This window comes from Hermetia illucens, chromosome 5, assembly GCF_905115235.1.
Source record: "Hermetia illucens chromosome 5, iHerIll2.2.curated.20191125, whole genome shotgun sequence".
NCBI lineage: Eukaryota > Metazoa > Arthropoda > Insecta > Diptera > Stratiomyidae > Hermetia > Hermetia illucens.
Window position 1 is genome coordinate 91,365,067 of NC_051853.1, and position 144,179 is coordinate 91,509,245.

Sequence of the window (144,179 nt, forward strand, 5' to 3'; positions counted from 1 at the left end):
AGGAACTGTATTGATATTGCTGCTAGTTGTTTGCATCCAAGGGAAAAAAGAACTTAAGTAAATTTATTTCTGGCTTCTACCAGTGATGGAAATTGAATCCAAGCATGATCATCGCCTGAACATCTATCAAATTTACAAAAATGAAAAACATTAACTACGGTCCTGAAACTTAGTAAAACAATTGATAAAGATAATCAGAAGATTATTAGCGATGAAACCAAGAAATGGAGAAAGATTTCATATCCCCTTTTAGATGTAACACTGTTTTTAGCCCCGCTTTCTGCGCTCTTGCTTTCGGTCATCGTGAAGATATTTCCTCGGAAAATAGAGGATTTTTTTAGAATTGATGCAACTGATATCGAAATATGATCCAGTGTTAAAAGAACATTGCTTAAAACTTGAAGAGTCCGCTGATGAGTCAAAGAGAGCATCTTCTTACTTGTTCAAAGGGCTACTTTACTCCGTGCACAAAAGCATACATATATATGTTAGGTAAGTAAATTAAAAACCGCTGGTGACACACATGTCTGTGGAGTAATTCACATTGAAATGTAAATAACTTAAAAAGTCAAAAAAAGGCAAACTAAAACGTTCCCATCGACCCCGCCGTTCCTATAAGTTCACTTTATATGGTGATGACTTCATACATATCATGGGTGGCATTAATTTGCCAGAAATGCTAAACTTTGACCTTTTATAACTTTGTTAATAATAGTCGGATTGCCTTCCACCTTTTCAGGATTATGTCCTATATTTGCGTCTATGCTGACGTCAAATTTTGTACTCCTGGGATGAACTTAACGGGGGCTTCCCAGTAAATTTCCAAAACATGGTAATATACTATTATTAACTTTATTTGTGCGGATATCGGAATGGGATGTATTTTGAGGCCTAGATTTCATATAGCTGCATCATTGTGATGTTTTCAGATTTTCGGTTGGATAGGTTCTGAAAATGAGACATGTTTCACTTTTTGGCACACACAGTTTAAGCCCTGTGTTTCACCGAATATCAAAGATCAGCTTCGAAAAGTATTAATTGAGCCCTTTCATTTGATACCTCATATGACCATGTTCTGTGAAAAGAAAATTTACACACTGCTTTTGCATGTAATCATTCAACACAAAATGGCGCCACTTGTTGCATATAAAGGGACATACAGATCACATGTTCTCACCAAATTTCGTAACAATCGGTTCAGCTGTTTCTGAGTAAATTGGGTGTGACCAACAGACAGACATACAAACAGACAGGCAGGCATTGTGACTGTTTATCTGATACTCGCTGGTACGCTCATTGCGATTCAATGAAAGCCGTGAAAGAAAACGTAGCAACAATTGTGAGTACTTTGGAAGATATGCAAGATCCATCAAAAGGAAACCTTGACACACCTTGACACGAGCTCAGCAACCTTGCTTCTGCCAGCTATGTGTGATTTTGGCTTTTTGACCGATATCATGTCTTGGCATACCATACAGTCTCCAAAAATCACTTTGGATAAAGGACTCACCAAAGTAAAAATCTTTAGTGAGTATTTAGTGACTGAGCGAAACACAGTGCTAGAAGGTCCCGATGACGCTCAAACCATTACGCTCATCATTACCCTCTGTGTCACTTATTCTACACTTCTTAACTATTTGTGTCTCAATTGCATCGTGTGACAGGAGTTTCTCCAAACTTAAACTAATAAAAAATTTTCGATCTACGATGAATCAAAAGCCACTTGTCAATTTGTCCATGCTTTCAATTGAAAGAAAAGTTTCAAAGGAAATAAATTTAGCTGGAGTTATTGAGGTGTTCATGTATAATAGCTAACGACAGGAAATAATAATTAATTTCTGTCTGACTCGTATTCTAATAGGTAGGGGAAAATATAGGTGTTTTTAAAATACAATCAGATTCAGGTTTTTATTTTTACAAATTCATCTTCTTTAACTTATGTCAATTGACATATTCCACTGTGTCATTGCCCTGCAGCGTGGAGTCAGCCAAAACAAATTTTCCGTTTGATACTGAATGATTTATTTATTATTTAAGCTGCATGTACAGCTGCGAAAAAAATAATAGCAGTCAGTATTAGTCGGCAATTCAAATGATTGTAAGTCTGACTTGACATTCAACTTTTATTTCTTTTTTATTTTCAAATAACAGAAAAACAATCCAGTAATGGTAATAAAAAAAATAAACATAATTCCTTTTTTTTGTATAAAAGAAAATCGAACAAATGGGAGTCGATTTTTTTTTAAATTATGCTTAACACTTAGTTACATGACCTTCATTTTTAATCATCATCACCATCAACGGCGCAGAAACCGGTATCCGGTCTAGGCCTGCCTTAATAAGGAACTCCAGACATCCCGGTTTTGCGCCGAGGTCCACCAATTCGATATCCCTATTTATTTTTAATAACGTCCTTATATCGATCGGTCATTGAGTTAGCAAGACGTTGACAATGATTCACGGGGATGGCGCACCACAATTCTTGTACCGCACGCCAAAACCCGTTGTTTGTCGTAGTGTTTTGCAATACTAACGGCATTATTGGCATCAGCATAAATTCCCAATAGGGTTGACGTCTGGCGATTGCGCTGGTCACTTAAACACCTCCACCCTATTGTCCTAGAATCACTTATTTGCTTTTCTGCTCGTGTGTTTCAGGTCGTTGCATTCCTCAAAGACCCATTTTATCAGCATTTTGCCAGTGGCATAAGGCAGCATGATGTTTTCCAGTATATAGGCATGAACATTTTGGTCCATCGTTGATTTTATTCAATATATTGGGCTTCCACCAAAGAATGAAAAACAAGCTCACACTAAAATGCTTGAACCGCCGTGCTTAACTGTTTTTACAGTATATTTGAAATCAAAGACGGAATGAGGTGGGCGACTAACGTAGCTATGGGAACCTTTTCCACCATACAGAATAATCTAGGACTCATCAGACTATAAAATGTTTCTCCATTTCTCGGTTTCCCAACTTAAATAGGCTTTGGCGAACTGTAAACGTGCTGTTAAATGCCTCTTACTGAGCAGAGGAACTTTTATCGGACTTCGAGCTTTCAAATTATTCTCTCTCAATCTCCGGCGAACAATTTGAACCATAGCTGTCACATCACGTTCGTCTTTTAGCTGGGCTGCCGTCATGAAAGGATTCTTTTTGCTGCAACGGATTAACCGCCTCACTAAAGGCCGAAACGCAAATCCGTTGCGTCAGGAACGCGGATAAGAAAAGCGGCGCCCGGCACGCAGCTTCAATGTACAATGAAGATTTAAGGTCGGCAAAGATCGCTCCACGTCGGCAAGGTACGGTCTGATGACAGATTACAGCCGTTTGTAGTATGGCGGCGCTTATCGATTTCGGCCGTTACATTTAAACGGGATTAATTAGCTTTAATTCGTTTAGAAAACTGTCGAAGGCACTAATTGAATGCATTCTGCATTGCGCACCGAGCTTATTGTATATTACCTCAAATAAGTCCGTGTAATGAACTTCATTTGACAGCTCTCTCACTGCGGACGCAGTCACTCCGCTGCTGTGTTTAGGCCATTAAATTCAATTTATATGAATGGAAGCGACGGGACTAATGCAAATGACAATTATTAAATTAGCACGTGCAACGCAAATAGTGCCTTCTCCAGTCCTCAAAACGAATTCATTTAAATTAATTAGAGTAACATTAAGTAGCAGCTGAAAACCAAAGGTACCGCCAAATTGCAAATGGCGCAATCTGCCATCAGAACGAACCTTGCCGACGTGGAGCGAACTTTGCCGACCTGAAATCTTCATTGTACATTGAAGCTGCGTGCAGTCCGCAACTTCTCTACTCCGCATTCTGCACGCATCAGGGTAAAACAATTTTTTTTCCAGGTAAAATAACAATTTTTATTTACAAAAAGAGCATCATAATAAACTTATAGTTAGCTTAGGGACTACCTTAACAGTTAAACTTAATCTAAACTTTTTAGAAAATTCTTCCTTGTATTTTTTTCCCCAGTATCAAAAATACCGTACAGTATGCGAAGAGGCCAGCGCCAAGTACATCCTGAAACACCATATGCAAGAACCATTTTGTCGAAAGTATCTACACCACCTTTGGAAGAATTGTAAAAGTCAATTATCTCTGGCTTCTTAGTGATCTTATTTACATCTTTCTGGCCATGCATTGTAGAGATCAAAATAACAAATTTGTTCTTCTTTGGGATGAAAGAGACAGTGGTAGTCTGTCTTCCTATCAAAAGCGAACTGAGACGACAGAACTGGTTTTTAATGTTTTGTGTAAACCTTCTGTCTGTCTGTCTGTCCGTCTGTCTGTCTGTCCGTCACACGCATTTTTCTCGGAGACGGTTATAGCGATTGACACCAAATTTGGTAGAAAGGTGGGAACTGTGAACGCTCACGCATACAGTGAATTACATCGTTTTACGTCGAATTGAAGGGGGGGGGTCCCCATACATGCAAAAGGGGGGTGTAACATTTTTTTTCATCAAATATAGTCATGTGGGGTATCAAATTAAAGGTCTCGATTAGTACTTTTCAAAGCCGATCTTAGTTTTGACATTCGTTGGAAGGGTGGGGAGCGCGGGGGGTTGAAAGTGATCACTTCTTTAAGGGGGCCATTCTCGGAAACTACCAAACCGAAAAATCTGAAAAAAATCAGGAGGCTGCCACTATATAGTGCCTGGGCTCCGAAATACCTTTCATGCCGATATCTGTTTAAATAAAGTTAATAATAGTATATTACTACAATTTTTTGTAATTGGTTAGAAACCCCCCTTAAGTTCATCCTAGTACCATGAAATTCTGCAGTGATATAGGGTATAATATAGAGCATGATCTTACCGAGTTTGGTGGAAATCGCACTATTACTAACAAAGTTATAATACCTCTAATTTGTTGCTTCTTTGAAAATTGAAGACTATGAATGTCAATATCACCCGAAAGTGGATACTCTCACATAATATATGGATATATTACGTGCTACGTACTAAGAAATACACAAAACCTTTCGTACCTGAAGCGTTTAGCTTTCGGTTTCCCGACTTGTTTTATGTTCGGAAGAAAAGAAGGTGGAATTTCTCGCTTATTTTTGCGCATATGTCCAACAAGTTTCAGACCAGCATTTATTTCTTCTGCTAAGGGAACCGAAGTGAACCAGTTGTCACAAGTTATGTTCCGGTTACTTCCACGCACAGTTTCTGCCAGAGTTTTTACATAGTATGAAGGAAGACTATCCACTGTGCTGTGATTCTCTTTACCAATGTATGGAATGACATCAATTATGTAGAATGTTCTAGCGCCGCACATTGTTGCAATTTTGAGGCAGAATTTGTCAGGTTTAGAGGCTATATACACCCTGAAAGGACATTTCCCTCGAAAATCAAGAAGTTGTTTGTCAATCGTCAAATACATGTGAGGGGTGTAGTTTTTGCGTCAGTTATCAATAGAAACAGATCACAAGGCGCAAATGGGTGCAAACTTGTCAGACCTGTCACATGTATTTCTGTTATCAAATCTCAAACAAACAACTAAAAATTTGAATCGCATTTCGCTCATATAAAGTCTATCTGGATGCTGACCACATTTTTTCAGTGCTCAGATGACCATCTTTCCTGATTCCATCATTTTCATCAACGGGGCAACAACCGGTATCCGGTCTAGGCCTGCCTTAATAAGGAACTCCAGACATCCCGGTTTTGCGCGGAGGTCCACCAATTCGATATCCCTAAAAGCTGTCTGGCGTCCTGGCCTACGCCATCGGTCCATCTTAGGCAGGGTCTGCCTCGACTTCTATTTCTAACATAGATATTGCCCTTATAGACTTTCCGAGCTGGATCATCCTCATCCATACGGATTAAGTGACCCGCCCATCGTAACCTATTCAGCCGGATTTTATCCACAACCGGTCATGTTATCGCTCATATATTTCGTCATTATGTATGCTATGGAATCGTCCATCCTCATGTAGGGGGCCAAAAATTCTTCGCAGAATTCTTCTCTCGAACGCGGGCAAAAGTTTGCAATTCTTCTTGCTAAGAACCCAAGTCTCCAAGGAATACATGAGGACTGGCAAGATCATAGTCTTGTACAGTAAGAGCTTTGATCCTATGGTGAGACGTTTCGAGCGGAACAGTTTTTGTAAGCTGAAATAGGCTCTGTTGGCTGACAACAACCGTGCGCGAATTTCATCATCGTAGCTGTTACGGGTGTGATTTTCGACCCTAGATAGGAGAAATTATCAACGGTCTCAAAGTTGTATACTCCTATTATATTTTAAGAGTGATCCTGCTGCTTTTGTCTGTCAGTCTTTTCAATTTCGTCGGGATACCGAATTCTTTCATGGCCGTGTACTGTTTTACTCTGGCTATGTTATCATAGGCGACTTTAAAATCGATGAATAGATGGTGCAACTGGTGTCCATTTTCCAACAGTTTTTGCATCGCTTGGCACAGAGAGAAAATCTGATCTGTTGCTGATTTGCCTGGTTGACTGGAGTGAAGCCTCTATAGTATGGGCCAATGATGTTCTGGGCGTATGGGGCTAGCAAAATAGCGGAGAATATCTTATAGATGTTACTCAGCAACGTGATACCTCTATAATTGCTGCACTGTGTGATATCTCCTTTTTTATGTATGAGACAGATAATGCCTCGTTGCCAATCGTCAGGCGTTGATTCGCTGTCCCATACCTTGAGCACAAGTTGATGAACCACTTGGTGTAACTGGTCGCCTCCATATTTAATCACACACCACATTACTCGCATTCTTCCGTTCCGTTGCTAGTTTACATTCATCGTCAAACCAGCCGTTCCGACTCCTTTTGCAGCTGGGGCCAAGTATGTTTGTGGCCGTATCAATAATAACGTTCTTCAGGTGGTTGCGAAGATAATTTGTTAATGCTTCATCTCCACGATCTCTGTTGCCTGCGGGTATTACGGCATCCATTTCCCTCTTATAGGTGTTGCGGAGGGCAGTGTTGTGGATGGCTTCAGTGCTAACTCTCACCTGATTGTCAGAGGGGATTTTGGGTGGTGTTGTTATTCAAGCTCGGAACACCATGCCAACGAGATAGTGATCCGAGTCTATATTGGCTTCCCTCATTCATCAAGGCTGAGAGGTGGTGGCGTTCGATCAACACGTGGTCAATTTGGTTGAAAGTGGTCCCGTCTGGGGAGGCCCACGTATGTTTGTGGACCGCTTTCCGCGCAAACCAGGTACTTCCAACAACCATTTCGTGCGACACTGCTAATTTCCCGCATTTTGGTGTAAGTTATGGGACCCAACGTATCGCCTGAATGCGGACTCCTTTCCTGCTTGACTGTTAAAATCCCCAAGTATGATTGTGATATCATATCTGGGACAGGCTTCGAGGGTTCGTTCTACTGCCACTTAGAAGGTGTCCTTTTCTGACTCTGCAGTCTCTTCTGTAGGGGCGTGAACGTTAATGAGGCTTATATTTCTAAACTTACCTCGCAAGCGAAGAGTGCATAGCCGCTTGCTTATGTGTTCAAAGCCGATAACAGCAGGTTTCATTTTTTGGCTGACTAAGAAACCTACTCCGAGCACATGGTTTACTGGATGATCGCTATAATATATGGTGTAGCGGCTCTTCTCCAGGAAACCGGTTCCGAACGCACGTTCCATGAGAAAATGTGCAAATCGTTATTCCGTTGTCGTTGCCGGGTTTGTCGTTGTGTAATCCGTCCAGTCCAAGGCTCCTGTTATGGCTTCGTAACATGTTGTTTTCCGTGTAGGGTTGTCAGCCCTACCCAACCCCCAACCTGGAGGACCAATTGGTACAATTTGTCCTGTTTTTAGGCGCGAGAGACTCGCCTTCATCTTTCTCCGTCTGTAGCTTTTCGTTAAGAAAAGACTCCCAGCGGTCATCATGTGGAGGTGGAGATAGGGTTTGGTAGTAGAGCTGTTAGTGTTGGTTCAGCAGGCGTTTCTCAGGTTTTATGCTCCATCGTCGGTACCAATCCACGTTTCGCCCTGAGACCTATACTTCTTCCCTTGGTATTTTTAAAGGTTGCGTTCTGTGTTCTGGATCGTTCAGGTGGTAATAGTGACCATTTGTGGGCACTCTTACCTTACACAATATTCGAAGCATATTCCGTTCCATCCTCATCATCAGAAGACTCCCCTTCAATTTCGTCTAAAGCTTCACTACCTGTGATCACTATATTTTCTTCATCACTTGACGAATGTTCATCAGAGGGTTCATTTTCATCATCATCAAAACAACTTCTCACATAGTCCGCGAATTGCGGGTCATCTACATTAGCAGAACAAATTGTAAACAAAAGAAATCAGACAAACGTCAATAGTAACAGGGCTGATGTGCCACCCCAGAGGGTATAATTCACAGGACTGGTAGGCCGCGCACGCAAGTCAAAGTTATAAGCAAACTATAGTGGACCAAAAAGACCTGAGAATAAGTTGCTCTCCATTTGGTCCGGTCCAACATCAAGTGGATGTGGACTTAGGATCCCTCATTTATCCTAAACAAACTAAAGCTGATCTGATAAAGTTTAGCAGTCAGGCGTACTAACACAAGGGCACACATTTTACCCGCATGGGATGGCGCATCACCCCTGTTACCACCGGAAGGTTAAAACTAACGTCAAGCCCACACTGTTACCTTTTTCCGCAACTGTACATTATCCGGACTATAGTGAGAAAATCCCAAGGTGAATAGAGGTCCCTCTATATGTATTACTAGAATTTTCAATTTTGTTGAAGCTGCTATTCTGGAACTACAAGAAAACCCTGGGTCCGGGGGAGTCATCTCTTGTCTTGCCCTCGCCCCCTTATAGAACCTGCAAGGATCTAATCAAGTGCGAGTTTTCCTTGGGTTCAAACGAACCACTTTATTATGATCAAAATAAAGGCTTCTTAACTGTAAATCAATATTATCCTTATTGCTTCGATCTTATTGTGTTAAGCCTCGTTTGACTTGATGGACAGAACTTGGTGTGATTAAGGGCCCTCCTGGGTTGAAGGATCAATGCTAACGACTGAAAAGCGTAATTGAGCCTTTTCATAAAAATATCCGATGCTAACATCATCTCCAAACAGAGCAAGGATTTCCCACCCCTGCGCGTTCTAGTCGCGAATTTTACCACAATTTTCCAAAACATCTCATGAATGACACAATGCCAAGCACTAAATCGAGGAACAACAGTAATTTTTACAATTCATTAATTCAAGCTTCCCCGCACATATGCACGCCCATCCAACCACACTCCCTGCCCAATCCAACGGCCAGAAAGAGACACCAACACCACCGGGCAGACACTGCGAGGGTCTCTCCATAAACACGCGTCGCCTAATGAACGCATTCACATTACGTGCGCGTTCCCAATCTCCCGTCCAAGTGTCAATGGACTGCTTCATTTCCGATTTGGCTGAGCCGAAACTGAGCCCGACACCGCCTCACCCCCCCGCCAGACGATGGCTTCTTTCAGCCAGAAGATGCCACCCACCGGCCGCCAGCCCACTCTCTCGCGTTCCGCCACCCCGACAAACACTTAAGGCACATTTATCCGGGAAGTGTATTTTGTAAAGATTCTCCCCGAAGCCGAGACGGGAAAATGGAAAAGAAGGAAAAACGCTCGAGCTTCCGCGCTCATTGATTCGAACAACCGAAACAAATGAAATGAACTTCACGCCAATTTTCTCCCGAAACCGTCTGCCGACGGGGCGGAGTTATTGCTCACTATCAGCCCGGCATGACTAGTAACCGGAATGCTCGGAATGCGAAACACTCTCATTTCCCCTTGAGCGTGTATATCCCATCTGCACTGCATTGCCGACTCCACGGCCGACATTGGCTCATGTGGTTGTCATCTTGCGAACGGAACGCCGTCGATTAGTTTTCGGGGAGGAGGGCGCAGCTCCATATATCACAATGCGACTGGATTCGGTTTGACGGAGCATTTGAGCGGAATTACATCGTCCCGGATTAATCGGCGATTATGAGATTAAAGCGAGGAGGCGACCCCAACCCACCATCTTGTATTTACTGTGGCCCCGCCCGCGTTGACTGCGCAAGCACTCGGCTGCTCTGTTGCGCTCTCTGTCTAGCCAAGGGCAGGCTGCGAAGACATTTTCGATTCTGATGCCGGCGTGAGGCGGGCTCGGCGCTATTGGCTGGCCGCCACTGATCCCCCACGCGCTTCCCGGCCCGAGTCAATTGGCTGAGGCCCACGACCGACTTGCAGATCTCCATTTATGCGGACGCGAAGAACAGGTTCCTCCGGCCGAGCGCCGACTTTTCACACCCTTTTCGGATAAAGGAAGCGATCAAGTAAATGTGTAAAAGGCACTCGAGCACAAAGCGAAGGCGAAGAGGCCGCGGCGCGTCCCCGCGGCGCTGGAACTGGTTTCGGCAAGCGACTTGGAAGGGGCCCAGCGGCTGCACGGAGCTGGTCCGGAGCCGGCTGAGAGTAGGACGGATGACGGCCGCGGGCCGGGCGCGCACGGGTGCGAGTGCGGTGTAAGCAGGCATCTCGGCCGCTGGCTCGACCAGTTCACCTACTGACGTAACGCATTGCAAGGCGTTTAGTGAGATGTTTAGTGTCGGTTTGACAGCGAACTAACTCGGGTGATGTAGGTTTTGTGCAGTTACTGGTACCTCCGGCTCTACCCTGTTCCGCTCTGCCTGTTCATCCGCCGATAGGGTAATCACCCTGTGTTTAGGGAAGTGCTTCTTCGACAGCTTTAGGAGCGCGAAACTTATCCAAGCAAATTGTGTCAAAATCCGTTAGTTTACTGTTGTAGCGAGTTTAGTGGATTCTGGTGGCTACGAGGAGCGCGATGGTGTCCGCGTGAATGCAACCCGGAACAATTGGAATGACCACAGGCAGTACTTTTCGTTGGTGTTTACGCTTTTGTTTTGGGGATTCACCGAGTGCGGCGTGCGCCAGAATTTCTTAAACGCATTTCCCGTGAAATATCGTTTGGAATTTTTATGATGATAATTGCGTGTGTAGTTTGCAGAAAAGTGTGAGAAAGTACAGTGAATGACAAAATTAGTGATCGATTAGCATCCGGTGGTTTTGTGTGATAGGAACTGGAACACTTGGGGCAAGTTTGATCTAGAGGGTCTGAAGACAGTTGGTTCGTGCAACAGCTGGACGACTCCCATGCGGATTTTGATTTTTAAGAACGGTTTGCCTTAAAACAGTCAAAATCGTGCTGCAGTGGCATACGCCGGGCGATAGCCCACTTCACACAACCACGACCATATCCGAGTTGACATCGGTTGTAGGTGGAAGAGGTGGCGACGACGACACCAGCGGCCTTGCAATTAGTCCGGCAGCTCGCGATCTGGGCGTAAGAGTTAGCGACGGCAGTGAAAACGACAACTCTAGGCAGGAGGGCGGCCCAATTAGCCCCATTAGGCACACCACGGCCACGCCAACGCCCGCTATGACTGTTCCCGTTCAGCGAGGATCTATGGCCGTGCTACAACCTCCCCGATCGCGATTTATGATCAACGATATCCTGGCCGGAAGTGCAGTTGCAGCGGCTGCAAACGCAGCGGCCAATGCTGCGGCCGCGGCGAATGCCGGCAACGAGAACGGGCACCACAACTTGAATCACGCCAACGCCATGCATCACTACCACCATTTGCATCACCATCACGGAATGCATCCGCATCGACACAGTGACTTGGAGGAGGAGGGCAGATCACCATCACCCCAAGGACCCAGGGATCTCTCGGTGCCTCCGGGTAATAACAGTGGCCTAGGAAGGACGAGTAGCACGCATGATGATAGCGATAGTGATTCAAGTACACAATTGGACAGTCATAGCATTTGCAGTAATGGTGAGTAGTATTGACCTTGGTAGTCTAGAATTTATAGGAAGTGGGAACAAGAAATCTGTAATTAGGAGAAAATAGGGAACGCATCCCAATTAAAAGGAAGGAATTACTACATTAAAACCTCTGTTGGTTCGCTGGTTTCAACTTATCCCAACTTCCAAAAGGATCAGGGACAATTGGACGTTGATAATTGTCAGCTATCCCAATCAGTGTAAACTAAACTTGGATCCAGCTACTCTGATCTTTGAAGATCGTTTGAATTTTATGATACCATCTGACCTGTTAAATGTGGGTGGTCGCGTCTTTTCTATTATTTGGCAATATTACGATTTCGGTGGCGCCGAGATTTGGCAATGGATTTCGGTAAAATCAGCTATTTCTTTCCTTGCTTAGTTTTCGACATATCAAAGGTCGAAAGTCCCGAATTTCGGTTTATTAGCAAAATATATTTTGTTACTCTGAACGTTTGAAAACATATTCCATGCATGCTTTATTGCAAATTTCACGTTAAATTTGTATAGGAAAGGTCTGTAGGTTGCGCTTATTTTTTATTTCCGGTTATAAAGTTCAAATCTTGGTCCTTGATAAAAAGTGCGTCCCTCTGGGTACTATAAATTCCTCCATTTTCGGGCACGTCTAATTTTCTTGCATCACTTATGAGATTCACCAAAGTTGCGTCCTTCTTGGAAACGGTATGGATCGTCGAAACGATGAGCCCCGCTACCTTCGATCTAAAGTCTGTCAATTTTTTCCGGGCAACTCTCCCTCCTTTAGGTGCTCTCTGAGTTTGGTTTCCACTTTCCTTCTTGTCTGTCCGATGTAAACTTTGTTGTAATAGGCACGGGAAATTTCGCTACTTAGCAGAAGTTTTCTCCCTCCCTTTCTGAAATAACAAAGGTAGAATTTACCTTGCAAGGTGCTACGCAGAAGACATCCAAATCTCTTCCACTAAACTATTGTTTAAACCAACGACTAAACAGAAGGCTGAATAATATGCTTTCCGTGTTTTTGCGACGTGACTTCACTTTTCGCCGAGCAATCCTATGCAAATCTCATTGCGGGCTCATTTTATTCTTGATTGTTCCGAGTATTGTTTTTGAGATGATAAATTGGTTTGACTACCAACAAAATATTTTCTATGGTCATAAAGTTAAACAGAAAGTGTTGCCTTGGTCCCTGTTAAAAGAGGGCACCTTTATGGATTCTGTAAATTTCCATTCTTCGTGGCACGTGTAATTTTCTTGTATCGCTTACTCTTATGTGTCTTACCAAACTTACGTCCTCCTTGGAAAAGTTCGTCAAAATGATTTGTCCCACCACCTTTGATCTGAAGTATGTCGATGCCTTTTTTCCGACCAATTCTACCTCCTACAGCTACTCTTCGAGACACGTTTTTACTTCCCTTCTCGTCTACCCGATGCATACTTTGTTGCAATGGGCACAGGGCATCTTGTAGATTCTAGATTTGGCCATTTGGTCGGCTGGATCCTTGGTTGATCTTTCCTGCTAACAGCATTGGAGACATTTGAGTATAATTTCATTGCTAACTATAGCAATTGTAATAGCATCTGATCTGTTGAATGAAAATCATACCTACCTACAACCTGTGGTGGTGGTGTCACTTGGTGCTATGTTCTATTATTTGGCACGATTATGATTTTAGTAGCGCCGCGATTTGACAGTGGAATTCGGTAAAATGAGGCAAAATAACGCGAAAATGCAATGTAGATTTTTTCAATATCTTGCTTAGTTTTCGAGATATCGAAAGTTGAACGTTGTTAATTTCTAAGCAAAAGGCCCATAGGTTGCGCATATTTTCTAGTTCGCGTCATACAATTTAAATAGAAGAAAATCCCTGATGAGCAGTGCATCTTTCTGGGTTTTGCGTATTTTCCGGAACGTCTATAAATCTCTTATGTGTTTCACCAATCTTGCTCCTCAGAAATGGTGTGGTTCGTCAAAGCTACGTGGACCACTACCTTCGATCTGAAATTTCTCAATTCTTTTTTCCCTCAACTCTGTCTCATTCAGTTGCCCTCTGAGGTGCTAACTTGGTTACAATGGGCGCAGGAAATTTTGTGTATTCCAGATTTGGCCATTTTGTCGATTTGGTCTTTGATTGATCCCAAAAAAAATGAGTTGGCTGTTCCGTCATGACCAAATCATGCTTCCGCAGCTTCCGCTTCAACGACAGAGAGATTTGGTTGGGTTCTGTAGCTATTCTCCCTTCGGGCTGTTAATCCGGAGTAGATTTGGTGAAGGCTTGTCGTTGAAGCGTCCTTTTTTGTTTGCTGATCATGCTGATGATGGTCTTGTGTGTTTGGCTTCTCTTTCACCGTATTTTTCCTAGGAAGAGTAGGCATATGGGGGTTTATTTATGATGATGAGCACGGTGCGAAGTGCTGGGAACAACTCACTTGGTATCGGTTAGTTTTCTATAGATCTCCAGGACTAATTTTCTGTTTCCTCCTCCATATCAGGTTCCAGCATGATACTTTTCATTCCATTTCTATTACCAGGGTGAATTCATTTGGATGTAATCTGCTGAGAGTGTTGCGCGTCATTTTGATTTCGTCCTTTCCGATGAGTGCGCAGGTACCAACTACCAATTTTTTTCATCAAATCAGGCGAAGTTAACTTCGTTTTTAGTCTGGTCATGAAAGTTTAGCTGAAGAACGGGAGGAGGGGTTTCTCATCTGGATCCCTTTAGCTTTAGCTAGCCAAAGGAAGAAGTTTTGAATTTTTATTTTAATGCTCATTGCTTTACTCAGACCCTCTATATCGATTTTCATTCAAAAAGTGCAATTCCATGAAACCATTGTAAATCGGCCCGTCACCTCTGAGAAACTTGTGAACGACCAAAGTGACCTCAGATTGGAAATGAACGTTAAAGGCTTGCAGAAAACAATTAAAACCAAAACTCAAACATTGAAAACAGTCCTGATATTCAAATGAAGTTAACATTGGTAACAAGATTGACTGGGAATAAGCAATAAAAGAATAAAAAGATGGGCATTGTCAAATGGATTAGATATTCAAGATTTCGATCAAATGTTTATTATTTATTGCGGTAACATAAAAACAAGGCATACGAAAGTAGAATATAATAAACAATTAAAATGTGTCGCTTAATAGAAATTAGTTTATGTCACAATTTTCACAACTTTGTTGCATAAGTATTAACGCATTTCAAATGTCTGTCACGTGTGTCAAAATGAATACAGTTTTCCCGAATCAATTTCCATGGTAAAACAAGCTTGCAATAATGCAAAAATCTGCATCAGATTTCGATGATAATGGAGACGGCTTCTTTGTTATTTTCTTCGGAGCTATGTTCGGTTTTGGTTATTGTTGCTTAGTCTTCTTATTTTCTTCTTTCATTGCTTTGTTTTTCATATTTAAAATCTGGTTTCGTTTTTTGTCTTTTAACAACGCCATGTTTTCCCATGAAGTCAGGACTTCGGTTTTCATTCGTTTGAAGGTACCATTGGACTTGTGCCAATATCAGTCAAAATTGATGTCAAACTCGCAGAATGATCAGAAACCTTCTATGCCCGGCGACTGATTGATTGTTTAACACTATAGGCCGCTATTCTTTTTCGCCGGTATATGTTTAGTCTATAGATGTCGAAGCATTTCCAGTACTTATTTGAGCTTTAACGACGACAGTGTCAGTAAATACGTCCGGATTGTATAGACAAACAAACTCCAGAGTTCTGCCAAATCCAATGTCAGTCCAAAAAGTCCTGAGATGTGACGTATTTGCAGAACTTTTCTAGCATTGTCCTTCATCCAGTCGTTGCATTGCGACTTGTAATATGTTTTTGTTGGCCCATATGCAGAAAAATTTATAGTCTATGTTATGGAGAAAATAAAAGCAGCGGCACGCCACGTTGTGATTCTAAATACCAGCTTCTACTGACAGATGAGAAGCATGATTATCTAAGCTCTAAAGTAGGTGATTCTGTAGACAAATTTGTGTATTTTATGAAATGGATCATGGGTTTAATAAATTCTACTTGCTACATCCAGACGGAAGAGTTAGCGTACCCAACCGAACCCACACAAGAATTTTCCATTAAAACTGCTGATATGTTTTGGCAAGGATAACCAATTTCGTCTATATTCCGTACACATAGATGTCCAAAAGGATATTTTGGGAACACTACTTTTAAGCTCTTGGAAAGGCTATTTTCCTTACCAAATGTTCCTTGTTCAGGTGTTTGAAAATAAAGTTCCTTATGACATTTCATATAGCTATAGTACCCCGATTTTCCTGCATCTTTACTGACTTTCCAACTACGTGAGTAATTGCCCTGAATTTATCTGGTATATTGAGGAACTAGGTCTGTCAACTCCGTTATGTTTTGCCTATAGTAATAATTGTAACATTAAACAGCTATTTCCCGACAATGGCCGCAACAATTGACCCTAACGGGCCTCGTCTAAATTTGGCGTCACCACGATGATCAGATGCTTCTATGCACTAGTAACTTTCATATTGATAATTACAAGAAGTTCACGTACTTCATACTCCCTGTAAGGGATGTTCCTTTTGCTGGATTAATAATTCTATTATAACATAATAAATTGGGACTCCTCTTCTTCCATCCTTTTGAAGAGCCTCTATAATTTGCTTTCCAAGGAAAATTTTCAACGTGCATCGAAAAGCGCAAATTGAAGACAGAGCAACGCAGTGTACGAACATTTTTTTAAAATTATATTTTTAAAAATTAATTTATTCATTTTGTTCATTAAATAATAATAAATTAGAATCAAATATAAAAAGTTGATATGAAAACAAGCTTAAATTGTGTTTTCAGACGTCCAAAGCAACGAAATAATTTCATGAATATGTCAAAACTCGGAAATTCCAAAATTCAATACTTCGATAACCTGACTAGATGTGTAAAGTTGTTATTTTCGTTTTATTTTGGTTTATTTTATCGAAATTCATCCTTAAATCGCGAGCAGAATTAAAAACTAACTAATGCTGAAGAGATAATAGGAGTTTATAGAATTTTTATACCGGGCCCGTGTTTTCTTTGTAAGGCTTTGCCATTATGTAATATGTATTCAGTGATTTGTGTCTATTAGTTGACAATAATTTTTAGATAGTAAACCTGGATTGGTTTTCTTTTCAAATTATTAGATACTATAAGTTTTCTTAACTGAGAAGTTTCCCTCAAAAAAGTACTGTATAACTTTTTTTTCAGAAAATAGCGCACCTGTCTCCATGGCATTTGAGTCCCTCGTAATGCACAAACATATTAATCCCATACATATCAAAGCGGAGTTTGCCATAATCACGTGAAGTATTTCGTACAATTTTTGGGGAATCCTACGAGTATGATAAATTTATTCGCTAGTTTTCAAAGTATTGAGATGGATATCGGATCGCGATCATGTTCACATAACGTAAAAATAGAGAAGAAAATGCTCAAAGCACTAACTATTGAGGAGAGGATAGCGATTGGCAAGCAAATTCTCGTTAGCATGAATCACGTGACCATATCACGCCTCGTAATTTTTCCATGATCGGTGCAACCCCATATCGATTGCGAATATCATCCTTTCAAATGTGGCGTTTACGTCTGCATTAGTGCACTGCGCCATTCATTGTCTTTTATAGTTAACCAGCATTCAGAACCATAGAAAGCGACAGGGCGAACGACACTTGGTATATTTTTAATTTGAGATGTTTATTGATACCTCGATCACGAAGAACGCCAGTTGTTGAACGCCACTCCATTCAGGTCTGACAATGTCCATAAGAAGAATAAAGAGAAGTAGTGAACGAACTCACAGAATGTGGTATCTTCGAAGCATTTCGTATTTTCAATAACTAACAGCAAGAAAAAGCTAAAAATAAAAAAAAAAGCGAGATAGTTGTCTTCTTAAGACCATTAAGAGAATATTTGGGGAATAAAGGGGAGGATCATTTTAAATTTCGCTGTATGTCTTCGTTCTATATTAGTCTTAGTTTTACCGTCTACGGTTTTGTAGCGCTTTTCATAGTTGCATTTTGGATTTAGGGAAATAAGCGCAATTTAAAGAGCGGGGCAATATCAGGACTGTGCGGTAGATGGAACAAAACTTCCCAGTCAAGCACCTTTAGGTTTTGACTCGCTACCAAAGGTATGCGTAGCTGTTTATTGTCTGGCAGGAAAATGATATTTCCATATCCTGCATTGTGAATACCTTTTTCAACTGTTTCCCTCAATCTTTGCCTGTTCTTCAATTGATTTTAGAGATTGGTAATGGTATGACCACTGATAATGGACGATTCACTTCTACCATCCTCAACAATAGTGGGTTATTTCCTTGTTCTTGGCTTTGTCTTTGTTTCTGGATGGAGCTCAAAATCGCTCTTTCCGCCATTGCTTTTGCTCGACATTATCAGAACTCCATTTTTTACCTCCGGTGACAATTCATCTGTTTGTTGTCTGTTTTTAAATGGCTCTGCTCGAATTCGGTCTGAAAAAATTTCTACTTTGATGAATCCACGTGGAAGCAAGCGCCTTAGACATTTTTTTTTGGTTATTTGCAATTCTTGCCTGATTTTCGCAAACGGTAACAGTCTATTGAAGTTGAGAGTTGCTATTTCAAGGTTAGTCAGTATTCAGTTGATGAGAGAGGTCGATGAAGCAATATGGAATGTAAAATCTACCACCAAGTGTAGAGATGACGACCAGTTTATTGTTTCAACTATCGTAAGTTTTGCACAGGTATTTCTCGAAAGAAATTCTTTCGGTGCGCGTCGTAAGAATTCAGGAAAACTACCCGCCCGGTTTACTTTAACTTTCTTCTGCATATTTATACATCATTTTTCTATACCATGAGCTTTAATTTTCTGCGAAAACAGATTTGTTTAACATTTGGGCATAGTTTTTGATGTTCAATGTTTCGTAAACTACAACCGAAACCTATATTTTTGTCTAAATTGAGATTCATGCAACTAATATAACTATTTTGGTTTAAAGCGGATATTTCTGGCTGGATTTTACGAGATTTGCAACTTGCAAAATTATTGATTTTGACTATTTTCAACTGCGTTGAGGCTGATATTCTTAAAAAATAAGTTAGTGATTCGCTACGTCATCTCTCCTCAAACATATCGAATGTGCTGATGATATCCGCTCACCGAATCAGCCGAATGAGCCTAAGTCTATCATAAACGACCTCAAGGCATTCCAAAGCAGTGATTGTTTGGCATATTAAATAAGTATCTAAAAGCCTCTAATTCTACACAGTCTAAGTTTCTGACCGAGAAAAGTGAAGAGCCCTATTTAGATGATCCAATTCAATTACTGAATGACTGAAGGTTGAAGGTTGATAATTTCTCCTATCTAGGGTCGAAAATCACAGCTGATAACAGCTACAATGATGAAATCCGCGCACGGTTGTTGGCAGCCAGCAGAGTCTATTTCAGCTTACGAAAACTGTTTCACCCGAAACGTCTCATCATGGGGTCAAAGCTCTCACTGTACAAGACTATGATCTTGCCAGTCCTCATGTATTCCTCGGAAACTTGGGTTCTTAGCAAGAAGAATTGCGAACTCTTGGCCGCGTTTGAGAGAAGAATCCTCCGAAGCATTTTTGGCCGAATCCGTAGCCTACATAACGACTATGAGCGATACCACCACCGTCTGGTTGTGGATAAAATCTGGCCCAACAGGTTGCGGTGGGCAGGTCATCTAATCCGTATGAATGGGGATGATTCAACCCGGATAGTCTATAAGGGCAATATCTATGGTAGAGAAAGAAGACGAGGGAGACCCTGCCTGAGATGGAGCGATGGCGTAGGTTAGGACGCCAGACAACTTTTAGGGATATCGAATTGGTGTACTTATGCATTCTTCCAATGAGGAAAGATACTGATCACAAAATGGTTTCCTCAACTTGTATGTATATTTGGCTATATTGCAACCATAAGACAGCGTAGACGAAGTATTTCACGTCTTAGCGTTCGAAGGAAACATATTGGCCCTAATGTCCCAAACGGTGACGCATTGATTGCTTTCCAAAATATAATCATATCAGCATATCATATTAAAATTTTATATCTAGCTATTATAAATATATATTTTGAAATTAATCAACTGCTATCTAGACTCTAGATCTGCGAACTATAGTTTCTTATAAAATTTTGACACATCTATCAGGAGTAATCAGTGTGATTTGCAAAAAAGAGCATATTTAGATGCAAATAGGTCATATAGAGTGACAGAAGGGAAAGGAACTTCGACTAGCCGAGGCTGGTAGTGCTATAATATAGCCGCAATTGTCAAGTTCTATGTCCTTCCGATGAGAAGTTTTTATTGTTTTTTCGGTTGAGTATCGACACTGTGAATACTGGATAAGTTTTATCTTCCATATTGGGCACCATTATTCAAACAATTAGTTGGTAACTTAAATGAACAGGGGGGGGGGGGGCTTTTTGTAGGATTGTGTTATGCTGGACTAGGCTGTAGTTTACTGGCTTATTATGCAACTTTACCAGAGTTTACTCATGTGAAAAGTCTTATCTTTAAGAGGTCTTTAAGAGGTCATTTATTAGGTACACCTGATCAAGCGGGAGCGCGATTCAGTTCAACAAGATACGGGTGCCGTTTCGCCTCTCGTATTATTTGCTGTGCCTAAAGCTCACCGAAGGTTTTTAATGCCACTTGACTGCCAGATAGGATATGGATTTTAGCAAGTTCGTACTTCCTCCAAAGGTGCCTGTACGCTGTAAGCTTCGCCTCTCCTTTGACTACGGGGTTCTAGGGTGGCAATAACCTCTTCAAGGTAATGGTGAGTCTTCTCTTCATGCAATCTGTAATGCAGAGGCATGCGAGTCTTTGGAGTGATGAAAATTCCTTGACAGCTTTTCTGCTTCATCTTTGACCACTATATACAATAGTATTCCTTAGGTGCGAGCTTCACCATGACGGTATATCCGGCATACCAGGAGTCTTTTGAAGTGTGCCCGCTTGCCAATGAATAACAAACCTATTGGCACTTTTTATTGCGGATCATTGGGGATGTTAACGATTCCTCCTTGAGATTGAATGGCATAGTTGACCATAATCTTCTAAAAATTTCAAGGAATTTTTATGTTAATAAAAAAATATATTTGGCGTAGAGAGTAAATTCACAGATTATAATGCAAATATTGACAACTTATATGAGCCACTTAGGATTTTAACAAAAACTGACAAAGTCCTGCCATTGTAATTTCAGTTATTTACTCAAAGGTCAATTATTCGTTTCCCATTATACATTCTATTCTTCTAAATTCATAATTTCCTCATTACCTGATTCTCAATTCATCAAATTAATAGCTAAAAGCTACCTATCACTCGTCATCCTCATCATCATCATCAGCAGCATTAGCGTCAGCATCAATTCCCATATATATGGATACGCTGGATGTGCATGTATAGAGATTGTTCAGTAGTTTAAACTTCCGGTTTTAATTCGAGAATAATTACCTGCACCGACGTAAACCGAGCATGACCATAAAGATCTGTATGCCATGTATAAAGATTAACAATTGACTTTAATAAATATTCCATTTATACTTACCAAATCTAACGATCATCAAAAATTTTCTGGTTTCCTCTGAAAATCGAGACGAGAGACGGAGATGTATCAAAATACACAAAGAAAAAACATCCCGCATGCTGGAAAACTTCTCACCTTGCCATTAGAGGTAGAAATCAAACGAAATTACCATGGCGTTTTTTGCCTACTATTATCTACACATCTTTCTCTGGCGAGGTTCTGTAGACCGCAGCCAAGTTGTCTTCCCGAGGTCCGGAGAGTACTCGCATTTGCTCAGGGTATCTCATGAATTTCTGTTTAAAGTCTTGTTGGTCTTTTGCTGGTCACTTGTTTCCCCCTCCCCTGGCGATCTTGAATGACTACAAAGGATATCGCACGGTAACGTCTGTTAATAATTTCAAATTATCCCCACAATCAACGTATCATCTGATTCACACAGCACCGAATCGTTTGCCGCCATAAAACGAAACAAATTTTACACAAAAGTAAATTATGAAGTTAGTCACGTTTAGCCAACTTACCGTCGATAATCAAATCAAAAAATCATAACCGAAAATATGCTTCCATTCTGGAATTGTATTATTCGGTGTGCGGTAGCCGAGATACTTGAATGGCTGTCGATTTGAGCGAAAATCTATGGAAAAGCCAAGGAAGGAAATGAAATGAAAAATTGGGAAAAAATTGAGTATGGCGAGAGGATGAAGAAAGGGCAAAAACAATTTTGAGAACCAACTACCGGACTGAACCGTATAATCAACCTCTTATGGCATTATGGTAAAACCGTGCATGCTCGAATCGTTAAAACGAAATTATTCCTATCAGATTTTCAGCGTTGCTACTAGATAAAGGCGGTAGCCGTGCGAGTAAAGCGAAGAACAGCAAATTAAAATCTAATAATCGAGGTTAACAGATGGAGGTAAAAGTCGGAAGATATCGACTAATTGCTGCTCACCCTTCAGCGTTATTTTGGAATTAATGCAGAACGTGGGCCACTGTATTGGATACCTATTTCAGTGCAGCCATTTTATTTTTTAAGATAGAAAAAGTAGAAAATAAGGTGGTAAAAACTCGGATGAGACTTTGACGGTGAGATTACGGACTTAGTTGAGCGCCAGCCTCACTACCCCGGGTTCGAATCCCAGTTCGTCATGGATGTTTGTGTTCGAATTTGTGCTGTCCCGCATTTGCACGGTATCAAGTGTGATGATGTCAAACTGAAACATGGTGTCGTTGAAAATCGGACTGTATATATGTCCTACACTACACAAAGGAGTGAACAGGAGACATGTAGATATGTATATGTATATGAATCCGGTCTAATGCTAAGCTGTACGAATTACTTATATTCTGGATAAGCCATAAACATTGCAATGGGCTGGACACACCGAATTGATTCAAGCTAATGTGGGCATAAGGAAAGTCGTGGGCGTGATGGGCAGTCATCAATGATAAAGTCGGCGAAATGCGGCAAAATATAAGAAACTAGAGACCGCGGTAGAAAGATGGGGATGTTGAAGGCGATGCCTCGAGGCGATAAGGTTCGAGTTGACCATTAACGCTATGGCATGATAAGAAACTCGTCTTCGTAATTGTGATTGCATAGGTAGAACTTCACCAAAATGGAAGCTGTTTCCCTAGAGCCCTAAATTTAACCTCTTCTTATTGCAAATAGTTTTATTGAATAATTTCTGGGCTAAACCTTCACGAATATTACACAAAGATGGGTTGAGTTGACAATTGTTTATACTGAAGGCACACTCTTCATGTGAATAGCGAGTCAGCCTCTAGCAGCTGCGTACTAGCTTCGACTCCTAGTTCCGCCGTTGGACTTTTATGTGGAACTTATTGTTTGCTATTCTGCTGGGTGCATATAACTTTTACAGTTTCATCATCAATGTAAGGAAATGCTCCTTTAGTTCTATTAATTATGAAATAAAAGCAAAATGGGATGCATAAATTCCTTACATCCATAGATCGAAAGTTCCGATATAACTCAAGACGCGGAAACTATATACATTTAACCACTTTCGGAACAAGTCATTTAGAAATTTTACGACTGTTCATTATAGCCAATTAAGTTGTATCTTATTTTTCCGGTGTATTACCTTCGAGCTTTAATTGAAAGAGTTCTTATTAGTTTGGCTCAATTAATTGTAATGTTGGTTAATTGTTGTATTTCATAATTTGATTCCGTGATTAATCTTTGTTCGTATTACCATATAAGACGGTAATTAGTCCCCCTTAAAAATCCATGTTAAAAACGAAGTTTGAAGGAGTTCATCTAACAATAGGCCAATTTCGCATCAGAAATGATTTGTTTGAATGTACTGCAGAAATGATTGAAATTATCATAGCCTCCATTATGCTGGTGAAAACAGCTATAAATTGAAAATGAAGAACAGTTGTTAGACCATTTCGTTTTAAGGAAATTGAAAAAACGCCGATTTACTTATGAGCAACAGTTTCTACTCCTTCTTCCTTCGAATAGATTCTCAATTAACTACCAGATATTGTATTTGTTTCGTCTAGCAAACATAACGTCACTTTCAATTAAGACTTGACAAGCTACTTTCAGTCAGAAAACACTTTTGTTCGGTGGAAGGGATGCTGCACTTAAGACACCTTCCTTTCCTGGTTTTGATATGACATCTATCTAGATGCAGCCAGTTTTCGAGATTCGGTTCAAAACTGATGTTTCCAAGGAATGAAATTAAAGAAGATCTTTCTTTTTTACTATGTCTCGAGAATCAATAGCCAAACAATGAAAAACCTTTAGTTTGGTTACTTGAAATATTAACTAACCAATAAAATTGACAATTACTGGATTTATTCTTCTTCATCAGCGCAATTTGAGTTCTATTCTTTCGAATACAAGCAGGCAGCTTCATCTTTTGACAGTGTCCTCGAGCTGGAAGCATTCAACTGTCTTATACCTGCGTCGTCCACAAATATCCCCAATTTCTAAGCGGTTTTTCTACTGCACTACCCTTTTAGGCACTTGTTCATAGTGATCCCCCGCCTGTAATTTCCGCTGAATCGCTAGATCCTCATAGAAACTGTACAACTGCTGTTGTAAAGAACTCACTGATTACTTCCCTCTTATGCCTGTCTAAAAATTTGGCTTACATTGGAAACTATCATTTCTGATGCTTGTGTCAAAGTCAATGCTTCACAACCGTATTTATGCATCTCTTCTCGTTTCGGAAACGAATTAGACGGGAACCTCTAACGAAAATCCATTATGGCATGTTATTTACATCGTTAGTGAGTCTAATAACTTTGAAGGATTTGTAAAGTAATGTCTCTCTTAAATCTAGTGATAGTTCACGGATACCATACCTGAGGACTAGATAAAAGAGCATGAGGAGAATCTATCTACTTTCTTAGTCAGCAATTTGTTTGTAGCGTGGAAAATACTGCCTCTTCTCATACATATTACTTTCAACAGTTTGCAGAAGCATTATCAGTGAAAAATTATACGTAAGTTGACATAAAAAGAGACGTCAAAAAATATAGTAAAATCATTCTGCCAGACAGACAAGAGAACGTCGACCTGATGAAAATGCCAGTTGTCAGAAAAGCTTGGAATTTCTTCTGTTTTCAATCATAACAATAGTTACGAAATATGCCAATAATCACGGAAAGAGATTGTCAACATTTTCGTTGGTTTCAGTAAGAAATTAATCAGGATTTGAACGAAATCTGGAGATTGATGATTGCAATCCTACCTCTATTCATTTTCTGGTGACTATTCTGCATTTTTTCGCAATCGTTTTCTGCGCTTGCGTCATGTTTTCAGGAAAATTGCCTTCAAATGTTTATCATCGGCCAATGCATCAAGCGTTCTGTACGTCGAAGGTATTCTATTGGGACTTCTTCTTCGATTACGTTACGAGGCAGTTTCCCTGGTTTGCTTGAGATATTGCTCCCAGTATGTTGGATCCTGTGGCCGCTTCCTCCAGTTCTTTTTATTTATTTGTTGCTGTTTACGTTAACCATGCTTTCCAATCGCGTAGGCAGCCTTCCTCGTGAATGAATACTAAACATTTGTCCTTTTGAATACTTGGTTGTTTTTTTTCTGGTTTCCAGTGTTCGTTCCATATGCCTTTTGCAATTTCTACAATAGATGGTGGTCGGTCATAAAGAAGGGATGGTAGCTTCTATCTGCTCTAGTTATCCGCCGCAAAATCTTTTTTCACTTGTAACCGTCCTTAGGAAGCTGGCTCTTTAAATACATAAAGTGGTTCCTTTGGTAAAAATACTAACATCGTTCAGATCATGCTTTGTGGTGCTACTTTTTAATGTATTTCTCAGCGTTAATACCATGAGCTTCGTATTATTTTCATCGATCCTCAAGCCGACTTTGTGTGCGATCGACATCTTCAAAATAATCAAAAAGTTATCCGGAAGTACCAGTGCGACTTCAGAAATGGACGCTTAGGTAGTTGAGAAGTGCTTGGAGTTCACAGTCAACGTTTACCAAACATTCATTGAGCATATGGCAGTGTGATTGCAACGTGGCATACGAGGTTAGCTCTTGTTTGCCATCCAAGTGAAACTAGTCCATCTCAAGCAGCCAGGATGAGCTCAACGTTGAAGGTTCGAATTCAGAACAGCTTAACTGAATAATTTTTAACACGGAACGGTTTGGTCTCCAGTAGACCATAAAGTTCTTCAGCTTGGTCTATCTTATCGAGCTCTGAGAAGGGAGAAAGAAACTTCCGGGAAGAGCCACGATGGAGTGAAGGGGGATTAGGGGTTAATGAACAAACAACCGACATCTTGATTCAAAATACAGTAAAAAGAAGAGACCAGCTGGACAGCAAATATAACTTTTTGGAAATGTTTGCGCATATTTGAATTTGAACCAGACTTGCGCTTTCTTGTGGTGCGATGATCGCCGGAAGGCGCTCGGTGCGCTGTGAGTTTACTTAACGCTATGCCAGCTCTCCGAAGCAAAAGTTATTTTTTCTTCTTCTTTTTTTTTTTCTCTCTTCGCCATACCATCAGCCTAAAGCATTTTTCCGTAGCTGTTAATTTTGTTTTAATAAACTAAGTTTTTAAGTTTATACCGGTATTTTCCTTGCCTCCAAGCCAACCTACATACATTCCACTATTCCTACCTAACAGGAAATACAAATTGGAAAACTTTGATAATTTTACAATTTTTGGTAAGTTATCGGAGGAAGCATACGAAGTACATACATAATCATAAAGTAGTATTTAGTGTTTTCTGTTCACTCCTTAGTGGAGTGTAGGGCATCCACACAATCAAACTGTGCTTCAGTTTCACTATTATCACACTTAACGCTATGCCACAGATAACGATTGGGATTGGAACCCGGAGCAACGGGCCGGAATTTGGTCAGGGGCTTAGTATAACTCCAATACAATTTTGTCAGTTTTGCAATTTCGGGATTGCAGGCATGATTTTCATCCCAAAGCTGATTTTCTTCTGGTTATGATCCTGCCCTCTTAATCCTGACTTCCCGAATTTGCTAAGTATTGACTACTTTATTGTTCATTTCTCATATCTAACCAAAAGTTAATATTGGGCGCCTTGAAGAAGCTTCCACAAACACTCCTCTTAGAGGGTGGCTTTTATGATATTTGTAGTAGTGTGAGACAGCGCGTCTCGGTATAGTCATATGGTTTAACTCTGTTACCTACCTATTTACTTCTTGCATATTGTGACTGCTGTAGAGTCATTCCTGCCTGAGGATTAAAATTTTCCTCGATGTTGGGCTTTGATATGCCTCCTATAGTCAACCAGCCTTTTCTTGTACTTCCTCTTCACATAGAGGCTTTCACTCCGTTGGCAAAAAAGTGTAGGAATCGTTGCTTGGGATCGCGAAATAGTCAATTTCTACGCACCACTACTAAGTCCTTCCGGCATCAATGGCTGTTAAGCTGTGGGAACTATGATGTGTCGTTCACAGTAAAATGATTGTTTCCGATTGGAGGACAAAGTCGAAGAGTCGAGTTACCTCGAAGAGCTTTATTTAGGCCACTGAAGGAAAAGAATGTTGGAGATTGCAATCCTACCGTTGTTCTTTTTCGCGGTTAATTTCCTGCATATTCAGCCATTGCTTTCAGGAGAAGCGGCTTTCTTTCCAGAAGATTTGTTGGTTCTCATCGGGTGTTCTGAATGTCGAATGTACCCCTTTTGGAGTTCTCCATTCACAATGACCGCACGGGCCAACTGCTCTGACTGCATTACTCCAGAATCACATGACGCAAAACAATAGAGGAGGTACGTGGACTATTCAGGTAAACCTGGAGAGTGTTAAAGCATGTTTTGTGGAAGCGATTGCGCGTAGATTGTGGACGCACTATGTTCCTCTTTGTCTATTTGATCGTATTCTCCAGTTCGTTTTAATTACCAACATTTTGCAGCTGGCGTCAATTGTACTTTCCAACGTACAGGCGGTCTTCCTAGTCGACGATTGCTGTGCGCTTGTCCTTTAGGTCAATTTGCAATTTTTGAAGTTTAATTATAATGCATGATGGCCGGCCATCAGTGCATGCTTCTACTGAAGAAAAGGATGAGGTAACTAAAGATGACTTCTACAGTCGCCTTGAAACTGTGTATGATTCCCAAATATTGTTTGGGTATTTTAACGCACAAATTGGAAATGACGACAGGAGTACAGAGCTACCACGTGGTCAATAAGGACGATGGGCAACGCCTTGCCGACTACCCTACTACCTCTAGTACATATGATAGTGAGCTTTACGTGCTTACCAGATATGCTCATACACAGAAGGGCATTCCCAGATAGCCGAACTAACAACCAGATCGACCATGTGGTTTTTCAGAGAAAATGGGTCTCTAGCATCCTCGATATTCGTACATATTGAGAAGCGAACTGCGACTCTGATCACTTTGAAGTGAGAGCGACTTATCGGTGTTGCAAACTAAATCTAAACTTTTCGAAAACAAAGTCAGCTTCAACAAGAGATTCAACATCGACAGGGACCAGAGTGGATCAATAGCGCTGCCTTATGTTTTTACTCCGGAAAGAAATTAATCAAATTAATTAAACTTGTTGATCTGAAAAATAAAACTCTAAACGACATATGGACAAGTGTGAGGGATGCTATGACGAATTTGTAGCTAAGAAAAAAAGATGAGCTTACGAAGCAGTAGAAAGGATAAAGATAGGGTAACAACCAAAAATATATATCTGCAGAGAAAAAGATGGCATGGATTATTAGGTGATCTCACAAACGGGACTGGAGTCAACCAACCGTCCCTATAGGAGATTGGTGCAGCAATAAAGGGCCAGAAAGCGAATAAAGCGTCGGGAACCGTTGATATACCCACGAAGCTATTGAAAGGAAATAATAATTTCGCGAAAAGTCATCTCTGTACTAATCCCGCAAATACAAGTATCATCTTCTGATCTACAAAGAAAACGACAAGCTAATATTCAACAGCTGTAGAGGTATCCATAGCTTTACAAAAATCCTAGAAAGTAGTTTGGGGTTCTACCAAAATAACGGCATGGGTGAGCATCAGAGTGGCTTTAGAGGTGGATATTCATTAGTAGATCTGCTCTTCCCCGTGAAACCAAGTGCTCGAGAAATGCTGTCAGTTCAATGTCGGCATCTACTAAATATTTGTCGATATCAAGCTATCAAAAGTTATGCTCCAGTTTGGCATCCCAGCAATACGTCTCATAAAAGCAACCGTGATAGGGGGCGGGCTGGTATATTTCTTAAGTTAACGCAAGTTGCGTCCTCCGTACCAAAGAAACCTTCGTACAACTCGACGATGCAGCAAAGGTCAATGAACAAAAAATCAAGATAGTGACCTAAACGCACAATTTGGAGAACGTTGATAATTGTGGATGTGTAACTCAGACATCTGAAAAATTACTAAACTTCTTTGAGACGAAAAATCTGTGGAGCAATTAGAGAAGATGATGGATGGCGAATCAAATAAAACAGGGAGCTGTGCGGTATATATGACAATCTTAAAGTGTCTAAGGTGATAAACTTGGCCAAATCTCCAATGGGTTCGTCACGCTCAACGACTTGGCGACTCGAGAGATCCACAAGGGTATTCAGGGGGAAAATCGATAGCTCCAGATCGATTTGGAAATCTAGAAAATGATATGAGGGTTCAGGCCACGCTGACTGACAGTACTACTGCATTATTAAATATATGGAATTGATGGTTGCGGTCATTAAACCAAATAGATTGGAGGCAATACATTCGGGAAGCCATGGCCCGACACGGGTTGTAGTGTGACGAAGAATAAGAGGAAAACTAATTCTGTAAGTCGCCTCCAAGTTATTGTTGTTATATCTACGTCGTAGGTATATGCTACTATCTGAGAAAATTTGACAATGGTCCTTCCATTTGGAGCTGGGTGTAATTTTGTTGACTAGGTAGCAGAGTAAAGAATGTGGGAACGAGATCGCTTTCTTGTTCCAAACTTACTTCAGAGCTGAAAGTTTCTGTAGCTTCAAATAAGATTTTAATCTGGCACCTCTACTGTCCATTGTGACGTCAACTAGCTGTACCAGCTTCGGTGGGGCTCCTAATCCTGAAAAAGTTTATGCAAGGCGTTACGATCAATACTATCATAAGCTTGAAGGTAATCAACAAACAACTGGTACACCTCATATATCATATTATATTCTGAATTCTTTGCAGTATTTGTTTGACAGAAAATATTTTTGAATTGGTATATCAATAGCTTCAATAATTTAGGGCGCCTTGTCTGAAAATTTTGTTACTTATTAAACGTTTAGATTTTCAGTTTTAAGCAGGGCCAGGATTAGGTTGTGACATGATAGGGAAACTTCGGGAATCGTGGGTGGGCTCGTCATTTTCCGAAAAAAAAAATTAAATCAAAGGAAAAATGTGAGTTTTATATCGGCGAATTTATTCAAAATTGATTATTCCTAGTTTACTTGGCACGAATACGTGTTCATTCAAGAGAAACGATTTCAAAATATTTCTCTATTGAAAATCAGTGAGGCATTTCCAGACGCCATTAATTCAGGACTTGAATTAGGTGGTATTACTTTTAGCGTCCAATCAACATCATTAATTGTTCTTTATAATCGTTACTGGTATGCACCGTCACTGCAGCTAAATGCACTACATATTTACTTACTGTTCACTCAGCTAGCGATTTTTAAGTGAGGATTGCGTAAGGAACGCGGCAGGTACATTAATTCCTCCATTTCGCAACCGACGACAAACTGAACCAATTAATTTCACTTAGTGAACATTCTACAATAACACGTATTGGATTTCATGCTAGCTGTCAATATATCCAGAGGAATTGGCACCTTCAAGTGATGCATATGAGTTAGTCATGCAATTGCTCGGTGGAGTAATGTGATAAATACGTTATATCACATCCAGTAACTTGGTAACTTGCTTGTTTACTGCTTCCTGGTTTTCTTGTCCAGTTCAAATATTTCAAATTAACACGCTGACCACATTATAATTCATTTCCTTTTACCAAATTGTGAGATTCAGATACAAAAGTAGCTCTGTTCTACCTGTCGAGGGGTTCGAATTCATCCATCGTGATAATTAGTCACCCCTCGCTTGTTGGTGGCTCTCAATGGGGTTCCGCAAGGTAGCAGATGTGCTCCCTGACCATTTTTCCTACGTGCTTGGTCGCTCGGTCGCTGCCACCAAGCTTAGTTCACTTGGGTCGGGAAAGTGTCGCATTTGTTCCATTTTGTTATGCCCTGTAAGCGTTCATGTCATTCGCAACAATAGCTTAAGGCATATTTTCCACTTGGAAGAATTTTTCTCTCATTGCACTTCAATTAAATTGTTTTATGCAGTGGCTGGGAGTAAAGAGGTATAAACGGTCTACTTGAGGTTCGGTTCGTTCTAAGTGTATCAGGCCGACTTAATAGCGGAGAGTGAAAGCAGTACATGAGTTTAGATCAGCTGCAGGGCCATAGGGAGAAAATCCGGTCCCGGTTATCATGTGGAGAACCGGGGCTACGGGAGAAAATTATTCGGGCATTATCCCTTCTTCCTTCATAAATTTCTATTCCTGGAACGGGGCATCCATCCCACGCCTTCTTCCTCGGAGCTAACTTCCAAAAGTCGTTTGATACCCGGATGAGCCTTGATTTTCTGTCTAATAAGTCAAGCAATCGCTAAAATTGGACCCTCGGATCTTTGGTTGCGAAGCCCTTCTCCAGTTTAAGTTACTTTGCCTATGTGCAAGCGCTTATTATTATGCATTTAATTGTTCGTCTAATTAAAATGCATCAAAATTCCGCTCTGCCTTCTCGTATGCACAGACAGGGGGTGAATAGAACATTAGCATTTTGCTAGCATGTATTCGCGCTAAAGGAAATCTAAATCTAAACGGAATGAATGACTATGACTGCCAGAGTCAATCTGCACATAAAACTAATTAAACTTTTAGCTAGTTACTTGAAAATCTCTGATTTTTCCGCTTCTTTCCCATCGCCATCGTCATTAAAATCATTTGCCGTTGTACAGCTGGGTGCACAGCTAACCTGGACGTTTAGAGTTTGTTAACATTGTTCCATCTCATCATAGTCTAGGCTGGGGGAGTATTTCCTATTTGTAGGTTTGTGTTGGGCCGGGATTTGAACCCCAGGCTGTGCGCACGTAAACATTAGTCCAATGATTCAATGATTGCGATGACGAAGTAGATAACGCCTTCGGAAGAAGATGATAAAAGCGATCGCTCTTTCACGGTTCGTTACGTGTTTTTTAGTAGGCGTCCACCACACATCCGAACATGCTCTTTAGAGTTTCCGTTCTGAAATGTGGTCTTGAGATTCTCCGCTGCGGTAGTTCGAGTGTTTCGCCAGGAATGCTCAGCGAACTGGCTAAGCTTGAGCTTGAATGTTCGACGGCTTAAAGATCCCATTTCATTAGAGCGCATTACGCGGGGGCCTCTTTCACTCACTAATTGAGGTGTGAGAAGTGACCGAGATCACATCAAGGAGCAGGCGGCAGGCACTGGGAGTCTTTTCAGCTAAACTTTGGGCCATTTCACATTTCCGAATTAATTAGCGTCCATTCTTCGCCGAACATTCTGAAACCTGATTCCGTAATTAGGCTGTTTAGATTGTTAGGCATTTTTGGACTGTGCGCACACTTCATCTCCATCCACTTAGTTCGCGTTTAGAGTTATTATTATTGTTGTTTTAACGAGAGATTTATTCGTTGCGGATGAGGTCATTAAAAGACGAAACCGCAAAGTTGTGTTGTGCTGAAGACCAGGTCAAGTCATTGTTTGTTGCCTGAAGATACAGTGATATAATAAGGGAACATGTTGTTTGCTAGCTACACATGGACAATCTTGGCTACTTTTATAAGGCCGTTATTTATAGTTATTAGATAGGTATCTTTGGAGTTTATACCTACTAATAATTTTTGCATGGGGTTTTTGGCTTCTCGGATTGTCGGTCTTAATTTATTACATGGTCTGTTTGGGGAACTTTTTTGTGTGGAGTTGTGGAAACACGACCATGTAATTTTTTGATTGATTGCTTCTAGAAATTCGGAAGCAGCTTGACTTTTGGTTTATTTACTCAGTTGTATGGCAGAGTTGATTCCAAAGAAATATAAATCTTTTTAATCGATCTGTTTTGGTATTAATTTGTGAACATTTTTCAGGAATTAAGGAGTTTATTTGGGCGCATGTTTAGTGGGAATGGTTAGACATTGAAAGGTTCACATTGACGAGTATTATAAGATTAATTTTGTTAATGTAGGTTTATTACTCACGAGAAAATCCTGAATGTTACAGAACCGTTTACATCGTATAGCACTTCGTGATTGTCGCTTCCACAGATTTCCACAAAAAGCATTTGTGGATTGGGTGAATGCCGGCAGACTATGAAATGTGTTCAAAATTTTGTTTTTGCTCCTACTTCGAGGTTGAAGTTCCCCTTACTTAAACTCTGAGTTAAGTAACTAAAAAATTCTAGGAACCGACTATCGTTTTCTAACCTAAAATTAACTTTTATTAAATAATCCTTGACCATATTATTTAACAAGCCAAGTAACTATGAGGCCTAACTCCTCCTTCTAATTCTCTTGCATTTATAAAAAATTCACATAAAAAGATCTGTTAACCCTTAAGTACTAATTACGAGCAATCTAACACAATAAAATGCAATTGCATACCTTTTAGATGGGTAATGAACTAATTAAGTGCACATGCAAGTGCCACGGCACAACACACTCATTGCTCAGTTTTCCGCAAAACTGAACCTGAAAGTGGCCAGGAAGCAATCGAGCCATATAGTCAACACAGTGCAGGCCATAAAAAGCATGAAAAGTAGGCAACAAATGTGTGAGCTGCGCCAAAGGCACTTTGCAACAATTTTCCGTTGCCTCCAGTGCAGCACTGAATGCAAAACATGTACCACAACTTTTGTACGTACATTTATGCAGTTTTTCTCATGCTGTCCTCAGATTCACCTGTTCTGTGTTGTTTGATGCTTATATGAACGTAAAAATGTAGATATTATGTTTGTAGATCATACGTGGGCAAGGAGACAACAACGACCGGTCTTTTTCCTCGTTTTGGTCAAATGCGACTGTTTCATAAAAAACATGCCTTTGGTTGGGGGCAATTGTATAAAAGACTTCTGCAAGCCTCATAAACGATCAAGTTGGCATTTAAAACATTTTCGTTACAATTATGTCCACAAGGTGCGTTTTGTATCATTTTTGTGATGGAGTATAAGCGGGACTGCGGCGACGGTGATGATGATGAGGACGACGATGATGACGATGGTGTATTTATGGTGGACACGCAAACCGCATTCTCTCAACTGTAACATCATGCAATCTTTACCAATTTACATCCCTAGCAAAAGATCCCTTCTGGACATAGTTTTGTATTTATATTTTTGCTGGAAGCAAATCAACATTACGGCGTGCGTGTAAACTGAAAAGGAGTGTTAAATCGGGTAATGTGCTGTTCTATTGATTTCTATAAAATCTTGTTAAAATCGATTTGCTACTGTCTGTCTGTCTACCACATGCGCTTTCTCGAAAACTACTGAACGTAATGACACCAATTTTGGCGCAGATATGGAAAGTGGTGGATCCCACGCATATAGTGACTAATATAATTTATTGTTGAGTTTAAGGGGGGACTGTAGTCTTGCAACCTCAAAGAATCGGTTTTTTGAAAATTTTTCAAATGAAATCCCAACATTTTAAAGATATTTTCCAAAATCTCCGGTTATTTGGGGTAAAACTCACTGGGACATAAGGTTGTGGAATTCCCTCTAGTGAACGGTGGAGACTATAGTTTCACATTTTAAAATCTTTTTTTCGGGAAACAAGTTTATTGAAGACGCTGGACGCGATATCTCAAAAATTTTTGTACAGATCACTTTTATATTGAACGTAATTTTAGCATGGATATTTGGCCAGGTCACAACGGTCTTCTTTTATTTTTTTCTCGCTTGGTATCGATTTCACAGCTAAAAAAAACCGGGAATTTTAGGGTAGAAATGATTGTTTTTTAATTCAACCGCTCGCCAAAAATTAAAAAAAAAACAAAAGAAGGCCGTTGTAACCTATATTTACTCCTAGAATATTTTTTTCTTTAAATATTGTAAAACTATTTCCAGAAAACTCCAATAGTTTCTAAAAAAAGTGTTTCTCTTAGACCCGCAAGACTTTAGCCCTCCTTTAAGGATTTTCCATACAAACGTAGAGAGTGTCATTTTTTCTATATTAAAATAAAAGGGTCTGGATTAGACTTCTACGAAAATGGTCGCTGAAAGGTAAAAAAAAAATCAGTTGAAAACCTCATTAAGCTCATCCTGGAAATGCACAGCTTCATATTGCCATAAATCCAGTGCAGATATTATATGTCAAATTTGGCTTTTCCGTTTGAATTCAATGCATCCTAAGACATAATACAATATCAGTATCACATAAAAATGAATAGTCTGATTAGCAAAAGTCCATTTTAATGTAGATAATGTTTAACATTCTTTTTTCAATCCGAGTTTATGGTCTGTCACACTTTTCTAAAAAACGGCCACACTTATTAAGATATAATTCGATAGACCTTTTCAAACTGCAATGGCATACAATTGAAAAGGGGCTCTTAGATTTAATATAGACTGCAAAATCCGCCTTAAATTCATCCTAAGGGTGCAAAATTATAAACCATTTAATAACGCACGATATTGGAAAGTTTTAAGGAGATGCAACTATCTGATTTTTGTTAGGGACGCCCGATTTCGTACTAATCGTACCATCCCTAGCCTTTTTCTAACCATTGGAAGACACGGAGGTATGTCATTTGTAAATATGAAGAGATATGTGCTGGAACAACGTGCAAATTTTCTATCAAAATCCGAATTCTATAATTTCAGCATTATTTGCTTTAAATCCCTACTCCCAATTAATGGTCAGCGAAACCGCTCAGATAAACAAAAATTCGAGTCGACATTTTCAGTGAGACCAAGAAATGTGCGAAGTGAAGAGAATATCTGCCTTTCGTGAGAGTGTGATACAAGATTGAAATTGGTCAATTCTACGTCGTTTTCAGAAATTAGGCATTTTCCAAAGACTTGTTGGCGCATTTTATGCAGGAATATACATTTGCGTGCCTATAAGATAGCTTTGGCACAAGAGCTTGAGCCACAAGACCATCAACAAGGTCGAAAATTCTATGATTAGCTTCTAAAGAAGGTTGGTGTTGAATGGATTCGTTAATAAACAAAATTGTCGAATCGGGTCAAGTGAACATCCTTAGGCAAGGGGTAGCTTCCTCCAAACTACAATTTTTGGTTGTAAACGTAAATATATATTTCGGGAGCGACTAGGGCGAGGGTAAGTCGCTCCCGAATTATATATTTACGTTTAAAAGCAAAAATTAAAGTTTCTTTTTTAGGGATTGGGGAGTCCTAAGTCCGCATCCACTTGATGTCGGACCGGACCAAATCTAGAGCAACTTGTTCCCACTCCTGATGGTCCACGGACTCCTCTTTTTGGGTTTAACATGCAAGTTTCCAAAATTAAAAGAGGGACGAAAACAGCTACGGGGGTAGAAGTGAGTCAACGTTTGAAGAGTTGCCTGTGCTTTGGTAAGAAACTATAGCTGTCTTCGTCCCTATTTTATTTTTTTCAAAAATTGAAGTATGGAGAAAGCTATCGCTTGTCTATTAATTTAAGGTTGGACTACAAGTAGCAGACGAAAATCTAATCCTTAAGCAACCTATGTAACGCAATTAAATCCACAGAAAATTGCAGAATTTGTACTGGTGGCGTCATTGGACCGTACTTTCGTTAACCACGTTGACCCTTAGTGGAGGTAAATGGTGAATGATATCACATGTTATCCATTTATTTCTATCGTAAATTAGAAAGGACAATTTGAAAAATATGGTGCAACATGCGATTCAGCCACTCAAACAATAAATTCTCCTGAAATGGACTTGTGTATTAGCCGCCTGGCTCTTACGTCTTTACACCTCTTGAAGTTTTTCTCTACAGACATCTCTTGAATTTTTTCTCTAAAGACACGTGGTTAATGCTAACAAGCAACAGCCTTTTGAACGTGAAACCGCCGGCCAGAACATGCCAAAAAGTTGTGCGAGATTGGGTTCAACACGTCAGCAACTGCAAACGCTTCCTATATATGATCAATGGTATTCAATGTATTTTAACCCATAATGAAAATTTTAGTAATACCTTAAAACGTGCACGTTAGGTCATCATGGGACGTTAAATTTTCTATGATCTACTATATATTTACTGTCCATTCTCTTATTGAGGGAGCAGTCATCCACACAGTCCCTTTTTCGTAGTGTTATTTATTACCTACATGATTTTCAATGAGACCATGCTTCAGTTTCATCAACACAACTCTTAATACTGAGGAAGTAATAAGGCTAGAGGAACAACACAGCACAAAGATTAACACAAACATCCATGACGAATTGGGATTCAAATCCGGTAGAATGATATGGAATGGTTGACAGTCAATCATCCAAGAATTACAAAAATATAAACACTCAATTTAAATTGAGATGGTCCGCCTAAAAATACTCACATAAGAGAACCTCGAAACATGTGATTTGCTTAGTCTTGGAATATTGCCAGTTTCTCTATTGAAGTATATTTCGTTGAGTGTCAGCCTCTCGATTTTGTTCTCCGGGTCGAGTCATAGTTGGCGTCATGGATGTTTATATTTGTTTCGCTGCTTTGGGGTTGTCGCGTTTTCGGTGCCAAGCATAATAACAATGACACTGGAGCGTAAAATGAAAGTTGGAAATCAAAGGAGGATAAGGAAAAAATAAAAATAAAGGAAATCCTGTGTGGCCTTCTACGTTCCAAAAATTAGTGAGCAGGAGACATATAACGCAAAGGGTTTCTCGTTCTTGTTTCTTCTTGGGATCTTTGGCTCTGTATTAATTACCTGGGACTAGATGAGCGAAAACCGTTTGGTAATTCAATACTTTGTGCCAGCCATATCGGCTATTGTATCATCGTGGATCCCATATTCTTCACAAAGAGTGAGCGGGATACATACGGTCAGCATGACCTTGCTTCAGTTCACCAAGTAAAATTGATTGAAACTTGGTTCAAAGAGTACATTTTGAACTGAATATAAAAACACGGTGGACAATTTTTCTACCCAGGATATACATGTTACTATCGATGAGTGGCCAGACCATTCCATAAATGGAATGGATTGTTCCACAATTTGTAGCTATCGACTAACTTAGTAAAATAAATTTTCGCTTTACGGTTAACATGTCATGGATTCCATGGTTCAGTTTCGTATTTGATGATAATCAGTTTCGTGTGAGGTTGTCAGATTAGTGAATAACCTTGGCTGAGGAGAAAGGGGTGTGAAATCGGGAGTGGGGCGAAAACAATGTGCTCCCTGCCTTAAATTTTATAATTCCCTCAATCTCTGGGTCTCAACAGCTCTTCATAGCCTATAGTACCAGAAGACTCCCCTTTTATCGCGTTCGGAACTAGCTGGTCATATTCTTTTGTTTGCGTGGTTGTCTTTTCACAAAATCTTAATCTATTAATTGAGTAGGGAAAGCATCAAAGGCTGTTGAAATAGTTGAAATGAAAAATTTAAAAACCGTTTCCTTTTGCTTTGCTAGTTTCCTCAGTGCTTGGGTTCGAAAGAAAAAAAATCAAAATTGTTTTGTTTTTTAACTTCTTGCCTTCCACTAGTTTCTCCTGATTTCTACGGGGGGGGGGGGGGAGGGGGGGGGGTTCGTGGACCGATATTATACTTATCTTTACAAGGACCAATTTAAAAGCCAAGAGTATTTGTTGCTTTGATCTCTGTTGAAAAGGGCATCTTTTGGGGTTCTGAACTTTCAGCCAGGTCCAACTTCCTTTCATTCCTTTTGTGTTTTTTTATCATGTGCTTTTGGGAATGATGTGATTATTCAAAATGGGCCCACTCTTGTCATTCCCGTTAACTGTAGATCCGTCAGGTGCTTTCTAAGTTATGATTCCACATTCCTTCTTGTCTGTCTGTATTGTCCGATGTATAGTTTTTTGCATTCTGTGCGGAAAGTTTTGTATATACAAGGTTTGACCATTTGATCGATTGGATCCTTGGTTAATTCCAGAAGAGTTGGCTGTTCTTGTCGGCGAAAACGACGTCTATCCCATTTTAAGGAAATGGAAATTTGGTTAAATTTCAATTTAATTTAAAATCCAGCACTTAAATTAAAATGCTGCTATCGCAAGTGATTTTCCTTCTTCGTCATTCTGCTGAATCTTTTCATAATTTTTTAGGCCTTATGGAAATCAAATTTTCCATTAGAATCACAGAAATTTCCTCGAAAAAATTACGGAAATCAAATTTTCCATCGAAACCATAATACTATAGTATCAGACAAGGAGTCCTTTACTCTTTGTAGCGTGTAGCCGGCCATAGACCGATCAGCTAAAATGAAGAACGATATTGCTCTTCTCGGCTGATGATCGAAAATTTCAAAAACAGCGAGTAAAAAGCAATAAACTCGTGTTGCACCATGCATTTAGCAGTTTACTCGCAGTATAAATATTTTTCCATTTCCTGTATCGATCCACTAGGCAAAATGCACTTAATTGCACGCATGGGCATGTACATACAATTATACTGCTAACTATTAAAAAAAGGGTTACCGATCGTTTATTGTTTAGAAAGTTTATAATGTTAGGATTAATAAATAGGATCTATATTTTCGGGGGATTTGAGGGTTGGTCGATTTTGGGCAGAAATTTGGAAGGAAAAGCGAAATGATCGTTTGAAATGAGTAATTACAAATAGGTTAATTTTTATTACTGTGAGGTCAGAACTGGGCTGCATAAGGGGGCAAGCGAACGGTTGAAAGGATAGAAAACAGTATGTAACAGGAAATGGAGGAATCGTCGTGTACAACCAAATGAATTTCTACGGCGGCTCGGACACAAGTAAGCTAAGAAAAAGAAAATTTGAACACCGTAAAACCGGCCATACTACAACGCCCTTTTCTCTACAAGGGAATGAGTACAGTGCCTAATGTCTTAACCTTAAGCTTATCCTGTATGCCAGTAATTATGACTATACTATATTAGGGATTTTTTTCAGGCAATCTATTAATCACGTCGTTGTATATAAATGTTATGGTTTCAAATTGCAAATTCAACGTTATTCTAACCAAAATGTTCAATTCTTAACAAAATTGTCTACTTCATGTACCTTTTCGCAAAACAGTTTGCAACAAATGGCATGAGTAAGTGAGTAATTTCAAGCTGAATTACATTAAGGATAGCTTTGTAATGCATAATATGATGTGATGTGTTTTGATGCGAAGCAATGCAATATGTGGTTCACCTGGTTATGCGGTTTACTCAGTTCTTTGTCCGGTTCAACACCATTCGAGTCCACCAACTTCCCCCAGTTTCCACTCTCTAGCATGCATCGAATGCGTACTCACTGTATAAATACAGTCGAGTGGCCACCAAAACGTTCAATTCGAAAATTATCTTTTATTCGGTCGTTTTGATCAAAAGCAGTATTGAAACTCGACAATTCAACAGCGGTTAAGGTGAATGATAATTATAATGATGATGATGACAGTTCATAACTCGGTCCGACTTATAACTGCACTCAAATTTGATTTAAAGTGAAAATTTTTTGATAGCTGGTTGCGTTCGATGAGCAAGTGGTATTGCGTCGGGGTGCGGTTATAGTTCCTTAGGAATATGAAAGTCGGACAGATGTGCTTCGGCTTTCCACAATTTTGGATGGAAAAATCATTCCCTTGATTTTGCTATAGTTATTTATGAAGCTTTAGATAATTAATTTAATTCTCATTGAACTGGCCCAGAGGCATGATAAATTTCCTTAAGCGCTTGTACGCATATCGGTTCACCCTAGCTCAGAGTCTATTTATGTGTTATATCGCTAGACACAGCAGCACTTGAGCGAACAATAGACATTTCACTGATTTCCCCTGTGACAGAAATTAATGTCGCTCAAGCGTTTCTTAAACGTTCTCAAAATAACCGAACACCTAAAACTTTACTCACCTGCACGACAAATTGACAAAAAAGAACCACTTATCTGCCCAACGAAATCACCTCTTTATTACTTGGGACACGAAATGGACAAATGAAATGCACAACAAGGATAACAGCAAATAGGTGTTCGACCAAACCGACTTAAAACCACCTCTGAGCCGACCATGTGAAGTATAAAGAGATGCTATCTGTAAATAGTAACAATTTCGATGGTAATTTTCACTTCACCCACACGTTAATATCTTTTTACAGCTGAACCTTTTAAGAGTGATATTACTTTTATATGTAGATAACTGTGAGTTTGGGGAATACATCCCAGCAAACACTTTGACCGTCCTTTCGGCTGTACCCACTACAATATGCATGTTTAGGAGAAGGGAAAGGTAAATTTGAGCCAACTTATAAGTTGGCACAGACAATTAGTGGAATGATTGGGCCTGACTGTCGGAAGGAGTATAGGGAACAAAAACGGGGTCCGTTCCACCTGAGAGAGTAGTAAATTGAACTTTTTCCTAAACTGGCAGGAATTAACGACAAGAACGAAACAGGACTGAGCCAAATTGAAATTGTGAAAGTCTAGAATTAGATCATGTTCTCAGATCGTACACATGTGATATGTGGACCTTGTCATATTCTCATCCCGAAATGCTTAATGCGAATATAATTGTTAGTTTCCCATTCTAAGGATATCAGTACGAATATATTTGTGCTTCTAAGAGGGTTGGAAAAAATGCGATTAGTATTTTTTAGAGACAGTCACGGTTGATGATTTTCAACTCATGGGGAAAATTGCAGGTTTTATAGATGTCATCAAAGTGGTTTTGTTCTGAACAAGTAAATTAGCTACATATGGGCTGAAATTCATGAGCAAAAGAAAAATAATTCTTGAAAGCAACTCAAACTAACCAGAAATTGTTTGCACAAATGTCTTAGTTTTGAGTTCGTTGTTGGTAGAAGATATACACGGACCTACCTCAATATCTTTAGTAGTCAATTAACATTTCAGAATCTTCTTCTTTTTCTTCAGCCTTTGTCCCGTTCACACGCGGGGTCGGCTCGTCGTGATCGGTTTCGTCATTTGGCCCTATCGAATGCCTGATCTGGGTCCAATCTCGAGGCTTTTAAATCCCCATTCAGCGTATCAAGCCACCGTGGTTTAGGCCTGCCTTTTGGTCGTTTACCATCGACTTCGATGTTCAGACCAATCTTGGCAAGCGCATTCTCGTTAGCACGAATTGCGTGACCATACCATCGAAGACGCCTCCCTCGCAACTTTTCCACGATTGGTGCAACCCCATAACGATCGCGGATATCCTAATTTCGGATGTGATCAAAACGGGTCACGCCACAAGTCCAACGTAACATCTTCGTTCGCATTACCGCAGGACGCCGTTCATTGTCTTTTATAGTCGGCCAACACTCAGAACCATAGAGAGCGACAGGACGGACAACATTGCGGCAAATTTTCTATTTGAGACGTTCGTTGATACTTCGATCACAAAGAGCACCAGTTGTGGAACGCCATTTCATCCAGGTTGCGTTAATGCGTGAAGCAATTTCATAACGCAGTTCTCCATTGGTTGATAGCGTTGACCCGAGGTATTTAAATCGCTCAGTTCTGGGCAGATTACTGCCGCTGACAGTGATTGTGCCTGTTTCATGGGGATCGGTTGTCAAAAATTCAGTTTTGTTTAGATTCAATCTGAGACCGTGTTGCATGAGACGATCATTCCATTTTTGAACAAGTTGCTCGAGATCATTTTTGCTATCAGATGCTAGGAAAACATCATCTGCATAAAGCAGTGTGTAGGGCGCTGGACATTGGATATCCCGTGTGACGGTGTCCATAACAAGAACAAAGAGGAGTGGTGAGAGGGCGCTTCCTTGATGGGCAGCAACAGAGACGCGAAGCGGTTTTGATACACCCGCCATACTTCGAACTTTACTTTTCGGATCGAGGTAGAGCAATTGAACCCAGCGCACGAGTTCTTCTGGCACGAAGTGTTGTCGTAAAGCATACCAGATGAGTTCGTGTGGTACACGGTCAAACGCTTTCTCTAGATCCAGAAAGGCAATGTAAAGAGGGCGATGCTTCTCACGGTGTTTCTCCATGAGTAACCGCGCAGCGTGTATTGCGTCAGTAGTTCCGCAGTTCTTGACAAATCCGGCTTGATTCACGATTATTTCAACGATTTCGCGAATACGGTTGTCAAGAATGCGTTCAAAAATCTTCATGGTATGGGAAAGTAACCGGATCGGACGGTAATTTGAACATTCTGCTAGACTACATTTCCTTTTTCCTGAATAACCCGATTAAAGAATTCACTTAGCCACAATGTTGGGTCCCAGTTCTTCGCTTTCCAGAGCTCAGATGCGATGTCATCAGGTCCTGTGGCTTTTCCCAATTTCATTCGTTTTATTGCCTCCTCGACTTCAGTTGCGCTGAGTTAAGTCCTTGAGGGTTTTACGTGAGCACCTGCCTTGCGACTTAATACCACGGTCTTCTTAAGACACGGATTGATTTTGTGACCACAATCAGAGCTCCGCCGAGACAAGCAACAACGGTACCAGTCTATATCAAGTGCATAGCTTAGCATTCATACTGGTGGATGCAAGACATAACTAAATCTCTACCGAACTAAGGAGTACGGCACCCGTGTTAAAACGCAACACCACGCCGAGGCCCGAAGGTCTCTTATCACTTGAGCATAACCACAGCCTCCATGAAATTCCCACTAGGGGGCCTACCGCAAATAACCGAGCTGTACTCACATACAATGGGACTTCACCCGAAGTATGAGAGTCCAGGGACTATCCCGGTTCCCATTGTACCAATATACTCCTGGTAAAGTTTCGTGATCAATTTGTCACTTCAGATGAGTCCCCGCGCAAACTCGGGTCTGATCACCCTGATTAGGCCTTTGAAGCATTCGCCTACTGCATCACGGCCGGCAAACCAAAGTGAGTACAGCGTCTCCCGGTGCCACCACTATGGAGGTTCTCCTCGGCCACTTGGTTTTGGTTCAGCCGACAGAGTTGCCGCCCTGTCTTCCTCACCGCCACCTCTGAGCACCAGGTGGAACTGGTCCAAATGTCGGCAATGATTGTGGAAGTGGAGGATGAGCAAATTCTTTAGTTGAAATCTGCTCGAAGTATCCTCGCCACCTATCCGTTGCGGCTCGACGGTTGGTAAGTAAAGTACCGTTCTTGTCATCAACGCAACAGAAGTGTTCGGTATTCTGCGTACATTCGTTACGGCTTATAGCAAGTCGATACAGATCTCTCTCGCCATCCTGAGTGTCCAGTTTATCGTAAAGATTTTTGTAATGGTTCGCTCGGGTGACAGCGATTGCTTTCTTTGCTTCTCGGTTGGCATTCTTATAAATTTGGCAATTAGCCTCGAGAAATTTGTGGCAGAGGCGTTTCTTTTCACGGACCCTCATTTCAACATCATCATTCCAAAGTCAAGTATCTTGGTTGAAGTACCGCTTACCCGCCTTGGTGACCCCGGGGGTTGCAGAGGCTGCTTTGTGGATCGTGTCTTTCATTTGGTTCCACGATTCTTCCACATTCGTAATGGTCGGCAATCGTATGAGTGAGATCATTTCTTCTTTCTTCTCACCAAATCGCCACCATTGGATACGCCGCGAGCCAGTGCGTTCCTCACGCTGTTTTATCGGTGGCTTAATTCGCAGGACGGCAATCAACGGCCGATGCTGAGGTGCGATGGTCTTATGAGAATCTAATCGATTTGCGTTTTACTGTTCCTACTATAAAATGTAGGAAGATGAGACAATCGTTTGATGAACCATGTATTCACAAGTACAACGTCATGGGTGCCCGCAAAATCGATTATACGCTCGCCACCCTCAATGCGCGCTCCGAATCCCTTTCGTCAGCAGGCACGTGATAAGTCTCTTTATCGAGAAGTTGCCAGAGGGCGTCTTTCTCGTCATCAGGTCGACCTGTCTGTGGTGCGTACGCGATGAAGAAGTGAATAGTGCGATCAGTTGATATAATGGTGAGCTTCATCCGCCGATCATCAAATCGTTCGACTTGTTTAATAATAATAATAATAATCGTTGGCGCAACAATCCATATTGGATCAAGGCCTTGAAGTGTGTTAGAGCACTTCATTCAAGACCGTAACGGTACACCACAGTACACTGTGGGAGGCAATGTGGTCAGCATTGCGCTCGCCCGAGATTATTACCCTGATTTGACTCAGGTACTCATTCACAGCTGACTCGACTGGTGTCCGACATCCAATCACGATAACAAATTCCTCTGCCCCCAGCGAGATTTGAACCGCGACCTTCCGCTACGGCAGCCCAGCGCTCTAACCACTTGAGCCATCCGGACACACTTGTTTAATGGCATCACGAAAACCCTCTGAGATGGCAATGCCAACACCATATTGAGTGTGTGGATTACCAAAATAGAGAAGTTTATAGCCATTTTTACCGCGTCCGCGTCCAATGTCACAGCTTTTGGCACCAGACCATCGGGTTTCTTGCAGAGCGCAGATATCAATGTGCCTTTTCCAAAGGGCTTTTGGGAGTTCCTCCGTCTTTCCAGTTAGAGTATCAATATTTAGCGTGCAGACACGTATTTGTTTTGTTCAGACAAACTTGCTTACGTCGTGACACCGTCCATGCGTCAAGAACCCTTGCCCACTTCTCGACAGAACGGGGCCCGTCCTGCCGCGTCGACTGAGGTGGACGCCCTAGCATCTCTCCGAGGCTTGTGACTCAATCCGATCATCATGTTTGTAACGACATTGTATGCATATTCTTGGTCGGCCTGTCGCGGGACCTGTCACCAAGAGAGATCAGGTAGGATTTAGCATAGTGGAATGCCTCCAACTATACTCTATTTATCTCTTTTCCTGATCTTAGCATTATATTTTGCTGAGGATAGTACAGAGTACGTTGCCTCAAACCCTCCTCCTTTACCTGGGCTTGGGACCAGCATACTATTATATGTTAATAGCATGGCGGAGTTAGTCAATTAACATTTCAGAATCATAAACTATAAACGAATTCCTGGTGGTGTTCATTATTAGAAATTTGTATTCTTTCGGAAATCTTCCCCTGCCTTTCATGCATCAAAAAACATAGACATACGCTTATCTAAATCGCCAGCGCTCATATAAGATTTATCCTCAAAATCTTGAACCAAATCAAATGTAAGTTGATCACTTTAGTTAAAAATCAAAAGAGAACAACAACAAATCGTAAAACTCAAATGACATGATCCCAGGCACACCGGATCGCTAAGGAAGAGAGTAAAAATTTGTCACAGGCGAGGATTATTTCATTTCTTCTGTCCGCTTTGTATGAGTATCTTGTATCTGATTCCCTGCTCTTACTTTGTTGAAGCCATGTACGGAAACTGACTTAATCTTGTTCTCGCTTTTTCATATTAGCTAAATTTTTGCAATCAAAATACATGACGCCCGGATCAAGCTGAATTGTAATAAGCTTGTGTGGAACTAGTTTTTGAAATGTGTAGAGCTCACATCGATAATATATTGAGAGGAATGCACAAGGAGCGGCTTGGGTACAGTATGTGGAACAAATCGGAAGTAACCCCTCGAGAATTGCAGTTTTAAGTTACAAATTGCTCTTAACCCATCCCAATGGAAGTCTTACAATAAATGGATGATAGATCTTGTCATTGGAATAGGAGGAAGTAGATGCTTAGATTCAAACTAACCTAATAATGTCGAATCGCAGTATGCAGTATACATCCGTACATATGTCGCTCTATTGTATCTGAGAAGACGAAATTGGTTTTCATCTAAATTATTGCAACTTGACTGCTAACTACAATATTTTGATACCTCCATTCAAGAATCGAACTTTTTTCACGACGTGTACTTTGGCTACCCAAAACCTCATATCACGAATATAAATTCGCTTCCCGAACAGGCAAGTCAAGATGGAGTGAAAACACTTCAACTCGCCACAATAAATCCCAAATATAACATTAGGAGATTGTTTACAGTGTTACCGATACTGACATGGGTCACACACATTCGCCTAAGATGCGTGAAATAAATTCAAAAGTTTAGTCATCTCCGCTCAAATTGAATTTCCTGTGTTGTCCCGCGTCTTCGAATTTTCTCAATGGAAGAATGAACCGACGAACGAAAGAAATGATCGCTGCCCTCTTAGGATTTTGATAAGTCAAAGACACTAATCCGGTCAGTAATCAGATTAAGATTCAATGTGAAAAATACGAAAATTAAAATTGTAGAGAAGCAACAAAAAGAATTGTATCTGGAACACAAGGTAAGTATCTGCTGCGGAATTGGGAAGGAAAAACCATCTATACCCAGAGCCATAAGTTATAGTTGATTCCTATGGAATAAATAACGTCGAAATTCATTGAGTGGCGAGTCCGAGGGTCTTTAATAAGTTTGTTGCTTTTTCATGACGTAAGATTTGATCGTGTCGTTGATCGCTCCAAAAAAATATCATTCAGCCAACAAGAGACCCAGCGAGAGTAAAAAAACACAACCTGCAAGTACTTAAGTTGGAACGTACATTCTTAAATAATTTATAAATGTTGACGCATTTTATTACACTTTTCCCTTTTGGTTTCATTTTGTTTCTGCTCGCCACGGGCAGGTGCGTGTTGAATGCCTCGTACGAAAGTGGAGGAGAGAAATATACCTCGCTGGGGATAATAAATTTAATTAAGTATTTGAGGATCAGTCATGCTTAATGGAAATTGCATTTTCAAGCTTGAAAATGTAACAAGTTCCAAGTGGTATTAATGCGACTAGTTATTCGCTGCTCCCTTAAATATTCATTGGGTTTGAGGAATTACTTGCGGTGATGTTTAAATGTTTTAGTGACTCACTTAGTAAGTGTTAAGTTTTGTGGCAGACGTGTAGCTGCAGTCTTGTGAAAAGATCACCTCTGAATAGCTCCAATTACCTATGACTGGCGATGTGTAAATTATCTTAGAACAACTTATGAAACCAAGGCGAAAATCAAAGTGTGGGCACAGTTCCATAGTACAACGGCAGATATTGCTTTGACTCACAAATGAAACAAAGTTTGAAACAATAAAAGTATCGTAGCAACCACAGAACGTACATTCCTGATGGTCTACATTTATTCAGATAGTAGGTAGCTATCAGTGGCAACTCTGAGGGGTTTTTGTGTGCCGTTTTTATGCCAAGAACGTGACTGGGGAAAGGGAGTAGAGTCCAACCAGTTTAGTCTTCAAAGCCAGTATATAGCGATTAGGCAGGATAGTAACTCCTCCATCCTTCGGTTAGAAATCTCTTTGAGACCTCCAAAGGATTGTTTACCTAGTGTTCGCAATTTCGCAAAGGAAGTGCCCAAAACTTTCTCCCTCGTCTTCACAATTTCGGCAACGCGAATTTTAGGCTATGCCGAGCCTGAAGATATGGTCCTCTACAGGCCAGTGCTGTGGGCCGCCTTAATTCGATACTCGGTTTGCGTTTGGCGTAATCCGTTGTGCATGATCAGTGTTCACGGGGTAATTCGTCTGGAATTTTATAGTACATACTGTGGCCGTAGGGCTGTACGGACTCACGTAGTCTGATACTATTCCACACTATAGCGTATTTAAAAGGCTGGTCCAAGGGTAGGAGCAGGAACACATTTTGGGTGTGGACATCTAAAGAACCACCCTTGTAGGGAAATGGAGACTTAATTATCAGTTCTGGGTTTAGCCTCTAATTTAACTTAGGATCCAAAATCACATTCGGATACTTTACGTTGAAGAAAACTACCGATCTTTGTTCACTTTGCCGTGGGAGGTGGGTTTTGTTTAGCCTGGTCTTGGTGGTAAATACCATTTGCTGCGTTTTTGTTAAATTTGGTATACCTTTTCAAAACCGCTTTATTTTTTTATTTGTGCACTCATAACGCAAGGAAACATCCATGGCACCAACACCTTCAAGTCGTCATGTAACGACTTTTTCTTGCTCCTGTCCAATATTCCTAGAATTTCAGCACCGGAGAGGGCCCTCCCAAATAAGATTGGATTCTTCTGGTTCTTAGCATGGATACTAACCAATGTCTAAGATATGACTCTAATCCTAATGATGCTAACGTTATTGAGTGATAAATATATATCGAGGAAGACGGCTGTCGCGATCGTACAATCGAGTTAATTACTTTGTGAAGAAAACGATTTCTTCGGCTCTAAAGTCTTCAACACAAAAGAGGTGGGGCTGATTGACCGAAAGTCTTTCGTTAACTCATGATCGCGCCAGCTTGTTTTCAGTATGAGGTACATATCCAAACGAAAGACTGTGCTGGTAAATCTCTAAAAGCCATAGCACAATTCTTTCTTGTTGTTTCTGGAGCATCACTGACAATATGCCATCAGGGTCCCGTGATTAATTGTACAGGCGCGGAAGCTTGTCAATTACCGATTTGATAAATGATAATATCATACCACAGGATCTCCATAGTTGCCAAGCGGAGGTCTGACTCACAGTGTTCCTCTCTGCCCGAGAAGTGTGCATAAAATAGCACCTCAAGGATCTCACTTCGTCTGGAAACCTTTCGACTTCTTAAGAAAGGATAGGCACATTGGAATGAGATAGATCAAATTTCAAGGCATATTTGAAAAATTATTAGTGAATTCCAACTGGCCATCATCATAGTCGACCAAATTTGCCTAGTAGAGGAAGTGTTACAAATTCAAAATCGATGATTCTGCTCTAAAGTCTCACCGCGTGGACTCCTTTCAAAAAATGTAAAAAAATATCTCAACTACCCGCGAATGACGCAATCGTAGCCAATTGTAATGAATTAAGGGGGGTACTCACATCCAAGTTGACTATCACCAACCACCAGAGCGGGACTATTCAATGAAATCAACAAAATAGAACGGACCTTGGACCATCCAGGTTAGCCAGCACCTAAGTGCAGCTCCAACAAAGCTTGCTTGTTAGTTACATTCGGATGGCATGTCATACCCTTGACACTTGTTAGTACTGATGAAGAGAACAAGTTGCGCCCGAAATATCGGTATTTGCAAGCTGTCAGTAGTGAATCTATCAGTAGCGAATAGAAAAAGCAAGTCTTAGTCATTTTCAAAATTTATTTGTTTGCGCTTACCGCATTTGAGACCACCGGAATGGATTTTAAAATCTAAATATCCATCGACCTCACGATATAATGATTTTGAAGCTTAGATGCCATATAGAGGCCCTACCGACTTTTTTCCAATTTTCTTAGTTGGGTACTTTCTGAGATTGGGCTCTTGATTTAGGTAAGCGTTTTTAAGTTCTCTCCTCTGCAGTGAAGCGACAGAGAACCTCAAAATGGAGAAAAAAGTAACGAATAATTCGTTAATCTAACGTTGCCAGAGAGAGAAAATCCATGTAGGATTTCCTTCTCATCAGACATCCTCATTCTACCTCGAGTGTTACTCAAACACAGATTACGTCTCCAAATTTGGCATCGTATGGCCTAAAAATTGAGATGCTCTCCGGTGCAACTATGTGAGTGCAAGAAGATTATACACAAGGCGGATTTGTATGGACGAGAAACAGTGCTGAGCGAAGGGCGAAGCTGATTTACTTTGGATGCGTAAATGCGCGCCTTTCCGCAGAAGTATTGGATTTCATTTGTATGATGGCTTAATGCTGTGAGTTGATAATAGTATGTATCGAGTATGAAATATTAGAATGCCGAACTCTCTAGCTTGTCACATGTATGGACACTCATAAGAGGAGTGTAGACTGTTGCAAACACACGAACCACCTTACATATAAGGGATACGCAGAATGCATCTTATCACTTGATTGCATCACAAGCATGGGTTTCTAGATTTCAAGTTCTTTTTAACTTTGCATCACTTCTTATGTGTGGTTTTCTTGCTTCAGTCATACTAGGAGTCAGGAGAACAAAAAGATTTTCTACTCCAGAACTAGTTTCCCCCCTCCTTCTGGATGGCTCCATTTTTTTAGGACTACCGTGTCATGCCTTCTAACCTAATTCATGTCTAGGCTTACGCTCACCATCCAGGCTTAAAAGTTGAAGTTTTTGATTCAATGTTTCCCCCGAAGTTCTGGTTTGCTGACCTGAATTGCTTGAATTCCTGCTTTTGTGGGTCTTCAAATCTTTTCACCAGCAGTTCAATAAAAGACGCCGCTAATAACCAGAATTGCCACTTCAGATACTATGCGATGCTGAATTCTCGATCAACTTTGCGTCTGAAGTGAATCATTCCACATTCCGCTGCCCTAGAACAGTACCGAGTTTGTATTGTCCATTAGAACTTTCCGCTTACTCTGCGTACGAGATCAACCTCCGTCATCAGTTTGGTTAGCTAGAATCAGCCATTATGTCCAAAAATTTAAGCTACCTCTTTGCTACCAATATGTTGTCCATTACTTCCATTTCAGCTTCTAAGCGAATGCAATGTTACGTTAAAAGTATAAGTTAGTTTTTTTCTGCGACAAGGTTTCAACCATGGGCCTCCAGCAATGATCGGAGTCCTTAGAATTGCCTAGTTCAGCATCAGTAGACAATATTACACCAGATACTAATAATAATAAAAACTTTGTTGGGTTCAGTACTGGGGTCGATTCGTCTTGATCAAATACATCATTTTTCTTGGTTTTAGGCTTGGTCAGTGTTGAGTTGACGGGCTGTCGCGTCATCATCCACTGCATCAAGCCATTGTTGCTTCGGTCGTTGTTGTTTCTTACCGTGACTTCCCGTCAGCGCAAATTGGAAGACTATACCATCGAAGATGCCTTTCATCATTTGGATGGAGAGCGATATTCACTTAATATTTGTTGCTCTGCTTTTCTGCAAATGGCGTAAACTTAGTGTTTGTCGGGCATTTAAACTGCTTGAACTTGTGTTCATGCTGCACATCCTGCTGACCACAGTGAGAACAACACGACAGTAATGTTAGACGATAAAAAATCATTTTTTTCTTATCAACAACTGGGCAACCAAGGAGTTTTAAGGCGATAATATACGAGACGATTTTCTTAACAAAGAATTCATGAAGAAAATGTAGTTAATGTAAATTTAACCAAATGAGGATGAGGAATGAGATTCAAAATTTCGGAGAAAGAAATTTTCCTTCGAAAATAAAAAGGCAAATTTAGAATCGCTTCTTTTCCCCACGGATCAATTTGGAATTTCTTGTAAGCTGGCTAGAAATGGGCTGAGAAGGAAAACTCTGTTACCCATAAAATCATTCCCCGAAATCTTGAACGGTTTCACACTAAAATATGTTCTTTACATGCTTTACTACTTTCAATGAAATTAGTATAAACTACTCTTCCCCGACCAAACAGCTACACTTCCTTTCACTGAATTGTAATCGTTTTGTTTTCATTTTGTGTAGGTTGTTCATGAGGAGAGCAGGAATCTTCTTTTACAAAGATATCTTTCTTATACATGCCTAGTTGGTTTTGTTAGTAAGGATTCCGCATTGATTTGCTTGATTCTACGTACACTTCTATCGTTTAAGGTTACTTCAAGTAGCTGACATACGACTAGATAGATAGATAAGTTGATTGAAATTCTCTTTAACTCATTTTTTCAATTTTTTTTTAATAATTTTGAGTTGCTGTATGCCATTAATTCTGAATTGAGGTGCATTCAAACAAAATGAACAATTTACCGAAGACCTCCGCCTATGAAAAAGAAATCGCATTTTCTATTGAGCAATAAAATTGACAACCAAAGGAAATTACATACAATCATAATTCCCTAACCCTTGCGAACAACTCAAATACTCGCAGCACATCCCCATATAACACCAATCACCATGAAATAGGACATTGCGTGATTTCTATATCATCCAATTAACTAATATAACTGACGATCAAACGTTCCAATGATTACGTTCTCAAAAGGCCAATCGGCTCTATTCAGAGAGAAAATTATGAGTGCGACTACGTAGGCTCCGTACTGCAGTCGTAGATTTTATTTCGAGTTTCCCCAGTTGTTCCTTTCCAAGTTTATTGCAGCTGACCAGTGTAATTGATGTTGTCTTACACGCAAACAGATTTAACAATGGAAGTTTATTGTTTTCAACGATTTGTGCAAGCAGACTGTTGTCTGCATTTGGGGAGTTGGACATTTGTAGGATGAATTTGAACGGGTCTGAATATTTTTGCTTTCTTTTGAATATTTTATTAGATAGACTACTTTGCTTTGTAGCTGGGAAAATAGAAGAATTTAAGGTCCGTGAATGGAAGTCAATTTCGTGTTGAGGGTTGTATAGACCTCAATAGGATATAAGAAACCTTTATTGGCTCTTGGTTGATATGATAACGTACCATTTATAAAATCACAGCACCGCAAAGGTACATATTTTATTTTACATTTATGCTGAAATATAGCAAATAAGTAAGGAAACATATACATAGTTTTAGTAGCTTCAAGTGGGTTTATCTTTTGATATCACTTCCTTAAATCGAAACCTACATTTACTCTGGAATGCAATTTGGAGGAGGAGTCGTCAAGAAAGCTTATTTTATATTTCTTTTCTCGTTTGACACTTTTGAAAGGGCTCACAGCTAAAATATGTGATATATTAGATTTTGTGTAAACATAAAACCTTATTAAAATCGGTTTACTGTCTGTCTGTTTGTCTGTCTGTCCGTCTGTCTCTCTGTCTGTCCGTCACACGCATTTTTCTCGGAGACGGTTATAGTGATTGACAGCAAATTTGGTAGAAAGGTGGGAACTGTGAACGCTCACGCATACAGGTGGGTGTAAAATTTTTTTTCATCACATATAGTCATGTGGGGTATCAAATTAAAGGTCTCGATTAGTAGTTCAAAGCCGATCTTAGTTTTGACATTCGTTGGAAGGGTGGGGAGCGCGGAGGGTTGAAAGTGATCACTTCTTTAAGGGGGCCATTCGCAGAAACTACCAAACCGAAAAATCTGAAAAAAATCAGGAGGCTGCCACTATATGGTGCCTGGGCTCCGAAATACCTTCCATACCGATATCTGTTTAAATAAAGTTAATAATAGTATATTACTACAATTTTTTGTAATTGGTTAGAAACCCCCCTTAAGTTCATCCTAGTACCATGAAATTTTGCAATAATATAGGCTATAATATAGAGCATGATCTTACCAAGGTTGGTGGAAATCGCACTATTACTAACAAAGTTATAATACCTCAAATTTGTTGCTTCTTTGAAAATTGAAGACTATGAATGTCAGTATCACCCGAAAGTGGATACTCTCACATAATATATGGATATATTACGTGCTAGGCACTAAGAAATACACAAAATCTTTCATACCTGAAGCGTCTAGCTTCCGGTTTCCCGACTTGTTTTCTTTTAGCAAAGAAAATTTCTAGAAATGGCTATTAAATACTGGGGTAATATTCCCTCAGTTATCTAGTTCATCCATAGGGGTTTAAAAGTAGATGATATTCCGTGGCCTTAGTTTATCTTCATAGTCGTCAAAAGTTGCCTATCGTATTGAAAGCAACCAAAAAAATCGAGCATTGAGTTAATTGAATTTTGAAGAAGTTTATGAGTAGGAAAGTTCTTGCATTTCATCCACTCCATCCATTTCATCCTCCTTCATGCCATCTTTATATTAATTCTTTTTTTTTACCTTTTCCGATTTATTTTATTTTGAGTTTCTTTTTTACAATCTTTACGTCTGACCACGATCGCAGTCTCTAACATGACATCGAGCGTTCAGAAGGGAAATTGGATCTGATTTACAGTAAACCTACTACGCATTAGAATGGATTAACTGGCAAATATCTGTTCGGCATGCAATATGTTGTGCACTTTCGAGGGTTTATGGGAGGATTCCTCAGAAAAAGGTCATGGCTTATCCTCAAGTCCACCTGCGGTGTCAAACATAAAACGTCATCGTCGTCTTCCGCTCACTGTCACAAGTTGCGGTAGTTGCTTTCCACAAGTTGCGGTAGATGCTTTTGCCTGAGCTAAACCTCCCCAAGATATTCTTCCGTCAATTTTTCGTTTGTCAGGATTTTAGGCGACCAGGGTAGACATCGGTTTCTTCAACAGGTGAATCTATGCTGATGCGCTGCGTGGATGCAAGAGGAGTTCCACAAGAATTTGGTGAATATCGATTTTTCCAGGTGTTCTCTATTCTATGTGGCGACCCGCGCCTTATATTCCCATGGTGGCCATATCTCCGCAGGGTGTAAAGTTCTCCTCTGATCCAGACGTTATTTTTATCGAGCGATTCGACTTTCAAATTGAGACCTACGTTGGCAGAAAATTTGTACAGTAGGCTTTGGACTGGCACTGAAGATCCTACTGGTCTATAAGTAGCCTTCACTGGGAGGATCTAAAGGCAACTAGGCGAACACGTTTGCAGTATCCATTGTCAGATTTAAACTTCTGGGAACTTATTCGGCAGGGAAAATAAACACCTGTGGATGATTTCGAGAAGTTTTACAAAGGGGAGTAGAAAATTGTAGAGCGTCTGGAACACCCACTTAACTTAGAGTGGTGAGGCTCATAGAAATGTTGTGGGTAGGCTTACTGTAAACGAAGGAAAAGGTTGTTTTCCATTTGCCGGGAAGATCATTTATGCAACGTCAAAAGATACTAGGCGGACGGCTGTTCTCTGCTTCATACACTTGCTCAACATCTTTTGGAGGAGCTGGCTTTTGGTTAATATTGTATTGCGGAAGAGCGAGGAGTGCACGCCAAAATGAAAACAATCCGTTCACTGAACTATAGTAAAATAGGATACCAGTAGCAAGACTATCTCAGAAGCAGTGGATGTCAATCAATCACTCATTTGGTTGCAATAAAATCTAAAACTGTAGTTTTGATTTCATTTCAATTTTTCGTTGTGATTCGCTTTGTATAAATCATTTTGGCCAAAACTCTGTGTGTTTCAAGTATGTGTATCGTTGAGTTTAGAAGTATAGAAGAAATTTTTAGACAGGTACAAATGGAAAAACCTGTATAATTGAAGCGCCCAGCTTCTCGCCCTGTTCATTTTGCATCTGAGGCATAATAGTTTTATCTCCATATCGTTTAATGATGAGAGTTTAAAAACTATTCCGGCACAAAGGCTGCCCATCGATCTTCAGCTTTGACCCAATATAACTTCGTTAGTAATAGTGCGGTTCCCACCAAACTTATAGAATCATGTTCTATATTGCAACCCATTTAAATGCAAAGCTTGATGATTCTAGGAAAAAGGTGGTTTGCAATTGTAAAAAAACATAGTAATAATAAATATAGTAAAATACTGTGTCCGGATGACTTAGTGATTAGATCTGTAGGCTGTCGTACGGAAAATCGTGGTTCAAATATCACTGGTGGCAGTGGGATTTGTATGATGACTGAATGTCGGGTACCAGTCGACTCGGCTGAATGAGTACCTGAGTTAAATCAAGGTAATAATCGCTGGCGAGCGCAACAACCACATTGGCTCCTGTTGGGTCCCGTAGTCCTTAAGGTGTTCAATGAATGCTTTAACTCACTTCAACGCCTCGATGCGCGCCAACGATGATTATTATTATGTATCTCCAGTTATTACATATTTTAAACAACTTAATTTTCCAATGCTGTTAATTACCTTTTAAGAGGTCCAATCTGCTGAAGGTTGGCCTATATCCCTTTTCCAAAAGTTATATTTTAAATGATTTTGTTGGAAGTCTAATTCAAAATGTTCTATTCCCAGGTGGCTGTTGAAAGCTTGCCAGGTATTTCCATCTTTCTTTCAGAAATTTTAGCTCAATGAAGATCTTTTTTACCTTACCTTATATCTCGTTACTTTCAATACAATCTTGTACTACAGATCTCAATGAATAGAAATCGATCGCTTTTGGGATAGTTTAGGGGCAGATCCATCTCAAAAACCTAAAGAAATGGGGGAAATGGGGCGAGGGGATGGACGCGGCGTGGACATTATAGCTCTTTTCACGTCACTGACAAAATGTGTCCTTTACTCGATGCATGAAACTTGAAATGGGATATTCAGAAGTTATTCAAAATCGCGCCCAAGGTGGGGTTAGCCGGGAACAAATTTGAGAAACTGTTACCCGTCTGGTATGTCAAAAAAAATTTGGGTGTTGGACAAAATTGTCTTCCATAAGTTCCATCTTCCACTTGTTTGGAACCGAATATCTGTCATGTACTTTACGAATGGTGAACCCCACGATGGGCACCATTTGCATCAACTTCACATGGTATCTGATTTTGTATTTCAGGTTGCAGTGTGATCTCAGGCATTGACTAAAGGATACGTGAAATTTTGTCAATGACCCAAGAGGGACTGTAGTGCCCAAAAGGATTCCACCATATTCCTGAGACTGATTAGTACAAGGAGATGCAAGCACGTATCGAAGAGACACTTTGGTGGAGCTGCAGTGTTTGTAGGCGGACTGTCATGGCCAATTTCGTCATTTATTTAGGTTTTTGGGGTAGCTCTAACTTCTTTGTCGACTTGGGTCAAATTGCGTGGTCTTTTGATTATTACCCAATCGCTTAAGTCGTTACATTTTCCCCACATTCGAGGGGAGACCATGAAGTTTTTAAGTTAGTCGTTCTTCTTTCGAATCCTTTGACCGAGTAACTCCGCTTCTGAACGAGAAAAATAAAAGGAAGAAGTCGTTCACAGGTGAAATGGCTTTCACTGATTGAATAAAGACGCAAATGTTCAAATCCAAGATCCAAATTCCGATTTCTTTACCAATTCTAATTAAATATGCAACAATGTTCGTAATAGCTTGAATCCTTCCTATTATTTCTGCCGGAACAAAGTATGTTTCCATCTGTACATGTTGAACAAATTAGTATACACAACTCGAAGTCTTTTAACCACTACGCAATCTGTAGCTGGACTTCAATTGTTGTCTGCATATTTATACATACTTTCAACCTCACATAACACGGACAGATGCCACTGGAACTCGTAAATTTACCCACAGAATTGTGTCTACTCATGTTTCTGTACGGAGGAGTTTTAAATGTTTTATTAGGTGTTTCTTTCAAAGTGAGTTTGTGAGTAGTTTATTTTCAGTTCAAACAAAGGCTGGAAAATTTAAACCTCACTAAATTAAGAACTTTTCTTGGTGTCCAATATTACTAGATATAACTCGCATTGGGCGCCCTTGGGTGAAAAAATTCCACACGATTTCGAAAGAAACCCCAGCAATTGTGTGTCTCCTTCTTTGTGGAATTCAGGGCATCCAGTCTATTTTGATATTGCATTGTCAGTTTATTCATTTCATTAAAACACAACCTCGTCGTCTCGATAATCTTTATCAGATACATTTTAAGATATGTAGCTTATCTTATCGCATTTACAGAAGTAGGATGTAGCCGTGTAATGCTGCAGAACCAGGGGCTTGTTTGGTGGAATGTGCTCCTATATGTAGACGATTCGAAAATTGATATCAACTCCATGATACACCTTGGGATCTTGCCTAAATCCTTCTTATTTCAGATTGATAGAGCATCTGCAAAAATAATTCCATTTAATTTATAGTCCTTATGATATGCCCCCAGCTAAACACATAAATACTGTAAACTACTTCCCACAGCCATGGCTGGCGTTCCCAACTATGTGGAGGAAAATAAACAGGAAAAGAATACAAAAATGCGACGCTTGCGCACAAGATTCCATCCATCCACATTCTACATCTGAACGTGGTGTGTATGCACACATGTACTAAACGAGTATCTACCGGACCAGAGATTTGTCGCCATACTCACTAGCTTGGAGATATGCATACATGCTCCCCATCTCCATTGCCAGCTTCGCGTAATGGATGCCAAGTGCACTGGCTCTGGTCGTATGTGCTGTGCATCGACCTGGTACTTACCTGGGTCCGGTAATCTTGCCAACTCGCTTGTGGTCAGTGGCGACATTCAAAGGACAAACATTTTCGGGGCGCGATAACTCAATTGACCAGAAATGGCATTCGCATCAGCTCCGTTGCACAAAGTTGGTCCAACTCGAGATGACTGCGTCTAATCGTCGGAGGCGTGGCACTCAAGGTATCTCTGCATGGGGAAGGGGTCTTGTAAAATCGGTCCAGTTCGGAGGCTGCAACTCACCAACCACAGCATCCGGTCTAGACGTGTGCGTTTGCTGTTTTTAGTTTTCCTCACACCACATCTTGGATTGGGTGTCCCGTCCCATTCATATTGTTTCCATGCCTCACATTGCTCGAACGTTTACAACCGTTCATACATATGAGAGTGTGTGTTTGTGGTTCAGATTCATTTGAATGTGGCCATTCCGTTCTACGGAACTTGCATCGGGCTCAGAATCCCTGCCAGGAAATACACGGATTCCGCTCCGTTTCAGGTTTGTCCCAAGGTCGTAAGTTACTGGCGGTGGGATTGGCGGGGTGACAATGCTGCAGCAGCCTGGGTGGCAGCGAAAAGGGGCGGTGTGAAATTCAAATGGTAACCGTAACGGATTTTCTTTGTGTTGTGTGCGCACGACCCTTGATTACGGGGTCGGTCGGACGGTGGCAGACTGTTGAGGGTTGTAAATACAGTGAAGAGGCTGCTTGATGTTATTTTACAGTTTTAGGGCACTCGTCCCTGTTTTTCGAGTGGTTCGAGAGCACCACTTAAGGGTTGTTAAGAAGTTGAGAGTGCTTGAAAGTTGTCGGCATTTGAGCCATTATTTTGAATGTTCATTTTGGCGTACACGTAACGAAGGATCTTTATGTTACATTCGCGCGAAAAGGGAATTTTGAAATATGCAAAAACGGGAATCTGTGCAGTGTTATGTAGACATGGCAGAGAGAATTGGTAACATTTGGTTGGGTACAGTTTTAAGTGGCACTTTTGGGTTTGAAAGGAATTCAATAATTTCCGTGATTATGAAACGCTAAATTGTGAGAAATTTTAGAGTAAAAAGGATGTAATTTTTTCGATCACGTTGTTTAATTTGTCTAGGACGTTATTGAAAATTCATTTGACGATTGTTCTGGGAAATCGAACGTTGGGCATTATAAATTGATTGTTTTCCTTTTGTTAGTTGCCTTTTACAAATTTGATTCTGGAGCAATGTGAGTTATTGAAGTTGATCTTTTGGAAATTGTTGTTACCATTAGTGCATTCTATTCATTACTTTCAACTTATGGTTGGGAATAGGTTTGGGTTTTCTAATGAGTACACAATTCGATTATAAAATTCATCCCTTCTTTCCGAATGCATGTCTGGTTCCCTGGTCGAAATGATGTGAACAATTTCACGGGATGCGGAAGGGAGGTAAGAAAAAAAGAGGCTTCATTAAATAAAGCAAAGTTATTGGTTTTCGCGGGTGTTCCTTAATATCATACCAGGGCCAGTATAGTTTCCATTAAAAGTGAAATATTTCACACTGAAATAACGCGTCGGAAACCAAAAGCTGGACGCTTCAGGTATGAAAGTTTTTGCGAGAATATTTCATTTTTAGGCAGCTGTAGGGTATACGAATTTAATATGTCAGACTTTTCTTGGTAATGACATTTTGAACCACAGTAAATTCACATAAAATAAAAAGAAAAGACTTAGTATAACTTTGATTAATAATAGCGCGAATTTCTCCAAACTTTCAAATATCTTGCCCTATATTATGTTTTATGTTTTTGTAAACTTTCTGTTAATTCCCTTTCAGTAAAATTCGAAAATATACTAATACATATACGCACTATTACTTGACTTAAGGCCAATAGGTATGTCTAGGGGCATCGTCAGGGGGTTTTTTGCTTTTTTAGATTGTTGGGTTGGTTAGTTTCTAAGAACGAAACCTGTCTAACAACAGGTAAGATTATTTTTGAACGTACCGATCGATATCCTCCAATTCCTTTTCACTTCCTAAATTCCTCACAAAATTATGACATTCACTCTGTGTGTGGGATTTCACAGTCTACATTTGTCACTAAATTTCATCTTAATGGGTTCAGCCATTCAGCCAAAATGTTCCTGTGACAAATACGCAGAGTTTTGCTGGATATTGTTGTGTGCGGGAAATGTCTGGACGACAGAGACAGAAAAGGTTGGTAAAAACGCTAGAAGGCGATTTAAGAGTTGCAAGGATTGAAATCACTTACAGGACCACACCACGAAACGCATCAATCGCCTTGCAAGAAACGTGGCCTTTGGTAGAGTTCCATTACCTTGGCTATCTAGTAAAAGAGATGGTATGCATCGTAGAAAAAAACGTGCACATATCGGTTGATCCCTAGGTTTATGTGTAACCATGCCGAATTCAATTATACCATTTTGTTGAAATATTGTCTGATGACGGTTCCGCAGAGATCCCTGGTTAAAATCCTGCGCTACGGCTTTTGATGCTTTCCATCTCCACGAACAAATATAAACAGACAGTAAACTGATTTTAACAAAACCTTAATAAATACTTACTGCTCTCGGAAAAGCAAATTCATTACCATTGCCGTACTTCAAGGGTTCAAGGTTTTTTACCGTTTTAATTTTCTTCACCGCTGTAGTTGCTTTTGAGAAAAAATATTTATCCGTCAATTAGAATGAAGTAAACAATAATCAATAAATGTACCAATTAATGATAATTGGTTAAATAAATTATGAGCTGCCAGAGTACGAAATTTAGGGAATGTATCAAGGTCGTCGGAGGGCGTCATGATTAGGAGAGAGAAAATGTGGTATTAATGTTTGCGTGGTGTTACAATCATTATTATGTGGTTGTGTGCGCCAAGAGCCCCTTGGGGTGATCGACTCATCTTGGGAGGATCTTGGGTGGATCTCACTGCATTCACTGCAATCGTCATAAACGCCAAAAATTTCTAATAACGAAGGAACGATATCACCCAGGTCCTGTAGTGTCCTCTTCCCTTAAGAGTGGGGTAAGCTGACATACTGGACGTTACTATGAACTGTATAATAACCGCTAACAGCTACATTTTATTTTGAAGGATCCAAGGCAAACGGACGTTAAGCTCGCTTGGCTTGAATTAAATAGGAACTTTTACGTTTTTGATTTTGGTGCACTACCTAAAGCACGATAAATTAGTTTAGAAGGGCGATGCGAACCCACTGGAGGTCTTACTAGATTTACTGGTTGCTATCGTAACAAAACAGTCACCCAGTATGCTTTCAGACTTGACCCGTTGCAATTCTTCAGGAATTTTCACGTTAATGTTGGGGGTGGTTTATATTCCAAAGACGTCGTATGAGGAGAGGCGATACAAAAATTTGGATTCCCATTAATATCAACAAACCTTAATTGCTTAAAATGACTGATGGTTCCGTCCAGGGCAGGAAAAACTCGTCAGATGCTGCCTCACCTGAGCCCTGGAAGTAACGTGACCGAACGTGGCGATCCCATTTATATAGCAACTCACTTCCTCGGTTGTGGACCACGGGTCCTCCTTTTTGGGTTAAACACTAAAATTATTAAAAAGGGATGGCCGTATTCTATGCTCAAATTAACCTCTGCACCTCTAAAGCGGAATTTACAATAAGTATTGACCGGATTTTGAGTGGCCATTTAGTGCTTTCCATTGTGGCTTGCAATGTAACTGCTAGCTTCAGTGGGACGCTTGAGCAAACTCTATAATTGGTGTATATTAATGCAGTATTCCCAGTTTTGATTGCGAAGAACGGTTTTGACCTGCCTTGAAGACTTTCCTTGATACCAAGCACCTTATTTGACTTCAGGACCAAAAGATTGGCTTTGATTTCCTGAATATTCGATGGGGAGGATGTTTTGGAAACCTGAAAATTAGGCAGATATTCTCAATAAAACAGGGAACATAACATTGACGTTCAACAATTTTTAAGGATTTCAAACCGGATTGTAACGGTCTATACCGCCCGTTACTGTATGAAATATTTTGAATCCCTACGAAATGGATCAAACTTCTCAGAATCACAATGAGTGAACTTAGTTCTCACACACAGTTTCAAGATCAGCAGGCACGGAGTTAGGTGATAGGCTGGCCCTAACCCTATTTAACATTAGATTGGAGGATGTTATTTGGAAAAGGCCACCATTGTTCCATTGTTTTATAAATTATCTCATAGAGCAGACTACATATGGTCAATAAAAATAAACGCGAAACAGCTTCTAGTGGTGTTTGATGAGGCCGTGAAAGAAAAAGGTAAAATAGAATATGACAATAAACAACTCTGTATACTTCTGAATAAATTGATTTTTTCGTATACTTCGGGATAATAACGTCGAAAACGAACAAGGAAATAAGCCTGATTGAAGATGTAGTGGCTAAGTTGGATGAGCGTCACCCTATCGTCCTCGTCACCCCCGGTGTGATTGCTGATTTGTCATGGGTGCTTGCATCTATTTTTTTGCTGTCCTACCGCTGTAGACTTATTGTTTTCAGGGCATTAAGGGTGATGATAATGAAAATGAAGCACATACTCATTGGAAATCGCATAGAAAAAAAAACAAAATAATTCGAAATAGAGATAGTGTGCCTGCATTAGTGCATAGTGAAGTCATACAAAAGGCGGAAAACCTATTAACTTCTTACATACACAAGATAATAAAGTCAAAAATATGCGAAACTTTGATTGCGCGCAATTTCTGTTATAGTAAAAAGAAATGAGTGATGGGTTAGTAAGAATGAATGCAATTAATGCTTTCAAGCATAGAGTCCTTAGAAGGATCGTAGGTGCAGTGAGGTTGGACGACATATGATTGATTAGGTACAACCGAGAGTTATATCTTTAATACTATGAATCAGGAGCTGCTACCCAAATTAAAACTCAGAAGCTTTAGTAAGCCGGTCAGGCTTTCTGAAGGCAGGGTGAAAGTCAGCCGACTACCTAGAAAACCCCGGAAGAGCTCGAAGGATGCAAGGCAAGAAGATGAAAAATTCGTGTCATCGAAGATTAACTTCAGGCGATAGCGTCGCAGCAGGAGAAAAAGAAGTCTCCATTTCGAGTTAAAATTTAGAGCTCCTTGAAAGCATTGTGACCCTTGATACCGTGCTATTTCTGGTGTCAGGTCTTGTGACAATCTGTGAGAATATTGATGAAAACAATAATGCAAGCTTTATTGTGAACCGTTGATGGTTAACTAATGATGATGATGAACTAATGATCTTTCCTGAGATCGAACCATATTGGAAAATCTTCATTGCCACACAGGACCATAGAAAGTGAAGTGCATATTTGCAGCGATGAAACCAGAATCGCGACAAATTGCAACCTCGACGCTTACCGCATTGTGCCGGTTGCTTGAATTCTACTTTGGCAATACGTTGTCCGGTGGAATAATGAAGTTGTGGCTACATGTTAGATTTTACGGTTCATCCTCTGGAATCTGATTATATATCTTAGAAATGGGTACAATTGAAATAGCTCTCTTCACTGGTGGGACCTGCGTTGGGCCGTTGCGGTTGTTTCTGCCTAGTTTTTATCATTAACTCTGACTTCTTTTTCTTTAGATATTCTCCATGTGATTCGCGTCTGTCCACACATTTTCGTCCTTGCATTTTCAGTTTAGGGTCTATTTTGAAGAATTGTTTACTGTTTTTTACTCATTCACATTGTTTTTGCGGAAAAGAGAGGGCATCTAAACCAGAAGTGTGAAGTGAATTGAATGATGAAAGCAATGTCTGAAAACTGTGTCATGACGCGCATCGAAAATAGTACGCGAACAGCTTCTGCATAAAAACAAGCTAAGTTGCTTCGATACCAAACAGTTGATCTAGTAAATCTAAGGAGACTTTTGTTCTTCAAATAATGGACATCATCATGATAAGCAATCCCAATATGTGAAGGCATGCTTTAAGCAAAGCGTTGATCGAAAGGCAAAAGAGAGGAAGAGTATCTCTACAGAATCTAAGGTACACGATTGAGCTTTTGCAAAGGCTTCCAATCAATCCCAATTTCTTAGATAATCAGGGATGAAGCATGGACCTTTCGGTCGATTTAGAAACATACACCTGTATACCAAATACAACACGCTGGCGTCCCCCAAAGAAAAAAAAGGAAATATGAGCAAACGATGTGGCCCTCTAAGAACTGGAAACGGACCGTCAGTGCTGTCGCCTGCGTGGATGTTCAGAAAAGATTGAGAAGAAGTTTGCCTAGTCATGACAATTCTCAAGGAAATGCTGCTCTGCGCGGTTGCGAAATTCTGTCGAAATATTAATTGTCGAGTCCCCAGCTCCCCAGCTCTCTTACAGTCCTGACTTTACTAGAAACACAATTTTGAAAGTGTTCAACCGATCTAAGTCGTCGTAATGACTTCACTGAGAGAAGTTCGTTGCCAAACTTCCAGGACGTGTCTCGTTTTAAAAAAATTGAAATTTACATACACGTGGGTAATACTTCAAAGCATCGTTAAATTTTATAATTATATCTTGAACTGAACATTGATAAGGACATTAGATCTTTTTATAAGAACTATGCCACTTATACCCTGCTACAAGATGAACATTTCTAACTAGAGAGTTCATTTTCCTGAACTGCTTTTGGATATAAGTTCATACGTTCTTTGTACGCAGAATATCTAAATGAATATTGTATTTTTGAAATGGTAAAACTATGATAGTTTGCATTTATATTATTTTCGATGCGTTGCATAGTCTGGGTTTCTCCAATATGTTTTCTTCGAAATTTGTGTTAAGCCATCTGTTCAAAATTTCAAGGCCAAAAATGATTAACGAACGTCATTCTAATCACATTTTACATTAACAGATCGTCTACTGGAATTTTCGACTTTTGCTCATTTCCTGTATCCATATCTGCTGTCTATTTATTTCCAATACAAAATTACTTTTTTTGTCGAAAAGAGACACCATACTGTTCCTGTTTTGACAACAAACCTATTGTTCAGAAGAACAGCAACGTGCCCCATATATCCCACATATGATCAAGCAAATATCTTCACCAAAATTTCGAGTTCCTATTCATAAAAAAAACCTTCCTATGACCTTCGAATAGGAAAGTAATTGCATGTCGAATTAGTTTGCTACTGTCATCTTATTTAAGGATCACTTACCGTATTAAGAGGGATGGGCACGAATGGTTATGTGGTGCGGAATAAAAGAACAGAACAGAAGTCGTCCTGTCGGCAAAGCCTTCTAATCGGGGTATTTTAGGGGTGCATAGACTTTTTTCAACAGTCGACGAAATTGACACGTCATTCTCCATATGTTGGAAACGTTTTTTTTCTTCTTTAAAATAAAGGATCAAAGCAGAGGGGCCTATGTTGATGAAAATAATTTTCAACGGTAACGACTTGATGATCGCTCCATCGTTGTGTGATTGAAATTGAATGATGGAATTTGATGAAAGGTTATGGGTTCTGGTATATTTCGATTTGAATTTGAATAGAATATGAAATGTTGGAAAATTAGTGAAAATGCAAAAAGCTAAAGTTTTAAAATGGCTATATTCTTGTAATCAAAGAGCAATTTACTCGTTGTTTTGTTGTCTCTATGCTCTTTCTTCGTTAGAAAGCGTAGGCAGCCCTTTGTTGAAGGTCCTTGAAAATAGAAGGAATTATCAAATTATCAAGAGTAATTCAACATGTGTGTTATTTGCTAGTAACATTTACGGCCAATTTAATAAAGGCCATCAATAATAAGCCATCATCTGTGTGAATTTACTGAAACTTTGATTGCCTTGGCCTCACTCGCGTTTACTATGTGAAAATTAATAACTAAATTACTATAAATTTTTCAGAAAGAAGCAGAAAATATTTCCTCTTACCAAGTCTTATTGTTTGCTCGCCTTATCTCACTGTTAATCGGAAAATGTTTCACAAAAAGCCACTGATTATCTCCTCTCCGAGTGGGTTCGCTGATGTGTAAAAATTCATAGCAAATTCCTGGCAATTTGCAAGAAAATCAGCTGCATACCTGGTACCTGTGCAATTTAATAACAATACCTCAAGACTGTGCGTTTAATGTAACGAAGAACGTGTATCACGCCGATAAGCACCATACGATTATCTCCGCCATATCGCGAGTGTGTGAGCACCCATTGGGCCGTGTTGCGCTCCTGCTGGTAGTTTTGTTATGCTACGTTGTCTCGTTGCTTAAAAATGCGTGAAAACTATCAATTAAACAATCAAAAAGTCATTTCGCAGAGGTTTCTATTGCATTTCATTTCGCCTCTTCCTCGCATAATGTGTGTTGTAATAAGAAAATATTCGTGTACTTAAGGAGGAATGAGAAAGAGTGGAGCGCGCAGCGGTGGTTCCAATCCGCTTACGATGCTTCTTGGTTCTTCTTACGTTTTTCTACCTTTTCCGCGTGGTTGTGGTGGTTCAGCGTGGTTTCGACGAAGATTGCCTCCCGCACTGGGTTGCTGCTGCCTCCACTATCGGTTAGAACGATAATGTATGCGGTCAACCAGCTTTATCATTGCAGCGATTGCAAAGGTAAGCAAGAAGAAAATTGAAGATTTGCACCTTGGTATTTCCTTGTTTTACTGCGTGTTGGTTTCGGATCATGCAGATTGGGGAGAGACGGGGACGTGGTTTCACACTCTTTGTTGATTATTTCAATTTATCGTTTCACGTTACAGAATTGAATAATTTACTTTGGAAGAGCACTTAGTTTATATAAGACATTGTTGTGCTGTTCCTCTTCCTTCCTGGGGTAGAGGCATTAAATTGTTTGTTATGAATACTTTATTGTGATTTATTTTGCAATTTTTATACATATTTATATTTTATAAAACTAATCAGGGAATCTCTAGGGCCACTTATAATGTCCTCGTCAGAGCAACTGTGATTATCTTGCCGACATGCAACACAGATACTATCATGTAACATTTATATGTACACCCCTTTCATATGATTGATGCACTTAATAATATCAACAATATCAAGTATTCTTTAGGACTTTAACTTAAAGGTGGTGAGAACAAATTATCTATATTTCCGATGTTGCAATATTAACTGTGGCTGCACATGAAACGCGCTCGTTACATAGTTCTATCGCCCATTGTACCGATTTGGAAAAAAAAAATCAGGAACAAGAATCATAAATTTTCGATTTGATTTTTAGTAGCAAACAATCATTGTCTCTTCTTGGGTCACAGCTAGGGCACTGTAAGTACGCACTACAAGTATAGTATGTCAGTTGAGATTAAATTCGAAGTAGCGGAAGAACGTCCTTCCCGATACATTACTTAAATTCCTCAATTTTACTTTCGAGGCAGCCTAACACATTGGTCGCTTTACTTCCGCTACAAAAATACGTAATGATAGAAGACGCAAAAATCCACGAGCAACAACTCTAAAGCCCGCCATCCACGTTTAGTTCGACCTGTCAGTTACGCCGAATGAGATATTATTAGTTCAACTTTTGACGTGGAATTTGAGATATTTTTGTTCAAAAATGTTCACCAGCGATAAAGATGCCCATAAAATTCTCGTTCACATCCTTAACAAATATAAAATCCTCGCTCACAAACTAAACAAACATTCTGGCCGGTTGGCCCAATCATTTTTCATTCGATGACCAGCCACCAGAACAGCCAAAATTGACAGGTCAACTGCATCCTATCCACGCTAGCATTGCCAGTCAAATACAGACCCTTCAGGCGTAACTAACATTTTTAACGCTAACGACTAATTAGAGCAGGATATTTGCAGCAAAGATATGTTAACTAATCCGTGGGCTAGAGCTATACTTATCAAAAACTAATAGTTTTCCTGCAAGGGATCAGCAACATGGCGGAATTAGTTGTGAAATTTTATACACGTTATGTCCTGTATAGGTTCGGGTTCTTAGTCATCAACGCGAAATTGATCTCTCAACACTAGTAACAAAAGTTTGTGGTGAACCCTCTGACAAGATTAGAGAATAAAATTTTAAAATTCAAACGAAAGAAAAATAAAAAAAGCTTCTGAGACAGTGACAGATATCGCCACTCTCCTATCTTAGAGATAACTAAGGACTCATATCTATGGTGTTTTTACCTTGTGATGCTTAATGTTTGCGCAAGTTTTTCACAGAGATTCGAGGAAATGATCTCTTCAGACATCTGACGCCTTGATTTCATATGAAACAAAACCCGTCCATAGTTGGAGACTATGTTTCATGTCATTATCTACTGCAATTTATATCGCATCTGGTCACGAAATCCTGACAAAAATCAATCTTGATGACTAGACTTTTAATCAAAAACCCTGCGAATTTTGTTTTATCCAGTGGCTCAATAAAAGAAACAAACTTGAAGATAATATTGGCTAATATTTTTTTATTGAAGTAACACAAATATCGTACTTCGGAAACCAGCTCTTTATTTTGCTTCCGGACAAAGAGGACAGTTGTTTCCCGAAATACAATTTTGGTGACATCAATTTTAGACACTATCGAAAATCTCTCTAGCATTGGAGTGGCCAGTGATTGGATAAACATGTTTTCAAGATCGACTTCTGGAAATTATGCTGAGCAATAGTTATTTTTTGGACACGTGATAAACATAAAGCGATCCAAATCGCTTCAAGTGGGAGTGTAGAATATCGCAGAATACGTGAAGCCATGATCTAGCAATTTCGCCCGTACCGGAGCATCAAGAAGAGTAAACTCAGTAGGAGAAAATCAGGTGTCTAGAGGGAACGGAATATCATTGCCTATTGGCGGATAGGTAGGAGAAAGCTAACTAATCTGTGGTCCTTGTGGTTCATGAATTGGGGCGTCGGTTTTCGATGACGCCTAGATGGTTTTCTTGTGTGTGCTTCCCAACTCCATGTGGCAAGCAATAAACAGCCGTGCTTGCAATCACGTGGCCGTACACCAATGCACTGCATCATAGAAACGGCATTAAACCAGAGCAAACGCCTGGAATGTTTCTCACGCAAGTGACCGAAGAAGGTTGAATATATGCAAAGATTTTCTTCCACTATAAAATTTCAAGCGGTGCGCGAGACGAATCTCTTGTGTGTAGTCTTCTTGTAGAAAATCATCAATTTTCACCGATAATATATCTTATACATAGCATATCTCCTCATGTCACCAAATATCTTGCTCTAGTGAAGCAAAATGAGACAATAGCGAAGTAATTTGCATGCTGGAGTCAGAAATAAATGTTGGTAGTTTCGAGGTTACTATGTTGAAATTTATTTTTCCAGGACCAAACATCGGAGGTAGTCTAAGCGTTATTCCGCGATGTTGCTAGGGATTAGATTATTTGAAATGGTTCCCGAAATATCCGTATTTGCAAGCTTAATAAATATCACTAGCAAATAAAATAAAGCAAGTCTTAATTATTTTAAACAATCTGAGGGAGGCAACAGGATTTTTCTCTAGCAAGCAATCGGATGATAACGTACATGCAATAGAGAATCATTGGTAATTTTTGCAGCCGTCAAGTTTCCAACATCCACTCAAACGTCGAGCTCAGGTCTTTAGTATACATCTTTAACGAAGAAACAGAAAGCTTCGTCGAGATAGCTAAGCCAGTTAGAGATAATTTAGCAATTCTCTACCGAAATCGTAAATATTAAAGGCAACAAAAGTACAACAGCAGACATGCTGTCAAAGCTCTGTGAATTCAACATACTCGCAAGTTTGGAAATATCCATAAAGCACAAGACGAAGATTAAGAAATGCGACGACTCATATAGAATCCAGGAATGTTGGAATTTCAACAGCCCACAGCCTCAGAGCGCAGTTTCATTGGTATCACATTAATTAGCGTCTTATGCCTATGGTAGTTGGGTATGTTTAAAATTACCAATAACTGTAGGCATTATAAGTTGTAAATGGTGCTTAAAGAGGGGTGCTACATTCGCGAAATTAACTTCGTTTTGGTTTGCTCGGTAACGGTGGGATCAGTCTGTTATTTTCTTTCTTGGTTAGGACTCACGGACACTTGACACTTTATCTTCTATGTTTTGGGTCTTACGACTTTTCCTTATGAAGTAAATCTTCGTTTTTCTTATTCCTATCCCGCCTTCTAGAGTAGTTTCCTTCGTAGCACACCGCAAAACTATTAATCAACTTTAAGAATTGCCTTGGTGTCTGTTTTGAGGTTCAAGTTCAGACCTCATAAGGGAAGTCTCTGAAGACGCATCCGTGTGCAGGAAGCTACCTTTGTTTTTGCCTCCTTTACCAATTTACCTGAATCCTTATGTTTTGCAAGGGAGGCCTCCTATAATTCCCCGAAATGGTGGGAATTGTTGTTAGAAGCTAAAATGTTGGGCTGTCCGAACTTTTTTAAGAACTATTCTTCCTTGTATTTATACGATTCTTGTTGTAAATTTCGGCACGGTTTTTGATCTTTTATATCTTCTACGGCGATAGACAATATTGAGGAAGCGTCTCCAATACTTGATTTTCGGTTAGTTTTCTGAAGCTAAGCCAGTTGGAAAGGTGTATGTGTCGGGCTGAAGGAGCTAAGGACTATTGTAATAGTCAGATTGTTGTAAGGTATCGTGCTTGAACGTTTCCAATACTTCGCTCTTTTCCAGTTGCCGGAGGTCGAAATGGAAAAATAGGTGTTCACCTTTCGTTCATTGCGATTAGATGAATGGAGACATATTTTCTGTGTTATTGGGAGAAAGAGGTTGGATGGCGTCGAAGAAGGAGATACGGATAAGTTTGCAATATATACCTGGATAACAGTGAGCGCAGCTCGATTCGGTTGTATCGCAGTCTGTGGGATTTTTTCCGTTTTCTTTTTCCTTTTGGTTTTCTTGATATTGTTACCTTACTCTACGATAAGTAGCAACTCATCTGATGCTGACGATTTAAAAGCCTTGCGACTGCATCGAGATCAGCCCTTTGACAAATCAAAATTGCGCAACCGATCAAGATAGCTAGTATTGTAATGGTATAGCTAATCCATCTAATTCTTATTATCCTCTTTCTGCTTTATGACCATATAATTTTTCATAATCAACTTTGTTGTAAATTTCTTGACTGTTCATTTATGAAAACCCGATTTTTCTATTTTTTTCCTTAGTTTTCATAGCCATTACGAATGCCAAATACAAGCCAAGGTTGGGATGAAAAATACATTCTGGGGATATGAAATAATGCCCTTCAGTGGACCAGATAACCCGTGGCGCGTCAACTAGTCAAAAACAACAAACACAACAGAACAATTACCTAGGGCGTTGAAATCCAAGGTATCCTCGGATGCAACGGTGCAAAGATTAGGTCAGTTTGAGAAATTGAGGCCAGCCGCAGCTCCTTGCACTTAGGTCTTATTGTAATATTCTCTAAAAATCGGCCAGTGACTTCGTACAGGGAGTGCGTAAATTCTGCGTTGAAGAGAACCCTTCCAAGGTATCTTCGCCTAAATTTTGAGGAAACTGAGCAATTGCACATGAAATGCAGAGCCGTAGGGACTCTATGACACACGACAGACTAAGATTCAGGTAGACTCGATCAGTTCTAGTTAACACCAGATCAAGCTTCTTCAGTTCCGTTACTAGGATGTAGGCAACGAATTTATCTGTTCTGGGTACGGCCACCTTTTCTAGGAAGGGTTTACAGTTAGCTCTGGAAGGCAATTTGTTCAATCTTTTTGAGAAGCGGCTTGAGTGATCCTTTTTGATCCTAGAAACACATCTAGAAACATCTACATACTTTAGAGAGGTTGGTACTTTTTACCAATTTATATATATAAAGGCTTATTATATCAAAACATTTATTTTAACCCTAGGAGGAGTTTTTGGACCGAAAGGGATTTTCGGATCTGAGAAATTCCTGAGTTGGTAGCACTGATGAAGGGAACAAGTGGTTCCCGAAATATCAGTATTTGCAAAAACAAAAATATCAACACTAGCGAACAAGAAAGAACAAGTTTTTTATTATTTCAATTAATTAATCGCTGGAAACACCGCGTAATTACACTGCGGCATTATTACTAGTTTAAAAATTGTAAATATTCCAAATAGATATTTTGAGGTGCAATCTTCAGAATATAGAATAAGAGCATAAAAAAATTAGTTTCAGACTTGGACCACCAAAAGTCAACGCCTTTTGTTAATCTCCTTCATTATGCGGTGTTTCAGCGTCTGGCCTTGAAGCCTATCATTCAAAAATGTTTGTTTCAGATAAACAACATTCTGCCAAGTAACACGTAAGGCCATCGCCCATCATTAGTAATAAAGTTTTCAATGCCATTTAACAACCATCTTATCGCTAATTGTGCGGGTGTATCGTTGTTTGTTTAATCGAATTAAAATATCGTTTCGCCTCTTAATCAAGACTTTACTGTCATTTTATCTTGAAAAAATCAATGTGCGTACAGTTACATAAATGTCAGACAGCAATTTATCTTAACGACATTTTTCGACTATTAAAAATGATTACGAGGCAAAAAAGGAAACAACAAAACATATCAAGCCATACATATATTCACACATCCCCTTTTTGGACGTTACATTGCGAACAAGTCGATAAATTCCAAACTCTATAGAACATTTACAGAAAGGTTGAGTTTATGGAAACGTTAATTATATTTTCTTTAATGTTTATTTAATTGAGAGGGGGGAAAATAGGTGTTACAATACATTGTTGTGTGTCACTTGGTATTTCGTTTTACCCGAATGATTTCTAGTTAATATATCACTTCAACCGAGAAAACATTCAATTGCCAGGGGGTGATGATGTGAAGCTTATATACCACACAAAAGTCACGTGTGCTGAGAAATTGAATATATATTGAGGTGGGAAGTAAGCTTGATGAAAAAATAGTATCTGTACTTAGCTCCATAGAACCTTCTATTACTTTTACAACCTATTAATATAAATTTCATTAAACAAATGATTGCTGTGTGCTGCTATGAGTGTTAAGGTTTGAGCGAGCAATAGGGTAATTGCGAAGGCGAATTATTACTGATAAATGCCGTATTTAATGCTACTAATTAAATTAATATTAGATAATTGTTTACAAAGCAATAGAACGCAACCTGGAAAACTATTAGATGTAAACGCTTGGTGAGTTTTAGTCGCCTAGGTATTTTGCGTGTTGTAAATTGTTGGGAAATATCAAACAACGTAATGATAACTTATAATGTGGACTTTAATGAAATTTTTATCTTTTACACAAACTTTTTGTACAGATATGTATAATATATTCTCAATTTTCTTTAGTTACATTAAAAAAAATTGAAAAAATTATTTTTATTTTAATTTTTACAAATTTTGCAAGCAGTCCTCAACAGTTTTGTTTGAATATCATGGGAATGGCTTAAATGGAATTTGCTCAAAAATATGTTTTTTTTTATGAAAAACTAGAATGATCGTAGAATTGCTCTCTAGCTCAGAGTATGGAGTATGAGTAACTCTGTTTTTTTTTATTATTCACCAAAGTCAAATACACTGAAAAGCCCGCGCCATTGTGTGTGACGTCACAAGTCGCGGCAAAAATCTTCAGTAGACCGGCAACTGGCAATTGCTCATGAAATGTCAAGTTTCATGTTTTACTGCATAAATAATTCCGTTCCCGGTGAAAGCTTTTTTAGCTGTCTAAAAAGGGAATATTCGCCGTACCAGTTTGGGATTCACTCGCTAGACCGCTTGGTTTCCAGTCCGAATAGCAATGTTCTGTGTCGATAGTTCTATTGGAGGGTGAAGGAGGTACATCTGACTATGGCGTATATTTCCGCCTGGAATATACTAGACATTTGGAAAAAATATCACCGATTAGCACTATTCTAACACTCTTCCGAAAACGACAGAAGCACCGCAATGAGCTCAAAAAGAACAAAACAGTTAAAAAAAAGTGGATAATAAAGTTGCGTCCCAGAAAATAGGGGAGGATTAAAAAACGACAGTTGTATGTTCAAGCGAAAAAGATAGTCATGATCACATGGCCGTAGAGGAAAAATCTGGACCCGGGATGAAAATGCAGGGATGGGATGAAAATTATCCGAACCCCCTATTATCCTTGATTGCTGAAATTTCTATTCCGAGCTCCCGGGAAAACTTCGACTCTGGAGAAATCTCCCTTTTTCTACCGCCTTCTCTTCAGGTCTGGACGGCAAACTTTCAGAAGAAAAAAAAGAAAGAAAGAAAGAAATGGCACTACGTGCAAGAACACAACAAGCATGTTGACTTGCTTTTGCTGCTTGAAATGAGTGCATCAAATATATACAATGTAGAGAAACAAATATTCTACTTTTTCGAGAAAAATTATTTCTCGAAAACACCAAGGATCCTTGAAAAATAAATGGAGCATCTTCTCCACTCTGATGCGCCGCAGAGTTGTGTTGTGTTAGCTTTCTATCCGCTTTTCACTTCTATGTTGAAATAAGGGAAGAGATTAACTTTCCAGTTGGGATTGGGAGCTTAGAACGGGGCTGGTGGAAAGGAAGGATGAAAGCACGTGGTAGTCATCCCCACCCCCTTAAAAAGTGATCGTGATAAATTTTGAATTTTTAGTCTTACTCCGCGAGTGGGGAGGAGGGAGTGCAGGGGATATATAACAGGGAGAGGAAGGCCCAACCTCTTTAACTCCGTCGAAGAATCGTAGCGGGCGCAATTTATTTTAAAAAGATAAGGCACATGAAAATATTTTGTTGTCATAAGGGTAGATTTTCATATTGAACAATGCACTGAAGCAGATTAGGAGGGCATGGAAGGAAAAGTGGGAGGTCCGCGTAGAAAAGCTGCAGTGGTTGCCTTCTCAAGTTCGCTTCAGAAGGGGTTATTTTGATATCATAATGGTAAAGTTTCATTTAACAATCCCCTCTCGGAGGGGATAGGAGAGGGTGTGGAAGAAGGAAAGTGAAGGACCCGTTTCCCGCACCAAAAAATGAACATTTTCATATCATTTAGAAGGTTATTTCCATCATGATTTGCAAGAGGGGGTGGAGTGGAGGACGCCCCCTCCTCTCCGAGGGTCTTTATTTGGAGACTAATGGGTGACTGCTAAAATTTTTCAGCGAACTTTGAGGGAGGAGGTTACCTTTTTCTCCCTCCTCCATTTCCTCATCACCTTCTCCGGGATTGTGGTTAACAATTCTACAAGTATCATATGAGGCTAGGTAAATTTCTAGTAGTTTAGTTTTTAGTTTTTAGCCGCAGCTCTGAGCACTCAGGCTTTTATTAGACCCATTGTACTATCCTCGCCAATCGCCTATTCAATGGCTTCCAGTCTACGGCGTTCGTAGGCTTTGGCGAATTTGAGAACATACTCCAGAGGCAGGACAAGGCAGGGCAGATCCTTGAAGGAAACATTACCAAGATGTCTTCGTCTGAAATCTGAGAAGGCTTGGCTGTATATGAACTGCAGGTCCGTCTCTTCCTCCTGCTCACATTGGTTGTATATACTCGAAATCACCACCCCGATCATTTCCATATGGTCGATTAAGGAGCAATGTCCCGTTAAAAGTCCTACTAGGGTTTTCATGTCCCACTTCTTTAGAGACAGTGGGAATGCCGCTCTAGCGGAGTTTAGGTAAAATTTGGAATGTTATTCTATTGTTGGTACGGCTAAAATGTAAATTGAATAAAATCTTTTCCAGATAGCATTTGTTGCTTTTCAATTCGAATACTACATTACTTGAAAATGTGCCTGCGTTTTTCCACTAAGAACACTATAGTATGCCCAAGGCAATTCTATGCTTCATGAGTGAGAATATGCATATGGGAGACAACTGAGATATGGTACAGTTAGAAATGGGCATGAAGCTCATACTTACCCCAATCAAGTGGAAAATTTTTCCCATAACTTTATTTTGAAACTAAGGAAAGTAATTACCAGGGAATGAATTTTTCGTATTTGAGGGGCTTATCCTCTGGATTCTGCCGATCTCCGTTGTACCCACTAATGAATTTGGCCAAAAATACCAGCCTGTATAGGCACTCGCAACCCGTCTCTCAGACAAATTAAAGCCAAGGTGGATCAGTTAATTTGTCATTTCATTGCTGATGGGTTAGTCGACCAACCATGATTTTACCCTATTTTGATTTTTTTTTTTTCCCATTCATATATTCAAGGCTGCCATGGGAATACATTTTATATGCTAATTATTATGTAAACAGAAAGTATGAGGGCCTGTGAAAGAAAATGTGGTTCAAGATTTCAAAATAGCTCGCTCATCTTTTAAAAATTGCGAAACACTTGAAAGCTAGGTATTCCTAATAACCTGTATTCTTTGATTCTTTTCTCATAGCAGGTGAATAATAACTATGGGATTACCCAAAACGAAACACTTATTCGCCTAACATTTATTTGAATCAAAACACAAAAACAGTCCAATTAACCAAGTAATCAACTATAATAACTGTAAAACATTCAAATACATGCTACTATCATATCATTTGGTTTTAAGGTTCCACTATTTACAGTCCAAATTAAATCTGACAAAAAAATATATCATCTCACCATTTTATGAATGAGGTCGTGATTAATAGTGGCCATAAAGAGCCACACCGGCTCGAAAGCCATCAAGTCTTGACCGGAATCAGTCATCCGGTCCAAGAAGCCACTCAATGCTTAAACATTTATTATTATTATAATGTTACCGCCGTGTTACAGATTCATCTTCATTCATAGGCTATTTCCTGGGACACAAAGAGCACTTACATTTTTCAGTTAATAAACTCACAATCTCATTATAAATACTTCTGGTTGTCTGAATGCCATAAAATTGACGAAAAAAAAGTTTTTTGTTTGAAATTTCCTGCTGTTATTAACACGAAATTAATTTCTTTCCGAAAAAAAGCGCTGAATAAAAACAACAAAACCGCAAGCGAATTAATTTCATGTGACTCCCGAGAATCAGAATGAAGCAAAGAAAATGGAGAAAGACATAAAAATATAGCGCTTATAACTCATGTGAAGCAACGAAAATTCCTGGCGATTGTGAGTTAACAAATTAATGTAAAAATCGCTCAGTAATAGTTTCAAAGTGGTTCTGATTCCAGGGGAACATTAGAAAATGTAGAGGAGTGTGTGTGTTTACGAGAGCCCGAGACCCTCACTCGCCCGATTTATCTACGAGTATTCCCTGCGCTCAGGTCGCAATCTACATTTTAATTTATTCATTTATAACTGGCATAATTGCGCGGTTCAGTGAACACAACTGCACCATTTCTTTGTTAACGTTATTAAGGTCCAAGATGATCGGCCAGAATCAAACTTGACTGACTGACTCACTGACTAGCTCCTAAAGACCCCCTGGGTCAAGTTGGCGTTGCTTTTATAAATTGGCCGGGAAGGTGGACATTCTTCTTTTTGTTATCTTTTGCTCGTTGACTGGTTTATGGTGTGGCGAAATTTGAATATGAATGAGTTGGAGATGAATCGACTAGAACAGATGCGGTCAGATTAGATCTATCTGCAATGTTTGGGGAGGTGTAACAACAGCTTGACGAAAAGTGCAGATCATATTTTATGTAAGCTGTAGGGAAACTAGGAGGAACCGTAGTGGGAGTTTCAAAAAATTGATTTACAATATTGTATTCAACTTTTGACAGCAGTTGTATTCTGGGAGGAGCAATCACGCCAATTAGTATTTCGAAATCATGCGTCCTAATCAGGAAATGTTCTTTGGTTCTTTAGGACTTCTCAAGATACCTACTCCCCTACTGATCTGCCCCACGTAGCTCCAGGGTGACTCCTCCTTATAGGTAGAAACACTTTACAAAATCCTTTTCAAGTGCAATATTCAGATTGAAATCTGAATGGAAACCTTTGCCAGTCAAAGACAATTTTGGAACATCGCGGTCTCATCCTCAGAGTAGTCACCACCTCAAAGTAACAACCAAAGTGGGTTTGTATGGTACCCATAGAAAGTAAGAAGTTCACATTTCAAATAAAGTATATTTCGCTTTATCTCCTTCCCATTACTGACAGTTTATTTCCAATTTCCTTCTGAAAATAACGTTGAAAATAACTATTTTATTTTATTCTTTTTACAGGTGCCAAAGATGAAGATGGAAATAGTATAAAAAGTGGTCTTGGACTAAATGGTACGCCGGGGTTAAGTAAAAAGCAGCGTAAAGCACGAACCGCATTTACAGATCATCAACTACAGACCCTTGAAAAGTCATTTGAACGACAAAAATATCTAAGTGTTCAAGACCGTATGGAATTAGCTAACAAATTAGGACTAAGTGATACACAAGTGAAAACATGGTACCAAAATAGAAGGTAGGTTTTTCATCATTTAGAAAATAACATAAATAAATCGATAAATAAATGAATTAAATATCCTGAACGAAATCAAAGACTAGCAGAAGGATTTTTTTGATTTTTTTCCACTAATTTGCTTCTACTCTCTCCAGTTCATAGTTGTTATTTGCCTCACATTGCCTCGACTCTAGAATGTGAGGCTTCTAATAAACAACCCAATTGATTAGAACGTGCTTGTCTGATGCTATGTTATGTGAAATTGCTACACTATCTCAATTAAGCGTATAATACTGAAGGGAAAATTACTTACCAATTTTGGCTAAAATTTCTCTCACTCATGGGTGAGGAATAAGAGTTATACAAATTATCTCATAACGTGCCGTTTAGAGATATTCCTTTTGGAAAGAAAGAGGTTGTAAATAGGAATTCCGGATTCTGGCAAAAAACCGGTCCTGGGGTGAAAATTTAGCGTACTTCACTAGTCTCCATTTTTCACTGGGATTTCTATCCCGAGCTCGAAGAAAACATCCTTTTGCCTCTTCTCGGGTGGCATGGGGACAAACCACAAATGAGTGAGTATTCGATTTATTTGAATAAACATTTTTAAAATTGTACATTATTATGGATTGAAGCAACGGAAAAAACAAGAAGCTGAAAATTTGCAGAAGGTATACCAATTTCACTTTTCACTAAGTAGAGAGAGAAAGAAAGATTTTAGTAAATTTCCGGCCGTCTTTGGCTATCGACACTCGGTTCGAAGAAGCTTAGCTCCAGTCAAAGAGATCTGCCTGGAATTTGGGGTATCAACTATATACAACACGAAAGTTCCGCAAGGGACAAATAGTCGGGCCATAAGGAGACTTTCAAACAATTACTTTCCTGTTGGTTACCATGTTTTGTACACTACTAGGCTAAAGCTCCGGTTGGGCACCAATTGGGTTCTGTAGGATTCAGCATTGCCAACGTCCGAAGTAGGCTGGCAGAGGACAGTGTCTAAAAGTGAGAAAGTGAGACACTCCTTAGTACCCTCAAGGCTTAGGGAAGGTATGGTGTCGAAGAAGATAAAAGTTATTCCAATGATCGAATCTAACATTGGGAGTGACTTTTCACCAATGCTCATAACTTTCTTGGCATCTGGTTAATGGTAAATAAGAAAATCTTCTCGAAGTAAAGCAGACAACCTGGATAATTCTGTCTTTGTTTATTTATTATTTGTTGAATCTACTTGACAGTTCTAGCACTGAATTATTCTTCTTCTTTAGCTTTTGTCTCGCACAGAAACGTCTTCATCGAATGCGCCACTTTGCTCTGTCTGACCTTAATGGAATTGAGAGCCTCTCAAACTATCATTTAACCGATCAACATGAACCGGTTTTGGTATACCTGCGATATTTCGAATTTTACTTTTCCGACCTCCTTAGAGTAATTTAACGCAGTACATGAGGTTCTCTGGCACTAAGTGTTGCTGAAAAGCGTTCCAGTTGAGTTTTGTTTGGCACACGATCAAATGCCTTCTCTAGATCTAGAAATGCAATGTAGGAAGGACGAAGCTTTTTGTGGTATATCTATAGTAGTAACGACGCAGCGTGTATTGTGTCAGTCTTTCCGTAGTACTCGACAAACCTGAAAGTTATTTAAACGATGTCACAAAAATGGCTGCGAAGAATGCGCTAAAAAATCTTCATGTTATGGGATATCAACCGGATCGGACAGTAAGTTGAACATGCTGGACGGCCTTTTTTTCCAACGTGCCGTGACTTTGCCGCAAACTGCGCTTGTTTAAATTTTTTTGGCTTTGGCAATTTTAACCGATTTTCAGCCGATATGCTGTCGACTTTTTCAATAATCCCATCCGAAACTGACGGACTTCCGTTCAGGCGAGAGCGGTATGACACAAAGGAGGAGGAGTGCTCCGTCCATCAGCTTTCGGGGATTCCACCTTAAACTAGTCGCTTTCAATTTAGAGGTTTGAGAACTTCGTATTTATGATTTAAACCATTATCATTTGTTGACCACTTTCTCATTCAGGCAGCGTATCAATACAATACAATACAATATGGTAGTCAGAGGACGCAGCGATTGGAGAAAACCGCGAGTGGGGTAGGACTTGCTTTAAACGTTTCCAAGTAAAACTTGATAATGTTCACAATAAGATTTGCTCGAGCAATTTTATGTATTCCGGAAGTTTGTCGTTTAATGCTGGCCTCCAAATTATCAGCTGTTTTCGATAACGATCGCTTATGATTGTTTAATTCAGCTAATGCTCAACCTCTGGCTGGTCCCACCCAGGCCTGACGAGAGGAGGGTGGAAAGGGGGGATTCCCCCTGAGCCCGAAGTTTCGCCGGGAGTTCTGAATAGAAATTTCAATGGGGTAGGTATAATTTTCGCTCTAGATCCGTATCATTTCTACCCCGGGCCCGTTTTTTCCTCATATTTTCATGTTATAAAACTACCTAGCACATCAGGCATACCGAGAAGTTGGGGTAAGGTGAAGCCAACAGAGCTGATCATAACATCTGATCACTACTTCCTGGTATCTATTGTCCCTGGTATTGTTCACCTTCCTTTGGATCACCTTTACAAAGGCATAAAGCAGACATACATTGGGCTAAGTAAGTATCTACGCTGCTATGATACTGATTTCTTTCTCAGTTTGAGAAGATATACTTAGTTTCTTTCATTTGGTAAACCCGATACACATAGTGTTATAGAATATTTAGCTCCTTACTCGATAGAATATTTAGCTCCTCATTTCTTCCATTTTACGTTTAAGAATGTAAACTACTTATTTATATGGGGGACGAGCTAATCTGGGGCTATTATATATTCGTATGACAATATCTTTGGCATAATAGTGTAATGATTAGAGCCCTAGCTTTTCACACTAAGAAAATCGCGGCCCAAATTTCATTGATGGCAAAAGGATTTCAACCATAGGCCGGATGTCGGGTATCAATCGACTTAATTGTGAATGAATACCTAAGTCAAATTGAATTAATAATCCCGGAGAAGCGTAGTACAAACCTCATCGGCTCCAAGGGTATGATTATGGCCTTGAAATGAAGTGCTCCAGCACGTTTCAAAACAATAGGCAGTTAGACAATAGCAGCAATTTCTGTCTGTAAGATAACATCTTAAAAGGCTTACCCGGCGGCTATAGCTGACTTAGCTAGAGCGATGACACTTTCGCTCGTTGGCGTAATCCTGACAAGAACATGGGCTCCGAAAAATGCTAAGCCAAGCTTCCTCTAAGCAGGCTTGACGAGAGGAAGGGAAAAGGTTGATTCTTTCTGAGTCTAGAAATTTTCTCAAAGGTGCGGAAAAGCGATTTTATAGCAATTAGGTTCGTTTGCCAATACAGTGGCGTCCGTATTTACTCCGGGCCTCGATTTTCTCTCTAGTAAAGAGGAAATCGTAGCTATCATCAGAATCTTGTGGGATGGGTACTACCCACAGGAGTGAGAGAAAAGCTACTCAAAATGTACAGGACGATACGCAGAACCGAAACTTTGGGTCCGGAAAATAAAACTAATGAGGCCTTAACGCTGGTGGTAAAGACAAGGTCGGATATGTTTGTTTAGTTGTCCGAAGCATGCATTCTGACAGTGGATGTAACTTTTTCCAGGTGAGCATTCCGTTATTGACATAACACATATATGTACATATAATGAAAGTTCTGGGTTGGTGATCTCTTAGAAACATCTGATGTTATGTTGGGGGGGTAAGAAGCTGATTATGCTCGGATGCTGAATCGAGACACATAAAGAAGTAACTACCGCTAAAAGGATAATAGATAGGCAATCAAGTTATGCCTCAAATCTTGTATTTTTGAAAACCTTATCTTTTCAACCGCCATGTTTTTCTTCGATGCCATTTCTTCAGCGTTGAAACCACTTATGATTCGTATTTTCAACAATAGTGGCTTCAAGATGCTGATATCCGCATTGAGGCAGAAAATGAAATAAAGGAAATGCCGTTTTCAATCAATAAGAATTTTACGATGCGAACACAGGTGAACTAAGGACCTATTAGGCTATGTTGCCAGGGTTCTATCTTATTGTACGATATCTATCATCTGTTTATTTCGATCAAGCCTGAACACCAAAATAATCTATTGGAAAAAAGCAATATATATAATAGTTATTAGGGTATCTCCCCGACGAACGGACTCTACAAATTTCGGAAGCTTCTGAGGCAGTAATGCTTGTAGAAAATTTGACTGATTCAAAAGTATAATAGTATTGTCGCAAACGAAAATTGATTTCTGAAATTATTCTAGTAATATTCACTTAAATGTAACATTACTATCTTGACAATATTTCTGCACTAGTCTAGGAAAGCAAGGGTAGCTAAGGGGACATCATCCTCTCTTCTTCTAAAATTCATAGATTGACCTGTTCGAGAATAAATGTTTGATTTAAAGGAGGGACTTGCAATTTGCTCTGGTTTACATTCACCTATGCAGAGAAGCTTCTTCACTCTGGTGGTGTTCTATTTAATTTCCAACTGATAATTTTTGGATTTACATCATACATTTACAAAGACTGCATTTACTGAGTCTAATGCGTAATTTCACCTTCTATCTTCCGTTTGTACTTATTAACGAATAATAATTTGCAACGCAAGCAGTCCAGTTTCTGAAAACCTACCACATAATTATTGTTACACCAGTCTTTCATCACGTTAAGGAAATTTACAATCTGTTAACTTTCGGATACCGATCGATATCATGATCTTACCAAGTGTTACTCAGTCTTCTAGCAAACTGAATAAAGATTAGATTATTGCGCGATCTCGAATCTTTGGTTTCTAATATCTGCCGACTTTGAACTAAAGATATACCTATCCGAAAAAAATCAAGTTTGCGGTTGTTAATTGGATGATTATGGCTGGATGTTGATGAAAGGGGAAGAATTGATTGAAATCCGGCGCTTCAGTAGCCCGTAATCTTTTGCTCATTGTAGCTAATTTACCAAGTTAGAAATCAAAATCAAGTATATGCAAATTATATGAGATTCGAGGTGTTTATTATGGTGTTGTTTATAGTTGAATCGGTGCTTACTTAGAGCGATTATAACTGATATGATTTGAGAAAATTTTATGTAGGCAGGGCTGAATTGTGGAGTATATTTCATATTTTTTTCTTTCAAGCGGTTACTATTTTAAATATCTGAGTTTCTTGCATACTGTACCTTTTCGAAACTATGAATTTTTCTCATATAGCCAATTGGAGGTTTTTTATGCTAGGAACAAAAGCAATTTTTTATTTATTTTTTTTTACAAATTTATAATTGTTTCTGCGATGTTTCATTGATTTGATCTACAAAATTCCATCTAAACCGGCATTTCCACTTTCATTTACTCCGTTCTAAGTATATGTGAAAAAAGCAAATGTATCTAAACAACCCCAATCTAATTCGAATTTAATTTGCATATTATCTCTTTTGCATGTTGTTTTCATAATTTGCGTGCTTTTCTGTAATCGTACTGAATTTTTTCATTAAACGCTAACTGAATCATGCACATTCAATTGCAAAATATAATTAAGCTGAAAGCACAAATAAGAATAAACTGTCTGTAAATATTGTTAACGAATTATACCTGGATGTGCACTTATTTTTGTGTACGTTCTTTTTTGCTGCTTGTTTCTTGAAACGCCGATAAACAAACACGCACACGCTGTGCACCGCCAATTTATATTCAATTTAGTTCCGGACAAAATTACTAATATGCAATTGTTCTCTGCTAAACTATTTACAATGGAAGTTAACCGATTTAATTTACCATATCATCTTGAACTATTCCGATTTCATACTTGAACGGTCCTAATCTCCTTGCCTTGGTTACCGTGTAAAATTAAATGACTGTCGGTAATCGGCGGGCAAGCAATGCAATATTGTGGTCTTTTGTGGTGATTTTCCTACCGCAATTGCCTCTTTTTACCTTGATTTTCCATTCAATCTTGAATCGATATGCTCTTTAAGATGTAAAACGCTAGGGTAAACACACCTTCTCTTTTTATGTGCTCGTTTGTTTGTTTATTCGTACTATTAACGTAAATTCTACATTATCATCGAATTAACGAAACAACGGCCGAATCAGGCCTGAATCCAGCCTCAAGCGTGAATTTAGATCGTCTACAAAGCCGAATTTTCGGCTGTTGCTCAGACGTTATAATTGTTTTAATTTACCTACATGACTGAGTAAGAAGGTGGTGTAGTTTGTAGGAAATGAGATTCTTATCTCGATGGCGTTGGGTGCGCCTCGTAGCAACTCAAATAATCGGTGAGAATCGCATCAAGGAAGTCAGCAAGCTCTTTGCTACCGAGGATCCTTCAAAGCTCATGGAAATTGTACAACAAAAACCATGTCTCCCTTTGCAGCTCAACCAAATAGAAACCGTAGCTTCAAATTAATTTGTTTTTCAGATTTCCTACTTTGTATCCATTCATCCACCTCCCGAAAAAATCATCAACCATTTAAATCACATTAACAACACTAGATAGAATCATTTCTTGCCTCCAGCGTTTTTTTGAACTTGAAAATTTTAGACGGATAATTTGAAAAATTTCGTCTAGCGTTAAATTGCAATTTACCCTTTTTAAACAGAAAATTCTAAAAAATAGTCATTGTCCCAAGTACTTTGGAGCCACTAGTGCGGGCAATACACTAGAAAATTAGTGTAAAGTGATTGGCTATAGTCGGCCCAACGATATAATGATATTAAGCGATGCAGATTATATTCCTCAAATATAATACAATACAATGTTTAAATGTATTCGCTGTGGAAACGGCCCTTTTTCAGGTGAGTTTTTGTACGGCTCTGAGCAATTTGGTTGTAATGCATTTCACTCGTTTTTTTGGACAAACGAAATCTGTGACAAAGCAAAATTGCCTTTACTTGTGCGGATGGCAGTGCCGTGTGTCACGCAGGAGCGATTCACTTAAATCCATTATACCGAACGCAATTAGTGGGTGGACAATGGCAGAATAAAGCGAGTAGTAAAATTGTGGAGGATTCATCAGTTTTTGTGAGTAACTATTTGCTTTCTACAGTTAAGGTTCGCAGGCGAAATGTAGCTCATAGTTTCTCTTCTACTGCTTTGTTAATATATTTTAGCGTCGTCTATTTATAAAAAATACGATCATGCAAAAATATTCGAAACCACCTGTTAGTGATAACTTGGCACTCATTGGGTTAATATTTTTACTGTTGCAAGAATACCTGCATGCACAAAATTTCCAAAATTAATAACACTTTACACGTTTTAGCTAAGATTCATAAATATTAGTCCTTTGCAGGAAATGCAAGTTTCCCTAATGCTAAGCAATAGTTCTCCTTCAAGAAGATCCCACCAGCATTCGTGGACATATCCTTGCCAACACACTCCATATCATCCTCAGTGTATTTATGTGGATCCCTTACCCTTCCTTAGTGGGGGCTACTTCATGAATTTGCATTTATTTCACATGATTAGATATTATTTTGCGATGATAGAAGCCCCCTTGACACATGCCCACTACACAGTACCGTGGTTGCTTTCCTCAGTGTTTTAACAATTGTGGCTTGAGATACCAATGCACATAATTTTCGTAAACCAAATCGAAGTACATATTAATTTTCTATAGTTTATGAGGAGGCGATAAGGGTTGCACCTACGAGTCTGCATTCTATGTATAACGTGAAACGGTTTTTTTCGTTTTCGTTTTTATCAGATATTCAAAATTACTAAATTTCTAAAAAGGAGGAGTAACAGTTTCATTCAATGCAGAGGTAAATCATCAGACGTTGCCTTATTTCGACCCTAGGAGCAGGGTAACCTCATCTGGTTTCCACGTGTTGTTCACTCCCTTATTTGTGATCATATGCATTTCTAAAATTTCCTATCTCATTTCTAAGGACGTACGGAGTAGAAGTAATTTTGTTTGTGTCCATCGAGTTGACGTCGAAACAATTGGAGAGCAAATGCTTCACCGCAGACATCATAACTTCTCATTTTTGAAACAATTGGATTCGTTGCCCAAAATGAGGGTTTCGTTGACCAAAAGTGCGAGGCAGTTTCTCAGGACTGCTTCAAACCCAAAACAACGTAATACACTTTTTAGATTTTTGCATTTTTCTGCAGTTATATTTATTCTGGTTTTCTGGTAGTGTGAAACAGTTCTTTGCAGCATTTCGACAAGCATGTTTTTTGACATCTCACAACTTGTGGTCTTTGTGATTGACATTTCAACGGATGCCTCAACTAGAAAAATTTACCGCAGTGTCGTCCGCCCTATCGCCCTTTATAGTTCTGAGTGTTGGTTTACTATAAAATATAATGAATGGCGCCTCGTGGTAATGGTGACGAAAATGTTGCGTTGGACTAGTGGCGTAATTCATCATGACCACATCTGAAATGAGGATATCTGTGATCGATATAGGGCCGATGATATGAACACGTAATTCGTGTTAACGAGAATTTCCTTGCCAAGATTGGTCTGAACATCTATGTCGGTGAGAAACGACCGGTGAAACTACGGTACCTTAATATGTTGGATAACAATTTAAAAGCCTGGTTACTACATCCGGAAGAGGCTTTTGACAGGACACTCTGACTATGTCGACATCATAGGAAGAACAACCTGAGATATACAATCTACTTTCATTGCGAACTCTTGGCCGCGTTCGAGAGAAAAATATTTGACCTTCGACAAGAAAAAGGACGACACCACGATGAGGTTGTGAACAAAATTCGGCTCAATAGGTTGTGGTCGGCGGGATGAAGGTGATCCGGTCGTAAGCCGAGACGTCAGACAGCGTTTAGCGAGATCAAATTGGTAGACCTTGTTCACATGTTCGGTAATAAAATAATTAAAGCTCCGATGTACACACATGCCATTCCATTGCCAAATTCTGACTTTTTTTCTTGCAGCAGTTTCGTTAACAATGGTTGTTTAGCTGGCACATGCCAGTCAGCTATTTTTACACACACTAGGTCTAGTAAGTCAGATCATAGTTGTGGAGGAATTGTGAATCTCTTTCGCAAGGATGCTTGCAATAGAACTGAATCGTTTGCCTTTTCTGCTTCCGCTTTTCGCTCAACATTTTTAAGGTTTTGTTTAGAACAAAGTCTTACTAAAATTAATTCAATGTCTGTCTATTTAACCGTCTGCTTGTCTGATGAACCTATTATCATGAAGTTTGATGAGAACACGTGGCAGTAGCATCACTTCCTATTGAGTTTAAAAATTCATGCGAAGGATGGGTGTACATTTTCTTCACAGAATAATGCAGCCTAGGGTGGCAGATGAAAAGACTCAATTAGTACTTCTTGAAACGTATAATTTCACATCGGCTCTAAGGCATATCCTATTTGGATATCTACTAATCTAAAGTTAATAATAGTATATTACTTTATTTTGTAAATTTGCTGGCAAACGCACTTAAGATTATTTCAAGAGCACAAAGCCTTGTAATATTATAAAACACAATATGTATATATATGCTTTATATCTGAAGCGCCAAACTTCCGCTTTCCTTGCGTGTGGAATGTCGAGAAGATGCATATTTTGAGATTCGTAAAAACTATTGAAAAATGTAGAACCACGATGAAAGCTACTTCGGTTGCAGGCTAGAGTTTACACTTTCATAAATTCGCTTGTGAACCAAACAACGACATCTTGTGCTGCTTCCATGACCCGAACAGCATGCAGCTATGGACGCTTACTATGCATTGATAAATGGCGGAAATTACAAAAGCGCGGAAGAAGTGTCATAACCTTGCGTCAGAATGACACAGAACAAATCAGCCAAAACAAAATTCTGTAGCGCAATAAATAAAAGTAAGGTCCTCTACTGGAAGGAGCTAGTCAACGGGATGGATGGGAATCCGTGGGGACTTGGTTATAAACTTGCAGCCAACGCGAGGTTCTGCAGAAGCCCTTTTCACTTAAAGCTAGACATTGTACGGGTATTATTCCAGGGCCTAAGAAACATGGATATTACGTCGGGAGCGGCACAGGAATCCACTTTGAGTGCCGATGTCTGGAGACTTCCAACGATAATCAGCTTAGTCTCGATATGTCCGAATATTCGTCCCTGGTCGGTTATGTAAATGATGTTGGGGCATTTGTTTTCGCACAAACAGACTCAAACAAAGCTTAGCATATTCGTAGATTAATGCTCATGCTCATGGGTTCTGTCTTGCGCTGGAAAAACTGAAGTAATCATCTTGACTAAAAATCATAGGCTGATCATAGGCGACTGTAAAATCAAACCCACTAGTTGGATTGAACTTGTAGCCTTTTCCAGCTAACCAAAGCAGTGGCGGACACGGCGCAGCAGTTTTGGCCTCAAATCGGCTAATGGTGAGCGTTGGGGCCCTATATCTAGTAGGAAACGCCTTCTCATGTAAGTATGGACTGAAGGTGTATCGTAAGCGCCTTTCGCAAATACAAAGTAGGGGCTGCACTAGAAGCATAGTGAGATTGATTATTTTCTTAACCAGCTTCTAACCGGGCATGGACGAGAAATTGCTAAGCCACGACCGACTGTGTGTTCTGCAATGAGGTAGTATATAACGCCGATAACAACTTTTTTCTTGTGGATTTAGATACACGGAAGTCCTCTCCGGATTTCATTGTCAGAGAGAAGCTGAGGAGCGCTGATAAATGGAGCCGCGACACATATTACATTCGAGTTCGTCTTTTGTCGGAAAAAATTGAGCTCGATCGGAGGAATGGCCAGATAGCAGGCATGAATATGACTATTCGTTCAAAACTATTCTTGGAAGAATTTTAGATTAGTACATTTCAGAGCCTCTCCTTTAATTTGCACTCTTATGCTTCTCTTCTACTGTTCTGCGCCTTGGAGGAGGGGTACTCACATAAGAGGAACTGTAGCTTTATGGCCGTTATATTTGGTTGAAAATATTCTTGCGAGGCCTCTACAGCAGGAGGAGCGGAAGCGTCTCAAGAAGTCCTGGAGGGAGCTAAAACACATTTCGTATGTAAACGATGGGTAGTTAACATGCCTAACGCCCTATGATCCATTAAGGAAAAGAAATTAAATTGATAAATTTGATAAAATTTATGCGAAGTAATGTTACCTCTTGTGCATATATGGAAATCGTGACATTGGCTAATAAATGAACTTGATTGGACCTGCATTTTAAAGAAACTGTCCAGCAGTTTACAGCTATCAAGAATATTCTTCTTTTATCTATCAGCATCCTCAGCATCCTATGATTCGTTACGGTGCAGAAAATTCATACAATAATGACGACTGTGACGGGTGGGACTATCTGGTTTTAGGACGAGTTAAATGGGGCTTTGAAATAGATTTACAGAACATAGTAATGCATTTATGGACTGAGTTTGAACAGGAGTTGAAATGGCGAGCATTTTTATGGTCTATATTCCTTAGGGAACATTATAACCGATTTTCTTAGTTTCTGAGAATGGGTCCTAAAAACCAGTGACCATTTTCGAATCCGTTTTTTCTAAAGAAAGGAGTACTTTATAATTCACAATAAGACTAAGATGAAGTGCTAATTCGGGCTTTTCTCTTAATGCCCCACATGATTATATTCAATGATAAAAAAATTTACATTTCCGTAGAAGCTTACAGTTATATTTACTTTTCCATTAAATTTCGTGTCAATAGTAATAAATAACAACAAAAGCACACCCGAAAAACAGGCAGACAGATTCAGTAAGTTGAAACTTTGAAAACTATAGAAATTTTTATATATATCATATTTATTACATTTTTGTTATTATAATTATTATTTCAAGTGTTTTCAAGTCAATTTTGGCAAATGAAGTGTATTAAGTCGTTTCTATACGACCTGCTTACATCTACCTCCGCACAGAACAATTATGAAAACTATACAATGTTGGCATAAAATTGTAAATGAATATGTAGTAACAAACCGAAAATGTTTGCTTAACCCCTGAACACTTTTACAAAGAGGCGGGAACCTTAGCATGTTCTTTATTAAAAAAAATCAATTTCGATCAAATGTCACCTCTCTACAATCAATTTGGAACATCCTTTCACTATTGAACCCAATCGCGTGCACAAAAAAAATGACCACGTCTAACGATAAATCTACAACACATGAACCAATTAAAATGATCGACTCGATCCTTCCGTATAAATCATTTTCCCTAAATGAATGAGAAAGTCAATGTCCGCCTCCCTTTTCCACTAATCAATGTTCCAAGTTGGGTGAATCTACCGGTTGAGATCTGTACGTGAAAAAAGAACCGTGGTCGCATCTATTCTGGAATGCTACAATCGGTAGCAAACGATCATCAGCATCATCAGTTAATATATTGAAATCAGAGAGAAGGCATCCTTTTATGCGGCATAATATGCCGATCTAGAAATTATCAACAATCAAACCCGAAAGATGACATGACACATTTTCAATTCCGTTGTTGTTGCTGGTGCTGCTGTTGGTTTTTCTTCGGCAAAATCCAAGACGTCTTAAGGAGACTGATGATCAGACAAACCGAGATCATTTATAATGTGCCGCACTGTGATCATGGTGAGGCGATTGCCAAGTCAAGTACCGGACGAGTGGTGTTAAAGATCTATAACAACGCGTCCGGTAAGCCTTGTTTTCTTACCTCTATAAATAATATATTATTGAGAAATGTCTATTTAGCACAAATTACGCAGCAAAACGATCTTCAAAGGGCTCAGCGGCATTACGCTGTACAGCATCACGATCAAGGAGCGGGTATCACCGGCGACAGGTAGAGCGGTGATCTTGTCGAACATTATCGGTGAGAGGAAATATTATACAAAGCGTATACATCATTTTTTCAGATGACGCTCAAATTGTAATTTCCAGTTTGTTCTGCCTCAACATTAACAACAATAGGCGATTAAGCTTCCAGTTTTCTTTCACATATTTCAGATGGATCTTTGATCGTCATCTTTGGTAACGATCTCCTGTTAAATAACGTATAAAAGCGTCTATCGTTACCGATAATGTGGTTGTCTGTTAGTCAACAAAGCTCCGAAAAAAACTCAAGGTAAATCCTAGTATGAGTTGTTGCGACAGTGTTTCGTGAGCAGCGAAACTTGGTCTTTTGTGAAAATGAAAATCGTTTTGATTCGATAGGTAGAAATCCATAGGAAATGATAATAACCTCCGAACCTGTTAGTTAAGACCATTTCTGCCCTACCCTTAGTAGGTTACCAAGTTACCAGTGACGAATCTAAAATTCTACCGGACAACTTCCTGCCAAATATAGGTAGTCCGGCAATAGCAACAAGTTAACCAACACTGAGTCCCAGTGTCGGAGTCGGAAGTTTTTGATTGTGCCTATTATTAATATGGATTTGAGACGATTGGGAAGATTCATGAGAATAGCTTCAAAGCAAACTATTCTTATTAGACGCACGGAGGAAACGGGGGGATCGGATCATCTGTTTGTTGATTTGGCGCCATACGCGTCTGTCTAAGCAGAAACGGCTAAGTCTAGCCGGTCTAGCCTTAATCAGACGGGAAGCTAAATTGTGCGATTTACAGCTGTCGTGGGACACAATGGACCTTGCGATGATCCATCTCCGAAGCTACTAGATATCAATTTGAAATACCACAAATTCGACAATAACAACATCCATTGACGTCAATTATTTACGAACTACTGAGCAGCACCCTGTAATCATTCATAAATTTCACATATTATACTATGTACGAGTGAATCGTTAATTTCATCATTAGCACTTGGAATTTCCTTTATTTCATTCTTTGTTCCTTTTATGACTGTTTCACACTGAATCGTTTTGAATACGCCGAGGAAAAAATGCATGGAATAATTAAGATCTGTACAACAGCAGACAGACATTGGTGCCTATTATGCTCAGCTACAGAGCAAATAATTAATCATTTACAGAAAAGGAAACCCTTTTCCATTCGCATAATAGTTTCATCACTACTCGAATCGTAAAAAGTGCACCAACAAAAGATTCGAACGAATTAAAATTAGAATAGATTACACGTAATTGGTTGCGCAAAAGATTGTCTTCCACTTGAAGAATTTCTGCTTCTGTATTTCAATTATTATCCAAATGTTATGTACGCGTGCATTTATGTAAATTAATTGTTGCGGTTAAATTGTAAATTTGTTCTTGATCATAAATCACTGAATTTAGTATAAGAATGGATCAAATAAGATACATATGTATTTGAGGGTAGGTTGCTGGTTGAGGTGCGTCTTGCAACGTGATGTTTTTATTAAATTCAATGTGATCCTCGAAAGTAGATAACCATTAATTGCCTCTAGTTTAAGAGTAACAATTAATAATTACTATGGGAAGATCTAGTTTAGCTTAATGTCTTCACATGTTTCAACTGAGGAAGATTTTTCCTATTGCTGACATAAACAGGCCAGAAACCGCAAGCTGTTTAAGAAGTTGTGAGCCTTTTCCATATGAAAGCTCAGTTATTTCGTATTTTTCAAGACACTTTTAGCGGACGAGCTGATTTTAGAGATTTACGATAAGGATTGCGCATTATTTAACAAGTATAAAAAAATGAATAATTAAAATAGATACAGATGGACGTTCTAGGTATTCAAGGAAGAAGACTACATACAGGAGATTCACCTCCCGACGCAGTGCTTGAATTTGTATGGTAGGAGAAAAGCATTACGCATGTTTGAAGTCGTCAACCACTTGGACGTGAACGTCAGCCACTTGCATGTGAACATTTCATACTCGGGCATAAGCCATTAATTAGACTCTTCACTTTAATGTGTTGTTGACATTCGATGATGTAATTGATTCAGCATAATCCATGGAAATGATAACACTCGTCTATTATAATTTTGTTACTAGGTGTGTGAATTAAAAACCGGCATATTCAACTAGATGGCACCACTTGTAAACATGTTATGGTAGCGCATTAACTAGTGGCTCATTTTAAAGGTGTATTTGGCAGCTTTTAAACATAGTTACCGAATAATAGGAACGCATGTCAACAAGATCGACTATGGAAAACTTAGAAAACTTGAGAGAAAACAGCATTTGCGGGAAGTTTTGCTGCACTATTTTTGTTGTTGAAGAAGCCTGCCGCTGAAAGCCTTAAATTACTTGTAAAAGTATACGGATAGCACGCTCTATCGAAAACACAAGTTTACGAATGGTTTCAACGTTTTAAAAGTGGTGATTTTGACATCAGTGACAAATAGCGCCATGGACAACCAAAAAAGTTTCAATATGCCGAATTAGCGCTAAAAGAAAACGCGTGTCAAATTCAAGAAGAGCTCACACCATTACTCGGGGTTGATCGAATAACCTTCTCCAAGCGTTTACATGCACTTGGAATGATCTAGAAGACAGGAAGGGTGCCGTGTGAGCTGAAATCGAAAGACGTTGAAAGTCGATTTCGCATGTGTGAATAGCTGGTCGCCAGACAACAACGTAAAATTTTTTTTTTTCATCGTATCGGGACTGGTGACGAAAAATTAATCTTGTGCGATAACACTAAGCGTATAAAGTCATAGGTAAAGCTCGGCGAACCGTGGACTTCCACCACAAGACTGCACGCACCCAAGCTCAGTCTTTCCATATGGTGGGATCAACTAGGCGTAGTTTACTATTAACTCCTAAGGCCGGAAGAGGAGATCTCAGAGAAGATAGATGGACCGTGTCCTGGAACTTGTCATTATACGACGATTTTTTGACATCGTGAGTGAATTCATGGATTACATCCAAAGATGGCGAGTTTTTTTGGAAAGGAATCCGTAAGCTGCCCGAAAGATGGACAAAAGTCTTTGTTAGTGATATTTCAGTTGCTTGTTCAAGCTGTGAAAGTGTCCTATGTCCCCCCAATGTACTCTTGGCACGTATTTTTTTGCTGTTCGAAATATATGGACGAAATATACTAAGCCGAATTGGGGCTAATGGGAGACTTGGTGTGGAGACCAGGGAGGTTAGGTTTTGATATTCTCCACTAGAGGAACTTGCTAGCTAGAGTAATTAAACTTTATCTTGTTGCGTAAACTTTGCACCGGTTCCATGGACAAATGGAATAATGGGTGATTTTAGACGGTAATAGGTATTTCTTAAAACGCTCCAGATTCAACCTTGGACAAGATTAGCCCGTAGAATTCAACGAGGTCGCAGCCCTGCCTCGGTGATGGTTTGGTGAGGTGTTAATTACGATGTTGTCACCAGTATCCATTTCGACGAAAAAGGGGTGAAAACATTTCTTAAGCCAACATTAAAACGAGCAGTGGATAATTTTCCTATATACCTAGTGTTTACCGCGATGACTGACCAATCAAAACCTATATCGATGCTAAATGTGATCACTTCGAGTAATGTTCTTAATTTTCCTATTCCCTAGTATATTGCCAGTAAATACTATGACTATAGGTTTAAAATATTCTATCATTTTGTTTCTTCATTATTGTATGTTTGTAACAATATATATTGGAGTACTACCAATAATTCAGGGTTTTCTTCAAACCACAAGAATGTATTTCAAATTTAGAACAAAATATAGGCGGGTGTATTAGTAATAGCACAATATGAATATTTAGGGTATACATATAGAATAAATATTATTGGGTGCAGGCATAATGTATTTTATATTGCCTGTACCATAGTTGTAGACATATTCTTATCTTAAGATAATAACAGGACCTTGTTCGAAGAACGCATCTTGTTTTGTAACATGTGTGAACGGGCTTGATAATAAAAATGGTACAAGCATAATGTTATTTATATTGCTTGTACCCTATTTCGTAAGAAATGTGTCTTCATTAATGAAGACACTTTGACCTGCGCATTGTAAAATGCAATATGGACATGTGCGCGACACATGATAAAGATAGGATAATGTTTACAAGATAGGTTACTTTGTAAGAAATAGTGTAAGTAGTCTTTAGTCTAAATTTGGAATTTAAATAAAATGGTCATACGATCCTTTCCAAACGGACTCAAAGTGAATTTTATTTTAATTGGCGCCCAACGTGGTTTGAACCACAATCTTTAATCCTTGTATAAGGAGTCGGTATTAATTTCGTAAAAAAGTGTGTGAAAATTTAGTTATATAAATGTTCACGATCGTGCGAATTTAAAACGAAACAATAATCGAGTGAAGCGGCTGGCAGCGGAGTTTTCAGACGTACCTACATATTGCAACAAGTGACTGTGACTGGGTGAACGAGATATCTAATCAAAGCGTATCGAATCAACTGGTGGCGTATGTCTAACTTGCAAACAGATATGAATATCTATACGAGTATTATGTATGTACAATTAATTTAAAAACATCCTAATATATTAAATTGAGAAATTTAAGCTTAAAAAGGGCCTATTACAGGGTTAACCGAATCGACAGTTTAAATTTTTTAAATCTCTTAGAAAAAAAGTAATAGAAATGTCTTTATCTGCCGAAGCTATTTCGAATATGATTGAAAGGGTTAACCTTTCATTAGCTGTTCAGCTTAGGAAGGAATTTCAAGACGCAATTGCGGAATTGAAATCTCAGCCAGGTCCGTCAACTCAAGGGAGTGACATTCACAGTGTTGTTTCTCAGTTAAGGCAGGAATTTCATTCTACCATACAGGAACTGCGAGCGTCAGCACCACCTGTTGAAAAACAGAGTGATATTAATGTGGTTGTTTCGCAATTAAGGGAAGAATTTCAGTCTTCTTTGCAGCAACTGAAGACACCAGGTCCTTCTGTACAGAGGTATGAGGAAATTGCCATCACAAGTAGGGTTGTTGGTGGTAATATGAGGCTTGACTTACCAAAATCAATGCACGAGTTTAGCGGTGTTATGGATAAGTATCCATCATGGCGACAGTCAGCCAAAGCTGCAATAAAGCCGTATCAACCATATGTTGGTTCTGACATATATTATCAAGCTGTTGCTATTATCCGCAACAAAATTACTGGTTCTGCTGATATGGTTTTATCGTCGTTCAGTACACCACTGAATTTTGACGCTATATTGGCTAGATTGGACCATACGTATTCCGATAAGAGACCACTGTATTTACTCGAGCAGGAATTGTCTACTCTTAGACAAGGTCGTTTTTCTATTCCACAATTTTATGATATGGTAGAAAAACAATTGACTTTAATAACCAATAAAGCTATTATGCAATATGGCGATGAAAGCGTAGTTTTGAAATCCTTGAATGAAAAGTATAGAGACGACGCATTGCGTATTTTCATTTCTGGTATTAAAAGACCTATCGGTGATACTCTCTTTGCGAGTCAACCAAAGGATTTACCATCTGCCTTGGCTCTCGCACAGGAACTAGAGTCTAACAGACAACGCTATAATTTCGCCGCTGCTTTTGCTAATTCGAACTCTGATAGGGAACATACGAGTAATTTGGGTAAAAGTCCACATTATAAAGTGGTTAACAAAACTACCCGAGATGAAGCTCAATCTCCACCTGAACCAATGGATGTAGATCCATCAACGTCTCGATTTAGACAAAATTCGGGAAAAAATAATAATTTTCGTTCGAAATCATCAAACAATAATTTTTCAAAAAGACATCAATTGAACACATTCCGGGTAGAGAAATTAAAGGATAGTTCTGTTCTAGACATTTTACAATCAAAAGCATGTCTTCCATACGTTCAACACACTTTGTTAAACGGTGAGAAAATTAAACTTCTTTTGGACACAGGTGCCGAAAGAAACTATGTGAAAAATCTTCCATTTCTAGTTGGTGTATCTAAATTAAAAAACGATGAATTTGATGTACATTCCATTCATGGGGAAACACGTATCACCGCGAAATGTCAGATAAGCATTATGGGACGTACTTCTGATTTTTATGTATTGTCTGAAATAAATGATATGGATGGAATTATAGGTTACACATTTCTAAAGGAAATCAATGCAATGATTGATGTCACTGGTAGTAAACTTTATTATATAGGTGGAATTCAAGAGGTTTTTCCTTCTAATAGCACACAAATAAATCTCCTACAGGATTTAGATTACAATTCTATTCCTGAGGAAGGTGTAGACGGGTTTAAGAAAATCGTTACGGAAAATCAAAAAGCATTTGCTGATCCAAATGAAGCATTGCCTTATAATACTAACATTGTGGCTACGATTAAAACTACCACTGACGAAGCAATATATTCAAGGAGTTACCCATACCAGATGACGGCAACTAAATTTGTAAATTCTGAGGTTGAAACTATGCTACGTGATGGTATAATCAGAAAGAGTTCTTCTCCTTATAATAACCCAATTTGGGTAGTTAATAAAAAGGGTGTAGATGAAATGGGAAATCCTAAACTACGTCTGGTAATTGACTTTCGAAAACTAAATGCGAAAACTGTTTCGGATAAATATCCTATTCCAGATACTTCAGTTATATTGTCGAATTTAGGAAAATCCAAGTATTATTCTACTTTAGATTTAAAGTCAGGTTTTCATCAAATCTTGTTGTCAGAAAAAGATCGTAAGAAAACGGCGTTTTCCGTTAATAATGGCAAATACGAATATTGTCGAATGCCATTTGGTCTGAAAAATGCTCCGAGTATCTTTCAGAGAGCGATCGATGATGTATTAAGGGACGACATAGGAGTCCGTTGCCACGTCTACATTGATGACGTTATAATTTTTTCTTCCGATATTCAGAGTCATTTAAAAGATATTGAAATAGTAATAAAAAAGCTTCGAGATGCGAATATGCGCATTTCATTGGGAAAATGTAAATTTTTCAAAACGCAACTCGAGTTCTTGGGTTTCGTTGTATCTGAAAATGGTTTAAAAACTGCAGATAGCAAAGTAAGTGCTATTCTTAATTTCAAAGAGCCAACTACTATTAAGGGCCTTAGATCCTTCTTAGGATTATCGGGTTACTATCGACGGTTTATACGTGATTATGCAAAAATTGCAAAACCTTTGACTCAATTATTGCGAGGAGAAAATAGTAATGTTAGTGCAAAAAAGTCAGAGAAAAAGAAAATTACATTGTTGAAGGATGCTCAAGATGCCTTCAACAAGTTAAAGCAGATTTTAGTATCAGAGGACGTTACTTTACGTTTTCCGGATTTCAGCAGACCATTCGAGCTCACAACTGATGCCTCATCGGTAGCAATTGGTGCTGTGTTATCTCAGGACAAACATCCGATTACTTTCGTATCACGAACGCTTAGTGCGACTGAGCAAAACTATGCGACCAATGAGAGAGAAATGCTTGCCATAGTATGGGCATTGCAGTCTCTTAGAAATTATCTCTATGGAGTAAACAATCTTCACATTTATACCGATCATCAACCACTAACATTCGCGATATCTGATCGAAATCCTAACACCAAGCTAAAGCGTTGGAAAAGCTTTATCGAAGAATTCACACCGACTTTTCATTATAAGCCTGGGTCTCAAAATGTTGTCGCAGACGCGCTATCTCGCCAGTATATTCAGAATTTTACTGGAAATGGTGAATCTAGCGGAAATTGCTATAACAGTGAGGTATCCCTATCTCACGTCATAAGGACAGTGTCAACGCCTATAAATTGCTTTAAAAGTCAGATTATTCTTTCGGTGGGCAAGGATCTAAAAGTAACAACAATTAGATTGTTTAATGGGTACCTACGTCACGAAATTGATTTTTCGAACACCGAAAGTCTATATTCAAAGTTAAAGGAGATAGTTGACGCGAAGGTAGTTAATGGAGTCCACTGTTCTTTGGAAATTCTTGGAAAAATACAGAATGATATTATCAATCTGTTTCCCTCGGTTCGTTTTAAGCATACCGAAAAGATTGTGATGGATTTAATAAATGAAAATGATCAGCTGGAAACTATTGCAATGGAACACAATAGAGCGCATCGTTCAGCGAAGGAGAACTATGACCAAATTCTGGATACATACTTTTTTCCTGGACTTCGTAAGGAAATAAAAAAATTCGTTAGTAATTGTAAAATTTGCGTAGAGTCTAAATACCAAAGACATCCGAAAAGGCAAATTATGAAGTGTACGCCATTACCCAAATATCCTGGTGAAATCCTGCATATGGATATTTACAGTACTCAGAATAACTACTTCTTTACGTGCATAGACAAATTTTCCAAATATGCTCTAGTGGAACAAATTGATTCACGTTCAATTGTAGATATTAAAATTCCTCTTACGAAAATAATTGGTTTCTTCAAAAATCCGAAAACATTAGTTACGGATAATGAGCCATCACTCTGTTCAAATGTTATACAATCCCTTATTAGGGACCACTTTGGTATGTCTCACCATAAAGTTCCAGCTATGCACAGTACAAGCAATGGACAAGTCGAGAGATTCCATTCAACTCTAGCAGAAATATCGAGAGCGATAAAAAAGGATATGCAACTAACAGATCTTAGTGAAATTATCCAATTAGCGTTAATAAAGTATAACAATTCTATACACTCTGTAACAAAAGCAAGACCTATTGACTTACTTTGGAACATCTCTGATTCAAATAAACTTAATACGGAAAAACTTTTGTTAAATGCCCAAAAAGCTCAAAATAATTATCACAACAAAAAAAGGGTCAATAGAAAATTTAAAAAGGGGCAAGAAATATTTGTCAAAAGGAATAAACGTTGTGGGAATAAGCTTTCGAATAAGTATGATAGGAAAAATGTGCAGAAAGATTTAGGTACTGCGGTACTAGTAGATGGTAAAGAGGTGCACAAAGATAATATTCGTTAATGTTTCTCTATCCAGATTAACATTGGTCACCACCGTCGCCGGTAAAATCTTTGACTATAGTTCATCTAATTATATATCATTACGAAAAGGGGACGTGGGACTGTACGAAGATTATATATACCTTATCCATAATATAAATTTAACTGAATTTGAAAGTATAATAGGAGATATTAGTGATTTAAGAAAAATGTTTTCAATATCGGAACAGAAGGAATCACTGGACGCAGATGCGAATGAAATATCTAGATTATTGTCGTCTCTAAAGCTTGGTGAACGCAGGCATAGACGATCAATCGACTTCCTTGGTTCTGCTATCAAATTTATTGCTGGTACACCTGATCACGATGACTTTGTTTTGTTAGGAGAACGACAGTCTAGGCTAGTAGGCGCACAAAATCAGCAGGTAGAAGTTAATTCTGAGCTAACTGAGAAAATTAATGAATTGACAGAGCGCATAAATTTAATAAAAAAAGAGTATTATGATATCAGCGAACCAAGATTTCCTGAGTTATTTCAAATTATTACCATTAGAAATCAAAGAGTAATATCCTTATTAACGAACGCTGTCTACTCGGTTACCCTTGCTCAATTAAACATTGTTAATCCTGTCATTTTAACAGACCAAGGGGTCCTCTCAATCGTAAAACAGGAAGAAATGCCCATTACTATAAGTGAATTGACTTCATCTTCTACTGTTAAAATATATATTAGTAATAATGTGTTTAAATATTTAGTTAAAGTACCAAATATAATTACTATTTGTTCTCTCATAGTTATGTACCCTGTAATTCATAACAATACCATATTAGATTTAAGTAATAGGTATGTTGCCGAGTGCAAAAAAAAAAACACACTGCCACTGGTTAATTGTAAGGAAGGTAAGGGCAAAGCAGTCTGCAAGCACGATCGTTTTGATAAATGCCTTGCAATGATCTTCAATGGAAACGTCGCAACGTGTAAAACGGTCACTTCATATCACATCTCACCAATCGAAAGGGTTGATGATGATACATTGATCATTAATGATGCAACAGCCACAATAGTAGAGAAAAATCACTCGGTGACTGTTACGGGTACATTCCTCGTACAGTTTGAAGAGGATATTCTCGTCAACGACACACTGTACAAAGTTACAGGTAAGGTGTCATCAGTGGTTCCGCAAATTTCAAAGCAGTTCCAGCTTAATGTGTCAGCACATTCGACACAGCTGACATTCCCGTACCTGCATAAGATACATCTCCGCAATTTGGAGAAGATCCGACAATTTGATGCCGACAAAGTCAACAACAATGAGTATGCATGGTATGCATTTGTCCTCGTCGTGGCAACAGTGATTCCGGCTGGTATCATAGTAATGCGTAGAAAATGCCGTGGTAAGCCGACGATCAGACGACCTAACCGACCTATGAATTTCGACGTCGAAAATGAAATCGAACGTATCGTACGCTACATCGCCGATCACAAACAGATTCGGGACGAATCAGCTTAAGGGGAGGGGTAGTAATAGCACAATATGAATATTTAGGGTATACATATAGAATAAATATTATTGGGTGCAGGCATAATGTATTTTATATTGCCTGTACCATAGTTGTAGACATATTCTTATCTTAAGATAATAACAGGACCTTGTTCGAAGAACGCATCTTGTTTTGTAACATGTGTGAACGGGCCTGATAATAAAAATGGTACAAGCATAATGTTATTTATATTGCTTGTACCCTATTTCGTAAGAAATGTGTCTTCATTAATGAAGACACTTTGACCTGCGCATTGTAAAATGCAATATGGACATGTGCGCGACACATGATAAAGATAGGATAATGTTTACAAGATAGGTTACTTTGTAAGAAATAGTGTAAGTAGTCTTTAGTCTAAATTTGGAATTTAAATAAAATGGTCATACGATCCTTTCCAAACGGACTCAAAGTGAATTTTATTTTAATTTATTCATCCCTGTGGTGCAATGAGTAGCACTTTTGCCCCAATCAATCATCAGGTGAGTTCCATTCGATCTACATAATTCACAGAATACGTTATGATATATCTGTGAATGATACAAGTCCAAACTTCCTAGCCAAATTTTTGAATAGAATTATCAAAAATTTCCCTGTGATTGTTATTTAAGTCTAAATAGAGCATAGTGCCAACCGCACTTATGTGTCTTCGTTGTCAGTTCACTGAAATGTATTTCATTTCTCTCTAAGACTTCCCGAGAAGCTTGCACTCCTCCTCCACTGCTCTGCGCGATGTGACCACGCACCATTGACTAAGACTTTAATTCAGTTTTGACACCGCAACGTAAAAGTGATGTGACATCACTTGCCTTTTCTCTGGCGATTATTCTATTTAAAAAATCGGTTTTCAATTTCCCGGTTGATTTGTAGATTTTCTGATGCAAAATCAGGATCGGAGTGGGTTCTTAAAATGGCAGTATTATCTGCAAACATTGAAGTAGTCAAAGTAGGGTCAGTTGATAGGCCCAAAGCCTAGGTTAGGTTAGATGTCAGTTAAAGGATGTTACCATGAGCAACTCCAGCCTGGGTAATGTAAGGATTTCAAAATTTTTTACAACTATACTGAAAGCAATTACTTTGTGAATCACATCTTTGTGCCACACTTTGACAAAAACTTGCATTGCTTGCAAGAAGGTGCCTGAGCAATACTTTCTGTCTTCTTGCGCATTCCGAGACGATTCTTTGAACTTGTTTTATTGTACTGCACTTCCCTCGAAAGCTTAATTGGTGCTGAGGAATCAGTTTGTTTTCCACTAAATACGGTTTGATTTTTGAAATTATTTTGTTGTTTTCCGAACATTTTTCAGAGCATGGTTTCCAGACTTATGGGCCTGTAACTTGGTCTCGATCCATATTTGGGGGGTAAAATTGCGTTAAATATGTGCGTCACCTGGATGATAGCGATTCCCGGATGTTTCTTTAACTATATTTACCTGAGGAGGTTATGTCCTGGTCCCTCTTCTAAACTTGTTTTTTAATAGCTGGACCAACTTGTTTGGCTGACAGGACTACTCATTGACGTAACACTGCTTGTTGAAAAATTAGTAGATCTTACAGGAATAGACAGCAGTCTTCCAAACAAATAACTCGCGAAATCCGTACTTTTTGGAATGATTCGAATATTGCTCCCACAGCTACTATTTTGGTTATATATTTTTTAAGTTGAATTATTTCAAAAGTTGAATTATTTCATTAGCTTGCAAATGGCATAACCCCTTAGATCGACAACTGTGTTTGTCAAATACGCATATCTGTATACCAAAATAAGTGCTAGCCACTTCATCTGTTTTTACTTCCAAACATTGGCAACTGATCAGTTGTGTTTTCCTTTTGAACTTCGAATCATTCTTTTAGATCTTGCATCATCCTTTTGAAAATATAAAGATTAATGTGGATGGCGTAAACACTCGCTTTTGGCCCCTTGGTATTTTAAGGAAATCAATCACAATAACAGTCATGGAAAATGCGCGGAAATTTTGTTACGATTTTCTGATCATAATGTAAACAAAATATACCATACCTTATCGTTCAACCCAAGACTTTTCCAAAAGCATTCACATGCATTACAGAAGATTACCAGAAGAAAAGCAACTCATGTTTTGCTGACAGCGTACTACAAAAAACCATTCTAATTGGCATATAAATTCCATTTTTTGTGATTAAACTGCTGCAATTGAAACTCATAAATTTTATTTGTTGCTTTGTGTAATTTACCTGCAATTGTACATTAATGCATGGTATGTACATTTGCGTCCCATAACACAGCCGGCAGTCAAATTGCAAATTTGCATTCGCGTGATTGCCTCCTTAAATGCTTCCACTATAACCTGTTTAGTTAAAACGCACGCAAATTATACTATACACAGCCATTAACCGTAGGGTGGTAACGTTTTCCAAACTATCTGCGCCATAATATCATTTACATAGTTCAATCCGCTACCATTTGCATGCCTACCATTCTGATTGCCTCATGTGAAGTTATTATGATAACTCTGGAAAATGCTCCAACTTTTTGATACGAGGTGGTAAAGTGATCCAAAACTGATCACGTAAAATGTGAATTTTCCCGCCTCTTTGAGCATTTTTTGCAATAACCGGAGCAGACGAAAATATCCAATCATTTTTCATACTCCATTTATTGCATTTTCAGTGAAATCACGAAGAATCATTTAACAAATCGATTTATGTGTAATGAGCATCAGAGTACAAGTATGCAAAGTAATTCCCGTATGCAACTGATAGGGGAGCTTTGGGTGAAATGGTGAAATCCCTGAAGGCTCGCGCCGGGAACCAAAATTGAGTTAACCGTTGAAACGATTGCAAATGGTTTTGAAGTGATGCTTGGCTCATCGTTGGCTTTATATAGAGCAGCTAAATTATAGATAATTCGATTAGATTATTTTGCTCCCTTAGGGAAGAAAGCGGAGCTCTTCCAATCGTGCAATTTATTCCCATATAAGAATTCAGGTTTCAGTTTTTTTTTCTTCTGAGAGAATTCTGAAAGAACTTCGGAATTGGCGAAAAGGTACTTGTCCTACTGGTGTTCAGTTCTGCCTCATAGTAAAAGCCAACTTCCTGAACCGCGTTAACTACCGTGTTACGAGATGTTCTTTAGCACAAGCTGATTTACACTAAACTTTTATTTTTTCCATCAAAATCCACGCGTGCAATCTAACAGAGAGTACGCCTTGCTATATTCATACAATCCATAGAGGTAAATACAACATTTTTCACTCTTGATTTACATTTTCATGATGTAATGCTAAGTAATTGGTTAAGCCTGACCGTGTGATGCGGAAAAATGCATGCAACACGAAAAACAACAGCTACACTGTATTTTTCCGTGCTTAATTTGAAAAATGCAGAGCTTGCAGTTTATGGCATAATGGAAAATTATTCAAGGGTAACACTTTGGATATATGTTGAGTAAATCGTTAAGTTTTACGATAAGAAGAAAGAGGTACTCAAATGTTACACTAGTTATGAGTTATGAGCCGCTTGACGAATTCCTTGGGGGAACAATGTAGTTTATTGGGTAGTTTGATGTGTGGTATTTTCCAGAAGCAACTAGCGACTAGCTATACGTTGGATCGATATTGTATTGATTACTTACTACTAATTATTGGTATATTCTTCTTGCTATATAATTTCAATGAGTATCCAACACATGAATTCAAGTCATTTAGAAATTGAATTAAACGATTGCATTATCGTATTGACTTGCTAAACTTCAAACTCAACTAGAGACAAAAACCTTTTGATGGGCCTGTTAATAATTTGACACTTGTTTCATCGGACACCTATTTCTTCTACTATCATATTCGGATCAGACAAATTATGTCAATGTTGTCTATGTTCTAAGTGTAAATTTCCGAACTTGGGCGAACTAAAAAGTTGCACCTATCTCAGAATATGAGTCCAGGTAAAATTGGCTTACAAGTTTCCAAAATATTTTACGGAACGGTGCAGATGTCAGAAATCACCTTTCGAAGGAACTTATCTAAAAGAGCACTCTCACGCAAGCAGCCTTAAATTGTTAATTTTAAACATTTACTTTTTTTTTATTTTGTAATTAAATTCCAATAAACACTTCACTAAATCATAAATTCAACACTGTGTGATTAGTGTGTGTGTGATATTCTCTTCATTCCCTCATATTAAATCGAATTTCTGTAACCACAGGCACTTATCTGTTGTAACGTATGAAAAGATCTGCAATTTACAACACTTGCAACAATAAATTACATATTATTCAAGCTGACAAAAGATTTCTGCAAAATGACTTTTAAAAGATTTTATTCAAAGATGTGGAAATTCATCAAGATGCATTTGCATCTTTTGTGGTGCATTTTGCCAATTATTCATCAAAGATTTGAATTCTACTGGTATAATTGAGTTTTGATCGTTTCGAATTTAGCTTGATGCTTTTCTTATTTAAACCTTTCAACCAAGTCTTAAGAATGTATTGACTTAGATGAATTGCCAGTTCATTCAGTTATTTATTATATTCAGTTATCAAATTAAATGTAAGCGAAATTTTTATGAATATGAATAAATTCAACTTAATGGTCATAATTTGCATCCGTCGATTTGAGCCTGTGGCAAAAATTCGTAATTTCAAGTAATATACATTTTTCCTCTTATTACAGTTTTCTTTAAATATAGTCCAAAACCATTATTCTGGATAAGATTCTTAACTATGCATCTGACAAAAATTAGATCCTCCGCTGATTTGTTCCCTTTAGATGCAGTCCCTGGTGCATTGTTTTACTGCTCGTTCCACTCATGAGGCAATCAGTGATAGTCACAACAGGCTGCAGGAAACTTGTGGCAGCCTCCTGCTCCAATTATTATCTCCTTCAAATTGCTTTGGTCTAATTTGAAAAGTTGCTCCTAAATCACAGGTCCTATCAGCTCCCACCTCATTGGATTATCATCTATCAAGTTTGTTACTTTTAACAACATTGAACACTTCTATCTCAACGACTTTGAGTGTAAACCTTGCTTCAAATTCCACCATCGGGTATAGTGTTGACCACAGCTAATTCCACCTTCCCATCTATGTCGAAAACATTTGACATTCCCTGAGCTGGATACATCCGTAGTTGTGTTCGTTGATGCCTCAGATATGGTCACTCTTCAGTAGATGGTGAACCAAAGTTGGCAATTGCTGGTTTTGTTCTCAAAACAGTTGGATCCCACTCAACAGTTACAGGGCCCATGATCGTGAATCGGCGCAAAACCGGGATGTCTGGAGTTCCTTATTAAGGCAGGCCTAGACCGGATACCGGTTGTTGCGCCGTTGATGATGATGATGATCGTGAATTACTACCCGCGTATCTGAGCATCAAGTACTTTCGTTTTTCCGTGAGGGCAGGTCGTTCACCATGTTCACGGACGATAAGCCTCTAACTTTTGGCTTAAGGAAGGACCGGTTGGGTACATTCGCTCCGCGACAATCGTTCTGACGACCGGGTGCTCTCGTCAACGACTATCACCCACAGACTCGCCACGAAAATATTAAAGGGAATGGCTACCCGGCGCACCATCAAAATGTAGGAGTCCTTAGAACCAAGTAGTCTGATTTTTATTGTCTAGTCTGGTCATGCACAAGATCATCTGTATCGGACGGACCCGATTCGACTTTAGAATGTTTAATGCGGGGCTAATTGGTTGATATTGCTTCTCTCATATTTTTCTTCTTGTCCCCGATTGAGATAATTTAGCGATTGACAAATTTAAGTGAGTAGGTACTAAGGAGCAGCAATTCTATTCTAATGAAATCTTAGCCATTCATTCCAATTCCAGTTTCTGGTTTAGGTCTCACGTGGCAGGGAGTGAGTGTTCTTCACTTGTTTGATCTCGACTACATTTCGCCTTCTTCGTAAGCTGCACAAAGCTTCATTCTTGATCTATTCTTGCTTCAATTTTTCATAAATGAACTTATTTAATTTTTGGGAGTCTATTTCAGCTTACAAAAACTGTTACGTTCCAGGCAAGGCAAGGCAATGATCTTACCAGTTCTCATGCATTTATTCCTCGGAGACTTGGGTTCTTAGTAAGAAAAATTACAAACTTCGAGAGAAGAATCCTTCGAAGAATGTTTGATCTTAATCCGTATGGGTGAGAATAATCCAGCCTAGAACGATGGTAGAAAATGAAGATGTGGCAGACCCTGATGCGCCCTTGATGATCATCTTCCTTTCTTATTTACCGGTTCTTGTGGTCATGTCATCCATTGTAAATTTCTCCTCCACTTTTTATCTCGATCGTCAGTTGTTCACTTCGATCATCTCTGATTAGGTTCTTAGTGTAACGTTTATTTATTCATCATTGTATAACCGTCATTAGTAATGCTTCCTGAGTACCAATTCATTGATATCCTTTTCTTTTTCTTTATAATTCTACGGCTGCAAGTCATCGTATTTAAAAAATTGTGTGCTTAGCCCAAAAAAGTGACTGTGATTCTCCAGCGGCCAACCTTAGCTCAAATTCTTCCATCTAATTCTCGATCGCATCGTCAGCTAAAAGTAAATAGGCGCAAGTTTGCAGTATACATGAAGTAAAGCAGAAGGACGAGAACACTACCTTGCTTTGATGTTAGATTCTCATAAGGTGAAACTGCTTTGTTTAATAATAATTTTTTTCCTTGATTTTGTAGATGAGGTCTTGTCAAACGCTTGTGAAAACGTCAAGAAATACACCAGAGCAATATTTTTTACCTCCCAAACCTTATCTGATAAGAAAGAAAACTATATAACACCAGGCGGATTTTTAGCCGGCCATCCATGTTCAGTTTGGCCTGTCAGTTACGTCTGAACAGTCCGCATTTGACCACATACACTTGATGTCGAACCAATTTGAGAGCAAATTGCGTTCACTTTTTTCGGTTCACATTCCCTTTTTTGAGTTTAATACTCAGTCTGCACGGATCGTCTTTCAGTGCCAGAATTTCGCTTTAGCAAAACTTACGGTTGGGCGACATTTGTAATGAACATGGGAGTGAAAGATCTTCAAACGGTTATCTAAATGCTGCTCTATTTTTTGTCAATTCGGATATTGATTGGTACACCCTCAACTCAAGATTCATCAATCGTTTATATCTTTTTCTATAGCTGTATCTGGGTAATTATAAACACAGGTTCGAGTGAGTTAATTGTGTATTATTTTATTTTATTTTAAGGTATTTATAATAATAATAATAATCGTTGGCGCAACAATCCATATTGGATTAGGGCCTTGAAGTGTGTTAGAGCACTTTATTCAAGACCGTAACGGTACACTAGGAGGCAATGTGGTCAGCATTGCGCTCGCCCGAGATTATTACCCTGATTTGACTCAGGTACTCATTCACAGCTGAGTCGACTGGTATCCGACGTCAAATCACGATGCAAGGTATTTATGGGAAGCTCAAAAGTAGCCACATTGATGTCATATTCAGATAGAACTGTCTATCCTTCTACTTTTTGATAAAGCCGTGTGCCTACCTGCTTAATGAGTCATCATTGGGATGGTCCTATTATCGTCATCTTATTTGCATCTTTTGACAATTGAGAAAATAAATTTCTGAGTTTTGAATGATATTATTGTCTTCTTTAAGGTCGATCCCACTGTTGAAGGGGGAAAAGCTAAACATTTTGGTGAAGCAGCACAAACATGGGTCTTGTCTCGTCAATTTGTCCCGAGCTGAAAATTGTGTATTCCCCCAATTATCTTTCTCCACTGAAGAGGAAATTTCGGGCAATCTCCCTCTCCTCTCATTTGTTTTCAGGCTTGACCTTCGTGGGATAGAGGCGTTGGAGTTTTTCACCATTTTTAAACCATACTCACTACGCTGCATGAATATCCAAAAAGACGACTCATATGTGGAAACAATTTTGGCCTAACCAGTGGAGCCACTGCATTAGAACGAATGTTTTCGTAAAGTATTTTTTTTAGGTTATTGTATTTTCAATTAGTTGACGATGTTGAAAACAACGGAATACTATCCCTGGCTCGCCCCCCTTTTCATAAGGTCAGAGCGGCAGAGAGAAAATCCGGAGGAAAATGGGGCACAGGGTGAAAACTATAGGTGTCTGATGTGAAAATTGTATGGGCCTCCTATTATTCCTTTTTCTCATTGAAATTTCTATTCCGGGCTCCCTAGAATACTCTGGGCCCGGGAGATATCCCCTTTTCCACCCCCTCTCGTCAGGCTTGCATAAGGTTGTTCTTCAAAGGCAACCACACTAATTATACGCTTTGGCTTTTCCCTGCTTTCCGTCGGTATTGTCCGTCTCCTTACGTCTGTTGACCTATCTTCTGGCAAAAGCACCTGCCTCACTATCTATTTTGGTCCTTTTAAAAGCGTAATCAGGAAGTACACCTCGAATCGTTTTTCATTAAGCAACCATCTTTTTTCGTCCCATAACAGCGTTATTCGTTATTATTCTAAAAAAATTGAACGAACACTTACCTTGAGTCTTGTATATGAATCTAGATACGATTAAACTACCAGTGATATGAAGGGATGGAAAAATCGATCATCGTCAATTTGTACATGTAGTTTTCTATTTTCTCTCGATCCAGATACAAACAAGAATTGAAATATTTTTTCAATACAAGATAACTTCCATGGACTAAAGCTGTGACCCATACTCTGATCATAGATATTGTGTTGATGGTTTATAATTCAGTTCCTATTGTTATTATAATCGGTTCCTAAACTTCGCTTACCCGAAATAGCCAGCAATCCTCCAGAATGATTTAAAATTCATAGCGAAATACCTTAATCCCCCAAATAGCTATCTTCGAGTAATGATGCATTTAAAAATCAATAATTTTAGAATACTCCCAGTCAGCCGCATGGTCCGTCATTTCCATTTTCTGATTCATTCAATTTAACTTCACAACATTTTTCCCATTTTGCAGAAAGAAAAAAGACTGAAATCGTTGCTTCTTTCTTTGTAAATTTATTTCTTTGATTTATGGATGCTTTTAGTTAAGCGAGTAAAATGGTAGAAAAAATCCGCGAACAAGTAAACAGGGGGGGATAGAGTTGATGGAGTCAGGCAATGTTTGGAGCGCATACGCGAACACCGACTCTTTCCAATGGGTACCGGGGCCATCGACTGAAAAACACACAATTTACATTCGTATAAAATCCATCCCCTGGACCACTTTCGCATAATTTACGGATGTTTGTTGCCAATCTTAAACTTGATCGTTTCCATTTCCGATTATTTAAATTTCTGTTTTTATATCGACAAGCTCTTTTCGGTAATTGTAGCGAACGCATTTCCATAAATTACAAATTACTAAGATGCAAAGAGGAACGCTTTTGGAGTTTTAGGGACGAAGTTCAGTTAGGGAACCTCTTGGAGGAGGGATGTGCTGGTATTTATGCATGATATGCGGAAGTTGAAACTTTGCTTTTTTTTATAACATTTGTTGAAAGTGGTAAGATAGGGTAAACATATTTGTTTGCAATCTTTAGATGCTTTGATCCGTCCGTATTTTATGAGGGTGTAGAGCAGCAAACTTGGGGAATTTAAAGTAGTTGCTCATAAAAATATCTGTGGTGATTTTTAGTGGATGCGAAGATGCGATATTCCAAGATCAATCAACGTTCACTTATGGCGCGCCTAGGGTTAAATAAACTCCTCATTTAAAGATTTTCATAGCATTTTGAAATAAATGGTGATGTGGCAGCAAACATAATTGAAGTGCACAATAAATAAATCAAAAGCATCCTACAAATAATAAGACCAATCACCTCAAAACAAAGCCGACAAGATATCCAGTTGTGCTAATTATTCACCGCAACTGACCCCTAGTCATGTCCTGTGAGCAGCAGGACATCCTTCGCAACTGAACCTTGTGCGCAAATTTCCTGGGCGTTTATGGGCTTAACGGACGAGTCCGGAATCGGATGCTTTGAACATTGCAGTCCACAACTTAGAAAAATGTTTCTGCGATTTCATTCTACAAATTGTTCTTTACTTCATTCTGGAAAACATGGACTGGCGCCAAGGGATTAATTATTTTTCAAATCCTTAAATGAATTTCTGTATTTTTTGTTATGTAGCAGGAGGACAGACCGTGTCGCGTGAGCATTCACCGCTGGCGCCGGAAATTGACGTAGCACTTTTCTTTAAGGTTTTTCCGAATGATTTGCTCTCCTTTTACCTGTTTCCGAAATTCAGTCAGAGTACAACATTAATTAATAACGGTCTAATGTGAGCTCAATTACAGGTTTAAAGGGATGTATGTGATGATGGTCATTGAGAATGGCATAATGTCAGACTAGGAAAATGCCCTAGAGGAAAGGACTGTCTAGCCATAAAATATGAGCAATGGGCGTAATCCACACGTTAATGATAGGCATAAAAAAGTGTGATACCCTTTAAGAAAAAATATGACTATTTGGTCTATTCTTTTGGGTTACTGAAATAGGGTCTGTGTTTTGCTGGTCGAGATTCTGCATTACCTTTCGTATTTGGGATTTATTTTCAGCTTGCCCCTGACTCCTCTAATTGCTCTAAGAAAGCAGAGTTGAAAGTGAAAGCAAGTCTATGAAGTAACCCTAAATTGCTAATGAACCCCATTCAAATTTAGCCCGAAACTAAGCCGTATGACAAATTATCCATACATACACAGCAGAGGACAATGTAAAGCGGAACTATCGAACGGATACGCTGCGGTTAGATTTAAAACCACATGCAAATTAGCTAAGTGACATGGCAATTTCCATTTTCGGAATGATATCATTTGACGACGGAATTTTGTGGCCATTACACTTCCGCTTGTTCGTCGAAGTTTATGCTATCGTCAAAGCAAAAAACCCACCGTCGCCACCCCTCACTGTAGCATTGGCCTATTAAATCTTCTCTAAACAAAGGATTTCCAACGTCACAGTGAATGAATGAATGGAAAAAAGTGTTCATCTTGCACGGCGAATTCAATCGACTCAAAATTTATAGCCCTTTTTGCGGACTCATCTTTTCCAGCTACACAGCATTCAGCGATTATCCTTTGAGCCTGCATAGTATCCCACTAATAACGGCCGTTGAACATATAATCCCATAAATGTGCGCGCTTTTGGCTATTGTTATTTGTTTTCTGGTGTGGTTTCCATTCGACAATTGTTGTGCCATCGACACGCAGTCGACAATTCTTGGGTTCATAAACTCAGAGTACAGGGGATGATGGATCCATAAAATATAAGGAAGCATTCAGTGGCTGGGAGGATACACGCGCCAATTTGTCGCGGTTCATGATAGAATAGCGACATTAAAATCACTTAAAATGTTTCCTTCCAAATATTCAATAATGGATGTGAAATATGCGAATGTTTGCCGTATGTGATGTGCGTGGGACTGGGAACTATTAAGTGGCATTTAAACTTGGTTTTATTCGATAATAGTGAGGTTTTCAGGGGGACTGCAGCTAATAATGTTTTCCCTTATTGCTTTTAACATAGCTAATGTTTATTGTACTGCGAAGTTAAAGTATATTTGGAGTAGGTTGCTGGTGTTACAGGCGTAACAATAGAGATATCGCGTTCGTCAAGCCAAATTTTAGAAAATAGTTGCTAATAACATTTTTATCCAAAAGATTTAGTAACTGAGTTGTAAAAAGAAAATCCAGACCCATGGTGACAATTATACGGACTCACCTATTGGTTTTTTATTTTTGTAAAGCCGTTGGGAACGAAACCACCACTTTTTTCTGGCTCTCTCGTCAGACCTGCTTCTGGAAGGAAGCACAATACTTTCGACGTGAAAATTGTAATAGTGAACCACTAGCCATCCACATGTGGATAATGTTACACTCAATTACGTTTCCAAACCGAGCTAGTTCTAACAAAAGATGAACCCCAAATCAAATAGATTGCTTGGATGTAAGACCGATGGAGAGGGGGCTTAGAAAGCATCCGTTCCCTCAATCTCTGCAATTTGCCAAGGAGGGATAGAGAGACTTTTAAAAAAAATTAGATTGATTGGTCAGTTTCAAAGGATCGCATAATTTTCGGCCGGGACTCGAATTTTGTCGCTATGACCCTATCCGTGGCGCACCAGTACCTAGCTTCATCTGTTTTGTGAAGTAGGTTTTGGAAGATGAGGCTAGTGCTTGCTGGAAGACTTTTTATAGAATGAGCCCTGAAATAATGAAACATGGCTCAATCCGACAATCGCTAGTGAGTAAACTATTTTGACCTGACCGGTATAATCTCGAGATCGAAGAGTGAAAGTACCGAAGGAAACTTCAAAAATATCCGCACTACGTAAACTACGGGAGATAATCCGGAATATCCGAGTTGTCAGAGCAGTACATTAGGCAATTACGGAGTATCAAAAAAGGTGCAATGTTGTTGCAGGGAAGGATGGTCGCTCACATACCAAAGACGGTCGGCACTAAAGCGCCCGGAGACGAATCTCCTGTGTTTACTCTTCTTGGTCGCAAGTAATGTCATCTTGAGCGTCCTGACAACTCGCAAGAGGCTAAATCTTCCCTTTATTGTAGGATTAGTATTGTTATACGGCTTTTGTCTGAAATTTCGAAAAATTTTGCGGAAAATCTGTGTTAGACTAACAATTGAAGTTTTATTCTGGGCTCCGAGAAAACTCCGGATCCGGGAGAAATAACCTACCCCTCTGTTGGGCCAGGCCTGCTGAGTGCCAATTGGAGGAAACGCATCATATTTCGAAACCATAGGTTCGTGTTGGCATCCAAAACTACCAAAAAAGTCTTAAGGAGTGGCACCAAACACATAAACATTTGAAGAAATATTTGCTAGTAACTAGATGAAACCTTTTTAAAAAAAATGTTTAAATGTATATTGTAAGAAAACGTTCGCTGGTTCTTTCTCCTTTTGTCTATTAACTCTCTCTTGAGCTCGAGACCACAATTGCTTCCACCGCGCCATGAGTGGGGCCCTTTGCTCAATAGTTTCGAATTCTTTACGAGCCTGATGGTTATTTTCTGAATCTTGTCAAGTCGAGTCTTTTGTCGAGGTCTTTGCTAAATCATTCCATTCTATTTTTCTGAAGGTCTGTTTTGCGGACTGGTTTTTGACGGCCCCTGTTAATGGTGCATTGTGCAAACTGTGGAGTGGTACAAACAATTGTTAAATAACTATCGCACTATCTATTTGTAGTAAGTAGGTAGGTACTATGGATGGTTTGCATCAAACTATGCATTTCTATATCACCACTGACAAATATATATATATAGTGTGAAGAGCCGGCCTTTGCAAAAAAAGTATTTCTTATGCTCCGTTCGTGCCCTACCTCAATTTCCTCAAACATTCAATTTGATCAAAATTTTTAAGTTTCCCGGGTGAATTCCTCCAGGAATTCTGGAATTCCTGGAACATATGGATGGCGAAGGCTTACCATCTGTGCCTAGTCAAGGAGGATTTGGCCCGCTTATAACATAGTCCGATCACGAGAGCTTCTATACCAGACGCGGGCAAATAATAAGATAACATAAGATAATGTTGGTTTGCCCGGGGCACTGCCCATAGTGGACCATGCCGCCAGGTTCGGCATACCCCACAATTCGTGTTGCCGAATCTGTAGAGAAGGGGAGGAAATCCTAAGGCACTTCCTCTGCGATTGCCCAGCTCTAGCTTGAGTCAGGCTACGAACACTGGTTAAACCATTCTTTGGCGACCTCAGAGATATTTCTAGGTGCAGGATAGGAGAGCTGCTTTCCTTTGATTCGTGAATGCTAGGGGTTGGTTGGGAAGCTGGACCTTGCCTACCTGCTCGCATAACAGTAGTCAAGGTGTTAGGAGTTTCTGGTATCAAAACGCGCACCACAGCACTAATTGGGCTCCTCCTAGCGGCCACTGATACCTACCTACCTACTTTTGCTGTGGAATACGAGTATAGGACAGAGGTAAGGCAGTGAAGAGATTCAGCTGAAACTAACATCCTTAAACGCAGTTGAGCCATTTATTACCAAAGAAAAGTCTAAACTGAGAACTAATATAGAAGCAGATGTGCTGAACGCAGTATGAAGAAAAGGGTCTGGAAAGCTAGTCCACAATCGAATTTCAGCTACGGATAAATAACACATTCGATTCCAAGTTTCTTTGTTTCTTTGTTTCTCTTAATAGCGATGTTTTCTGATAGGGATATCGCCCAATTTTAGTCCAATAAGTCCTACAGTTGTAACATTTCGTGATAGTTCTTCTGGTAATGATTCATGGATTGACATGTTTTTACTTATCAAAATTTGTTGATAATACTGGTGGATATCTGCCTTCAAATTATATTGTCTATAGGCAGCCAAAGTTTTGTCCAATGGAAAATATTTTATTTAAGTATTCGTAAACTACATTTACATTCCAAGCTGTCAGCCAAAACAACGAACAAAGGAAACGTGACCCTCTGTTTCCATTACTTCATCTGCAACTGATAAATTTTCTCTGTCTCAAATTATACCAAATCCTTATAATTCCGCGAATTTCATGTTAAGTTCGTGAAATGGAATCAATCAATTGTTCACTCTCCAATTTATAGCCATGGAAATCACGTTTTCTCAATTGGGCCCCATTTAGCAATTGTTTTTCAAGGAAAGCTGGAGATAGCTGCTAAATTAAAAATTTCATAGTCTATTGTTAGAATAATAGTCAAGAGGGCATTTGAAACCTTCGCGTGCAACTTGCATTAATCCGATTTTGATATTTGAGGTGGTTGGGCAACATTGCTAGCAACAGGAGGGTTTTGTTTGTAAGATTGTAAATAGTAAATAGCGCGTTCCAGCGTTCACAGTATGTCGGACAATTATCTTCTCTTTTGCTCGCGCGGGCTTGGAAACAATTTAGATTTGATGATAAGTTTGGGAAAAGTGAGGCTGTGACTTTGTGATTCTCCATTATAATGGCGGCACCAAGTTGGGTCGACGCCAAGACGGCGTCACCGTTTGTGATTTGAACTTTTCACAGAATTGCAAGTATTCCAGTTTTAACGGTTCCGTAATTAGATGGTCGTTTGTCTTTTAATCCGCTTTTCTCTTTGTGCACACCTTCAGGTTTTAATTGACATGACTTTTTCATTTAATTAATGAATTAACACTGCTTGGATTTCATGTTTAATTATTGTTTCTTTTTATTTGTTACAGAACAAAGTGGAAGAGGCAAACGGCGGTGGGACTGGAACTGCTAGCAGAGGCTGGGAATTACGCGGCGTTTCAACGATTATATGGTGGACCGCCATATTTGGGAGCATGGCCATATCCAGCTCAGCCACCACACGGGGCACCTCCTTCGGCAGCGGATCTATATTATCGGCAAGCTGCAGCTGCGGCCCTTCAAAAACCTTTACCCTATCGACTTTATCCTGGTGTCCCGACTTTGGGAACGTTGGGAACGTTACCTGGTCCAAGTGCACCCTTCCCTCATCTCTCAGCTTCAAGTTCCCTTACATCTCTTAGTAGTTACTATCAGGCTGCGAACAACAATAACAACAATAATAGTCTAAGCAGTAGTAGTTCAAACCGAGAATTGCGAAGGTCGCCAAGTCCGCATTTGAATCCTGGAAGTCCGCCTGGACGATCGGAAAGTAGTCCGCCTAGTGATGATGAGGATACGATCCAAGTTTGAGATTTAGCCTAATTTTTATCTAAATTCAGTCTAAGTAGTTTTGCTATTTTAGTTTCAATGTAAGATGTAGCTTTATTCTGTACACCTGATTTTATACTTAAATGCTGGGCTGTGCATTCTGATCGTAACAAATCCTTCACATTTCTACTCCAGGCAAAATTTTAACTGATCTAGACAAAATTTCATCTACAATTAATGCGACGAAGCGTAGATAATTTCATCTTTGATGCAAATCTTTCTTGTCGCTGGTCCACCTGAAAAATACTCATCTGATGTTCAATAGTGGGGACGTTACTTTGCGCAAGATTATATTCAATTGAAACCAGTGAATGGTAATATTATTTATGTATATCTTCTTCAATTGCCAGTGTATCTTAGGGACCTTCTTGAAGTTCAGCATTTAAAATGGTATTCATTTCACATACAAATTAATCACTCGGTACCAAATAAAGAGGATCACGGTGCCAACACAAACAACATTCTCGTAATAAAGACAAAGTAAAACAGAATATACATGTATATGAATTGCAACTAGAATGTGAATCTTGTATATAGTGTACAAAGTACTAGAAATATAAAAGTAGCAAAAAAATATACAAAACGCATGTAGATGTTTGCCGAAATCCTAATTTTATGTGTAATTGTTTTATATATATTTTTTATTTATTTTTGGATATATGTTCGAGATACAATATAAGTTCTTACTTACAAATACGATACTGAGTAATTTCTAAGAGTTATTGTTAATTTTTATACACACGTACGTTATCTAAATTTGGACACAAAGATCAATATCGAGATGTAAACTATATTGCTATGTATTTTGTATAAAGTAGATATGTACTATCATCCGCAACTCCGCGTAAACAAATCAACATCAGGAAATGAAAACTATATGGATTTAACGAAATAACAATGAAAAAAGAAAAAAAATTGACTTTTCCTAAAGAATCTGATAATTTTGCTGCTTTTGCGTCTCTTTGTTAAAAGGAAATCGATTTTATGTGTTGTAATTTTTAATACACAAATAGATATGAAATTGTTTGTTGTAATTTTTTATCATACCGCATTATAGTGTTGTATCCACAACTATAATTTTCCTTCGTCATAATTGAATTGATAAAAATTTTTAGAAAATTGTATGAACAATTTATGGGAAAAAATATTGAAATGAATGGAAACAGATTCAGGTAAATATAGGAAGGAAATGTGTATATTATTATAAAATAAAAATACTATCTATTAGTGCGAAGTAAACTGGAAGGAGACAGCATGTAAAAGATACATAATGGATAACAACCCGCAATGGAGAAAATGGTAAAGAAATCCGAATAAATGTATTGAAAGTATCAAGCTTTGTTTCATTTAACATATCTATCCCCTGAATTATATAGAATAAGAAAGCCTACGAACCTTTTTCCCACTCAATTGTAAATAGAAGACATTGCGAATGTAGAATAGAGCCCAATAGGGCAGGATGTTACCGCACTCTGCGAACTATAGCATAGGTTGCAAGGATGTCGGACTGATCACGTTGCTGAAACTGCGACTCGGACTACTTGGATCCTTTGCAGCCTCCCTTTCATCTGCTAAGGAACGTAGTTCTGGATTGTTTCTTGCTGTCGATTATGAAGCACGCTCGTTTTTCCCTGAGAAGCAGAACTAGATCGGGTCTAATGTGATGGACACTATGGAGGGTGGCAATAGTGTGATCCCGCAGTAGCTTCATCCAATCATCTGCTACGATTCTCTGCGGAGTAGACTTATAAGTCTACTTTGCCCATCCTTATTATAATAAGGATGGTAGTTAAACAGTAAGAGATACTTTAACGCGGAATTTTTGGTTGAGAATCTTGCATTCGGAGTTGTGACGACTGGTATACTGGGTAATACTTAAAATTTTGCACCCAGACGTAATGTGCTGGATTATCTTCTCTTCACAATTTCATAACCTACAATAGGAGTTGGTGATTCGGGAGTCATTTATAATCGTTTATAATTTTTTGTTGAGAGTGAAGCATCCTAAATTGAAGTCAGGAAGACTTCCATCTCATAGAATAGTACACAGTTAGTCAGTCATTTCGCGCTTACCTCAAATGCCCTTCAGCTTCAAAATAAGATCCAGACGCCATTCAAATTCCCCCAACAAGATTTAACAATTATTATAGCAGTTTATTTGTGGATATTTGCCGGATTCTCTGCTATATACTATAATTAGTTTTATTTCCAATGTTTCCTGGCAGTATGGTTCATTTTTTCAGGGTACACCTGAAATTGATGGTCAGCGTCTGTTTCTAAGCATATTCGATGTGTTTCCGAATCATAAGATCCTATTGATTATATAAATCATCATGAATTTAGAAGTAAGGGAACTTCTTTGTTTCTTAATAGCGCGATTTATTTGCCTAGATGTGTATCCGTTGAAAAGGAGCGCTTACCTTATCGTTTTCAATTCGTGGTGTAGGTGTGAGAAGGCGATGCAGTGTGGAGTCGATTAGCGGAGAGGAACTCACCCGCCTGAGTAGCTCGCCCACCTGTTAGTAGCAGGTTGACAGCCACGAGGGCAGCGGAGCGACCGACTGTTTGGCAAAACGGACCTATTGAGTTCAGCGCAACGGAGGAAAAAAGCTTGCGAGTACGCCGTTCATTGTCAGTACTTGGTGTAGTGAATAAAAAGAGAATACCGTATTTCTATCGACATTTACATTTGGGACCAATCGGTCGAGTCTGCTATGTCGTCAGCTTCAATCGTCAGTCAGAGGACAGAAAGAGGAAGACGAGGACAGCGACGTGTCACTTAAGGTCCATCAACCACGACTTCAGAAACACTACAGCAGCACATCAGTCACTTCTTCGATAACATTCCATTGCTAAGGTAGAATCAGGGACTTGAAGTAAGAAAGTACGTAAGTAAGTTTGAGCACTTAGAGGAGAAAATTAACTTGACGGAATCCATCGAGGAGTCGGCATCCAAGCCAGTATTTAGCTCTAGGAGGATATCAGTCGCTAAGTCAAAGCAAATACTAAGATTCGGATCGCTTTGAAAAATCGCACCATTCAAGAAATCTACAACTTCTCCGAGACTCCCTTAACTCTGTTTGAAAAGGTTGAGCAGAAACCAATGTTATAATTATTCTATATTATGCAATTTATGAACCTGGACAATATTTGCCGGGGAGATTCGTTAGAAGTTAAGGAGCGCAGAGTAGAAGGCAAACATGCCTGCAAGTCGCAGATTATTTTGAATACCCAAAACTGATTTTTACGATTAAATCTAACCACTTTCATTTTCTCATAATAATTCAACTTATTTTAAAGATTTGTGTAACAAAAACGATTGACAACAAATTTGGTGGAAAGCTGGGAACTGTGAATGCTACAGTGAGTTTCATCCTTTTACGTCGAATTTAAGGGGGCTCCCCGTACATGCAAAAGGGGGGTGTAATTTTTTTTTTACCAAATATAGTCAGGTGAGGTATCGAATGAAAGGTGTCGATTAGTAGTAGAAGCTGGTCTTAGTTTTGGCATTTGTTGGAAAAGTGCGGAGGAATAGTAATCATTTCTTTAACGGACCCATTCTCAGAAACTTCCTAACCCAAAAATCTGCAACAAATAAAGTTAATAATAGTATATTACTATAGTTTTTAATAATTGGCTGCAAAATCCCCCTTAAGTTCATCCTAGCAGTAATATAGGCTATAACATAGAGCATAACCCCCGGTTAAAGGTACCGTTTCTTTGCAAATTCAAGATTATGAATGTCAACATCACCCGAAAGTGGAGACTCTCCCATAACATACATATGCATTTATTACGTGCTACGTACTAATGGGTAAATGCACACTCAAATGTCTTTATATAAGAAATACCCAAAACCTTTCATACCAGAAGCGTGCAGCTTCCGATTTCCCGACTTGTTATTACATAATAAGATTGTTTTAAATTAAATTATTTGCATCTTCTCCAACTCTGTTTCAATTGGATTGTTGTTGGATTGAATTATTTTTTTTTTGGCGGCAGGCTGTGGCTTCTAGCGCCCTGTTGGTTCTCTCGATTCACGCCCTGATATCAGCATTGTGGCTCAAGTGCTTCCGCTCCGGGGGTGGGTTCCGCTTCGATCATGTTTAAGTTTTAACTTGTTCCGCTCGTTGTGGGGCTTAGAGGAGTCTTCGTCTTCTCCCCACAAATTCGTCTAATTTACTAAATGTGGTATGATAATAGCGCGGTAAACGTCTCTGGTACCTCCGCACCCCCCGTGGCCGCAGTGAATCACCAAAGGTGAATCACTTGCTGACGGAGCCCACCTTAGGTGACCGTTCTCTGAGCCAACTGCTGCATAAGATGAATCAGTTGGGCGACGATAAGTCGGCGTGGTGCTTCTGAATCGCTGTGGTTGCAACGACTTCTGGAAAGCACCCAGGCCATCTTGGCCTATGCGGGCTCCGACATTCACTTTTGGCGTCAAGCCTGGTGACAAAACCCACGAGGCGCGTATACAATGAAGTGTTGCGGAAGCCACGGGCCAAATTGCTGATCTTTAGCAAACGGTGGCAACCCTCGCGGCTAGCATCTCCAAGCTAGCGGCAACAGTAGGAACTTTGCGTTCGGGAGGTAGATCCCGAACTCGTTCGCGGTCCACTACCCGAAATGGCGATCGGGTAGCCGTGGGCCGGGTATCTCAACGAGTCCTACAATTTGCTGATACCATCATATCTTTGTCGAAAAAAACAAAGAAATGTATCAGCCCGTGCATGTGCAGAGCTTCAAAAGACTGAACTCTTTGGGAGCTCTTGCGGCAACTAGCCACAACGCAGCTCCACGAGTCTTGGAGCAAGCGCCATTATCTGATCGCCACAGGCGCAGGCATCTCAGTTCACCCGGTATATCGGAATCACAAACTGATTTCACATCAACTTAGACTAATGGCGATAAACTCCTCAACCATACACACTTACGGCTGCAGGCAAGTAGCCGTAAATCTGTGACTTCGGCGTACATTTTCATGGCGCTTTATTGTAGCAGACATCAATAGTCTCATATTAGGTGCAGACTTTCTAGGCCACTATGGATTGCTAGTCGATCTGCAGAATAGGACTTTTAGAGATCCCGTAACATCGCTTAGATCTTCAGGAAAGGTTGCCACTCCTGCATTCGCGCTCCTTCAAAAATACAGCAACATAACTACCAAAAGTAGCCTCTCGCCGCCGCTAAGCATGATGTGCAACACCACATCCGCACTACTGGCTCCCATATCTTCTCGAAAGTGCGTCCATTACCATCCCAGAAGCTCGCTGTTGCTAAGAAGGAATTCAACACACTTTTAAAGTAAAGTATAGTAGCTGGTCTTCTTCACTACATATGGTCTCCAACGGTGAACAGACACCATATGGCGATTATAGACGTCTGAATGCTCAGACCATTTCCGACTGCTATCCCATACCATTAATCCACGATTTTGTGTATAACCTCGCAAACTGCCGTGTTTTCACGAGCTTGGACTTGACTCCAGAAGATATTCCGAAAACTTCGGACTCTTCGAGTTCACACGAATGCCTTTTGGTCTGCACAAGTAGCGCAAACTTTTTAAAGGTTCATCCACTCTGCCCTGCGAAACCTTAACTTTTGATTCGTGTACTTTAATTATGTTTTGGTCGCTTCTTTCCTTGGTTCATTTGGAATATCTCGAATGCATTTTTCAGTGTTTCACAGGGGTTTAAATGTTTGAAAGGTGCACCAAATCTGGCAGCCGTTGAGCTTCTTTTCCAAGAAATTGAATTCAGCTCAACAGAACTACAGTACCTATGATCGCGAGCTATTAGCCGTGTACATGGCAATAAAATACTTCCGATACCCCTTGTAGGCAGGTCGTTCACAGTTATCACGAACTACAAGCCTCTTACATTCGTTTTTAAGCAGAAGCCCGATAAAGCGTCCCTCGCAAACTTCGGTATTTAAACTTCATAAGCCGGTTTACTTCGAATATCCAGCACATGATCGACAAGGACAATGTAGTTGCAGACGTTTTGTCACGTGTTTCAGAGGTTAAAACCTTTGCCACGGTCGATTTTGTTCAGAGCCGCCAAATATAAATTTCGGGAGTTTTCCCTTTTCGGCTCAACCTAGGCCATATATTTGGGCCGCTTTTCGCAAGGAAGTATTCCATGCAGTGCAGATCTTGCGCACCCAGGCATTCGGTCAAAGAATCGCCTTGTCACTAATAAATATTTCTGGCCCGCAATACATGAGGACGTTAATTCCTATGCCAGACAGTGCACATTGTGTCAGAAGTGTAAAGTCACCAAGCACGTAGAAGCACGTCGGTCTACCGAGAGTTTTCACACGGTTCACATTGACATCATTGACCCTTTGTAAGATTCGCATGGCTTCAGGTATTGCCTCACAATCATCGCTAGGCCGACATTTCCGCACAAATCAGGCTAAAGTCTTTTGTCCTCGGGGCTGGGGTCTCGGGGAAGAACGGTGCACGCCACGTGAGAATCGATTTGCGCCCCTAAAATTGGCTGACTAGAAGTCGGGTTCTGTCGTTGAACCCTAGTATCAGCTGGGAGTGGCGTAGGGTGGAGGCGCTTCAGTGTGGAATCGATTAGCGGGGCGTCGGCCGAGCTCCACACCAAAGGAGCGCAACTCACTCGCCCGAGTGGCTCTCCTACCTTGACAGCCACGAGGCCGGCGGAGCAACCGGGCAGAGAGTAGTCTGCCGTGAGAAGTATAGAAATAAGAACAATAAATTTCATTCTTTCTCAATTTTAATGTTTTGTAAGTTAAACTAATTAAGAAATAAAATAAAATATAAACGAATTAATATAAATAAATGAATTGTTATTAAATATAAACTAAATATGCGCCTTCTTTGTAATGTTTATGGCACTGTGGATGAGAATGTTGAGGACCATTTATTTTTGCGATGAATGCTGGTTTGATGTTACATGTAGATATCTATTGGCGTTCGTCAGTTTCTCGTATACATTATGGCCTTTTTTTTTTCTCGTATACCTACACGTCAAGAAAGGGCGGCTATTCATTTTGTTCTGTCTGCATGCACAATCTGAAGGAATTCATGAAGTCTTTCAGATGCCAAATTAAAAAAATGTCATTGACGTATCTGAACCAGACTAATGGCTTGTGAGGAGCCCTGTTTAATGCTGTGGACCAAAAGTACTTCATGAAGATATTAGCAGCTATAGGCGAAATGGGGGATTCCATTGCAGCTCCTTTTGATTTCTCACAGACAAACTACAGTGTCTCTTGCGATTGATTTTCGCGTTAATTATTACCCCGCTGGTATTTGATAACTGGTTGCGAAGTGATGGTGTGGTCACAAATCCGAATAGCAGTCGTGCTTATTTTCTAACGGCTGGTAATCAAGATTGCTTAGCGGAATAAAAGACCGTTCGAGTTTTTCCTACGATGATAGATCTGGTTGCTTGTTGGGCTTCGGTAGAAAAACTACTTTTTGAATCTCCACCGAGCAGGGAAAACTCCTTCATCCATGCTTAAGGTGTGTCTAGTAGAATCATTTTTCCCTGTTTGAGGGAGTTTTCTCCATGTCAATAAACCAGTCAGGTCTGGCCTTAACAGCGAGCTTAAGGACGCTGTGGGGAACAGCATCCAAATCGAGAGCTCTATTATCACCTATCCTCCCTCAAATCTCCGCAAGTTCCTCCTGAGCAAGGGTGGTAAAGGCGTGTAGGCTTGTTTACATTTTTTGCGTTCCCCTTTATCCTTCATCACTATTTCGAGAAGAAAATGCAGACGGTTTAGTTTTGGTGTTTGCTCCTTTATTTTCTTCATAGTAACCCTTTACGCTGTCCCCCAAAGATTATAGCCACTTCGACTCCCTTTTTAAGGTTTTGTTTGTAAAACAAAACCTTATTAAAATCGGTTTACTGTCTGTCTGTCTGTCTGTCTGTCCGTCACACGCATTTTTCTCGGAGACGGTTGTAGCGACTGGCACCAAATTTGGTAGAAAGGTGGGAACTATGAACGCTCACGCATATTGTGAGTTACATCCTTTTACGTCGAATTTAAGGGGGGGTCCCCATACATGTAAAGGGAGGGTGTAAATTTTTTTTTCATCAAATATAGTCATGTGGGGTATCAAATTAAAGGTCTCGATTAGTACTTTTCGAAGCCAGTCTTAGTTTTGACATTTGTTGAAAAGGTGGGGGGTGCAGAGGGTTGAAAGTGGTCATTTTTTTAACGAACCCATTCTCAGAAACTACTCAACCGAAAGATCTGAAAAAAATCAGGGGGCTTTCACTATATGGTGCCTAGGCTCCGAAATACCCTCCATACCGATACTTGTTCAAATCAAGTTAATAATAGTACATTACTATAATTTTCAGTAATTGACAGGAAAATCCCTCTTAAGTTCACCCTAGAATCACAAAATTTTGTAACAATATAGGCTACAGCATAGAGCATGATCCTGCCAAATTTGGTGAAAATCCCACTATTACTTACAAAGTGATACTAAGTCAAAGCTGTCGCTCCTCTGCAAATTCGAGACTATGAATGTCAATATCACTTGAAAGTGGCTATTTTCACATAATATATGCATATTTTACGTGCTACATGCTAATGGGACAAATGCACACCCAAATCTCTTTATAAAAGAAATAAACAAAACCTTTCATACCTGAAGGGTCTAGCTTCCGGTTTCCCGACTTGTTGTAAATTGTCTGAGAGAATAGGTCCCGCGCTGCCTTGCAAGGGTTGAGATTGGTTTGCAACTACCTCATTTCTGCATTAGGTCTAAGGCTCTCTCAAATACTGGGCATCTGCTGCTGACTGTGATGTACTGACAGCTGACGCATTTTTCCCCTTGCAAAGAATACATTCAGGGTCAGCTTTGCACTCGATGAATATATGGTATGACCTATTTGACCTATCGTTGTCACCGTTTTTATTTCGCCAAAATGTGGTCAAATTCAAAGCATCTCAAACAACGCTTGAGGGATACTTGATCTCTGAGTCGGCAAATGACTCTGCCTATTTTTACTTTACTAACCGGCAGCAATAGGAACGCTTCTATAGCCGGTAAGCTGATAGATGTTGTTTGTGCACCTCCATACGTCTTCCTGAACCTTCTGACAGTGGACTATTGCAAACTGAGTGGTCCGAAATATTTTCCTAGATTCTCGCGGTCATCCTCCTTCTTTGTGACTCCATCGATTTCTTTACATTGTACAGGGTGCGGCAGCATAACTTCCTTTTTTAAAATGCGCGCCATTCAGTTAGTTAATGTCATAGCGGAGTGCTAGTGGTCTCGTTCAAGAGGGGATTCTGTAAAGTTTTGTCCCGACACGGTTCAGTCGCCATCATGCGTTGGAATAGTGAGGAGCGGGCCTTTGCCGTTGAGGTTTACTTTTCAAGCGGATGTGCGGTTATTGCAACACAGCGTGCATTTCGGAATCGCTTTAATTTAGTCCCGTTGGCTCCCGTCCCAGGCCGCAAATCAATTGTTACATGGGTCACTACATTCAGACAAACTGCAAGTGCGACAAAAGGAAGAACTGGAGTCCCTCGGCCCGTTAGATCACCTGAGAACATTGAAGCAGTGAGAGCGTCAATGTTGCGATCGCCACGGCGTTCTGCGCGCAAACACGCATCTGCCCTTGGACTATCCGATCGTTCTGTGAGAAGAATTCTTCGTGATGATTTTCATTTTCATCCCTATAAGATGACGATAGTGCAGGAACTTTCAGAACGTGATTTCAATTCTCGGATGAACGCGTGTGAGCTTCTTCTTGATGTCGTTCCCGAGGGTGCTATTGTTTTTTTTAACGATGAAGCCCATTTTCATTTGTGTGGGTCGGTTAACAAACAAAACATGCGCTACTGGGCTGACACCAACCCTCGAGAATTGCATCAAAAGCCTTTGCATTCACCCAAAGTCACAGTGTGGTGTGCAATTTCCTCAGCTGGAATTATTGGTCCCTGGTTTTTTGAGGAAAATGAGGTTACAGTGACAGTGAATTCGGACCGGTATGTAAACATGCTACAGAATTTTTTCTTGCCACGGCTAGAAAATTTGGATTTGGGGGACACTTGGTTCCAACAAGACAGTGCAACAGCACACACTTCAAGAGCATCGATGGCTGTTTTAAGGGAGCACTTTCCAGAGCGCCTTATCTCAATTAGAGACGATTTGGAATGGCCGGCACACTCTCCCGATCTGTCCCCTTGTGATTTTTTTCTATGGAGTTTTTTGAAATCCCGTGTTTACGTGAACCGTCCAAGAACCCTATAAGATATGAAGACCAACATCCAAGAAGAAATTGCCAACATAACACCTGCTATGCTAACAAGAGTCATGACAAAGGCCAGAAATCGGTTTACGCAATGTATGGAGAATGGGGGACGTCACCTAACAGATTTGATCTTCAAAACAATGTAAATAAAAACTTTAGACATGTACCTACATTATAAAAAATAAATAAATATTTTCCGATGCATACAATAGTTTTTATTGAGTTTTGAAAAAAGGAAGTTATGCTGCTGCACCTCGTATAACAATCTCTAGCGTTTTGGCTCATACTTGGGCCTCTTCCACTAAGAATAACCCGGAGATTTCTCTAGCTCTCAGCGTCACATCTCATTTTTTGGAACGTCTAATTTGGCTGAGGCTTTACCCAAGATCTATCAATTCCGGATCGGATTTGACCCTTGGGAGGAAATTTATATTTTTAAAGATGGTTAACAGTTCTGGCCGTAACTTTCTTTTTCGTGTCGGGTTTTTCTTTCCGCCAAGTTTGGTCCATACTTCCTCAGTTCCTTTTTGGGGTTTTATCTCCTTTGAGGTCATTGAAGTCGGCGCCGCTGTTTCAACAATTTTAATTATATTGCTTGCCTTTTTGCCTTTTATGATTTTTTTGGAAACGTTCGCTCACTCCCTAATCCTCTTTTCGAGCTCACCTACCTTTGGATACTGAGGGGGCGTCATTTGCGTTGCCTGAGTGATGTTTGTTTTCTTTGAGGCATTTTTATGATCCCTGGCACTCTTGTACATAACTCGAATAGCTCTATTATTTTCCTTCTGAGTAGGGTGAATGATAATTCGTCCGTATTCCAACACGGGTCCTTTGGTTGGCTGTCCGACTGTGCAGTTCCGTATTTATTATTTCACTGACTTTGGCTTTGGGAGAGATTCTGTGATCGTCCGAGCTTCTTCTAAATGGGTCTAATACTGGTTCCTTTGATATTTACCGATCAGGTGCAGTTATCCCACTGTGCGCTGAAGCGTATTGCCAGCGTCTTTGTAACAGGTGTTCACGGGAGTGATGTAAACGCCTCTTACTCCAGACTATGTGTAGCATTAGATGCAACCGTGGCCAATCAATCCACTACCGAAGTATTGCAGGCAAGGAATATAGATAACCGTGAGGCTGCTCAGCTACTCTCAAAAGCCGTCGGCGCAGGGGTTCCAAGTTCCTGCACCCAAAATTTTACTTCATTCTCCACCCTGATTTATTGTTCTGGGTGTCCTTCTGATAGCTATTTGAGTTGGGTGTTCTTCTCCCACCTACCTGACCCTTGCGTAAACATACCCATGCACGCACCCTCCAAATTGCGTGTTCATTCGCATCTGTCGGGCATTCCCTTACGTGACAGTACAGTACGTGACATTTTGTCTCTGGAATGCCTCTCCTATGTAGAGTAGGCCAGGTACACTCTCTTTTCACCCTATTGAAAGCTTTCTCGAAATTGATGAAGAACAAGTGCAGAGAAGATCAAAACTCCGCGCACTGCTTTAAAATGGTCCATAAGGTGTTAATGTGGTCAATGCGAGATGTTTTTTGATGCGTTCCAGGGTTATTTTAGTTAAAATCTTTGCAACGGCGCCTCCACTTGTCACCCTGAAAACGGTTCTCCTTCTTCGGAATCTTAAGGATTATTTTCTTCTGCCACAAAATTATCGGATTTCCAAGATTTCGGTACGAATGGAAGGACTAGATCTACAGAAATTGCAAGTGCTGCAATGAGTAACTCTATGAGAAAATCGTCAACTCCAGCAACTTCCTTGTTTGAGTGTATTGATGGCAGAGATGATTTCTTTTCTGTTTGAAATGTAGCCATTTCATCCACAAGAGAAGGAACTTCACCGGTTGTGATACGCTTAAGAGCCACGGTGAAGTGTTCTTTTCATCTCTTCAACTACTCGTCATCGTGAATGAACAGTCGATCGTTAACGACGTTCATACGACTACATGTAAGAACTTTCGTAACACGGTATTCATTTCTGGAATAATAATAAGAAATTCCTTTTTGTGACGGCGCATACTATGTGCCACTTCTCAGAATTTCGCACGCTATCAGAATTTGAGCGCGTCACGCCTACCATCACTCGAGCTCAATTGGGCCTTTAATCTCTTCCGCTCATCGATCCGCTTCCACAATTCCGCACCATATCTTATGACGCCCTTTGGAAGACCCAGAAAAAGAACAGTTTTGATGGCGCCTAATGCTCATCTATATTCTTAGGCGGGTTATTTAGAGTATCTACAGTCTGGTTAATAACATAGCTCTCCCACTGTCGAGAGACAACTGAATCAGAGAAATGGTCGATGTTGAATTTGGAGGGTCGCAGCTCCTAAAGGCAAGCGAACGTAAGCGATCATCAGATGGAGATTCCTTTCGAGGTCGATGCCAGCACCTTTCTTGTTATGCACATTCAGGGGACAACTCCTAAGTCCCCTACTGATCGCAACGTGGTCAATTTGATTGCTCTTGTGTTATTGTTCAGTAGGAACCCAATTTCGGCCGGCTCCGTACTCGAAGAATGTGCCACCAATGACGAGGAAGTTGAAACTTCAGAAATCCACCAACCTCCCATCAATAATATGACCGAGCAAGGTGTTGTCTGACATTCTAATCACCGATCACGATCATAATGTCACGGAAGTCTCCGTCGGTGCGTAGCACTATACAATTGTGATGCTCTTTAATCTGGATCGGAATCTTGTAGCCAAAAGTCTTTCAGAAACTGGTTCCCGGGTCAAAAGAACGCGTCTTGCGGTACCCGTCAGAAACAATTCTACCACTCGGCTTTCCAGAGGACAAAAGCACATTGGCATTAATATAGCAAGAGGAAGCGGAATACTCTCCAGAGTCCCACAAATTTATTACACTTAAGCCCAGAATGCCCAGTTTATATCACAGGTATTCTCGCTCAAATTGAGAAAGCGAGCATTCTACAGGATCTGGTGTCGTTGTTGAGGAGCATGCGTATATTCCAGAAACCAATCATAGTCCGTTTTCGGGAGCCAATCGTTGCAGCAGTGGGGTCAGTCCCTACACGATGCGCTGTTGACTTTTCGGTAACAATAAAGATACAAAATTTGCAAGTTGCTAGCCCACAAATTTCCATCTCTTTTAGTCACCTCTTACGACGAGCAGGAAGGACTTTGAGTGTGGTCTTAAGACCCCGCTCACAGGGCAAATTGAAATGGTAGATGGTTTTAAGAGTTAAAACGGAATTGAATTAACATCCTCATCCTCGTCAAGAATGATTATTTTGCTTTCTGATGATAGTGCGTGTAACATTTGTTTCATCCCTTACCAGGAGTCCGATTTAGGACTTAGCAATAAGTACCTTTAAGTATCTTTTATGCTCCGTATAATCGAAATTCATAATATATTTTCACTTTGGTTGCCTATTTCCGCCAACCAATTTATTGATGACTAGTGTGAACATCACCATTCAAAATCAGTGTTCAAAAATGTCATTCGACAGAGCAATTTCCAAATTCATAAATTACAAATCACATCAAATCGCATATTTCATGTATAAATTATGCCGCCACTTGTGATATGTAAATAAGGTTAATATCAATGTTGACGTATTATATTGAGTCGTGCCCCCAACAACGTCGAATCCTTGGTTCAGGGACAGCACCGCAAACAGGAGCCATAAAACCCTTGGCGTTTCGAATCAAAGCTGTCTCAAACCCTGCTGCCCACGAACCGTCCATACTTAATGTATTGCCACATGAATAGTTCGATTAAGTCGACCTAAGTGACCACAGGGGAGGCTATAATCAACCACCAATGTATAAGTACTTAATCCTCTCCCGGAGGTATCATCAGCCCGAGTGCCGTAGAAACCAAACAGTAGAACAGTCACTTCACCCTCACGATTTTGCTCTGCCTCGATTTGAATGCTTCCTCGATGGCAATCAATCGACAAAATTATTTGATGGCTTTTCCTATAACTGCTTACCACCCTTACGACTGATGGTTGGTGGGTGGATATTAGCTTCTCGACGGTGTTGTTAATCGAGGGTTTGTAGAGAATTTTGGTCGAAGTTCGGTTGCGTGTTTTACTGAATTGGGAATGAATTAACGGTCTCTTTCTGTATAATTGCATAAAGTCGACGAGAGTGTGATTATAATATGTAAACCTAAGTTGCAATTGCGTCCGCTTTGCTGATTGAAATTTTTGGCCGTCCAAACTGGCGGTTTCGCTTTCCAATAATGATAACTGTAAGAAACAAGTCTCAAAAGTTGCTTTCAACTAGTCAACCCTCCTCGCAGTACGCAGTATTATTTTCGGGAGTAATTCTGGGGAACGTGAAGAGTATGTATGTAATTCATTGAAGCCATAAAACACTCCAACGCTTGTTGGACAGTTTTCACCAGCGTCACTCGTCAAAATCGCGTCCCGACAAGGAGCTAACCACGTCGTACGCCTGTCGTCATTAAACGTTTCGGGAACGCGTTTGGGGGTGAAATAGAATCGATCAACTCAGGATACGGGTGCTCCTGGCCTTAGCAATCCGATATGCTAACATTTGCTTTCGGGCGGGATGGAAGCATCGAGTTTGCATTCGTCCTGGAGTGTAATGAAGCTCGATTGGTGGCTTCTTGTTGGCTGACACCACGCTCAGTTCCGGGTGATGACTTGTTTACAGAATTCATGTCGCTGTCATGTCGGTAATGTAATACGGTATAAAAGAGTCCTTAGTGGGATATTGGTTGATTAGTGGGGTGTTAACATGATAATTATTATCTCCGCTGAATAAATAATGGGACTCGACAGAGAATCGGACGAAGTTCGATTGGTGAATGCAGAATGGAAATGCGAGACATGTAGCGGATTGAGGTGATTGAGTTTTCATGTTGTTTGATGAAATCTAATTTTTAAGTAAGTTATTCATTGTTTGCGTTCGGATTCAGGTAAATGAAAGTAAAATGTGGCAAGTTTGTTGAAAATTTCGTATAATGTTTATAAACCAGAGAAGCCCGACCCATGCTTTCTCTCATTTTGAACCTATTATTCATTTCATGATAATAATAAGTAGCGATATAGAGGTAGCGAAAAATAGCAAATGTCTGTATGAAATCACGTTCTTCTCAGAAAGCTTAATGCACCGTTCATTTATTCAGTAGGTGGATCAACTCCATCAGATACTGTTCCCAGAGAGAGGAGGGAGTAAATGAGTAATTTTGATTTTAAAAGTAGGAAGCGGAATAGTATTCAGTTCCAAACATCAGACTGATGTGACCGAAATGTCAGATTACAAGATCAGAACAAGTCGGGAAACCGGAAGCTTGACGTTTCAGGTATAAAAGGTTTTGCGTTTTCTTATGTGAGGAGCATCACGCAGTTCTCCACTTTCCGATAGCATTGACTCGAGATATTTAAATCGCTCAGTTCTGCCAGCGGCGGTGACCTGCCCAGAACTAAGCGATTTAAATATCCCGGGTCAATGCTATCAGGCAATGGAGAACTTCGTCATGAAATCGCTTCGAGAATTAACGCAATCTGAATGAAGTGGCATTCCACAACTGGTGTTCTTTATGATCATCGTATCTCTATACTGTTGGCCTACTATAAAAGATAAGGAATGGCGTTTTGCGGTAATAGGAACTAAGATGTTCCATTGGACTAGCAGTGTGACAAGTTTTGATTAAATGAGGATATCTGCGATCCATATAGGGTTGCACAGATCGTGGAAAAACTGCGAGAGAGGCGTTTTCGATGGTGTGGTTACGTAATTCCCGTTAACGAGAATTCACTTACCAAGATTGGTCTGAACATCGAAGTCAATGATAAGCGACCAAATGGTCGGCTGAAACAACGGTGGCCCGATACGTTGGATGGGGATTTAAAAGTCTCACGATTACATCTTGATCAAGCGTTTGATAGAGCCAAATGGCACTTGTGAACGGGACAAAGGCTCAAGAAAAAGAAGAAGATATGAAGGGCGATGAGTGCCCGACAGCTCCGTGTCACATAGCTGAAAATTCCATTGCCCTAATTTTTTTAGAAAACGATTTAAATAAATCATTTGATGGAAAACCTAATACGCTTCACACCCTGCGTTTAATATTATTAGCAAATGCCAAGAATTTAACCGACACCAGATATAAAAAAGTCGGGAAACCGGAAGCTTGACGCTTCAGGTATAAAAGGTTTTGTGTTTCCCTATGTGAGGAGCATAACGTAGTTCTTAATTGACTGAAAGCTTTGACCCCAGATATTTAAATCGCTCAGTTCTGGGCAGGCTACTTCCATTGCCAGAATTCAGCGATTTAAATATCTCGAGTCAATGCTATCAGCCAATGAAGAACTGCGTAATGAAATTGTTTCACGTATTAACTCAACCTAGATGAAGTGGCATCCCTAACTGGTGTTCTTTGTGATCGACGTATCAGTGCACGTCCCAAATCTAAAATTTACTGCAATATCGTCCGTCTGTCGCTTTCTATAGTTCTGAGTGTTGGTCGACTATAAAGGACAATGAACAGCGTCTTGCCCTAATGGGGCCGAAGATGTTGCATTGCACTGGTGGCGTGACAGGTTTTGATCACGTCTGAAATGAGAATATCCGCGATCGACATGGGTTTGCACCGATCGTGGAAAAACTGCGAAAGAAGCGTTTTCGACGGTCTGGTCACGTAATTCACGCTAACGAGAATTCAATAACCACTATTGGTCAGAACATCGAAGTCATTGGTAAGCAACCAAAAAGCCGCCTAAAACAATGGTGGCTTGACACACCGGATGGGGACTTAAAGGTCTCGCGATTACATCCTCATCAGGCATTTGATAAAATAGAATGACGAAATCGATCATGCATCTGAACTGAAGGCTGAAGAAAAAGTAAAAGATGTGAGGAGCGACAAGTTCACGACAGCTCCGTGTCACATAGCTAAAAATTCCATTGCAATCTATTTTCTAGAAAGCGATTTAAATAAATCATTTGATCGAAAGCCCTGTATTGATAATAGTCAACCTCATACGCTTCATACTCTGAGTTTAATATTATTAGCAAATGCCAAGAATTCGACCGACATCAAATATAAACAAGTCGGAATACCGGAAGCTCGCGCTTCGGGTATAAAGGTTTTGTGTTCATCTTATCTAGGAAATTTCAATGCACATTTTTCTATCCGTATATAGCTACAAACTACGAGACATACGTACATATTACAGCCGTCGATATTACGCTCACCCTAAACAAACAAACTGCCTATTTTCGAATACTGTACACATATAGGCACGTATATAAATTGATCGTACCCATATTTTCGATTTATTTCTTATATTTATCTGAATTAGGCACTAGCCGCAGTCCATTAGCACGCATATACTATATACTTTGTTGAATGTCAGAACATATAGGGGGGCCAATATAGACTCGGATCACTATCTCGCTGGCATGGTGCTCCGAGCTCGAATAACAATACCACCTAGAATCCCCTCTGACAATCAGGTGAGAGTGAACACTGAAGCCATCCACAACACAACCCTCCGCAACACCTATAAGAAGGAAATGGATGCCGCAATAACCGCAGTCAACCGAGGACCTGGAGATGAAGCATCAACAAATGATCTTCACAACCACCTGAACAACGTTATCATGGATACGGCCACAAATATACTTGGCCCCAGCCGCAAAAGGAGTCGGAACGGCTGGTTTGACGATGAATGTAAGCTAGCAACGGAACGGAAGAATGCCGCATACCGAGTAATGTTGCATTCTCAAAGAACGCGAGCACGCGCAGAGACTTATCACGAACTCCGTCGAGCGGAGAAGCGACTCCACAGACGGAAAAAGGAAGCCTGGGAGAACCAACAAGTCTGTGAACTAGAAAAGCACAGGGAGCAACCGCACCAGGCGCGGAAGTTTTACCAACAAGTCAGCAGGATGAAGCCTTATACACCTCGATGCTCATCCTACCGAGACAAAGAGGGAAATCTGATTTTCGACAGAATGGGCATATTAGAGCGATGGGTTGAGTACTTTGATGAGCTACTGAACAACCAGAACATCGGCGAGTTGGAGGTCCCGCCAACTGAAGACGACGGACAAATACTGCCACCACCAAGTTTAGGAGAAACAGTCCGTGCAATTCATCGGCTAAAAAATCATAAGTCGCCAGGAGTCGATGGAATTACAGTCGAATTGGTTAAATATGGAGGCGACCAGTTACACCAAGTGGTTCATCAACTTGTGCTCAAGGTATGGGACAGCGAATCAATGCCTGACGATTGGCAACGAGGCATAATCTGTCTCACACATAAAAAGGGAGATATCACACAGTGCAGCAATTATAGAGGTATCACGTTGCTAGGCCGGATAGCCCTATACGCCCAGAACATCATTGGCCCATACCAAAGAGGCTTCACTCCAGGCAAATCAACAACAGATCAGATTTTGTCTCTGCGGCAGGCGATGGAAAAACTGTTGGAATATGGACAATAGTTGCACCATCTGTTCATCGACTTTAAAGCCGCCTATGATAGCATAGCCAGGGTAAAACTGTTCACGGCCACGGGAGAATTCGGTATCCCGACGAAATTAATAAGACTGACTAGGCTGACCCTGACCAATGTGCGAAGCCAGATAAAAGCAGCAGGATCACTCTCAAGACCATTCGACATCAACAACGGTCTACGACAAGGGGATGCGCTATCATGCGTCCTCTTTAACCTGGCCCTCGAGAAAGTGATCCGTGATGCTGAGGTGAATGCAAGAGGTACGATCCTCTTCAAGTCCACCCAACTACTGGCCTATGCTGACGATATCGACATCATGGGAAGAACCACCCGAGACGTACAAACTGCCTTCATCCAGATCGAGCAGGCGGCGCGAGATCTTGGGCTGCACATCAATTAAGGCAAGACAAAATATATGGTGGCAACGTCAGCACCGAAGACGAATCAACCAACAACATCAAACCGCACTGGTCAAACACAAACACGAACAAGAATAAGGATAGCAGAATACAACTTTGAGACCGTTGATAATTTCTCCTATCTAGGGTCGAAAATCACAACCGATAACAACTACGATGATGAAATCCGCGCACGGTTGTTGTCAGCCAACAGAGCCTATTTCAGCTTACAAAGACTGTTCCGCTCGAAACGTCTCACAGTAGGGTCAAAGCTCTTACTGTACAAGACAATGATCTTGCCAGTCCTCATGTATTCCTGGGAAACTTGGGTTCTTAGCAAGAAGAATTGCGAACTCTTGGCCGCGTTCGAGAGAAGAATCCTCCGAAGAATTTTTGGCCCCCTACATGAGGATGGACGATTCCGTAGCCTACACAATGACGAAATCTATGAGCGATACCATGACCGTCTGGTTGTGGATAAAATCCGGCTCAATAGGTTACGGTGGGCGGGTCACTTAATCCGTATGGAAGAAGATGATCCCACCCGGAAAGTCTATAAGGGCAATATCTATGGTAGAAAAAGAAGACGAGGCAGACCCTGCCTAAGATGGAGCGATGGCGTGGGCCAGGACGCCAGACAGCTGTTAGGAATATGGAATTGGTGGACCTCGGCGCAAAACCAGGATGTCTGGAGTTCCTTATTAAGGCAGGCCTAGACCGGATACGTTGATGATGATACTATATACCTACATACACACATGTCTCGTTGGAATAATTGATATTCATATACAAATGACTAAAAAACTAACACAAAATAATACTTTCCACCCCAATTCATACGAACTTACTTCGTTGTGGTATTGACGAATTGATATGTGATGATGACGTTATGCAGGTTGTAGAATGCACAAAATTCACAAAAAATTGTAAAGTTATACCCCCTATAACTTTGTTAATAATAGTTGAATTTTCTTCAAACTTGATCGTGCACCATGTTCTTCGTTACACCTATACTAATTTTTGTACTTCTGGGATGAACATAAGGGGGGTGCCGGGTAAATTTTTAAAATGTGGAAATATCCTATTATTAACTTTATTTGTGCAGATATCGGAACGGGACATACTTTGAGGCCTAGATTTCATAGAGACTGTGATTTTTTTGGATTTTTCGGTTGGATAGGTTCTGAGAACGAGACCTGTTACACTTTTTGATGGTCATATTTTGAGCCCTCACTCCCCTATGTTTCACCCAATTTCAAATGTTGAACCAGTTTCGAAAAGTACTAATTCAGACCTTTCATTTGATATCCCACATGGCTACATTCTGCGAAAAAAAATTTGCAGCCTCCTTTCACATGTATGGGGAGCCCCCCCTTAAACTTAACACAAAATGGCGCCAGTTGGTGCATGTAAAGGGAATGGCAGATCAGATACTCTTACCAAGTTTCGTGACAATCGGTCCAGCCGTTTCCGAATAAATCGGGTGTGACAGACAGACAGACAGACGGACAGACAGACAGACCGACAGCCTGTAAGGAGTTGCCAGATCTCCCATCAGGCGCGACCCCAGGTGGCGGATAGGGGCATACCTATTGATCTGTAAATATGTGTTCATGCACTTTTCTTTTCTGACTGTGTATGGGCTAGTGTTTGCTCATCTCTGGTGCGTGGACCAAAATGGCCATGGGAAGGATACCCAGAACATAAAACCACCATGGAAGACGAGAGAAGGAGTAAACTTACCGTGCAGGGGCTCGGAACCCCAGTACCGGCGCCTTTTGGGAGTGAGCAAGCGGGCTCCCGGTCGTCGATATCCCTCGACGGCAGTGCCTCGGTGGTGGACAACTTGGCCACCTTGGCATATAATGTTACAAGTGATTTGGATCTGGAGAAGGAAGTGTTCAAGCGAAGTACGACCTTACCGAGAACACCAGTAGCAAGAACAACCAAGGATGAACTGAAGATAGATCGTTGGATGACAAAAACTGTAACAACACCCACAGCATATGTTCAAGATGCGCGACAGCAAGAGGTGCTCCAGGAACAAGATAAGGATCCATTCAAAAGAAGCTCATCAACTTTGAGATCTCCACCAATGCTAAAGGCGATGAAGGATAAAGTGCAGGCAAGATCAATAACTAGCAAAAGTGAAACAGCGTATAAAAGGAGTAACCCTGTCGGGGCGTATAAGGAGCGAAGTCCCGATCCGGAGGAATTACCATTTATCCAGCTTGGGGCAAAAATAGTTGAGCTGTCCGAGTTCATCAAGGACAAGCACAACGTGCACCAAGCCATAAAGAATATGGTGAGGGCCATTAGAGTCCTCTATAATAGATCGCAGATGGAGGAAAAGAATACTAAGGATACGCCGAACCCCGCTGCACCAACAGTGTCACAAGCGACCCAAGTGACACCTAACCGTACTACCATCGAAACACGGCGAAATAAACGAGTACGGGAAAAAGAGGGGGATCCTTCAAATAATCAGCAGGCACCTAAGAGAAAAAAAGGCGGACAGGAAACTCTGGAAACCAGCACTAATAGCTCTGAAGGAGGAAAGTGTACAGCGAATGTAGAAAAGTCGACCAGCGTTGCGAAGCCCAAGACGAACGGAAAAGATGGATGGACTAAGGTTACGAGCAAAAAAGCGAAAGGAAAAGCAAAATTGCGAACCCGTCCAGATGCGATTGTTATCTCCAGTAAGGGAAATCTGTCCTACGCGGAGATACTCAGAAAGGTCAAAGCGGATCCCGACCTAAAAGATCTGAGCGGAAATGTGAATCGAATCCGAAGAACCCAGAAAGGGGATCTCATGTTCGAGCTGAAAAGATCCAGTGTGGGCAAGGCTGATGACTTTCGCACTCGGGTGAAGGACTCACTTGGGGAGAATGCCGCAGTGCGTGCCCAAAAACATGAAATCTACATATAATGTAAGGATCTCGATGAAATAACATCAATAGCAGAAATTTGTACTGCTCTGAAGGAGCAATTCAAGTTGGAAGAACTTACAGAGGAGTCTGTTGTAAGTTTACGAAAAGCCTATGGCGGTACTCAAATGGCCACAATACGAGTACCAGCGGAGGCAGCGCAGATGTTGTTGGCTGCCGGAAAGGTTCGGATTGGATGGGTTGTCTGCCGTTTAAGAGAACAGACTTCACTAAACAGTTGCTTTAAATGCCTCATGTTTGGGCACTTCGCCAAGGTATGCACCAGCAGCATTGATCGATCCGATCGATGCAGAAGGTGTGGGGAGAAGGGCCATATTGCCAGGGAGTGCAATAGGGACCCCAAATGCCTATTGTGTGAGGTGAAAGAGGGGCAAGATAACCGGCATATTGCCGGAAGTGACAAATGTCCGGAATTTAGGAAGGAAACCTGAATCATTGCAGGGTCGCTCAGGATTTACTTGAGCAGACCGCGTTCGAATCAGAGATGGAAATCGCCATCATAAGTGAGCCGTACAGAAGTCGTCACGGTGGCGTATGGGTCACAGATTCGACTGGTGGAGCGGCGATATGGGCTTGCGGTCGACAGGCCATACAATGTACTGCAAGTCAGGCAGCCAGTGGCATTGTGTGGGCGAATATAAGTGGTGTATATGTATACAGCTGCTACGCCCCACCAAGTTTGACACTGTCTGAATTCGAGCAAATGCTTGATAATCTTGTTCTCGACGCAAGGGGACGAAGTCCAAAGGTGATTTCAATGCTTGGGCCCTAGAGTGGGGTAGCAGAGAATCAAATGCTAGGGGGCGCAGTTTAATAGAAGCTTTCGCGCAGATGGACATGGTTTTGGCTAACGAAGGTGCTGTAAATAGCTTCCAGAAAAGGGGGTCAGGCTCAGTTGTAGACCTGACCTTTGTCAGCCCTTCGCTGGCGCGTGGTATGTCCTGGTGCGTCAGCGAACGCTACACCCACAGCGATCACCAGGCAGTTTTCTTTGAGATATGTGTCGAACCTCAGGGCAAAGAGCTATCATGCCCGAAACTGAAAAAGATTTCAGGCTGGTCTGCAAAATCTTTGGATGAGCAGAGCTTCTTGGAGGTGTGGTTAGATCAGCCTGATATAGCAGGCGCCTCTACGGAAAGAGCTGTCCATCTGGCTCAATGCATCGCCAAAGCATGTGACGCGCCCATGCCTAGGAGGTGCGCATTCCCCCGTAGAAGACCAAACTACTGGTGGAATGATTAACTGACCGGCCTTCTGCCACCGAGCGAGAAGAGCGGCTCAGAGGGCGGTAGGTAGAGTCGATCAAGGGCAGAAAGAGTGCGCCTACAAGGCAGCCCGGAAAACCTCAAGCTTGCCATCCAGCGAAGCAAGAGGAAATGCCTTAGGGAGCTCTGCTCAGAAGCGGACGTAAATCCGTGGGGGAGACCTTATGGAATCGTGATGGGACGATTTCGAGGTCGTTCGTCTCCGCAGATCACGTGCCCCACCCTCTTGTTGAAAATCATCCAGGGGTTATTTCTCCAGCAAGAGGAGAACATCGACACATTCCAACCACCTCTGAATGTGGCGGCAATCCCGCCAGTCACCAGAGACGAGCTCCTGGAGATCTGCGGCAGAATAGGAGACAATAAAGCACCGGGTCTGGATGGAGTACCGAATAAGGCCCTTAAGCTTGCCGTGAAATCCAGGCCGGACATGTTCGCTGAGTTGTTCGAAGCGTGCATGTCCGAGGGAATATTTCCAGCGGTATGGAAGCGGTAGAAGTTGGTGCTTCTGCCTAAGCCTGGTAAACCTCCAGGTGAACCATCCTCATAGCGACCCATATGTCTTTTGGACACGGTGGGGAAAATGCTAGAGCGGGTAATCTATAAAAGATTACTCCCGGTAGTTGAGAGCCAAGGCGGCCTTTCAGATCGGCAGTATGGGTTCCGTAAAGCCAGATCAACCATTGATGCCATCAAATTGGTTCCTGGCTTGGCCGAAGATGCAATCCACGGAAAGGGTAGTACCAGCAAATATTGCGTGGTAGTAACCTTGGACGTGAAAAATGCATTCAATTCGGCCAATTGGAATCTAATTCGGAAATCCCTAGCGAAGGTTGGTATTCCCGCCTATCTCGCCGCAATTGTCGATAGTTATTTAACTGAAAGGAGGCTCTGGTACGACACTGATGACGGACCGTAGGAGTACGTCGTTTCCGCGGGTGTCCCGCAGGGCTCCGTATTGGGCCCACTACTGTGGAACATCATGTACAACGATGTACTTAATCTTCCCCTTCCGGAGGAAGCCACAGTGGTGGGTTACGCTGACAACATTGCACTGGTTGTTGTCGCAAAGCATCTCGAAGATGCTGAGTTATACTCAAGCGAGGCAATCAGTGCTGTCAAATGCTGGTTAGAGAGCTCTGGTCTGACGCTTGCGGAGGAAAAAACGGAAGCGGTCCTCATCACGAAGCGCCGGAAGAGAAATTACGCCTGTGTTAGAGTCGGGAATCATATCATCACTTCCAAGCCGGCCATCAAATAGTTGGGGGTGGTGATAGACAGGAAGCTCAGCTATAAGCAACACATACAGTATGTTTGTGATAAATCATCCAAAGCTAGTATGGCCCTGGCCAGGATGATGCCGAACGTGGGAGGGCCACGGCATACCTCTAGGTTGCTTATAGCCAGGGTGGTGACCTCAATGATGCTCTATGCGACCCCAGTTTGGAGCGAGGCGTTGCGGATGTCAGTTAACACAAGCAAACTGAATGCAGTCTACAGGAGGACAGCTTGGAGGGTATGCTCTGCCTTCAGGACCGTCTCAGATGATGCAGCATTCGTCATCTCTGGAATGATGCCGATTGACATCTTGGCAGATGAGATAGCGAATATATACCATGCGAAGCCAACCTCTCCCTTATTGCAGACGGAGAAGGCTGAGAGGGAGAGATCCATAAATAGATGGCAAGATCAGTGGGAACGCTCGGGAAAGGGTCGGTGGAATCACAGGCTCATTCCTGCCATCAAGGAGTGGTTGGAGAGACGACACGGTGAGACTAATTATAATCTCACCCAGTTTTTCACGGGACATGGAGGATATCTCCAATACCTTCACAGGTTTAAATTGGAGACCTCACCCGACTGTCCAAATTGCGGTCCCAGAGGACCCAGAGCATGTATTCTTCCACTGTCCGAGATTTGTGGAAGAAAGGAGGAACCTAGAGGAGACTCTAGGAGAGGTGCTGGTACCAGAAAATCTGGTGTCAAAAATGCTACCACATCAAGAGAATTGGGATGCGGTCAACTCCATGATCGCATCAATTCAAGATGAATTGCGAAAGGCAGAGGAAAGGAGAAAAGCGCGGTCACGTGCGCCGCGTATAGAAGAAATGGGATCAAGCTGGAGAGAGCTGATTCCGCCCCGTGATGTAATACCTTATGGTGGTTCCGCGGGGCAGGGAGGGAGTCGGGGGTGGTTTTAGTGGGTAAAAATCACACACGCTGGTGTGTGCAGATCAGTGTCTTTTGAAGATTTCCACCTCCTCAAAAAAAAAAAAGACAGACCGACAGACAGACAGACATCGAATCGATTCTAATAAGGTTTTGTTTCACACAAAACCTTAAAAAGGGCTAAAGAGAATTAGATTCTTCTTGAATGGAATTTTAATATTCCGCTCGAATGTTATTCTCGTTAATTATGACATCAGCATCTTATTTGTATGGCTCAGGATGCTGTTAATTAGCACGAAATTGATAAGTCTGAACTGCTCTAACTTTGACACTAATAGTTGGATTTGCATGAAACTTGGCATGTGTATGCACGAGGCTATCTCCGGTGCAAAATTCAGTACACCTAGGATGAACTTAAGGGGAGCTTTTTAGTCAATTTCTAATAGTTGATAATATAATATTAGTAAATTTATTTGAGCAGATACCGGAATGGGACATCTCTCAAAGATTAGATCTCACCTAAGTGTTTAACACAAAACCTTAAAAAGGGCTTCAGATAAGTAGAATCTTTATAAATGCGACTTTAATATATCACGGAGGTGTCAATTATTCCGGTTAATTATGACGTCAGCATCTTATTTGCATGGCTTTGGAAGCAGTAAATTCGCGCGCAATTGCTAAGTTTGAACTGCTATAACTTTGGTGTGAAAATTAGCATGTATATAGGAAATATTGTCCTCTATGCGGGTACAAAATTCGGAAGTCCTAAGACGAATTTAAGGGGGGTTTTTCAGTAAATTTCTAAAAAGTAGTAGTAATTTTATTTGAGCAGATGTCGGAATGGGACATATTTTGAGGCATAGAGTTCATCTAAGCGCACTTTCTTGATTTTGGCTTGACTTTTGGATGGGTAGTTTCCGAAAATGAGTCCTGTCTCACTTTATGTGCGTACATTT

At 40.0% G+C, this 144,179-nt stretch overlaps 1 protein-coding gene and 1 long non-coding RNA gene across 2 annotated transcripts; one reads left to right on the plus strand and one right to left on the minus strand.

Moving 5' to 3' along the window:
- Nucleotides 1–10,238: 10,238 nt before the first annotated feature.
- Nucleotides 10,239–119,044, plus strand: LOC119657729 (homeobox protein B-H1-like). Its single transcript, XM_038064772.1, has 3 exons — nucleotides 10,239–11,830; nucleotides 78,689–78,920; nucleotides 117,215–119,044. The coding sequence occupies exons 1-3, from the start codon at nucleotides 11,431–11,433 to the stop codon at nucleotides 117,693–117,695; spliced, it is 1,113 nt and encodes a 370-aa protein (XP_037920700.1). The 5' UTR covers nucleotides 10,239–11,430; the 3' UTR covers nucleotides 117,696–119,044.
- Nucleotides 58,142–58,548, minus strand: LOC119657730. The gene is made up of 2 exons (XR_005250164.1): nucleotides 58,420–58,548; nucleotides 58,142–58,354 (listed from the first exon to the last, which is right to left on the minus strand). It is a non-coding gene; the product is annotated as an uncharacterized LOC119657730 (long non-coding RNA).
- Nucleotides 119,045–144,179: the final 25,135 nt, after the last annotated feature.

What these genes read in the sequence shown, in the direction of transcription:
- LOC119657729 (XM_038064772.1), top strand. Translation starts at nt 11,431, where the DNA reads ATGACTGTTCCCGTTCAGCGAGGATCTATGGCCGTGCTACAACCTCCC. An exon ending in TCATAGCATTTGCAGTAATG is followed by an intron (nt 11,831 to 78,688) that starts GTGAGTAGTATT and finishes TTCTTTTTACAG; the next exon opens with GTGCCAAAGATGAAGATGGA. An exon ending in ACATGGTACCAAAATAGAAG is followed by an intron (nt 78,921 to 117,214) that starts GTAGGTTTTTCA and finishes TATTTGTTACAG; the next exon opens with AACAAAGTGGAAGAGGCAAA.